Consider the following 144179-nt stretch of genomic DNA (forward strand, 5'->3'; position numbering starts at 1 on the left):
TTTCTTGAAGTTGCTGATGTGATTATGCTGGTGACTAGGCATTGGCTTCCCTATGAGTGTCATAGTGATTCCTGCTAGTTGCTCACCCAAATACACATTTTTTTGATACTTTGGCCAGTCTGCCTCAAGTGACACCCCTCTAGCTGTGTATCTTATGAGAAGCTTCGTTACCTTTGCAAGCGGTTTCTTGAAGTTGGTGATGGGATTATGTTGGTGACGAGGCATTGGCTACCTTAAGAGAGTCATAGTGCTTCCTGCCAGTTGCTCACCCAAATACACATTTTGAGATACTGTGGCCAGTCTGCCTGAAGCGATACGCCACTAGTTGTGTATCTTAAGAGAAACATCGTTACTCTTGCCAGCGCTTTCTTGACTTTGAAGCTGTGATTATACTGGTGACGAGATATTGGCTACCCTAAGAGAGTCACAGTGTTTCGTGCCAGTTGCTCACCCAAATACACATTTTTTAGATACTGTTTCCAGTGTGCCTGAAGCGATACGCCACTAGTTGTGTATCTTAAGAGAAACATCGTTACTTTTGCCAGGGGTTTCTAGAAGTTGCTGATTTGATTCTGCTGGTGACGAGGCATTGGCTACCTCAAGAGAGTCATAGAGATTCCTGCCAGTTCTTCACCCAAATACACATTTTTTTAGATACTCTTTCCAGTCTGCCTGATAGCTACGCCACTAGTTGTGTATCTTAAGAGTCATTGTAACTTTTGCCAGGGGTTTCTTGAAGTTGCTGATGTGATTATGCTGGTGACTAGGCATTGGCTACCCTATGAGTGTCATAGTGATTCCTGCTAGTTGCTCACCCAAATACACATTTTTTTGATACTTTGGCCAGTCTGCCTCAAGTGACACCCCACTAGCTGTGTATCTTATGAGAAGCTTCGTTACCTTTGCAAGCGGTTTCTTGAAGTTGGTGATGGGATTATGTTGGTGACGATGCATTGGCTACCTTAAGAGAGTCATAGTGCTTCCTGCCAGTTGCTCACCCAAATACACATTTTTTAGACACTCTTTCCAGTCTGCCTGATAGCTACGCCACTAGTTGTGTATCTTAAGAGTCATTGTATCTTTTGCCAGTAGTTTCTTGAAGTTGCTGATGTGATTATGCTGGTGACGAGGCATTGGCTAACCTATGAGTGTCATAGTGATTCCTGCTAGTTGCTCACCCAAAATACACATTTTTTTGATACTTTGGCCAAACTGCCTCAAGTGACACCCCACCAGCTGTGTATCTTATGAAAAGCTTCGTTACCTTTGCAAGCGGTTTCTTGCAGTTGGTGATGGGATTATGTTGGTTACGACACATTGGCTACTTTAAGAGAGTCATAGTGCTTTCTGCCAGTTGCTCACCCAAATATACATTTTGAGATACTGTGGCCAGTCTGCCTGAAGCGATACGCCACTAGTTGTGTATCTTAAGAGAAATATCGTTACTCTTGCCAGCGGTTTCTTGACTTTGAAGATGTGATTATACTGGTGGCGAGATATTGGTTACCCTAAGAGAGTCACAGTGTTTCGTGCCAGTTGCTCACCCAAATACACATTTTTTAGATACTGTTTCCAGTGTGCCTGAGGCGATACGCCACTAGTTGTGTATCTTAAGAGAAACATCGTTACTCTTGCCAGCGGTTTCTTGATTTTGAAGATGTGATTATACTGGTGACGAGATATTGGCTACCCTAAGAGAGTCACAGTGTTTCGTGCCAGTTGCTTACCCAAATACACATTTTTTAGATACTGTTTCCAGTGTGCCTGAAGCGATACGCCACTAGTTGTGTATCTTAAGAGAAACATCGTTACTTTTGCCAGGGGTTTCTAGAAGTTGCTGATTTGATTCTGCTGGTGACGAGGCATTGGCTACCTCAAGAGAGTCATAGAGATTCCTGCCAGTTCTTCACACAAATACACATTTTTTAGATACTCTTTCCAGTCTTCCTGATAGCTACGCCACTAGTTGTGTATCTTAAGAGTCATTGTAACTTTTGCCAGGGGTTTCTTGAAGTTGCTGATGTGATTATGCTGGTGACTAGGCATTGGCTACCCTATGAGTGTCATAGTGATTCCTGCTAGTTGCTCACCCAAATACACATTTTTTTGATACTTTGGCCAGTCTGCCTCAAGTGACACCCCACTAGCTGTGTATCTTATGAGAAGCTTCGTTACCTTTGCAAGCGGTTTCTTGAAGTTGGTGATGGGATTATGTTGGTGACGAGGCATTGGCTACCTTAAGAGAGTCATAGTGCTTCCTGCCAGTTGCTCACCCAAATACACATTTTGAGATACTGTGGCCAGTCTGCCTGAAGCGATACGCCACTAGTTGTGTATCTTAAGAGAAACATCGTTACTCTTGCCAGCGCTTTCTTGACTTTGAAGCTGTGATTATACTGGTGACGAGATATTGGCTACCCTAAGAGAGTCACAGTGTTTCGTGCCAGTTGCTCACCCAAATACACATTTTTTAGATACTGTTTCCAGTGTGCCTGAAGCGATAGGCCACTAGTTGTGTATCTTAAGAGAAACATCGTTACTTTTGAAATGGGTTTCTAGAAGTTGCTGATTTGATTCTGCTGGTGACGAAGCATTGGCTACCTCAAGAGAGTCATAGAGATTCCTGCCAGTTCTTCACCCAAATACACATTTTTTAGATACTCTTTCCAGTCTGCCTGATAGCTACGCCACTAGTTGTGTATCTTAAGACTCATTGTAACTTTTGCCATTGGTTTCTTGAAGTTGCTGATGTGATTATGCTGGTGACGAGGCATTGGCTACCCTATGAGTGTCATAGTGATTCCTGCTAGTTGCTCACCCAAATACACATTTTTTTGATACTTTGGCCAGTCTGCCTCAAGTGACACCCCACTAGCTGTGTATCTTATGAGAAGCTTCGTTACATTTGCAAGCGGTTTCTTGAAGTTGGTGATCGGATGATGTTGGTGACGAGGCATTGGCTACCTTAAGAGAGTCATAGTGCTTCCTGCCAGTTGCTCACCCAAATACACATTTTGAGATACTGTGGCCAGTCTGCCTGAAGCGATACGCCACTAGTTGTGTATCTTAAGAGAAACATCGTTACTCTTGCCAGCGGTTTCTTGACTTTGAAGCTGTGGTTATACTGGTGACGAGATATTGGCTACCCTAAGAGAGTCACAGTGTTTCGTGCCAGTTGCTCACCCAAATACACATTTTTTAGATACTGTTTCCAGTGTGCCTGAAGCGATACCCCAATAGTTGTGTATCTTAAGAGAAACATCGTTACTTTTGCCAGGGGTTTCTAGAAGTTGCTGATTTGATTCTGCTGGTGACGAGGCATTGGCTACCTCAAGAGAGTCATAGAGATTCCTGCCAGTTCTTCACCCAAATACACATTTTTTTAGATGCTCTTTCCAGTCTGCCTGATAGCTACGCCACTAGTTGTGTATCTTAAGAGTCATTGTAACTTTTGCCAGGGGTTTCTTGAAGTTGCTGATGTGATTATGCTGGTGACGAGGCATTGGCTACCCTATGAGTGTCATAGTGATTCCTGCTAGTTGCTCACCCAATTACACATTTTTTTGATACTTTGGCCAGTCTGCCTCAAGTGACACCCCACTAGCTGTGTATCTTATGAGAAGCTTCGTTACCTTTGCAAGCGGTTTCTTGAAGTTGGTGATGGGATTATGTTGGTGACGAGGCATTGGCTACCTTAAGAGAGTCATAGTGCTTCCTGCCAGTTGCTCACCCAAATATACATTTTGAGATACTGTGGCCAGTCTGCCTGAAGCGATACGCCACTAGTTGTGTATCTTAAGAGAAATATCGTTACTCTTGCCAGCGGTTTCTTGTCTTTGAAGATGTGATTATACTGGTGGCGAGATATTGGTTACCCTAAGAGAGTCACAGTGTTTCGTGCCAGTTGCTCACCCAAATACACATTTTTTAGATACTGTTTCCAGTGTGCCTGAGGCGATACGCCACTAGTAGTGTATCTTAAGAGAAACATCGTTACTCTTGCCAGCGGTTTCTTGATTTTGAAGATGTGATTATACTGGTGACGAGATATTGGCTACCCTAAGAGAGTCACAGTGTTTCGTGCCAGTTGCTTACCCAAATACACATTTTTTAGATACTGTTTCCAGTGTGCCTGAAGCGATACGCCACTAGTTGTGTATCTTAAGAGAAACATCGTTACTTTTGCCAGGGGTTTCTAGAAGTTGCTGATTTGATTCTGCTGGTGACGAGGCATTGGCTACCTCAAGAGAGTCATAGAGATTCCTGCCAGTTCTTCACACAAATACACATTTTTTAGATACTCTTTCCAGTCTGCCTGATAGCTACGCCACTAGTTGTGTATCTTAAGAGTCATTGTAACTTTTGCCAGGGGTTTCTTGAAGTTGCTGATGTGATTATGCTGGTGACTAGGCATTGGCTACCCTATGAGTGTCATAGTGATTCCTGCTAGTTGCTCACCCAAATACACATTTTTTTGATACTTTGGCCAGTCTGCCTCAAGTGACACCCCACTAGCTGTGTATCTTATGAGAAGCTTCGTTACCTTTGCAAGCGGTTTCTTGAAGTTGGTGATGGGATTATGTTGGTGACGAGGCATTGGCTACCTTAAGAGAGTCATAGTGCTTCCTGCCAGTTGCTCACCCAAATACACATTTTGAGATACTGTGGCCAGTCTGCCTGAAGCGATACGCCACTAGTTGTGTATCTTAAGAGAAACATCGTTACTCTTGCCAGCGCTTTCTTGACTTTGAAGCTGTGATTATACTGGTGACGAGATATTGGCTACCCTAAGAGAGTCACAGTGTTTCGTGCCAGTTGCTCACCCAAATACACATTTTTTAGATACTGTTTCCAGTGTGCCTGAAGCGATAGGCCACTAGTTGTGTATCTTAAGAGAAACATCGTTACTTTTGAAATGGGTTTCTAGAAGTTGCTGATTTGATTCTGCTGGTGACGAAGCATTGGCTACCTCAAGAGAGTCATAGAGATTCCTGCCAGTTCTTCACCCAAATACACATTTTTTAGATACTCTTTCCAGTCTGCCTGATAGCTACGCCACTAGTTGTGTATCTTAAGACTCATTGTAACTTTTGCCATTGGTTTCTTGTAGTTGCTGATGTGATTATGCTGGTGACGAGGCATTGGCTACCCTATGAGTGTCATAGTGATTCCTGCTAGTTGCTCACCCAAATACACATTTTTTTGATACTTTGGCCAGTCTGCCTCAAGTGACACCCCACTAGCTGTGTATCTTATGAGAAGCTTCGTTACATTTGCAAGCGGTTTCTTGAAGTTGGTGATCGGATGATGTTGGTGACGAGGCATTGGCTACCTTAAGAGAGTCATAGTGCTTCCTGCCAGTTGCTCACCCAAATACACATTTTGAGATACTGTGGCCAGTCTGCCTGAAGCGATACGCCACTAGTTGTGTATCTTAAGAGAAACATCGTTACTCTTGCCAGCGGTTTCTTGACTTTGAAGCTGTGGTTATACTGGTGACGAGATATTGGCTACCCTAAGAGAGTCACAGTGTTTCGTGCCAGTTGCTCACCCAAATACACATTTTTTAGATACTGTTTCCAGTGTGCCTGAAGCGATACCCCAATAGTTGTGTATCTTAAGAGAAACATCGTTACTTTTGCCAGGGGTTTCTAGAAGTTGCTGATTTGATTCTGCTGGTGACGAGGCATTGGCTACCTCAAGAGAGTCATAGAGATTCCTGCCAGTTCTTCACCCAAATACACATTTTTTTAGATGCTCTTTCCAGTCTGCCTGATAGCTACGCCACTAGTTGTGTATCTTAAGAGTCATTGTAACTTTTGCCAGGGGTTTCTTGAAGTTGCTGATGTGATTATGCTGGTGACGAGGCATTGGCTACCCTATGAGTGTCATAGTGATTCCTGCTAGTTGCTCACCCAATTACACATTTTTTTGATACTTTGGCCAGTCTGCCTCAAGTGACACCCCACTAGCTGTGTATCTTATGAGAAGCTTCGTTACCTTTGCAAGCGGTTTCTTGAAGTTGGTGATGGGATTATGTTGGTGACGAGGCATTGGCTACCTTAAGAGAGTCATAGTGCTTCCTGCCAGTTGCTCACCCAAATACACATTTTGAGATACTGTGGCCAGTCTGCCTGAAGCGATACGCCACTAGTTGTGTATCTTAAGAGAAACATCGTTACTCTTGCCAGCGGTTTCTTGACTTTGAAGCTGTGATTATACTGGTGACGAGATATTGGCTACCCTAAGAGAGTCACAGTGTTTCGTGCCAGTTGCTCACCCAAATACACATTTTTTAGATACTGTTTCCAGTGTGCCTGAAGCGATACGCCACTAGTTGTGTATCTTAAGAGAAACATCGTTACTTTTGAAAGGGGTTTCTAGAAGTTGCTGATTTGATTCTGCTGGTGACGAAGCATTGGCTACCTCAAGAGAGTCATAGAGATTCCTGCCAGTTCTTCACACAAATACACATTTTTTAGATACACTTTCCAGTCTGCCTGATAGCTACGCCACTAGTTGTGTATCTTATGAGTCATTGTAACTTTTGCCAGGGGTTCCTTGAAGTTGCTGATGTGATTATGCTGGTGACGAGTCATTGGCTACCCTATGAGTGTCATAGTGATTCCTGCTAGTTGCTCACCCAAATACAAATTTTTTTGATACTTTGGCCAGTCTGCCTCAAGTGACACCCCACTAGCTGTGTATCTTATGAGAAGCTTCGTTACATTTGCAAGCGGTTTCTTGAAGTTGGTGATGGGATTATGTTGGTGACGAGGCATTCGCTACCTTAAGAGAGTCATAGTGCTTCCTGCCAGTTGCTCACCCAAATACACATTTTGAGATACTGTGGCCAGTCTGCCTGAAGCGATACGCCACTAGTTGTGTATCTTAAGAGAAACATTGTTACTTTTGCCAGGGGTTTCTAGAAGTTGCTGATTTGATTCTGCTGGTGACGAGGCATTGGCTACCTCAAGAGAGTCATAGAGATTCCTGCCAGTTCTTCACCCAAATACACATTTTTTAGATACTCTTTCCGGTCTGCCCGATAGCTACGCCACTAGTTGTGTATCTTAAGAGTCATTGTAACTTTTGCCAGGGGTTTCTTGAAGTTGCTGATGTGATTATGCTGGTGACGAGGCATTGGCTACCCTATGAGTGTCATAGTGATTCCTGCTAGTTGCTCACCCAAATACACATTTTTTTGATACTTTGGCCAGTCTGCCTCAAGTGACACCCCACTAGCTGTGTATCTTATGAGAAGCTTCGTTACTTTTTCAAGCGGTTTCTTGAAGTTGGTGATCGGATGATGTTGGTGACGAGGCATTGGCTACCTTAAGAGAGTCATAGTGCTTCCTGCCAGTTGCTCACCCAAATACACATTTTGAGATACTGTGGCCAGTCTGCCTGAAGCGATACGCCACTAGTTGTGTATCTTAAGAGAAACATCGTTACTCTTGCCAGCGGTTTCTTGACTTTGAAGCTGTGGTTATACTGGTGACGAGATATTGGCTACCCTAAGAGAGTCACAGTGTTTCGTGCCAGTTGCTCACCCAAATACACATTTTTTAGATACTGTTTCCAGTGTGCCTGAAGCGATACGCCACTAGTTGTGTATCTTAAGAGAAACATCGTTACTTTTGCCAGGGGTTTCTAGAAGTTGCTGATTTGATTCTGCTGGTGACGAGGCATTGGCTACCTCAAGAGAGTCATAGAGATTGCTGCCAGTTCTTCACCCAAATACAAATTTTTTTAGATACTCTTTCCAGTCTGCCTGATAGCTACGCCACTAGTTGTGTATCTTAAGAGTCATTGTAACTTTTGCCAGGGGTTTCTGGAAGTTGCTGATGTGATTATGCTGGTGACGAGGCATTGGCTACCCTATGAGTGTCATAGTGATTCCTGCTAGTTGCTCACCCAAATACACATTTTTTTGATTCTTTGGCCAGTCTGCCTCAAGTGACACCCCACTAGCTGTGTATCTTATGAGAAGCTTCGTTACCTTTGCAAGCGGTTTCTTGAAGTTGGTGCTGGGATTATGTTGGTGACGAGGCATTGGCTACCTTAAGAGAGTCATAGTGCTGCCTGCCAGTTGCTCACCCAAATACACATTTTGAGATACTGTGGCCAGTCTGCCTGAAGCGATACGCCACTAGTTGTGTATCTTAAGAGAAACATCGTTACTCTTGCCAGCGGTTTCTTGACTTTGAAGCTGTGATTATACTGGTGACGAGATATTGGCTACCCTAAGAGAGTCACAGTGTTTCGTGCCAGTTGCTCACCCAAATACACATTTTTTAGATACTGTTTCCAGTGTGCCTGAAGCGATACGCCACTAGTTGTGTATCTTAAGAGAAACATCGTTACTTTTGCCAGGGGTTTCTAGAAGTTGTTGATTTGATTCTGCTGGTGACGAAGCATTGGCTACCTCAAGAGAGTCATAGAGATTCCTGCCAGTTCTTCACACAAATACACATTTTTTAGATACACTTTCCAGTCTGCCTGAAGCGATACGCCACTAGTTGTGTATCTTAAGAGAAACATTGTTACTTTTGCCAGGGGTTTCTAGAAGTTGCTGATTTGATTCTGCTGGTGACGAGGCATTGGCTACCCTATGAGTGTCATAGTGATTCCTGCTAGTTGCTCACCCAAATACACATTTTTTTGATACTTTGGCCAGTCTGCCTCAAGTGACACCCCACTAGCTGTGTATCTTATGAGAAGCTTCGTTACCTTTGCAAGCGGTTTCTTGAAGTTGGTGATGGGATTATGTTGGTGACGATGCATTGGCTACCTTAAGAGAGTCATAGTGCTTCCTGCCAGTTGCTCACCCAAATACACATTTTTTAGACACTCTTTCCAGTCTGCCTGATAGCTACGCCACTAGTTGTGTATCTTAAGAGTCATTGTATCTTTTGCCAGTAGTTTCTTGAAGTTGCTGATGTGATTATGCTGGTGACGAGGCATTGGCTAACCTATGAGTGTCATAGTGATTCCTGCTAGTTGCTCACCCAAAATACACATTTTTTTGATACTTTGGCCAAACTGCCTCAAGTGACACCCCACCAGCTGTGTATCTTATGAAAAGCTTCGTTACCTTTGCAAGCGGTTTCTTGCAGTTGGTGATGGGATTATGTTGGTTACGACACATTGGCTACTTTAAGAGAGTCATAGTGCTTTCTGCCAGTTGCTCACCCAAATATACATTTTGAGATACTGTGGCCAGTCTGCCTGAAGCGATACGCCACTAGTTGTGTATCTTAAGAGAAATATCGTTACTCTTGCCAGCGGTTTCTTGACTTTGAAGATGTGATTATACTGGTGGCGAGATATTGGTTACCCTAAGAGAGTCACAGTGTTTCGTGCCAGTTGCTCACCCAAATACACATTTTTTAGATACTGTTTCCAGTGTGCCTGAGGCGATACGCCACTAGTTGTGTATCTTAAGAGAAACATCGTTACTCTTGCCAGCGGTTTCTTGATTTTGAAGATGTGATTATACTGGTGACGAGATATTGGCTACCCTAAGAGAGTCACAGTGTTTCGTGCCAGTTGCTTACCCAAATACACATTTTTTAGATACTGTTTCCAGTGTGCCTGAAGCGATACGCCACTAGTTGTGTATCTTAAGAGAAACATCGTTACTTTTGCCAGGGGTTTCTAGAAGTTGCTGATTTGATTCTGCTGGTGACGAGGCATTGGCTACCTCAAGAGAGTCATAGAGATTCCTGCCAGTTCTTCACACAAATACACATTTTTTAGATACTCTTTCCAGTCTGCCTGATAGCTACGCCACTAGTTGTGTATCTTAAGAGTCATTGTAACTTTTGCCAGGGGTTTCTTGAAGTTGCTGATGTGATTATGCTGGTGACTAGGCATTGGCTACCCTATGAGTGTCATAGTGATTCCTGCTAGTTGCTCACCCAAATACACATTTTTTTGATACTTTGGCCAGTCTGCCTCAAGTGACACCCCACTAGCTGTGTATCTTATGAGAAGCTTCGTTACCTTTGCAAGCGGTTTCTTGAAGTTGGTGATGGGATTATGTTGGTGACGAGGCATTGGCTACCTTAAGAGAGTCATAGTGCTTCCTGCCAGTTGCTCACCCAAATACACATTTTGAGATACTGTGGCCAGTCTGCCTGAAGCGATACGCCACTAGTTGTGTATCTTAAGAGAAACATCGTTACTCTTGCCAGCGCTTTCTTGACTTTGAAGCTGTGATTATACTGGTGACGAGATATTGGCTACCCTAAGAGAGTCACAGTGTTTCGTGCCAGTTGCTCACCCAAATACACATTTTTTAGATACTGTTTCCAGTGTGCCTGAAGCGATAGGCCACTAGTTGTGTATCTTAAGAGAAACATCGTTACTTTTGAAATGGGTTTCTAGAAGTTGCTGATTTGATTCTGCTGGTGACGAAGCATTGGCTACCTCAAGAGAGTCATAGAGATTCCTGCCAGTTCTTCACCCAAATACACATTTTTTAGATACTCTTTCCAGTCTGCCTGATAGCTACGCCACTAGTTGTGTATCTTAAGACTCATTGTAACTTTTGCCATTGGTTTCTTGAAGTTGCTGATGTGATTATGCTGGTGACGAGGCATTGGCTACCCTATGAGTGTCATAGTGATTCCTGCTAGTTGCTCACCCAAATACACATTTTTTTGATACTTTGGCCAGTCTGCCTCAAGTGACACCCCACTAGCTGTGTATCTTATGAGAAGCTTCGTTACATTTGCAAGCGGTTTCTTGAAGTTGGTGATCGGATTATGTTGGTGACGAGGCATTGGCTACCTTAAGAGAGTCATAGTGCTTCCTGCCAGTTGCTCACCCAAATACACATTTTGAGATACTGTGGCCAGTCTGCCTGAAGCGATACGCCACTAGTTGTGTATCTTAAGAGAAACATCGTTACTCTTGCCAGCGGTTTCTTGACTTTGAAGCTGTGGTTATACTGGTGACGAGATATTGGCTACCCTAAGAGAGTCACAGTGTTTCGTGCCAGTTGCTCACCCAAATACACATTTTTTAGATACTGTTTCCAGTGTGCCTGAAGCGATACCCCAATAGTTGTGTATCTTAAGAGAAACATCGTTACTTTTGCCAGGGGTTTCTAGAAGTTGCTGATTTGATTCTGCTGGTGACGAGGCATTGGCTACCTCAAGAGAGTCATAGAGATTCCTGCCAGTTCTTCACCCAAATACACATTTTTTTAGATGCTCTTTCCAGTCTGCCTGATAGCTACGCCACTAGTTGTGTATCTTAAGAGTCATTGTAACTTTTGCCAGGGGTTTCTTGAAGTTGCTGATGTGATTATGCTGGTGACGAGGCATTGGCTACCCTATGAGTGTCATAGTGATTCCTGCTAGTTGCTCACCCAATTACACATTTTTTTGATACTTTGGCCAGTCTGCCTCAAGTGACACCCCACTAGCTGTGTATCTTATGAGAAGCTTCGTTACCTTTGCAAGCGGTTTCTTGAAGTTGGTGATGGGATTATGTTGGTGACGAGGCATTGGCTACCTTAAGAGAGTCATAGTGCTTCCTGCCAGTTGCTCACCCAAATATACATTTTGAGATACTGTGGCCAGTCTGCCTGAAGCGATACGCCACTAGTTGTGTATCTTAAGAGAAATATCGTTACTCTTGCCAGCGGTTTCTTGTCTTTGAAGATGTGATTATACTGGTGGCGAGATATTGGTTACCCTAAGAGAGTCACAGTGTTTCGTGCCAGTTGCTCACCCAAATACACATTTTTTAGATACTGTTTCCAGTGTGCCTGAGGCGATACGCCACTAGTAGTGTATCTTAAGAGAAACATCGTTACTCTTGCCAGCGGTTTCTTGATTTTGAAGATGTGATTATACTGGTGACGAGATATTGGCTACCCTAAGAGAGTCACAGTGTTTCGTGCCAGTTGCTTACCCAAATACACATTTTTTAGATACTGTTTCCAGTGTGCCTGAAGCGATACGCCACTAGTTGTGTATCTTAAGAGAAACATCGTTACTTTTGCCAGGGGTTTCTAGAAGTTGCTGATTTGATTCTGCTGGTGACGAGGCATTGGCTACCTCAAGAGAGTCATAGAGATTCCTGCCAGTTCTTCACACAAATACACATTTTTTAGATACTCTTTCCAGTCTGCCTGATAGCTACGCCACTAGTTGTGTATCTTAAGAGTCATTGTAACTTTTGCCAGGGGTTTCTTGAAGTTGCTGATGTGATTATGCTGGTGACTAGGCATTGGCTACCCTATGAGTGTCATAGTGATTCCTGCTAGTTGCTCACCCAAATACACATTTTTTTGATACTTTGGCCAGTCTGCCTCAAGTGACACCCCACTAGCTGTGTATCTTATGAGAAGCTTCGTTACCTTTGCAAGCGGTTTCTTGAAGTTGGTGATGGGATTATGTTGGTGACGAGGCATTGGCTACCTTAAGAGAGTCATAGTGCTTCCTGCCAGTTGCTCACCCAAATACACATTTTGAGATACTGTGGCCAGTCTGCCTGAAGCGATACGCCACTAGTTGTGTATCTTAAGAGAAACATCGTTACTCTTGCCAGCGCTTTCTTGACTTTGAAGCTGTGATTATACTGGTGACGAGATATTGGCTACCCTAAGAGAGTCACAGTGTTTCGTGCCAGTTGCTCACCCAAATACACATTTTTTAGATACTGTTTCCAGTGTGCCTGAAGCGATAGGCCACTAGTTGTGTATCTTAAGAGAAACATCGTTACTTTTGAAATGGGTTTCTAGAAGTTGCTGATTTGATTCTGCTGGTGACGAAGCATTGGCTACCTCAAGAGAGTCATAGAGATTCCTGCCAGTTCTTCACCCAAATACACATTTTTTAGATACTCTTTCCAGTCTGCCTGATAGCTACGCCACTAGTTGTGTATCTTAAGACTCATTGTAACTTTTGCCATTGGTTTCTTGAAGTTGCTGATGTGATTATGCTGGTGACGAGGCATTGGCTACCCTATGAGTGTCATAGTGATTCCTGCTAGTTGCTCACCCAAATACACATTTTTTTGATACTTTGGCCAGTCTGCCTCAAGTGACACCCCACTAGCTGTGTATCTTATGAGAAGCTTCGTTACATTTGCAAGCGGTTTCTTGAAGTTGGTGATCGGATGATGTTGGTGACGAGGCATTGGCTACCTTAAGAGAGTCATAGTGCTTCCTGCCAGTTGCTCACCCAAATACACATTTTGAGATACTGTGGCCAGTCTGCCTGAAGCGATACGCCACTAGTTGTGTATCTTAAGAGAAACATCGTTACTCTTGCCAGCGGTTTCTTGACTTTGAAGCTGTGGTTATACTGGTGACGAGATATTGGCTACCCTAAGAGAGTCACAGTGTTTCGTGCCAGTTGCTCACCCAAATACACATTTTTTAGATACTGTTTCCAGTGTGCCTGAAGCGATACCCCAATAGTTGTGTATCTTAAGAGAAACATCGTTACTTTTGCCAGGGGTTTCTAGAAGTTGCTGATTTGATTCTGCTGGTGACGAGGCATTGGCTACCTCAAGAGAGTCATAGAGATTCCTGCCAGTTCTTCACACAAATACACATTTTTTTAGATGCTCTTTCCAGTCTGCCTGATAGCTACGCCACTAGTTGTGTATCTTAAGAGTCATTGTAACTTTTGCCAGGGGTTTCTTGAAGTTGCTGATGTGATTATGCTGGTGACGAGGCATTGGCTACCCTATGAGTGTCATAGTGATTCCTGCTAGTTGCTCACCCAATTACACATTTTTTTGATACTTTGGCCAGTCTGCCTCAAGTGACACCCCACTAGCTGTGTATCTTATGAGAAGCTTCGTTACCTTTGCAAGCGGTTTCTTGAAGTTGGTGATGGGATTATGTTGGTGACGAGGCATTGGCTACCTTAAGAGAGTCATAGTGCTTCCTGCCAGTTGCTCACCCAAATATACATTTTGAGATACTGTGGCCAGTCTGCCTGAAGCGATACGCCACTAGTTGTGTATCTTAAGAGAAATATCGTTACTCTTGCCAGCGGTTTCTTGTCTTTGAAGATGTGATTATACTGGTGGCGAGATATTGGTTACCCTAAGAGAGTCACAGTGTTTCGTGCCAGTTGCTCACCCAAATACACATTTTTTAGATACTGTTTCCAGTGTGCCTGAGGCGATACGCCACTAGTAGTGTATCTTAAGAGAAACATCGTTACTCTTGCCAGCGGTTTCTTGATTTTGAAGATGTGATTATACTGGTGACGAGATATTGGCTACCCTAAGAGAGTCACAGTGTTTCGTGCCAGTTGCTTACCCAAATACACATTTTTTAGATACTGTTTCCAGTGTGCCTGAAGCGATACGCCACTAGTTGTGTATCTTAAGAGAAACATCGTTACTTTTGCCAGGGGTTTCTAGAAGTTGCTGATTTGATTCTGCTGGTGACGAGGCATTGGCTACCTCAAGAGAGTCATAGAGATTCCTGCCAGTTCTTCACACAAATACACATTTTTTAGATACTCTTTCCAGTCTGCCTGATAGCTACGCCACTAGTTGTGTATCTTAAGAGTCATTGTAACTTTTGCCAGGGGTTTCTTGAAGTTGCTGATGTGATTATGCTGGTGACTAGGCATTGGCTACCCTATGAGTGTCATAGTGATTCCTGCTAGTTGCTCACCCAAATACACATTTTTTTGATACTTTGGCCAGTCTGCCTCAAGTGACACCCCACTAGCTGTGTATCTTATGAGAAGCTTCGTTACCTTTGCAAGCGGTTTCTTGAAGTTGGTGATGGGATTATGTTGGTGACGAGGCATTGGCTACCTTAAGAGAGTCATAGTGCTTCCTGCCAGTTGCTCACCCAAATACACATTTTGAGATACTGTGGCCAGTCTGCCTGAAGCGATACGCCACTAGTTGTGTATCTTAAGAGAAACATCGTTACTCTTGCCAGCGCTTTCTTGACTTTGAAGCTGTGATTATACTGGTGACGAGATATTGGCTACCCTAAGAGAGTCACAGTGTTTCGTGCCAGTTGCTCACCCAAATACACATTTTTTAGATACTGTTTCCAGTGTGCCTGAAGCGATAGGCCACTAGTTGTGTATCTTAAGAGAAACATCGTTACTTTTGAAATGGGTTTCTAGAAGTTGCTGATTTGATTCTGCTGGTGACGAAGCATTGGCTACCTCAAGAGAGTCATAGAGATTCCTGCCAGTTCTTCACCCAAATACACATTTTTTAGATACTCTTTCCAGTCTGCCTGATAGCTACGCCACTAGTTGTGTATCTTAAGACTCATTGTAACTTTTGCCATTGGTTTCTTGAAGTTGCTGATGTGATTATGCTGGTGACGAGGCATTGGCTACCCTATGAGTGTCATAGTGATTCCTGCTAGTTGCTCACCCAAATACACATTTTTTTGATACTTTGGCCAGTCTGCCTCAAGTGACACCCCACTAGCTGTGTATCTTATGAGAAGCTTCGTTACATTTGCAAGCGGTTTCTTGAAGTTGGTGATCGGATGATGTTGGTGACGAGGCATTGGCTACCTTAAGAGAGTCATAGTGCTTCCTGCCAGTTGCTCACCCAAATACACATTTTGAGATACTGTGGCCAGTCTGCCTGAAGCGATACGCCACTAGTTGTGTATCTTAAGAGAAACATCGTTACTCTTGCCAGCGGTTTCTTGACTTTGAAGCTGTGGTTATACTGGTGACGAGATATTGGCTACCCTAAGAGAGTCACAGTGTTTCGTGCCAGTTGCTCACCCAAATACACATTTTTTAGATACTGTTTCCAGTGTGCCTGAAGCGATACCCCAATAGTTGTGTATCTTAAGAGAAACATCGTTACTTTTGCCAGGGGTTTCTAGAAGTTGCTGATTTGATTCTGCTGGTGACGAGGCATTGGCTACCTCAAGAGAGTCATAGAGATTCCTGCCAGTTCTTCACACAAATACACATTTTTTTAGATGCTCTTTCCAGTCTGCCTGATAGCTACGCCACTAGTTGTGTATCTTAAGAGTCATTGTAACTTTTGCCAGGGGTTTCTTGAAGTTGCTGATGTGATTATGCTGGTGACGAGGCATTGGCTACCCTATGAGTGTCATAGTGATTCCTGCTAGTTGCTCACCCAATTACACATTTTTTTGATACTTTGGCCAGTCTGCCTCAAGTGACACCCCACTAGCTGTGTATCTTATGAGAAGCTTCGTTACCTTTGCAAGCGGTTTCTTGAAGTTGGTGATGGGATTATGTTGGTGACGAGGCATTGGCTACCTTAAGAGAGTCATAGTGCTTCCTGCCAGTTGCTCACCCAAATACACATTTTGAGATACTGTGGCCAGTCTGCCTGAAGCGATACGCCACTAGTTGTGTATCTTAAGAGAAACATCGTTACTCTTGCCAGCGGTTTCTTGACTTTGAAGCTGTGATTATACTGGTGACGAGATATTGGCTACCCTAAGAGAGTCACAGTGTTTCGTGCCAGTTGCTCACCCAAATACACATTTTTTAGATACTGTTTCCAGTGTGCCTGAAGCGATACGCCACTAGTTGTGTATCTTAAGAGAAACATCGTTACTTTTGAAAGGGGTTTCTAGAAGTTGCTGATTTGATTCTGCTGGTGACGAAGCATTGGCTACCTCAAGAGAGTCATAGAGATTCCTGCCAGTTCTTCACACAAATACACATTTTTTAGATACACTTTCCAGTCTGCCTGATAGCTACGCCACTAGTTGTGTATCTTATGAGTCATTGTAACTTTTGCCAGGGGTTCCTTGAAGTTGCTGATGTGATTATGCTGGTGACGAGTCATTGGCTACCCTATGAGTGTCATAGTGATTCCTGCTAGTTGCTCACCCAAATACAAATTTTTTTGATACTTTGGCCAGTCTGCCTCAAGTGACACCCCACTAGCTGTGTATCTTATGAGAAGCTTCGTTACATTTGCAAGCGGTTTCTTGAAGTTGGTGATGGGATTATGTTGGTGACGAGGCATTCGCTACCTTAAGAGAGTCATAGTGCTTCCTGCCAGTTGCTCACCCAAATACACATTTTGAGATACTGTGGCCAGTCTGCCTGAAGCGATACGCCACTAGTTGTGTATCTTAAGAGAAACATTGTTACTTTTGCCAGGGGTTTCTAGAAGTTGCTGATTTGATTCTGCTGGTGACGAGGCATTGGCTACCTCAAGAGAGTCATAGAGATTCCTGCCAGTTCTTCACCCAAATACACATTTTTTAGATACTCTTTCCGGTCTGCCCGATAGCTACGCCACTAGTTGTGTATCTTAAGAGTCATTGTAACTTTTGCCAGGGGTTTCTTGAAGTTGCTGATGTGATTATGCTGGTGACGAGGCATTGGCTACCCTATGAGTGTCATAGTGATTCCTGCTAGTTGCTCACCCAAATACACATTTTTTTGATACTTTGGCCAGTCTGCCTCAAGTGACACCCCACTAGCTGTGTATCTTATGAGAAGCTTCGTTACTTTTTCAAGCGGTTTCTTGAAGTTGGTGATCGGATGATGTTGGTGACGAGGCATTGGCTACCTTAAGAGAGTCATAGTGCTTCCTGCCAGTTGCTCACCCAAATACACATTTTGAGATACTGTGGCCAGTCTGCCTGAAGCGATACGCCACTAGTTGTGTATCTTAAGAGAAACATCGTTACTCTTGCCAGCGGTTTCTTGACTTTGAAGCTGTGGTTATACTGGTGACGAGATATTGGCTACCCTAAGAGAGTCACAGTGTTTCGTGCCAGTTGCTCACCCAAATACACATTTTTTAGATACTGTTTCCAGTGTGCCTGAAGCGATACGCCACTAGTTGTGTATCTTAAGAGAAACATCGTTACTTTTGCCAGGGGTTTCTAGAAGTTGCTGATTTGATTCTGCTGGTGACGAGGCATTGGCTACCTCAAGAGAGTCATAGAGATTGCTGCCAGTTCTTCACCCAAATACAAATTTTTTTAGATACTCTTTCCAGTCTGCCTGATAGCTACGCCACTAGTTGTGTATCTTAAGAGTCATTGTAACTTTTGCCAGGGGTTTCTTGAAGTTGCTGATGTGATTATGCTGGTGACGAGGCATTGGCTACCCTATGAGTGTCATAGTGATTCCTGCTAGTTGCTCACCCAAATACACATTTTTTTGATACTTTGGCCAGTCTGCCTCAAGTGACACCCCACTAGCTGTGTATCTTATGAGAAGCTTCGTTACCTTTGCAAGCGGTTTCTTGAAGTTGGTGATGGGATTATGTTGGTGACGAGGCATTGGCTACCTTAAGAGAGTCATAGTGCTTCCTGCCAGTTGCTCACCCAAATACACATTTTGAGATACTGTGGCCAGTCTGCCTGAAGCGATACGCCACTAGTTGTGTATCTTAAGAGAAACATCGTTACTCTTGCCAGCGGTTTCTTGACTTTGAAGCTGTGATTATACTGGTGACGTGATATTGGCTACCCTAAGAGAGTCACAGTGTTTCGTGCCAGTTGCTCACCCAAATACACATTTTTTAGATACTGTTTCCAGTGTGCCTGAAGCGATACGCCACTAGTTGTGTATCTTAAGAGAAACATTGTTACTTTTGCCAGGGGTTTCTAGAAGTTGCTGATTTGATTCTGCTGGTGACGAGGCATTGGCTAACTCAAGAGAGTCATAGAGATTCCTGCCAGTTCTTCACACAAATACACATTTTTTTAGATGCTCTTTCCAGTCTGCCTGATAGCTACGCCACTAGTTGTGTATCTTAAGAGTCATTGTAACTTTTGCCAGGGGTTTCTTGAAGTTGCTGATGTGATTATGCTGGTGACGAGGCATTGGCTACCCTATGAGTGTCATAGTGATTCCTGCTAGTTGCTCACCCAAATACACATTTTTTTGATACTTTGGCCAGTCTGCCTCAAGTGACACCCCACTAGCTGTGTATCTTATGAGAAGCTTCGTTACCTTTGCAAGCGGTTTCTTGAAGTTGGTGATGGGATTATGTTGGTGACGAGGCATTGGCTACCTTAAGAGAGTCATAGTGCTTCCTGCCAGTTGCTCACCCAAATACACATTTTGAGATACTGTGGCCAGTCTGCCTGAAGCGATACGCCACTAGTTGTGTATCTTAAGAGAAACATCGTTACTCTTGCCAGCGGTTTCTTGACTTTGAAGCTGTGATTATACTGGTGACGAGATATTGGCTACCCTAAGAGAGTCACAGTGTTTCGTGCCAGTTGCTCACCCAAATACACATTTTTTAGATACTGTTTCCAGTGTGCCTGAAGCGATACGCCACTAGTTGTGTATCTTAAGAGAAACATCGTTACTTTTGAAAGGGGTTTCTAGAAGTTGCTGATTTGATTCTGCTGGTGACGAAGCATTGGCTACCTCAAGAGAGTCATAGAGATTCCTGCCAGTTCTTCACACAAATACACATTTTTTAGATACACTTTCCAGTCTGCCTGATAGCTACGCCACTAGTTGTGTATCTTATGAGTCATTGTAACTTTTGCCAGGGGTTCCTTGAAGTTGCTGATGTGATTATGCTGGTGACGAGTCATTGGCTACCCTATGAGTGTCATAGTGATTCCTGCTAGTTGCTCACCCAAATACAAATTTTTTTGATACTTTGGCCAGTCTGCCTCAAGTGACACCCCACTAGCTGTGTATCTTATGAGAAGCTTCGTTACATTTGCAAGCGGTTTCTTGAAGTTGGTGATGGGATTATGTTGGTGACGAGGCATTCGCTACCTTAAGAGAGTCATAGTGCTTCCTGCCAGTTGCTCACCCAAATACACATTTTGAGATACTGTGGCCAGTCTGCCTGAAGCGATACGCCACTAGTTGTGTATCTTAAGAGAAACATTGTTACTTTTGCCAGGGGTTTCTAGAAGTTGCTGATTTGATTCTGCTGGTGACGAGGCATTGGCTACCTCAAGAGAGTCATAGAGATTCCTGCCAGTTCTTCACCCAAATACACATTTTTTAGATACTCTTTCCGGTCTGCCCGATAGCTACGCCACTAGTTGTGTATCTTAAGAGTCATTGTAACTTTTGCCAGGGGTTTCTTGAAGTTGCTGATGTGATTATGCTGGTGACGAGGCATTGGCTACCCTATGAGTGTCATAGTGATTCCTGCTAGTTGCTCACCCAAATACACATTTTTTTGATACTTTGGCCAGTCTGCCTCAAGTGACACCCCACTAGCTGTGTATCTTATGAGAAGCTTCGTTACTTTTTCAAGCGGTTTCTTGAAGTTGGTGATCGGATGATGTTGGTGACGAGGCATTGGCTACCTTAAGAGAGTCATAGTGCTTCCTGCCAGTTGCTCACCCAAATACACATTTTGAGATACTGTGGCCAGTCTGCCTGAAGCGATACGCCACTAGTTGTGTATCTTAAGAGAAACATCGTTACTCTTGCCAGCGGTTTCTTGACTTTGAAGCTGTGGTTATACTGGTGACGAGATATTGGCTACCCTAAGAGAGTCACAGTGTTTCGTGCCAGTTGCTCACCCAAATACACATTTTTTAGATACTGTTTCCAGTGTGCCTGAAGCGATACGCCACTAGTTGTGTATCTTAAGAGAAACATCGTTACTTTTGCCAGGGGTTTCTAGAAGTTGCTGATTTGATTCTGCTGGTGACGAGGCATTGGCTACCTCAAGAGAGTCATAGAGATTGCTGCCAGTTCTTCACCCAAATACAAATTTTTTTAGATACTCTTTCCAGTCTGCCTGATAGCTACGCCACTAGTTGTGTATCTTAAGAGTCATTGTAACTTTTGCCAGGGGTTTCTTGAAGTTGCTGATGTGATTATGCTGGTGACGAGGCATTGGCTACCCTATGAGTGTCATAGTGATTCCTGCTAGTTGCTCACCCAAATACACATTTTTTTGATACTTTGGCCAGTCTGCCTCAAGTGACACCCCACTAGCTGTGTATCTTATGAGAAGCTTCGTTACCTTTGCAAGCGGTTTCTTGAAGTTGGTGATGGGATTATGTTGGTGACGAGGCATTGGCTACCTTAAGAGAGTCATAGTGCTTCCTGCCAGTTGCTCACCCAAATACACATTTTGAGATACTGTGGCCAGTCTGCCTGAAGCGATACGCCACTAGTTGTGTATCTTAAGAGAAACATCGTTACTCTTGCCAGCGGTTTCTTGACTTTGAAGCTGTGATTATACTGGTGACGTGATATTGGCTACCCTAAGAGAGTCACAGTGTTTCGTGCCAGTTGCTCACCCAAATACACATTTTTTAGATACTGTTTCCAGTGTGCCTGAAGCGATACGCCACTAGTTGTGTATCTTAAGAGAAACATTGTTACTTTTGCCAGGGGTTTCTAGAAGTTGCTGATTTGATTCTGCTGGTGACGAGGCATTGGCTAACTCAAGAGAGTCATAGAGATTCCTGCCAGTTCTTCACCCAAATACACATTTTTTAGATACTCTTTCCAGTCTGCCTGATAGCTACGCCACTAGTTGTGTATCTTAAGAGTAATTGTAACTTTTGCCAGGGGTTTCTGGAAGTTGCTGATGTGATTATGCTGGTGACGAGGCATTGGCTACCCTATGAGTGTCATAGTGATTCCTGCTAGTTGCTCACCCAAATACACATTTTTTTGATTCTTTGGCCAGTCTGCCTCAAGTGACACCCCACTAGCTGTGTATCTTATGAGAAGCTTCGTTACCTTTGCAAGCGGTTTCTTGAAGTTGGTGCTGGGATTATGTTGGTGACGAGGCATTGGCTACCTTAAGAGAGTCATAGTGCTGCCTGCCAGTTGCTCACCCAAATACACATTTTGAGATACTGTGGCCAGTCTGCCTGAAGCGATACGCCACTAGTTGTGTATCTTAAGAGAAACATCGTTACTCTTGCCAGCGGTTTCTTGACTTTGAAGCTGTGATTATACTGGTGACGAGATATTGGCTACCCTAAGAGAGTCACAGTGTTTCGTGCCAGTTGCTCACCCAAATACACATTTTTTAGATACTGTTTCCAGTGTGCCTGAAGCGATACGCCACTAGTTGTGTATCTTAAGAGAAACATCGTTACTTTTGCCAGGGGTTTCTAGAAGTTGTTGATTTGATTCTGCTGGTGACGAAGCATTGGCTACCTCAAGAGAGTCATAGAGATTCCTGCCAGTTCTTCACACAAATACACATTTTTTAGATACACTTTCCAGTCTGCCTGAAGCGATACGCCACTAGTTGTGTATCTTAAGAGAAACATTGTTACTTTTGCCAGGGGTTTCTAGAAGTTGCTGATTTGATTCTGCTGGTGACGAGGCATTGGCTACCTCAAGAGAGTCATAGAGATTCCTGCCAGTTCTTCACCCAAATACACATTTTTTAGATACTCTTTCCAGTCTGCCCGATAGCTACGCCACTAGTTGTGTATCTTAAGAGTCATTGTAACTTTTGCCAGGGGTTTCTTGAAGTTGCTGATGTGATTATGCTGGTGACGAGGCATTGGCTACCCTATGAGTGTCATAGTGATTCCTGCTAGTTGCTCACCCAATTACACATTTTTTTGATACTTTGGCCAGTCTGCCTCAAGTGACACCCCACTAGCTGTGTATCTTATGAGAAGCTTCGTTACCTTTGCAAGCGGTTTCTTGAAGTTGGTGATCGGATGATGTTGGTGACGAGGCATTGGCTACCTTAAGAGAGTCATAGTGCTTCCTGCCAGTTGCTCACCCAAATACACATTTTGAGATACTGTGGCCAGTCAGCCTGAAGCGATACGCCACTAGTTGTGTATCTTAAGAGGAACATCGTTACTCTTGCCAGCGGTTTCTTGACTTTGAAGCTGTGGTTATACTGGTGACGAGATATTGGCTACCCTAAGAGAGTCACAGTGTTTCGTGCCAGTTGCTCACCCAAATACACATTTTTTAGATACTGTTTCCAGTGTGCCTGAAGCGATACGCCACTAGTTGTGTATCTTAAGAGAAACATCGTTACTTTTGCCAGGGGTTTCTAGAAGTTGCTGATTTGATTCTGCTGGTGACGAGGCATTGGCTACCTCAAGAGAGTCATAGAGATTCCTGCCAGTTCTTCACCCAAATACAAATTTTTTTAGATACTCTTTCCAGTCTGCCTGATAGCTACGCCACTAGTTGTGTATCTTAAGAGTCATTGTAACTTTTGCCAGGGGTTTCTTGAAGTTGCTGATGTGATTATGCTGGTGACGAGGCATTGGCTACCCTATGAGTGTCATAGTGATTCCTGCTAGTTGCTCACCCAAATACACATTTTTTGATACTTTGGCCAGTCTGCCTCAAGTGACACCCCACTAGCTGTGTATCTTATGAGAAGCTTCGTTACCTTTGCAAGCGGTTTCTTGAAGTTGGTGATGGGATTATGTTGGTGACGAGGCATTGGCTACCTTAAGAGAGTCATAGTGCTTCCTGCCAGTTGCTCACCCAAATACACATTTTGAGATACTGTGGCCGGTCTGCCTGAAGCGATACGCCACTAGTTGTGTATCTTAAGAGAAACATCGTTACTCTTGCCAGCGGTTTCTTGACTTTGAAGCTGTGATTATACTGGTGACGAGATATTGGCTACCCTAAGAGAGTCACAGTGTTTCGTGCCAGTTGCTCACCCAAATACACATTTTTTAGATACTGTTTCCAGTGTGCCTGAGGCGATACGCCACTAGTTGTGTATCTTAAGAGAAACATCGTTACTCTTGCCAGCGGTTTCTTGACTTTGAAGATGTGATTATTCTGTTGACAAGATATTGGCTACAATAAGAGAGTCACAGTGTTTCCTGCCAGTTGCTCATCCAAATACACATTTTTTAGATACTGTTTCCAGTGTGCCTGAAGCGATACGCCACTAGTTGTGTATCTTAAGAGAAACATCGTTACTTTTGAAAGGGGTTTCTAGAAGTTGCTGATTTGATTCTGCTGGTGACGAAGCATTGGCTACCTCAAGAGAGTCATAGAGATTCCTGCCAGTTCTTCACCCAAATACACATTTTTTAGATACTCTTTCCAGTCTGCCTGATAGCTACGCCACTAGTTGTGTATCTTAAGAGTCATTGTAACTTTTGCCAGGGGTTTCTTGAAGTTGCTGATGTGATTATGCTGGTGACGAGGCATTGGCTACCCTATGAGTGTCATAGTGATTCCTGCTAGTTGCTCACCCAAATACACATTTTTTTGATACTTTGGCCAGTCTGCCTCAAGTGACAGCCCACTAGCTGTGTATCTTATGAGAAGCTTCGTTACATTTGCAAGCGGTTTCTTGAAGTTTGAGTTGGGATTATGTTCGTGACGAGGCATTGGCTACCTTAAGAGAGTCATATTGCTTCCTGCCAGTTGCTCACCCAAATACACATTTTGAGATACTGCGGCCATTCTGCCTGAAGCGATACGCCACTAGTTGTGTATCTTAAGAGAAACATCGTTACTCTTGCCAGTGGTTTCTTGATTTTGAAGATGTGATTATACTGGTGACGAGATATTGGCTACCCTAAGAGAGTCACAGTGTTTCGTGCCATTTGCTCACCCAAATACACATTTTTTAGATACTGTTTCCAGTGTGCCTGAAGCGATACGCCACTAGTTGTGTATCTTAAGAGAAACATCGTTACTTTTGCCAGGGGTTTCTAGAAGTTGCTGATTTGATTCTGCTGGTGACGAGGCATTGGCTACCTCAAGAGAGTCATAGAGATTCCTGCCAGTTCTTCACCCAAATACACATTTTTTAGATACTCTTTCCAGTCTGCCTGATAGCTACGCCACTAGTTGTGTATCTTAAGAGTCATTGTAACTTTTGCCAGGGGTTTCTGGAAGTTGCTGATGTGATTATGCTGGTGACGAGGCATTGGCTACCCTATGAGTGTCATAGTGATTCCTGCTAGTTGCTCACCCAAATACACATTTTTTTGATACTTTGGCCAGTCTGCCTCAAGTGACACCCCACTAGCTGTGTATCTTATGAGAAGCTTCGTTACCTTTGCAAGCGGTTTCTTGAAGTTGGTGATGGGATTATGTTGGTGACGAGGCATTGGCTACCTTAAGAGAGTCATAGTGCTTTCTGCCAGTTGCTCACCCAAATACACATTTTTTAGATACTGTTTCCAGTCTGCCTGAAGCGATACGCCACTAGTTGTGTATCTTAAGAGAAACATCGTTACTCTTGCCAGCGGTTTCTTGACTTTGAAGATGTGATTATACTGGTGACGAGATATTGGTTACCCTAAGAGAGTCACAGTGTTTCGTGCCAGTTGCTCACCCAAATACACATTTCTTAGATACTGTTTCCAGTGTGCCTGAAGCGATACGCCACTAGTTGTGTATCTTAAGAGAAACATCGTTACTTTTGCCAGGGGTTTCTAGAAGTTGCTGATTTGATTCTGCTGGTGACGAAGCATTGGCTACCTCAAGAGAGTCATAGAGATTCCTGCCAGTTCTTCACACAAATACACACTTTTTAGATACACTTTCCAGTCTGCCTGATAGCTACGCCACTAGTTGTGTATCTTATGAGTCATTGTAACTTTTGCGAGGGGTTTCTTGAAGTTGCTGATGTGATTATGCTGGTGACGAGGCATTGGCTACCCTATGAGTGTCATAGTGATACCTGCTAGTTGCTCACCCAAATACAAATTTTTTTGATACTTTGGCCAGTCTGCCTCAAGTGACACCCCACTAGCTGTGTATCTTATGAGAAGCTTCGTTACATTTGCAAGCGGTTTCTTGAAGTTGGTGATGGGATTATGTTGGTGACGAGGCATTCGCTACCTTAAGAGAGTCATAGTGCTTCCTGCCAGTTGCTCACCCAAATACACATTTTGAGATACTGTGGCCAGTCTGCCTGAAGCGATACGCCACTAGTTGTGTATCTTAAGAGAAACATTGTTACTTTTGCCAGGGGTTTCTAGAAGTTGCTGATTTGATTCTGCTGGTGACGAGGCATTGGCTACCTCAAGAGAGTCATAGAGATTCCTGCCAGTTCTTCACCCAAATACACATTTTTTAGATACTCTTTCCAGTCTGCCCGATAGCTACGCCACTAGTTGTGTATCTTAAGAGTCATTGTAACTTTTGCCAGGGGTTTCTTGAAGTTGCTGATGTGATTATGCTGGTGACGAGGCATTGGCTACCCTATGAGTGTCATAGTGATTCCTGCTAGTTGCTCACCCAAATACACATATTTTTGATACTTTGGCCAGTCTGCCTCAAGTGACACCCCACTAGCTGTGTATCTTATGAGAAGCTTCGTTACCTTTGCAAGCGGTTTCTTGAAGTTGGTGATGGGATTATGTTGGTGACGAGGCATTGGCTACCTTAAGAGAGTCATAGTGCTTCCTGCCAGTTGCTCACCCAAATACACATTTTTTAGATACTGTTTCCAGTCTGCCTGAAGCGATACGCCACTAGTTGTGTATCTTAAGAGAAACATAGTTACTCTTGCCAGCGGTTTCTTGACTTTGAAGCTGTGATTATACTGGTGACGAGATATTGGCTACCCTAAGAGAGTCACAGTGTTTCGTGCCAGTTGCTCACCCAAATACACATTTTTTAGATACTGTTTCCAGTGTGCCTGAAGCGATACGCCACTAGTTGTGTATCTTAAGAGAAACATGGTTACTTTTGAAAGGGGTTTCTAGAAGTTGCTGATTTGATTCTGCTGGTGACGAAGCATTGGCTACCTCAAGAGAGTCATAGAGATTCCTGCCAGTTCTTCACACAAATACACATTTTTTAGATACACTTTCCAGTCTGCCTGATAGCTACGCCACTAGTTGTGTATCTTATGAGTCACTGTAACTTTTGCCAGGGGTTTCTTGAAGTTGCTGATGTGATTATGCTGGTGACGAGGCATTGGCTACCCTATGAGTGTCATAGTGATTCCTGCTAGTTGCTCACCCAAATACACATTTTTTTGATACTTTGGCCAGTCTGCCTCAAGTGACACCCCACTAGCTGTGTATCTTATGAGAAGCTTCGTTACCTTTGCAAGCGGTTTCTTGAAGTTGGTGATGGGATTATGTTGGTGACGAGGCATTGGCTACCTTAAGAGAGTCATAGTGCTTCCTGCCAGTTGCTCACCCAAATACACATTTTGAGATACTGTGGCCAGTCTGCCTGAAGCGATACGCCACTAGTTGTGTATCTTAAGAGAAACATCGTTACTCTTGCCAGCGGTTTCTTGCCTTTGAAGCTGTGATTATACTGGTGACGAGATATTGGCTACCCTAAGAGAGTCACAGTGTTTCGTGCCAGTTGCTCACCCAAATACACATTTTGAGATACTGTGGCCAGTCTGCCTGAAGCGATACGCCACTAGTTGTGTATCTTAAGAGAAACATCGTTACTCTTGCCAGCGGTTTCTTGACTTTGAAGCTGTGATTATACTGGTGACGAGATATTGGCTACCCTAAGAGAGTCACAGTGTTTCGTGCCAGTTGCTCACCCAAATACACATTTCTTAGATACTGTTTCCAGTGTGCCTGATGCGATACGCCACTAGTTGTGTATCTTAAGAGAAACATCGTTACTTTTGAAAGGGGTTTCTAGAAGTTGCTGATTTGATTCTACTGGTGACGAAGCATTGGCTACCTCAAGAGAGTCATAGAGATTCCTGCCAGTTCTTCACACAAATACACATTTTTTAGATACACTTTCCAGTCTGCCTGATAGCTACGCCACTAGTTGTGTATCTTAAGAGTCATTGTAACTTTTGCCAGGGGTTTCTTGAAGTTGCTGATGTGATTATGCTGGTGACGAGGCATTGGCTACCCTATGAGTGTCATAGTGATTCCTGCTAGTTGCTCACACAAATACACATTTTTTTGATACTTTGGCCAGTCTGCCTCAAGTGACACCCCACTAGCTGTGTATCTTATGAGAAGCTTCGTTACCTTTGCAAGCGGTTTCTTGAAGTTGGTGATGGGATTATGTTGGTGACGAGGCATTGGCTACCTTAAGAGAGTCATAGTGCTTCCTGCCAGTTGCTCACCCAAATACACATTTTGAGATACTGTGGCCAGTCTGCCTGAAGCGATACGCCACTAGTTGTGTATCTTAAAAGAAACATCGTTACTCTTGCCAGCGGTTTCTTGACTTTGAAGCTGTGATTATACTGGTGACGAGATATTGGCTACCCTAAGAGAGTCACAGTGTTTCGTGCCAGTTGCTCACCCAAATACACATTTTTTAGATACTGTTTCCAGTGTGCCTGAAGCGATACGCCACTAGTTGTGTATCTTAAGAGAAACATGGTTACTTTTGAAAGGGGTTTCTAGAAGTTGCTGATTTGATTCTGCTGGTGACGAAGCATTGGCTACCTCAAGAGAGTCATAGAGATTCCTGCCAGTTCTTCACACAAATACACATTTTTTAGATACACTTTCCAGTCTGCCTGATAGCTACGCCACTAGTTGTGTATCTTAAGAGTCATTGTAACTTTTGCCAGGGGTTTCTTGAAGTTGCTGATGTGATTATGCTGGTGACGAGGCATTGGCTACCCTATGAGTGTCATAGTGATTCCTGCTAGTTGCTCACCCAAATACACATTTATTTGATACTTTGGCCAGTCTGCCTCAAGTGACACCCCACTAGCTGTGTATCTTATGAGAAGATTCGTTACATTTGCAAGCGGTTTCTTGAAGTTGGTGATGGGATTATGTTGGTGACGAGGCATTGGCCACCTTAAGAGAGTCATAGTGCTTCCTGCCAGTTGCTCACCCAAATACACATTTTTTAGATACTGTTTCCAGTCTGCCTGAAGCGATACGCCACTAGTTGTGTATCTTAAGAGAAACATCGTTACTCTTGCCAGCGGTTTCTTGACTTTGAAGATGTGATTATACTGGTGACGAGATATTGGTTACCCTAAGAGAGTCACAGTGTTTCGTGCCAGTTGCTCACCCAAATACACATTTCTTAGATACTGTTTCCAGTGTGCCTGAAGCGATACGCCACTAGTTGTGTATCTTAAGAGAAACATCGTTACTTTTGAAAGGGGTTTCTAGAAGTTGCTGATTTGATTCTACTGGTGACGAAGCATTGGCTACCTCAAGAGAGTCATAGAGATTCCTGCCAGTTCTTCACACAAATACACATTTTTTAGATACACTTTCCAGTCTGCCTGATAGCTACGCCACTAGATGTGTATCTTAAGAGTCATTGTAACTTTTGCCAGGGGTTTCTTGAAGTTGCTGATGTGATTATGCTGGTGACGAGGCATTGGCTACCCTATGAGTGTCATAGTGATTCCTGATATTTACTCACCCAAATACACATTTTTTTGATACTTTGGCCAGTCTGCCTCAAGTGACACCCCACTAGCTGTGTATCTTATGAGAAGCTTCGTTGCCTTTGCAAGCGGTTTCTTGAAGTTGGTGATGGGATTATGTTGGTGACGAGGCATTGGCTACCTTAAGAGAGTCATAGTGCTTCCTGCCAGTTGCTCACCCAAATACACATTTTGAGATACTGTGGCCAGTCTGCCTGAAGCGATACGCCACTAGTTGTGTATCTTAAGAGAAACATCGTTACTCTTGCCAGCGGTTTCTTGACTTTGAAGCTGTGATTATACTGGTGACGAGATATTGGCTACCCTAAGAGAGTCACAGTGTTTCGTGCCAGTTGCTCACCCAAATACACATTTTTTAGATACTGTTTCCAGTGTGCCTGAAGCGATACGCCACTAGTTGTGTATCTTAAGAGAAACATGGTTACTTTTGAAAGGGGTTTCTAGAAGTTGCTGATTTGATTCTGCTGGTGACGAAGCATTGGCTACCTCAAGAGAGTCATAGAGATTCCTGCCAGTTCTTCACACAAATACACATTTTTTAGATACACTTTCCAGTCTGCCTGATAGCTACGCCACTAGTTGTGTATCTTAAGAGTCATTGTAACTTTTGCCAGGGGTTTCTTGAAGTTGCTGATGTGATTATGCTGGTGACGAGGCATTGGCTACCCTATGAGTGTCATAGTGATTCCTGCTAGTTGCTCACACAAATACACATTTTTTTGATACTTTGGCCAGTCTGCCTCAAGTGACACCCCACTAGCTGTGTATCTTATGAGAAGCTTCGTTACCTTTGCAAGCGGTTTCTTGAAGTTGGTGATGGGATTATGTTGGTGACGAGGCATTGGCTACCTTAAGAGAGTCATAGTGCTTCCTGCCAGTTGCTCACCCAAATACACATTTTGAGATACTGTGGCCAGTCTGCCTGAAGCGATACGCCACTAGTTGTGTATCTTAAAAGAAACATCGTTACTCTTGCCAGCGGTTTCTTGACTTTGAAGCTGTGATTATACTGGTGACGAGATATTGGCTACCCTAAGAGAGTCACAGTGTTTCGTGCCAGTTGCTCACCCAAATACACATTTTTTAGATACTGTTTCCAGTGTGCCTGAAGCGATACGCCACTAGTTGTGTATCTTAAGAGAAACATGGTTACTTTTGAAAGGGGTTTCTAGAAGTTGCTGATTTGATTCTGCTGGTGACGAAGCATTGGCTACCTCAAGAGAGTCATAGAGATTCCTGCCAGTTCTTCACACAAATACACATTTTTTAGATACACTTTCCAGTCTGCCTGATAGCTACGCCACTAGTTGTGTATCTTAAGAGTCATTGTAACTTTTGCCAGGGGTTTCTTGAAGTTGCTGATGTGATTATGCTGGTGACGAGCCATTGGCTACCCTATGAGTGTCATAGTGATTCCTGCTAGTTGCTCACCCAAATACTCATTTATTTGATACTTTGGCCAGTCTGCCTCAAGTGACACCCCACTAGCTGTGTATCTTATGAGAAGATTCGTTACATTTGCAAGCGGTTTCTTGAAGTTGGTGATGGGATTATGTTGGTGACGAGGCATTGGCCACCTTAAGAGAGTCATAGTGCTTCCTGCCAGTTGCTCACCCAAATACACATTTTTTAGATACTGTTTCCAGTCTGCCTGAAGCGATACGCCACTAGTTGTGTATCTTAAGAGAAACATCGTTACTCTTGCCAGCGGTTTCTTGACTTTGAAGATGTGATTATACTGGTGACGAGATATTGGTTACCCTAAGAGAGTCACAGTGTTTCGTGCCAGTTGCTCACCCAAATACACATTTCTTAGATACTGTTTCCAGTGTGCCTGAAGCGATACGCCACTAGTTGTGTATCTTAAGAGAAACATCGTTACTTTTGAAAGGGGTTTCTAGAAGTTGCTGATTTGATTCTGCTGGTGACGAAGCATTGGCTACCTCAAGAGAGTCATAGAGATTCCTGCCAGTTCTTCACACAAATACACATTTTTTAGATACACTTTCCAGTCTGCCTGATAGCTACGCCACTAGTTGTGTATCTTAAGAGTCATTGTAACTTTTGCCAGGGGTTTCTTGAAGTTGCTGATGTGATTATGCTGGTGACGAGGCATTGGCTACCCTATGAGTGTCATAGTGATTCCTGATATTTGCTCACCCAAATACACATTTTTTTGATACTTTGGCCAGTCTGCCTCAAGTGACGTCCCACTAGCTGTGTATCTTATGAGAAGCTTCGTTGCCTTTGCAAGCGGTTTCTTGAAGTTGGTGATGGGATTATGTTGGTGACGAGGCATTGGCTACCTTAAGAGAGTCATAGTGCTTCCTGCCAGTTGCTCACCCAAATACACATTTTGAGATACTGTGGCCAGTCTGCCTGAAGCGATACGCCACTAGTTGTGTATCTTAAGAGAAACATAGTTACTCTTGCCAGCGGTTTCTTGACTTTGAAGCTGTGATTATACTGGTGACGAGATATTGGCTACCCTAAGAGAGTCACAGTGTTTCGTGCCAGTTGCTCACCCAAATACACATTTTTTAGATACTGTTTCCAGTGTGCCTGAAGCGATACGCCACTAGTTGTGTATCTTAAGAGAAACATGGTTACTTTTGAAAGGGGTTTCTAGAAGTTGCTGATTTGATTCTGCTGGTGACGAAGCATTGGCTACCTCAAGAGAGTCATAGAGATTCCTGCCAGTTCTTCACACAAATACACATTTTTTAGATACACTTTCCAGTCTGCCTGATAGCTACGCCACTAGTTGTGTATCTTATGAGTCACTGTAACTTTTGCCAGGGGTTTCTTGAAGTTGCTGATGTGATTATGCTGGTGACGAGGCATTGGCTACCCTATGAGTGTCATAGTGATTCCTGCTAGTTGCTCACCCAAATACACATTTATTTGATACTTTGGACAGTCTGCCTCAAGTGACACCCCACTAGCTGTGTATCTTATGAGAAGATTCGTTACATTTGCAAGCGGTTTCTTGAAGTTGGTGATGGGATTATGTTGGTGACGAGGCATTGGCCACCTTAAGAGAGTCATAGTGCTTCCTGCCAGTTGCTCACCCAAATACACATTTTTTAGATACTGTTTCCAGTCTGCCTGAAGCGATACGCCACTAGTTGTGTATCTTAAGAGAAACATCGTTACTCTTGCCAGCGGTTTCTTGACTTTGAAGATGTGATTATACTGGTGACGAGATATTGGTTACCCTAAGAGAGTCACAGTGTTTCGTGCCAGTTGCTCACCCAAATACACATTTCTTAGATACTGTTTCCAGTGTGCCTGAAGCGATACGCCACTAGTTGTGTATCTTAAGAGAAACATCGTTACTTTTGAATGGGGTTTCTAGAAGTTGCTGATTTGATTCTACTGGTGACGAAGCATTGGCTACCTCAAGAGAGTCATAGAGATTCCTGCCAGTTCTTCACACAAATACACATTTTTTAGATACACTTTCCAGTCTGCCTGATAGCTACGCCACTAGATGTGTATCTTAAGAGTCATTGTAACTTTTGCCAGGGGTTTCTTGAAGTTGCTGATGTGATTATGCTGGTGACGAGGCATTGGCTACCCTATGAGTGTCATAGTGATTCCTGATATTTGCTCACCCAAATACACATTTTTTTGATACTTTGGCCAGTCTGCCTCAAGTGACAGCCCACTAGCTGTGTATCTTATGAGAAGCTTCGTTGCCTTTGCAAGCGGTTTCTTGAAGTTGGTGATGGGATTATGTTGGTGACGAGGCATTGGCTACCTTAAGAGAGTCATAGTGCTTCCTGCCAGTTGCTCACCCAAATACACATTTTGAGATACTGTGGCCAGTCTGCCTGAAGCGATACGCCACTTGTTGTGTATCTTAAGAGAAACATCGTTACTCTTGCCAGCGGTTTCTTGACTTTGAAGATGTGATTATACTGGTGACGAGATATTGGTTACCCTAAGAGAGTCACAGTGTTTCGTGCCAGTTGCTCACCCAAATACACATTTTTTAGATACTGTTTCCAGTGTGCCTGAAGCGATACGCCACTAGTTGTGTATCTTAAGAGAAACATCGTTACTCTTGCCAGTGGTTTCTTGATTTTGAAGATGTGATTATACTGGTGACGAGATATTGGCTACCCTAAGAGAGTCACAGTGTTTCGTGCCAGTTGCTCACCCAAATACACATTTTTTAGATACTGTTTCCAGTGTGCCTGAAGCGATACGCCACTAGTTGTGTATCTTAAGAGAAACATCGTTACTTTTGCCAGGGGTTTCTAGAAGTTGCTGATTTGATTCTGCTGGTGACGAGGCATTGGCTACCTCAAGAGAGTCATAGAGATTCCTGCCAGTTCTTCACCCAAATACACATTTTTTAGATACTCTTTCCAGTCTGCCTGATAGCTACGCCACTAGTTGTGTATCTTAAGAGTCATTGTAACTTTTGCCAGGGGTTTCTTGAAGTTGCTGATGTGGTTATGCTGGTGACGAGGCATTGGCTACCCTATGAGTGTCATAGTGATTGCTGCTAGTTGCTCACCCAAATACACATTTTTTTGATACTTTGGCCAGTCTGCCTCAAGTGACACCCCACTAGCTGTGTATCTTATGAGAAGCTTCGTTACCTTTGCAAGCGGTTTCTTGAAGTTGGTGATGGGATTATGTTGGTGACGAGGCATTGGCTACCTTAAGAGAGTCATAGTGCTTCCTGCCAGTTGCTCACCCAAACACACATTATTTAGATACTGTTTCCAGTCTGCCTGAAGCGATACGCCACTAGTTGTGTATCTTAAGAGAAACATCGTTACTCTTGCCAGCGGTTTCTTGACTTTGAAGCTGTGATTATACAGTGTTTCGTGCCAGTTGCTCACCCAAATACACATTTTTTAGATACTGTTTCCAAAGTGCCTGAAGCGATACGCCACTAGTTGTGTATCTTAAGAGAAACATCGTTACTTTTGCCAGGGGTTTCTAGAAGTTGCTGATTTAATTCTGCTGGTGACGAGGCATTGGCTACCTCAAGAGAGTCATAGAGATTCCTGCCAGTTCTTCACCCAAATACACATTTTTTATCTACTCTTGCCAGTCTGCCTGATAGCTACGCCACTAGTTGTGTATCTTAAGAGTCATTGTAACTTTTGCCAGGGGTATCTTGAAGTTGCTGATGTGATTATGCTGGTGACGAGGCATTGGCTACCCTATGAGTGTCATAGTGATTCCTGCTAGTTGCTCACCCAAATACACATTCTTTTGATACTTTGGCCAGTCTGCCTCAAGTGACACCCCACTAGCTGTGTATCTTATGAGAAGCTTCGTTACCTTTGCAAGCGGTTTCCTGAAGTTGGTGATGGGATTATGTTGGTGACGAGGCATTGGCTACCTTAAGAAAGTCATAGTGCTTTCTGCCAGTTGCTCACCCAAATACACATATTGAGATACTGTGGCCAGTCTGCCTGAAGCGATACGCCACTAGTTGTGTATCTGAAGAGAAACATCGTTACTCTTGCCAGCGGTTTCTTGACTTTGAAGCTGTGATTATACTGGTGACGAGATATTGGCTACCCTAAGAGAGTCACAGTGTTTCGTGCCAGTTGCTCACCCAAATACACATTTTTTAGATACTGTTTCCAGTGTGCCTGAAGCGATACGCCACTAGTTGTGTATCTTAAGAGAAACATCGTTACTTTTGAAAGGGGTTTCTAGAAGTTGCTGATTTGATTCTGCTGGTGACGAAGCATTGGCTACCTCAAGAGAGTCATAGAGATTCCTGCCAGTTCTTCACCCAAATACACATTTTTTAGATACCCTTTCCAGTCTGCCTGATAGCTACGCCACTAGTTGTGTATCTTAAGAGTCATTGTAACTTTTGCCAGGGGTTTCTTGAAGTTGCTGATGTGATTATGCTGGTGACGAGGCATTGGCTACCCTATGAGTGTCATAGTGATTGCTGCTAGTTGCTCACCCAAATACACATTTTTTTGATACTTTGGCCAGTCTGCCTCAAGTGACACCCCACTAGCTGTGTATCTTAAGAGAAACATCGTTACTCTTGCCAGCGGTTTCTTGACTTTGAAGCTGTGATTATACTGGTGACGAGATATTGGCTACCCTAAGAGAGTCACAGTGTTTCGTGCCAGTTGCTCACCCAAATTCACATTTTTTAGATACTGTTTCCAATGTGCCTGAAGCGATACGCCACTAGTTGTGTATCTTAACAGAAACATCGTTACTCTTGCCAGCGGTTTCTTGACTTTGAAGATGTGATTATACTGGTGACAAGATATGGGCTACCCTAAGAGAGTCACAGTGTTTCCTGCCAGTTGCTCATCCAAATACACATTTTTTAGATACTCTTTCCAGTCTGCCTGATAGCTACGCCACTAGTTGTGTATCTTAAGAGTCATTGTAACTTTTGCCAGGGGTTTCTTGAAGTTGCTGATGTGATTATGCTGGTGACGAGGCATTGGCTACCCTATGAGTGTCATAGTGATTCCTGCTAGTTGCTCACCCAAATACACATTTTTTTGATACTTTGGCCAGTCTGCCTCAAGTGACACCCCACAAGCTGTGTATCTTATGAGAACCTTCGTTACCTTTGCAAGCGGTTTCTTGAAGTTGGTGATGTGATTATGTTGGTGACGAGGCATTGGCTACCTTAAGAGAGTCATAGTGCTTTCTGCCAGTTGCTCACCCAAATACACATTTTGAGATACTGTGGCCAGTCTGCCTGAAGCGATACGACACTAGTTGCGTATCTTAAGAGAAACATCGTTACTTTTGTCAGGGGTTTCTAGAAGTTGCTGATTTGATTCTGCTTGTGACGAGGCATTGGCTACCTCAAGAGAGTCATAGAGATTCCTGCCAGTTCTTCACCCAAATACACATTTTTTAGATACTCTTTCCAGTCTGCCTGATAGCTACGCCACTATTTGTGTATCTTAAGAGTCATTGTAACTTTTGCCAGGGGTTTCTTGAAGTTGCTGATGTGATTATGCTGGTGACGAGGCATTGGCTACCCTATGAGTGTCATAGTGAATCCTGCTAGTTGCTCACCTAAATACACATTTTTTTGATACTTTGGCCAGTCTGCCTCAAGTGACACCCCACTAGCTGTGTATCTTATGAGAAGCTTCGTTACCTTTGCAAGCGGTTTCTTGAAGTTGGTGATGTGATTATGTTGGTGACGAGGCATTGGCTACCTTAAGAGAGTCATAGTGCTTTCTGCCAGTTGCTCACCCAAATACACATTTTGAGATACTGTGGCCAGTCTGCCTGAAGCGATACGACACTAGTTGCGTATCTTAAGAGAAACATCGTTACTTTTGTCAGGGGTTTCTAGAAGTTGCTGATTTGATTCTGCTGGTGACGAGGCATTGGCTACCTCAAGAGAGTCATAGAGATTCCTGCCAGTTCTTCACCCAAATACACATTTTTTAGATACTCTTTCCAGTCTGCCTGATAGCTACGCCACTATTTGTGTATCTTAAGAGTCATTGTAACTTTTGCCAGGGGTTTCTTGAAGTTGCTGATGTGATTATGCTGGTGACGAGGCATTGGCTACCCTATGAGTGTCATAGTGATTCCTGCTAGTTGCTCACCCAAATACACATTTTTTTGATACTTTGGCCAGACTGCCTCAAGTGACACCCCACTAGCTGTGTATCTTATGAGAAGCTTCGTTACCTTTGCAAGCGGTTTCTTGAAGTTGGTGATGGGATTATGTTGGTGACGAGGCATTGGCTACCTTAAGAGAGTCATAGTGCTTCCTGCCAGTTGCTCACCCAAATACACATTTTGAGATACTGTGGCGTCTGCCTGAAGCGATACGCCACTAGTTGTGAATCTTAAGAGAAACAACGTTACTCTTGCCAGCGGTTTATTGACTTTGAAGATGTGATTATACTGGTGACGAGATATTGGCTACCCTGAAAGAGTCACAGTGTTTCCTGCCAGTTGCTCATCCAAATACACATTTTTTAGATACTCTTTCCAGTCTGCCTGATAGCTACGCCACTAGTTGTGTATCTTAAGAGTCATTGTTACTTGTGCCAGGGGTTTCTTGAAGTTGCTGATGTGATTATGCTGGTGACGAGGCATTGGCTACCCTATGAGTGTCATAGTGATTCCTGCTAGTTGCTTACCCAAATACACATTTTTTTGATACTTTGGCCAGTCTGCCTCAAATGACACCCCACTAGCTGTGTATCTTATGAGAAGATTCGTTACCTTTGCAAGCGGTTTCTTGAAGTTGGTGATGGGATTATGTTGGTAACGATGCATAGGCTACCTTAAGAGATTCATAGTGCTTCCTGCCAGTTGCTCACCCAAATACACATTTTGAGATACTGTGGCGTCTGCCTGAAGCGATACGCCACTAGTTGTGAATCTTAAGAGAAACATCGTTACTCTTGCCAGCGGTTTCTTGACTTTGAAGCTGTGATTATACTGGTGACGAGATATTGGCTACCCTAAGAGAGTCACAGTGTTTCGTGCCAGTTGCTCACCCAAATACACATTTTTTAGATACTGTTTCCAGTGTGCCTGAAGCGATAAGCCACTAGTTGTGTATCTTAAGAGAAACATCGTTACTTTTGCCAGGGGTTTCTAGAAGTTGCTGATTTGATTCTGCTGGTGACGAGGCATTGGCTACCTCAAGAGAGTCATAGAGATTCCTGCCAGTTCTTCACCCAAATACACATTTTTTATCTACTCTTGCCAGTCTGCCTGATAGCTACGCCACTAGTTGTGTATCTTAAGAGTCATTGTAACTTTTGCCAGGGGTATCTTGAAGTTGCTGATGTGATTATGCTGGTGACGAGGCATTGGCTACCCTATGAGTGTCATAGTGATTGCTGCTAGTTGCTCACCCAAATACACATTTTTTTGATACTTTGGCCAGTCTGCATCAAGTGACACCCCACTAGCTGTGTATCTTAAGAGAAACATCGTTACTCTTGCCAGCGGTTTCTTGACTTTGAAGCTGTGATTATACTGGTGACGAGATATTGGCTACCCTAAGAGAGTCACAGTATTTCGTGCCAGTTGCTCACCCAGATACACATTTTTTAGATACTGTTTCCAATGTGCCTGAAGCGATACGCCACTAGTTGTGTATCTTAACAGAAACATCGTTACTCTTGCCAGCGGTTTCTTGACTTTGAAGATGTGATTATACTGGTGACAAGATATTGGCTACCCTAAGAGAGTCACAGTGTTTCCTGCCAGTTGCTTATCCAAATACACATTTTTTAGATACTCTTTCCAGTCTGCCTGATAGCTACGCCACTATTTGTGTATCTTAAGAGTCATTGTAACTTTTGCCAGGGGTTTCTTGAAGTTGCTCATGTGATTATGCTGGTGACGAGGCATTGGCTACCCTATGAGTGTCATAGTGATTCCTGCTAGTTGCTCACCCAAATACACATTTTTTTGATACTTTGGCCAGTCTGCCTCAAGTGACACCCCACTAGCTGTGTATCTTATGAGAAGCTTCGTTACCTTTGCAAGCGGTTTCTTGAAGTTGGTGATGGGATTATGTTGGTGACGAGGCATTGGCTACCTTAAGAGAGTCATAGTGCTTCCTGCCAGTTGCTCACTCAAATACACATTTTTTAGATACTGTTTCCAGTCTGCCTGAAGCGATACGCCACTAGTTGTGTATCTTAAGAGAAACATCGTTACTCTTGCCAGCGGTTTCTTGACTTTGAAGCTGTGATTATACTGGTGACGAGATATTGGTTACCCTAAGAGAGTCACAGTGTTTCGTGCCAGTTGCTCACCCAAATACACATTTTTTAGATACTGTTTCAAGTGTGCCTGAAGCGATACGCCACTAGTTGTGTATCTTAAGAGAAACATCGTTACTTTTGCCAGGGGTTTCTAGAAGTTGCTGATTTGATTCTGCTGGTGACGAGGCATTGGCTACCTCAAGAGAATCATAGAGATTCCTGCCAGTTCTTCACACAAATACACATTTTTTAGAGACTCTTTCCAGTCTGCCTGATAGCTACGCCACTAGTAGTGTATCTTAAGAGTCATTGTAACTTTTGCCAGTGGTTTCTTGAAGTTGCTGATGTGATTATGCTGGTGACGAGGCATTGGCTACCCTATGAGTGTCATAGTGATTCCTGCTAGTTGCTCACCCAAATACACATTTTTTTGATACTTTGGCCAGACTGCCTCAAGTGACACCCCACTAGCGGTGTATCTTATGAGAAGCTTCGTTACCTTTGCAAGCGGTTTCTTGAAGTTGGTGATGGGATTATGTTGGTGACGAGGCATTGGCTACCTTAAGAGAGTCATAGTGCTTCCTGCCAGTTGCTCACCCAAATACACATTTTGAGATACTGTGGCGTCTGCCTGAAGCGATACGCCACTAGTTGTGTATCTTAAGAGAAACAACGTTACTCTTGCCAGCGGTTTCTTGACTTTGAAGATGTGATTATACTGGTGACGAGATATTGGCTACCCTAAGAGAGTCACAGTGTTTCCTGCCAGTTGCTCATCCAAATACACATTTTTTAGATACTCTTTCCAGTCTGCCTGATAGCTATGCCACTAGTTGTGTATCTTAAGAGTCATTGTTACTTGTGCCAGGGGTTTCTTGAAGTTGCTGATGTGATTATGCTGGTGACGAGGCATTGGCTACCCTATGAGTGTCATAGTGATTCCTGCTAGTTGCTCACCCAAATACACATTTTTTTGATACTTTGGCCAGTCTGCCTCAAATGACACCCCACTAGCTGTGTATCTTATGAGAAGATTCGTTACCTTTGCAAGCGGTTTCTTGAAGTTGGTGATGGGATTATGTTGGTAACGAGGCATTGGCTACCTTAAGAGATTCATAGTGCTTCCTGCCAGTTGCTCACCCAAATACACATTTTGAGATACTGTGGCCAGTCTGCCTGAAGCGATACGCCACTAGTTGTGTATCTTAAGAGAAACATCGTTACTCTTGCCCCCGGTTTCTTGACTTTGAAGCTGTGATTATACTGGTGACGAGATATTGGATACCCTAAGAGAGTCACAGTGTTTCGTGCCAGTTGCTCACCCAAATACACATTTTTTAGATACTGTTTCCAGTGTGCCTGAAGCGATAAGCCACTAGTTGTGTATCTTAAGAGAAACATCGTTACTTTTGCCAGGGGTTTCTAGAAGTTGCTGATTTGATTCTGCTGGTGACGAGGCATTGGCTACCTCAAGAGAGTCATAGAGATTCCTGCCAGTTCTTCACCCAAATACACATTTTTTATCTACTCTTGCCAGTCTGCCTGATAGCTACGCCACTAGTTGTGTATCTTAAGAGTCATTGTAACTTTTGCCAGGGGTATCTTGAAGTTGCTGATGTGATTATGCTGGTGACGAGGCATTGGCTACCCTATGAGTGTCATAGTGATTCCTGCTAGTTGCTCACCCAAATACACATTCTTTTGATACTTTGGCCAGTCTGCCTCAAGTGACACCCCACTAGATGTGTATCTTAAGAGAAGCTTCGTTACCTTTGCAAGCGGTTTCCTGAAGTTGGTGATGGGATTATGTTGGTGACGAGGCATTGGCTACCTTAAGAAAGTCATAGTGCTTTCTGCCAGTTGCTCACCCAAATACACATATTGAGATACTGTGGCCAGTCTGCCTGAAGCGATACGCCACTAGTTGTGTATCTTAAGTGAAACATCGTTACTCTTGCCAGCGGTTTCTTGACTTTGAAGCTGTGATTATACTGGTGACGAGATATTGGCTACCCTAAGAGAGTCACAGTGTTTCGTGCCAGTTGCTCACCCAAATACACATTTTTTAGATACTGTTTCCAGTGTGCCTGAAGCGATACGCCACTAGTTGTGAATCTTAAGAGAAACATCGTTACTTTTGAAAGGGGTTTCTAGAAGTTGCTGATTTGATTCTGCTGGTGACGAAGCATTGGCTACCTCAAGAGAGTCATAGGGATTCCTGCCAGTTCTTCACACAAATACACATTTTTTAGATACCCTTTCCAGTCTGCCTGATTGCTACGCCACTAGTTGTGTATCTTAAGAGTCATTGTAACTTTTGCCAGGGGTTTCTTGAAGTTGCTGATGTGATTATCCTGGTGACGAGGCATTGGCTACCCTATGAGTGTCATAGTGATTGCTGCTAGTTGCTCACCCAAATACACATTTTTTTGATACTTTGGCCAGTCTGCCTCAAGTGACACCCCACTAGCTGTGTATCTTAAGAGAAACATCGTTACTCTTGCCAGCGGTTTCTTGACTTTTAAGCTGTGATTATACTGGTGACGAGATATTCGCTACCCTAAGAGAGTCACAGTGTTTCGTGCCAGTTGCTCACCCAAATACACATTTTTTAGATACTGTTTCCAATGTGCCTGAAGCGATACGCCACTAGTTGTGTATCTTAACAGAAACATCGTTACTCTTGCCAGCGGTTTCTTGACTTTGAAGATGTGATTATACTGGTGACAAGATATTGGCTACCCTAAGAGAGTCACAGTGTTTCCTGCCAGTTGCTCATCCAAATACACATTTTTTAGATACTCTTTCCAGTCTGCCTGATAGCTACGCCACTAGTTGTGTATCTTAAGAGTCATTGTAACTTTTGCCAGGGGTTTCTTGAAGTTGCTGATGTGATTATGCTGGTGACGAGGCATTGGCTACCCTATGAGTGTCATAGTGATTCCTGCTAGTTGCTCACCCAAATAAACATTTTTTTTGATACTTTGGCCAGTCTGCCTCAAGTGACACCCCACAAGCTGTGTATCTTATGAGAACCTTCGTTACCTTTGCAAGCGGTTTCTTGAAGTTGGTGATGTAATTATGTTGGTGACGAGGCATTGGCTACCTTAAGAGAGTCATAGTGCTTTCTGCCAGTTGCTCACCCAAATACACATTTTGAGATACTGTGGCCAGTCTGCCTGAAGCGATACGCCACTAGTTGTGTATCTTAAGAGAAACATCGTTACTTTTGACAGGGGTTTCTAGAAGTTGCTGATTTCATTCTGCTGGTGACGAAGCATTGGCTACCTCAAGAGAGTCATAGATATTCCTGCCAGTTCTTCACCCAAACACACATTTTTTAGTTACTCTTTCCAGTCTGCCTGATAGCTACGCCACTAGTTGTGTATCTTAAGAGTCATTGTAACTTTTGCCAGGGGTTTCTTGAAGTTGCTGATGTGATTATGCTGGTGACGAGGCATTGGCTACCCTATGAGTGTCATAGTGATTCCTGCTAGTTGCTCACCCAAATACACATTTTTTTGATACTTTGGCCAGTCTGCTTCAAGTGACACCCCACTAGCTGTGTATCTTATGAGAAGCTTCGTTACCTTTGCAAGCGGTTTCTTGAAGTAGGTGATGGGATTATGTTGGTGACGAGGCATTGGCTACCTTAAGAGAGTCATAGTGCTTCCTGCCAGTTGCTCACCCAAATACACATTTTGAGATACTGTGGCCAGTCTGCCTGAAGCGATACGCCACTAGATGTGTATCTTAAGAGAAACATCGTTACTCTTGCCAGCGGTTTCTTGACTTTGAAGCTGTGATTATACTGGTGACGAGATATTGGCTACCCTAAGAGAGTCACAGTGTTTCGTGCCAGTTGCTCACCCAAATACACATTTTTAGATACTGTTTCCAGTGTGCCTGAGCCGATACGCCACTAGTTGTGTATCTTAAGAGCAACATCGTTACTTTTGAAAGGGGTTTCTAGAAGTTGAAGATGTGATTCTGCTGGTGACGAAGCATTGGCTACCTCAAGAGAGTCATAGAGATTCCTGCCAGTTCTTCACCCAAATACACATTTTTAGATACTCTTTCCAGTCTGCCTGATAGCTACGCCACTAGTTGTGTATCTTAAGAGTCATTGTAACTTTTGCTAGGGGATTCTTGAAGTTGCTGATGTGATTATGCTGGTGACGAGGCATTGGCTACCCTATGAGTGTCATAGTGATTGCTGCTAGTTGCTCACCCAAATACACATTTTTTTGATACTTTGGCCAGTCTGCCTCAAGTGACACCCCACTAGCTGTGTATCTTAAGAGAAACATCGTTACTCTTGCCAGCGGTTTCTTGACTTTGAAGCTGTGATTATACTGGTGACGAGATATTGGCTACCCTAAGAGAGTCACAGTGTTTCGTGCCAGTTGCTCACCCAAATACACATTTTTTAGATACTTTTTCCAATGTGCCTGAAGCGATACGCCACTAGTTGTGTATCTTAACAGAAACATCGTTACTCTTGCCAGCGGTTTCTTGACTTTGAAGATGTGATTATACTTGTGACAAGATATGGGCTACCCTAAGAGAGTCACAGTGTTTCCTGCCAGTTGCTCATCCAAATACACATTTTTTAGATACTCTTTCCAGTCTGCCTGATAGCTACGCCACTAGTTGTGTATCTTAAGAGTCATTGTAACTTTTGCCAGGGGTTTCTTGAAGTTGCTGATGTGATTATGCTGGTGACGAGGCATTGGCTACCCTATGAGTGTCATAGTGATTCCTGCTAGTTGCTCACCCAAATACACATTCTTTTGATACTTTGGCCAGTCTGCCTCAAGTGACACCCCACTAGATGTGTATCTTAAGAGAAGCTTCGTTACCTTTGCAAGCGGTTTCCTGAAGTTGGTGATGGGATTATGTTGGTAACGAGGCATTGGCTACCTTAAGAGATTCATAGTGCTTCCTGCCAGTTGCTCACCCAAATACACATTTTGAGATACTGTGGCCAGTCTGCCTGAAGCGATACGCCACTAGTTGTGTATCTTAAGAGAAACATCGTTACTCTTGCCCCCGGTTTCTTGACTTTGAAGCTGTGATTATACTGGTGACGAGATATTGGATACCCTAAGAGAGTCACAGTGTTTCGTGCCAGTTGCTCACCCAAATACACATTTTTTAGATACTGTTTCCAGTGTGCCTGAAGCGATAAGCCACTAGTTGTGTATCTTAAGAGAAACATCGTTACTTTTGCCAGGGGTTTCTAGAAGTTGCTGATTTGATTCTGCTGGTGACGAGGCATTGGCTACCTCAAGAGAGTCATAGAGATTCCTGCCAGTTCTTCACCCAAATACACATTTTTTATCTACTCTTGCCAGTCTGCCTGATAGCTACGCCACTAGTTGTGTATCTTAAGAGTCATTGTAACTTTTGCCAGGGGTATCTTGAAGTTGCTGATGTGATTATGCTGGTGACGAGGCATTGGCTACCCTATGAGTGTCATAGTGATTCCTGCTAGTTGCTCACCCAAATACACATTCTTTTGATACTTTGGCCAGTCTGCCTCAAGTGACACCCCACTAGATGTGTATCTTAAGAGAAGCTTCGTTACCTTTGCAAGCGGTTTCCTGAAGTTGGTGATGGGATTATGTTGGTGACGAGGCATTGGCTACCTTAAGAAAGTCATAGTGCTTTCTGCCAGTTGCTCACCCAAATACACATATTGAGATACTGTGGCCAGTCTGCCTGAAGCGATACGCCACTAGTTGTGTATCTTAAGTGAAACATCGTTACTCTTGCCAGCGGTTTCTTGACTTTGAAGCTGTGATTATACTGGTGACGAGATATTGGCTACCCTAAGAGAGTCACAGTGTTTCGTGCCAGTTGCTCACCCAAATACACATTTTTTAGATACTGTTTCCAGTGTGCCTGAAGCGATACGCCACTAGTTGTGAATCTTAAGAGAAACATCGTTACTTTTGAAAGGGGTTTCTAGAAGTTGCTGATTTGATTCTGCTGGTGACGAAGCATTGGCTACCTCAAGAGAGTCATAGGGATTCCTGCCAGTTCTTCACACAAATACACATTTTTTAGATACCCTTTCCAGTCTGCCTGATTGCTACGCCACTAGTTGTGTATCTTAAGAGTCATTGTAACTTTTGCCAGGGGTTTCTTGAAGTTGCTGATGTGATTATCCTGGTGACGAGGCATTGGCTACCCTATGAGTGTCATAGTGATTGCTGCTAGTTGCTCACCCAAATACACATTTTTTTGATACTTTGGCCAGTCTGCCTCAAGTGACACCCCACTAGCTGTGTATCTTAAGAGAAACATCGTTACTCTTGCCAGCGGTTTCTTGACTTTTAAGCTGTGATTATACTGGTGACGAGATATTCGCTACCCTAAGAGAGTCACAGTGTTTCGTGCCAGTTGCTCACCCAAATACACATTTTTTAGATACTGTTTCCAATGTGCCTGAAGCGATACGCCACTAGTTGTGTATCTTAACAGAAACATCGTTACTCTTGCCAGCGGTTTCTTGACTTTGAAGATGTGATTATACTGGTGACAAGATATTGGCTACCCTAAGAGAGTCACAGTGTTTCCTGCCAGTTGCTCATCCAAATACACATTTTTTAGATACTCTTTCCAGTCTGCCTGATAGCTACGCCACTAGTTGTGTATCTTAAGAGTCATTGTAACTTTTGCCAGGGGTTTCTTGAAGTTGCTGATGTGATTATGCTGGTGACGAGGCATTGGCTACCCTATGAGTGTCATAGTGATTCCTGCTAGTTGCTCACCCAAATAAACATTTTTTTTGATACTTTGGCCAGTCTGCCTCAAGTGACACCCCACAAGCTGTGTATCTTATGAGAACCTTCGTTACCTTTGCAAGCGGTTTCTTGAAGTTGGTGATGTAATTATGTTGGTGACGAGGCATTGGCTACCTTAAGAGAGTCATAGTGCTTTCTGCCAGTTGCTCACCCAAATACACATTTTGAGATACTGTGGCCAGTCTGCCTGAAGCGATACGCCACTAGTTGTGTATCTTAAGAGAAACATCGTTACTTTTGACAGGGGTTTCTAGAAGTTGCTGATTTCATTCTGCTGGTGACGAAGCATTGGCTACCTCAAGAGAGTCATAGATATTCCTGCCAGTTCTTCACCCAAACACACATTTTTTAGTTACTCTTTCCAGTCTGCCTGATAGCTACGCCACTAGTTGTGTATCTTAAGAGTCATTGTAACTTTTGCCAGGGGTTTCTTGAAGTTGCTGATGTGATTATGCTGGTGACGAGGCATTGGCTACCCTATGAGTGTCATAGTGATTCCTGCTAGTTGCTCACCCAAATACACATTTTTTTGATACTTTGGCCAGTCTGCTTCAAGTGACACCCCACTAGCTGTGTATCTTATGAGAAGCTTCGTTACCTTTGCAAGCGGTTTCTTGAAGTAGGTGATGGGATTATGTTGGTGACGAGGCATTGGCTACCTTAAGAGAGTCATAGTGCTTCCTGCCAGTTGCTCACCCAAATACACATTTTGAGATACTGTGGCCAGTCTGCCTGAAGCGATACGCCACTAGATGTGTATCTTAAGAGAAACATCGTTACTCTTGCCAGCGGTTTCTTGACTTTGAAGCTGTGATTATACTGGTGACGAGATATTGGCTACCCTAAGAGAGTCACAGTGTTTCGTGCCAGTTGCTCACCCAAATACACATTTTTAGATACTGTTTCCAGTGTGCCTGAGCCGATACGCCACTAGTTGTGTATCTTAAGAGCAACATCGTTACTTTTGAAAGGGGTTTCTAGAAGTTGAAGATGTGATTCTGCTGGTGACGAAGCATTGGCTACCTCAAGAGAGTCATAGAGATTCCTGCCAGTTCTTCACCCAAATACACATTTTTAGATACTCTTTCCAGTCTGCCTGATAGCTACGCCACTAGTTGTGTATCTTAAGAGTCATTGTAACTTTTGCTAGGGGATTCTTGAAGTTGCTGATGTGATTATGCTGGTGACGAGGCATTGGCTACCCTATGAGTGTCATAGTGATTGCTGCTAGTTGCTCACCCAAATACACATTTTTTTGATACTTTGGCCAGTCTGCCTCAAGTGACACCCCACTAGCTGTGTATCTTAAGAGAAACATCGTTACTCTTGCCAGCGGTTTCTTGACTTTGAAGCTGTGATTATACTGGTGACGAGATATTGGCTACCCTAAGAGAGTCACAGTGTTTCGTGCCAGTTGCTCACCCAAATACACATTTTTTAGATACTTTTTCCAATGTGCCTGAAGCGATACGCCACTAGTTGTGTATCTTAACAGAAACATCGTTACTCTTGCCAGCGGTTTCTTGACTTTGAAGATGTGATTATACTTGTGACAAGATATGGGCTACCCTAAGAGAGTCACAGTGTTTCCTGCCAGTTGCTCATCCAAATACACATTTTTTAGATACTCTTTCCAGTCTGCCTGATAGCTACGCCACTAGTTGTGTATCTTAAGAGTCATTGTAACTTTTGCCAGGGGTTTCTTGAAGTTGCTGATGTGATTATGCTGGTGACGAGGCATTGGCTACCCTATGAGTGTCATAGTGATTCCTGCTAGTTGCTCACCCAAATACACATTCTTTTGATACTTTGGCCAGTCTGCCTCAAGTGACACCCCACTAGATGTGTATCTTAAGAGAAGCTTCGTTACCTTTGCAAGCGGTTTCCTGAAGTTGGTGATGGGATTATGTTGGTGACGAGGCATTGGCTACCTTAAGAAAGTCATAGTGCTTTCTGCCAGTTGCTCACCCAAATACACATATTGAGATACTGTGGCCAGTCTGCCTGAAGCGATACGCCACTAGTTGTGTATCTTAAGAGAAACATCGTTACTCTTGCCAGCGGTTTCTTGACTTTGAAGCTGTGATTATACTGGTGACGAGATATTGGCTACCCTAAGAGAGTCACAGTGTTTCGTGCCAGTTGCTCACCCAAATACACATTTTTTAGATACTGTTTCCAGTGTGCCTGAAGCGATACGCCACTAGTTGTGTATCTTAAGAGAAACATCGTTACTTTTGAAAGGGGTTTCTAGAAGTTGCTGATTTGATTCTGCTGGTGACGAAGCATTGGCTACCTCAAGAGAGTCATAGAGATTCCTGCCAGTTCTTCACACAAATACACATTTTTTAGATACCCTTTCCAGTCTGCCTGATTGCTACGCCACTAGTTGTGTATCTTAAGAGTCATTGTAACTTTTGCCAGGGGTTTCTTGAAGTTGCTGATGTGATTATCCTGGTGACGAGGCATTGGCTACCCTATGAGTGTCATAGTGATTGCTGCTAGTTGCTCACCCAAATACACATTTTTTTGATACTTTGGCCAGTCTGCCTCAAGTGACACCCCACTAGCTGTGTATCTTAAGAGAAACATCGTTACTCTTGCCAGCGGTTTCTTGACTTTTAAGCTGTGATTATACTGGTGACGAGATATTCGCTACCCTAAGAGAGTCACAGTGTTTCGTGCCAGTTGCTCACCCAAATACACATTTTTTAGATACTGTTTCCAATGTGCCTGAAGCGATACGCCACTAGTTGTGTATCTTAACAGAAACATCGTTACTCTTGCCAGCGGTTTCTTGACTTTGAAGATGTGATTATACTGGTGACAAGATATTGGCTACCCTAAGAGAGTCACAGTGTTTCCTGCCAGTTGCTCATCCATATACACATTTTTTAGATACTCTTTCCAGTCTGCCTGATAGCTACGCCACTAGTTGTGTATCTTAAGAGTCATTGTAACTTTTGCCAGGGGTTTCTTGAAGTTGCTGATGTGATTATGCTGGTGACGAGGCATTGGCTACCCTATGAGTGTCATAGTGATTCCTGCTAGTTGCTCACCCAAATAAACATTTTTTTTGATACTTTGGCCAGTCTGCCTCAAGTGACACCCCACAAGCTGTGTATCTTATGAGAACCTTCGTTACCTTTGCAAGCGGTTTCTTGAAGTTGGTGATGTAATTATGTTGGTGACGAGGCATTGGCTACCTTAAGAGAGTCATAGTGCTTTCTGCCAGTTGCTCACCCAAATACACATTTTGAGATACTGTGGCCAGTCTGCCTGAAGCGATACGCCACTAGTTGTGTATCTTAAGAGAAACATCGTTACTTTTGACAGGGGTTTCTAGAAGTTGCTGATTTCATTCTGCTGGTGACGAAGCATTGGCTACCTCAAGAGAGTCATAGAGATTCCTGCCAGTTCTTCACCCAAACACACATTTTTTAGTTACTCTTTCCAGTCTGCCTGATAGCTACGCCACTAGTTGTGTATCTTAAGAGTCATTGTAACTTTTGCCAGGGGTTTCTTGAAGTTGCTGATGTGATTATGCTGGTGACGAGGCATTGGCTACCCTATGAGTGTCATAGTGATTCCTGCTAGTTGCTCACCCAAATACACATTTTTTTGATACTTTGGCCAGTCTGCTTCAAGTGACACCCCACTAGGTGTGTATCTTATGAGAAGCTTCGTTACCTTTGCAAGCGGTTTCTTGAAGTAGGTGATGGGATTATGTTGGTGACGAGGCATTGGCTACCTTAAGAGAGTCATAGTGCTTCCTGCCAGTTGCTCACCCAAATACACATTTTGAGATACTGTGGCCAGTCTGCCTGAAGCGATACGCCACTAGATGTGTATCTTAAGAGAAACATCGTTACTCTTGCCAGCGGTTTCTTGACTTTGAAGCTGTGATTATACTGGTGACGAGATATTGGCTACCCTAAGAGAGTCACAGTGTTTCTTGCCAGTTGCTCACCCAAATACACATTTTTTAGATACTGTTTCCAGTGTGCCTGAAGCGATACGCCACTAGTTGTGTATCTTAAGAGAAACATCGTTACTTTTGAAAGGGGTTTCTAGAAGTTGCTGATTTGATTCTGCTGGTGACGAAGCATTGGCTACCTCAAGAGAGTCATAGAGATTCCTGCCAGTTCTTCACCCAAATACACATTTTTTAGATACTCTTTCCAGTCTGCCTGATAGCTACGCCACTAGTTGTGTATCTTAAGAGTCATTGTAACTTTTGCCAGGGGATTCTTGAAGTTGCTGATGTGATTATGCTGGTGACGAGGCATTGGCTACCCTATGAGTGTCATAGTGATTGCTGCTAGTTGCTCACCCAAATACACATTTTTTTGATACTTTGGCCAGTCTGCCTCAAGTGACACCCCACTAGCTGTGTATCTTAAGAGAAACATCGTTACTCTTGCCAGCGGTTTCTTGACTTTGAAGCTGTGATTATACTGGTGACGAGATATTGGCTACCCTAAGAGAGTCACAGTGTTTCGTGCCAGTTGCTCACCCAAATACACATTTTTTAGATACTGTTTCCAATGTGCCTGAAGCGATACGCCACTAGTTGTGTATCTTAACAGAAACATCGTTACTCTTGCCAGCGGTTTCTTGACTTTGAAGATGTGATTATACTTGTGACAAGATATGGGCTACCCTAAGAGAGTCACAGTGTTTCCTGCCAGTTGCTCATCCAAATACACATTTTTTAGATACTCTTTCCAGTCTGCCTGATAGCTACGCCACTAGTTGTGTATCTTAAGAGTCATTGTAACTTTTGCCAGGGGTTTCTTGAAGTTGCTGATGTGATTATGCTGGTGACGAGGCATTGGCTACCCTATGAGTGTCATAGTGATTCCTGCTAGTTGCTCACCCAAATACACATTTTTTTGATACTTTGGCCAGTCTGCCTCAAGTGACACCCCACAAGCTGTGTATCTTATGAGAACCTTCGTTACCTTTGCAAGCGGTTTCTTGAAGTTGGTGATGTAATTATGTTGGTGACGAGGCATTGGCTACCTTAAGAGAGTCATAGTGCTTTCTGCCAGTTGCTCACCCAAATACACATTTTGAGATACTGTGGCCAGTCTGCCTGAAGCGATACGCCACTAGTTGTGTATCTTAAGAGAAACATCGTTACTTTTGACAGGGGTTTCTAGAAGTTGCTGATTTCATTCTGCTGGTGACGAAGCATTGGCTACCTCAAGAGAGTCATAGAGATTCCTGCCAGTTCTTCACCCAAACACACATTTTTTAGTTACTCTTTCCAGTCTGCCTGATAGCTACGCTACTAGTTGTGTATCTTAAGAGTCATTGTAACTTTTGCCAGGGGTTTCTTGAAGTTGCTGATGTGATTATGCTGGTGACGAGGCATTGGCTACCCTATGAGTGTTATAGTGATTCCTGCTAGTTGCTCACCCAAATACACATTTTTTTGATACTTTGGCCAGTCTGCTTCAAGTGACACCCCACTAGCTGTGTATCTTATGAGAAGCTTCGTTACCTTTGCAAGCGGTTTCTTGAAGTAGGTGATGGGATTATGTTTGTGACGAGGCATTGGCTACTTTAAGAGAGTCATAGTGCTTCCTGCCAGTTGCTCACCCAAATACACATTTTGAGATACTGTGGCCAGTCTGCCTGAAGCGATACGCCACTAGTTGTGTATCTTAAGAGAAACATCGTTACTCTTGCCAGCGGTTTCTTGACTTTGAAGCTGTGATTATACTGGTGACGAGATATTGGCTACCCTAAGAGAGTCACAGTGTTTCGTGCCAGTTGCTCACCCAAATACACATTTTTAGATACTGTTTCCAGTGTGCCTGAGCCGATACGCCACTAGTTGTGTATCTTAAGAGAAACATCGTTACTTTTGAAAGGGGTTTCTAGAAGTTGCTGATTTGATTCTGCTGGTGACGAAGCATTGGCTACCTCAAGAGAGTCATAGAGATTCCTGCCAGTTCTTCACCCAAATACACATTTTTAGATACTCTTTCCAGTCTGCCTGATAGCTACGCCACTAGTTGTGTATCTTAAGAGTCATTGTAACTTTTGCTAGGGGTTTCTTGAAGTTGCTGATGTGATTATGCTGGTGACGAGGCATTGGCTACCCTATGAGTGTCATAGTGATTGCTGCTAGTTGCTCACCCAAATACACATTTTTTTGATACTTTGGCCAGTCTGCCTCAAGTGACACCCCACTAGCTGTGTATCTTAAGAGAAACATCGTTACTCTTGCCAGCGGTTTCTTGACTTTGAAGCTGTGATTATACTGGTGACGAGATATTGGCTACCCTAAGAGAGTCACAGTGTTTCGTGCCAGTTGCTCACCCAAATACACATTTTTTAGATACTGTTTCCAGTGTGCCTGAAGCGATACGCCACTAGTTGTGTATCTTAACAGAAACATCGTTACTCTTGCCATCGGTTTCTTGACTTTGAAGATGTGATTATACTGGTGACAAGATATGGGCTACCCTAAGAGAGTCACAGTGTTTCCTGCCAGTTGCTCATCCAAATACACATTTTTTAGATACTCTTTCCAGTCTGCCTGATAGCTACGCCACTAGTTGTGTATCTTAAGAGTCATTGTAACTTTTGCCAGGGGTTTCTTGAAGTTGCTGATGTGATTATGCTGGTGACGAGGCATTGGCTACCCTATGAGTGTCATAGTGATTCCTGCTAGTTGCTCACCCAAATACACATTTTTTTGATACTTTGGCCAGTCTGCCTCAAGTGACACCCCACAAGCTGTGTATCTTATGAGAAGCTTCGTTACCTTTGCAAGCGGTTTCTTGAAGTTGGTGATGTGATTATGTTGGTGACGAGGCATTGGCTACCTTAAGAGAGTCATAGTGCTTTCTGCCAGTTGCTCACCCAAATACACATTTTGAGATACTGTGGCCAGTCTGCCTGAAGCGATACGCCACTAGTTGTGTATCTTAAGAGAAACATCGTTACTTTTGACAGGGGTTTCTAGAAGTTGCAGATTTCATTCTGCTGGTGACGAAGCATTGGCTACCTCAAGAGAGTCATAGAGATTCCTGCCAGTTCTTCACCCAAACACACATTTCTTAGTTACTCTTTCCAGTCTGCCTGATAGCTACGCCACTAGTTGTGTATCTTAAGAGTCATTGTAACTTTTGCCAGGGGTTTCTTGAAGTTGCTGATGTGATTATGCTGGTGACGAGGCATTGGCTACCCTATGAGTGTCATAGTGATTCCTGCTAGTTGCTCACCCAAATACACATTTTTTTGATACTTTGGCCAGTCTGCTTCAAGTGACACCCCACTAGGTGTGTATCTTATGAGAAGCTTCGTTACCTTTGCAAGCGGTTTCTTGAAGTTGGTGATGGGATTATGTTGGTGACGATGCATTGGCTACCTTAAGAGAGTCATAGTGCTTCCTGCCAGTTGCTCACCCAAATACACATTTTGAGATACTGTGGCGTCTGCCTGAAGCGATACGCCACTAGTTGTGTATCTTAAGAGAAACAACGTTACTCTTGCCAGCGGTTTCTTGACTTTGAAGATGTGATTATACTGGTGACGAGATATTGGTTACCCTAAGAGAGTCACAGTGTTTCGTGCCAGTTGCTCACCCAAATACACATTTTTTAGATACTGTTTCCAGTGTGCCTGAAGCGATACGCCACTAGTTGTGTATCTTAAGAGAAACATCGTTACTTTTGCCAGGGGTTTCTAGAAGTTGCTGATTTGATTCTGCTGGTGACGAGGCATTGGCTACCTCAAGAGAGTCATAGAGATTCCTGCCAGTTCTTCACCCAAATACACATTTTTTATCTACTCTTTCCAGTCTGCCTGATAGCTACGCCACTAGTTGTGTATCTTAAGAGTCATTGTAACTTTTGCCAGGGGTATCTTGAAGTTGCTGATGTGATTATGCTGGTGACGAGGCATTGGCTACCCTATGAGTGTCATAGTGATTCCTGCTAGTTGCTCACCCAAACACACATTCTTTTGATACTTTGGCCAGTCTGCCTCAAGTGACACCCCACTAGCTGTGTATCTTATGAGAAGCTTCGTTACCTTTGCAAGCGGTTTCCTGAGGTTGGTGATGGGATTATGTTGGTGACGAGGCATTGGCTACCTTAAGAAAGTCATAGTGCTTTCTGCCAATTGCTCACCCAAATACACATATTGAGATACTGTGGCCAGTCTGCCTGAAGCGATACGCCACTAGTTATGTATCTTAAGAGAAACATCGTTACTCTTGCCAGCGGTTTCTTGACTTTGAAGCTGTGATTATACTGGTGACGAGATATTGGCTACCCTAAGAGAGTCACAGTGTTTCGTGCCAGTTGCTCACCCAAATACACATTTTTTAGATACTGTTTCCAGTGTGCCTGAAGCGATACGCCACTAGTTGTGTATCTTAAGAGAAACATCGTTACTTTTGAAAGGGGTTTCTAGAAGTTGCTGATTTGATTCTGCTGGTGACGAAGCATTGGCTACCTCAAGAGAGTCATAGAGATCCCTGCCAGTTCTTCACCCAAATACACATTTTTTAGATACTCTTTCCAGTCTGCCTGATAGCTACGCCACTAGTTGTGTATCTTAAGAGTCATTGTAACTTTTGCCAGGGGTTTCTTGAAGTTGCTGATGTGATTATGCTGGTGACGAGGCATTGGCTACCCTATGAGTGTCATAGTGATTGCTGCTAGTTGCTCACCCAAATACACATTTTTTTGATACTTTGGCCAGTCTGCCTCAAGTGACACCCCACTAGCTGTGTATCTTAAGAGAAACATCGTTACTCTTGCCAGCGGTTTCTTGACTTTGAAGCTGTGATTATACTGGTGACGAGATATTGGCTACCTTACGAGAGTCACAGTGTTTCGTGCCAGCTGCTCACCCAAATACACATTTTTTAGTTACTGTTTCCAATGTGCCTGAAGCGATACGCCACTAGTTGTGTATCTTAACAGAAACATCGTTACTCTTGCCAGCGGTTTCTTGACTTTGAAGATGTGATTATACTGGTGACAAGATATTGGCTACCCTAAGAGAGTCACAGTGTTTCCTGCCAGTTGCTCATCCAAATACACATTTTTTAGATACTCTTTCCAGTCTGCCTGATAGCTACGCTACTAGTTGTGTATTTTAAGAGTCATTGTAACTTTTGCCAGGGGTTTCTTGAAGTTGCTGATGTGATTATGCTGGTGACGAGGCATTGGCTACCCTATGAGTGTCATAGTGATTCCTGCTAGTTGCTCACCCAAATACACATTTTTTTGATACTTTGGCCAGTCTGCCTCAAGTGACAACCCACAAGCTGTGTATCTTATGAGAACCTTCGTTACCTTTGCAAGCGGTTTCTTGAAGTTGGTGATGTGATTATGTTGGTGACGAGGCATTGGCTACCTTAAGAGAGTCATAGTGCTTTCTGCCAGTTGCTCACCCAAATACACATTTTGAGATACTGTGGCCAGTCACCTGAAGCGATACGCCACTAGTTGTGTATCTTAAGAGAAACATCGTTACTTTTGACAGGGGTTTCTAGAAGTTGCTGATTTCATTCTGCTGGTGACGAAGCATTGGCTACCTCAAGAGAGTCATAGAGATTCCTGCCAGTTCTTCACCCAAACACACATTTTTTAGTTACTCTTTCCAGTCTGCCTGATAGCTACGCCACTAGTTGTGTATCTTAAGAGTCATTGTAACTTTTGCCAGGGGTTTCTTGAAGTTGCTGATGTGATTATGCTGGTGACGAGGCATTGGCTACCCTATGAGTGTCATAGTGATTCCTGCTAGTTGCTCACCCAAATACACATTTTTTTGATACTTTGGCCAGTCTGCTTCAAGTGACACCCCACTAGCTGTGTATCTTATGAGAAGCTTCGTTACCTTTGCAAGCGGTTTCTTGAAGTTGGTGATGGGATTATGTTGGTGACGAGGCATTGGCTACCTTAAGAGAGTCATAGTGCTTCCTGCCAGTTCCTCACCCAAATACACATTTTGAGATACTGTGGCCAGTCTGCCTGAAGCGATACGCCACTAGTTGTGTATCTTAAGAGAAACATCGTTACTCTTGCCAGCGGTTTCTTGACTTTGAAGCTGTGATTATACTGGTGACGAGATATTGGCTACCCTAAGAGAGTCACAGTGTTTCAGGCCAGTTGCTCACCCAAATACACATTTTTTAGATACTGTTTCCAGTGTGCCTGAAGCGATACGCCACTAGTTGTGTATCTTAAGAGAAACATCGTTACTCTTGCCAGCGGTTTCTTGACTTTGAAGCTGTGATTATACTGGTGACGAGATATTGGCTACCCTAAGAGAGTCACAGTGTTTCGTGCCAGTTGCTCACCCAAATACACATTTTGTAGATACTGTTTCCAGTGTGCCTGAAGCGATACGCCACTAGTTGTGTATCTTAAGAGAAACATCGTTACTTTTGCCAGGGGTTTCTAGAAGTTGCTGATTTGATTCTGCTGGTGACGAGGCATTGGCTACCTCAAGAGAGTCACAGAGATTCCTGCCAGTTCTTCACCCAAATACACATTTTTTAGATACTCTTTCCAGTCTGCCTGATAGCTACGCCACTAGTTGTGTATCTTAAGAGTCATTGTAACTTTTGCCAGGGGTTTCTTGAAGTTGCTGATGTGATTATGCTGGTGACGAGGCATTGGCTACCCTATGAGTGTCATAGTGATTGCTGCTAGTTGCTCACCCAAATACACATTTTTTTGATAGTTTGGCCAGTCTGCCTCAAGTGACACCCCACTAGCTGTGTATCTTAAGAGAAACATCGTTACTCTTGCCAGCGGTTTCTTGACTTTGAAGCTGTGATTATACTGGTGACGAGATATTGGCTACCCTAAGAGAGTCACAGTGTTTCGTGCCAGTTGCTCACCCAAATACACATTTTTTAGATACTGTTTCCAATGTGCCTGAAGCGATACGCCACTAGTTGTGTATCTTAACAGAAACATCGTTACTCTTGCCAGCGGTTACTTGACTTTGAAGATGTGATTATACTGGTGACAAGATATTGGCTACCCTAAGAGAGTCACAGTGATTCCTGCCAGTTGCTCATCCAAATACACATTTTTTAGATACTCTTTCCAGTCTGCCTGATAGCTGCGCCACTAGTTGTGTATCTTAAGAGTCATTGTAACTTTTGCCAGGGGTTTCTTGAAGTTGCTGATGTGATTATGCTGGTGACGAGGCATTGGCTACCCTATGAGTGTCATAGTGATTCCTGCTAGTTGCTCACCCAAATACACATTTTTTTGATACTTTGGCCAGTCTGCCTCAAGTGACACCCCACAAGCTGTGTATCTTATGAGAACCTTCGTTACCTTTGCAAGCGGTTTCTTGAAGTTGGTGATGTGATTATGTTGGTGACGAGGCATTGGCTACCTTAAGAGAGTCATAGTGCTTTCTGCCAGTTGCTCACCCAAATACACATTTTGAGATACTGTGGCCAGTCTGCCTGAAGCGATACGTTACTAGTTGTGTATCTTAAGAGAAACATCGTTACTTTTGACAGGGGTTTCTCGAAGTTGCTGATTTCATTCTGCTGGTGACGAAGCATTGGCTACCTCAAGAGAGTCATAGAGATTCCTGCCAGTTCTTCACCCAAACACACATTTTTTAGTTACTCTTTCCAGTCTGCCTGATAGCTACGCCACTACTTGTGTATCTTAAGAGTCATTGTAACTTTTGCCAGGGGTTTCTTGAAGTTGCTGATGTGATTATGCTGGTGACGAGGCATTGGCTACCCTATGAGTGTCATAGTGATTCCTGCTAGTTGCTCACCCAAATACAAATTTTTTTGATACTTTGGCCAGTCTGCTTCAAGTGACACCCCACTAGCTGTGTATCTTATGAGAAGCTTCGTTACCTTTGCAAGCGGTTTCTTGAAGTTGGTGATGGGATTATGTTGGTGACGAGGCATTGGCTACCTTAAGAGAGTCATAGTGCTTCCTGCCAGTTGCTCACCCAAATACACATTTTGAGATACTGTGGCCAGTCTGCCTGAAGCGATACGCCACTAGTTGTGTATCTTAAGAGAAACGTCGTTACTCTTGCCAGCGGTTTCTTGACTTTGAAGCTGTGATTATACTGGTGACGAGATATTGGCTACCCTAAGAGAGTCACAGTGTTTCGTGCCAGTTGCTCACCGAAATACATATTTTTTAGATACTGTTTCCAGTGTGCGTGAAGCGATACGCCACTAGTTGTGTATCTTAAGAGAAACATCGTTACTTTTGAAAGGGGTTTCTAGAAGTTGCTGATGTGATTATGCTGGTGACGAGGCATTGGCTACCCTATGAGTGTCATAGTGATTGCTGCTAGTTGCTCACCCAAATACACATTTTTTTGATACTTTGGCCAGTCTGCCTCAAGTGACACCCCACTAGCTGTGTATCTTAAGAGAAACATCGTTACTCTTGCCAGCGGTTTCTTGACTTTGAAGCTGTGATTATACTGGTGACGAGATATTGGCTACCCTAAGAGAGTCACAGTGTTTCGTGCCAGTTGCTCACCCAAATACACATTTTTTAGATACTGTTTCCAATGTGCCTGAAGCGATACGCCACTAGTTGTGTATCTTAACAGAAACATCGTTACTCTTGCCAGCGGTTTCTTGACTTTGAAGATGTGATTATACTGGTGACAAGATATTGGCTACAATAAGAGAGTCACAGTGTTTCCTGCCAGTTGCTCATCCAAATACACATTTTTTAGATACTCTTTCCAGTCTGCCTGATAGCTACGCCACTAGTTGTGTATCTTAAGAGTCATTGTAACTTTTGCCAGGGGTTTCTTGAAGTTGCTGATGTGATTATGCTGGTGACGAGGCATTGGCTACCCTATGAGTGTCATAGTGATTCCTGCTAGTTGCTCACCCAAATACACATTTTTTTGATACTTTTGCCAGTCTGCCTCAAGTGACACCCCACAAGCTGTGTATCTTATGAGAACCTTCGTTACCTTTGCAAGCGGTTTCTTGAAGTTGGTGATGTGATTATGTTGGTGACGAGGCATTGGCTACCTTAAGAGAGTCATAGTGCATTCTGCCAGTTGCTCACCCAAATACACATTTTGAGATACTGTGGCCAGTCTGCCTGAAGCGATACGCCACTAGTTGTGTATCTTAAGAGAAACATCGTTACTTTTGACAGGGGTTTCTAGAAGTTGCTGATTTCATTCTGCTGGTGACGAAGCATTGGCTACCTCAAGAGAGTCATAGAGATTCCTGCCAGTTCTTCCCCAAACACACAGTTTTAAGTTACTCTTTCCAGTCTGCCTGATAGCTACGCCACTACTTGTGTATCTTAAGAGTCATTGTAACTTTTGCCAGGGGTTTCTTGAAGATGCTGATGTGATTATGCTGGTGACGAGGCATTGGCTACCCTATGAGTGTCATAGTGATTCCTGCTAGTTGCTCACCCAAATACACATTTTTTTGATACTTTGGCCAGTCTGCTTCAAGTGACACCCCACTAGCTGTGTATCTTATGAGAAGCTTCGTTACATTTGCAAGCGGTTTCTTGAAGTTGGTGATGGGATTATGTTGGTGACGAGGCATTGGCTACCTTAAGAGAGTCATAGTGCTTTCTGCCAGTTGCTCACCCAAATACACATTTTGAGATACTGTGGCCAGTCTGCCTGAAGCGATAATCCACTAGTTGTGTATCTTAAGAGAAACATCGTTACTCTTGCCAGCGGTTTCTTGACTTTGAAGATGTGATTATACTGGTGACGAGATATTGGTTACCCTAAGAGAGTCACAGTGTTTCGTGCCAGTTGCTCACCCAAATACACATTTTTTAGATACTGTTTCGTGTGCCTGAAGCGATACGCCACTAGTTGTGTATCTTAAGAGAAACATCGTTACTTTTGCCAGGGCTTTCTAGAAGTTGCTGATTTGATTCTGCTGGTGACGAGGCATATGCTACCTCAAGAGAGTCATAGAGATTCCTGCCAGTTCTTCACCCAAATACACATTTTTTAGATACTCTTTCCAGTCTGCCTGATAGCTACGCCACTAGTTGTGTATCTTAAGAGTCATTGTAACTTTTGCCAGGGGTTTCTTGAAGTTGCTGATGTGATTATGCTGGTGACGAGGCATTGGCTACCCTATGAGTGTCATAGTGATTCCTGCTAGTTGCTCACCCAAATACACATTTTTTTGATACTTTGGCCAGTCTGCCTCAAGTGACACCCCACTAGCTGTGTATCTTATGAGAAGCTTCGTTACATTTGCAAGCGGTTTCTTGAAGTTGGTGATGGGATTATGTTGGTGACGAGGCATTGGCTACCTTAAGAGAGTCACAGTGTTTCCTGCCAGTTGCTCATCCAAATACACATTTTTTAGATACTCTTTCCAGCCTGCCTGATAGCTACGCCACTAGTTGTGTATCTTAAGAGTCATTGTAACTTTTGCCAGGGGTTTCTTGAAGTTGCTGATTTGATTCTGCTGGTGACGAAGCATTGGCTACCTCAAGAGAGTCATAGAGATTCCTGCCAGTTCTTCACCCAAACACACATTTTTAGTTACTCTTTCCAGTCTGCCTGATAGCTACGCCACTAGTTGTGTATCTTAAGAGTCATTGTAACTTTTGCCAGGGGTTTCTTGAAGTTGCTGATGTGATTATGATGGTGACGAGGCATTGGCTACCCTATGAGTGTCATAGTGATTCTTGCTAGTTGCTCACCCAAATACACATTTTTTTGATACTTTGGCCAGTCTGCTTCAAGTGACACCCCACTAGCTGTGTATCTTATGAGAAGCTTCGTTACATTTGCAAGCGGTTTCTTGAAGTTGGTGATGGGATTATGTTGGTGACGAGGCATTGGCTACCTTAAGAGAGTCATAGTACTTTCTGCCAGTTGCTCACCCAAATACACATTTTGAGATACTGTGGCCAGTCCGCCTGAAGCGATACGCCACTAGTTGTGTATCTTAAGAGAAACATCGTTACTCTTGCCAGCGGTTTCTTGACTTTGAAGATGTGATTATACTGGTGACGAGATAATGGTTACCCTAAGAGAGTCACAGTGTTTCGTGCCAGATGCTCACCCAAATACACATTTTTAGATACTGTTTCCAGTGTGCCTGAAGCGATACGCCACTAGTTGTGTATCTTAAGAGAAACATCGTTACTCTTGGCAGCGGTTTCTTGACTTTGAAGATGTGATTATACTGGTGACGAGATATTGTCTACCCTAAGAGAGTCACAGTGTTTCCTGCCAGTTGCTCATCCAAATACACATTTTTTAGATACTCTTTCCAGTCTGCCTGATAGCTACGCCACTAGTTGTGTATCTTAAGAGTCATTGTAACTTTTGCCAGGGGTTTCTTGAAGTTGCTGATGTGATTATGCTGGTGACGAGGCATTGGCTACCCTATGAGTGTCATAGTGATTCCTGCTAGTTGCTCACCCAAATACACATTTTTTTTATACTTTGGCCAGTCTGCCTCAAGTGCCACCCCACAAGCTGTGTATCTTATGAGAAGCTTCGTTACTTTTGTCAGGGGTTTCTAGAAGTTGCTGATGTGATTATGCTGGTGATGAGGCATTGGCTACCCTATGAGTGTCATAGTGATTCTTGCTAGTTGCTCACCCAAATACACATTTTTTTGATACTTTGGCCAGTCTGCTTCAAGTGACACCCCACTAGCTGTGTATCTTATGAGAAGCTTCGTTACATTTGCAAGCGGTTTCTTGAAGTTGGTGATGGGATTATGTTGGTGACGAGGCATTGGCTACCTTAAGAGAGTCATATTGCTTTCTGCCATTTGCTCACCCAAATACACATTTTGAGATACTGTGGCCAGTCTGCCTGAAGCGATAGGCCACTAGTTGTGTATCTGAAGAGAAACATCGTTACTCTTGCCAGCGGTTTCTTGACTTTGAAGATGTGATTATATTGGTGACGAGATATTGGTTACCCTAAGAGAGTCACAGTGTTTCGTGCCAGTTGCTCACCCAAATACACATTTTTTAGATACTGTTTCCAGTGTGCCTGAAGCGATACGCCACTAGTTGTGTATCTTAAGAGAAACATCGTTACTTTTGCCAGGGGTTTCTAGAAGTTGCTGATTTGATTCTGCTGGTGACGAGGCATATGCTACCTCAAGAGAGTCATAGAGATTCCTGCCAGTTCTTCACCCAAATACACATTTTTTAGATACTCTTTCCAGTCTGCCTGATAGCTACGCCACTAATCGTGTATCTTAAGAGCCATTGTAACTTTTGCCAGGGGTTTCTTGAAGTTGCTGATGTGATTATGCTGGTGACGAGGCATTGGCTACCCTATGAGTGTCATAGTGATTGCTGCTAGTTGCTCACCCAAATACACATTTTTTTGATACTTTGGCCAGTCTGCCTCAAGTGACACCCCACTAGCTGTGTATCTTATGAGAAGCTTCGTTACATTTGCAAGCGGTTTCTTGAAGTTGGTGATGGGATTATGTTGGTGACGAGGCATTGGCTACCTTAAGAGAGTCACAGTGTTTCCTGCCAGTTGCTCATCCAAATACACATTTTTTAGATACTCTTTCCAGTCTGCCTGATAGCTACGCCACTAGTTGTGTATCTTAAGAGTCATTGTAACTTTTGCCAGGGGTTTCTTGAAGTTGCTGATGTGATTATGCTGGTGACGAGGCATTGGCTACCCTATGAGTGTCATAGTGATTCCTGCTAGTTGCTCACCCAAATACACATTTTTTTTATACTTTAGCCAGTCTGCCTCAAGTGACACCCCACAAGCTGTGTATCTTATGAGAAGCTTCGTTACTTTTGTCAGGGGTTTCTAGAAGTTGCTGATGTGATTATGCTGGTGACGAGGCATTGGCTACCTTAAGAGAGTCATAGTGCTTCCTGCCAGTTGCTCCCCAAATACACATTTTGAGATACTGTGGCCAGTCTGCCTGAAGCGATACGCCACTAGTTGTGTATCTTAAGACAAACATCGTTACTTTTGCCAGCGGTTTCTTGACTTTTAAGATGTGATTATACTGGTGACGAGATATTGGTTACCCTAAGAGAGTCACAGTGTTTCGTGCCAGTTGCTCACCCAAATACACATTTTTTAGATACTGTTTCCAGTGTGCCTGAAGCGATACGCCACTAGTTGTGTATCTTAAGAGAAACATCGTTACTTTTGCCAGGGGTTTCTAGAAGTTACTGATTTGATTCTGCTGGTGACGAGGCATTGGCTACCTCAAGAGAGTCATAGAGATTCCTGCCAGTTCTTCACCCAAATACACATTTTTAGATACTCTTTCCAGTCTGCCTGATAGCTACGCCACTAGTTGTGTATCTTAAGAGTCATTGTAACTTTTGCCAGGGGTTTCTTGAAGTTGCTGATGTGATTATGCTGGTGACGAGGCATTGGCTACCCTATGATTGTCATAGTGATTCCTGCTAGTTGCTCACCCAAATACACATTTTTTAGATACTGTTTCCAGTGTGCCTGAAGCGATACGCCACTAGTTGTGTATCTTAAGAGAAACATCGTTACTCTGGCCAGGGGTTTCTTGACTTTGAAGATGTGATTATACTGGTGACGGGATATTGGCTACCCTAAGAGAGTCACAGTGTTTCCTGCCAGTTGCTCATCCAAATACACATTTTTTAGATACTCTTTCCAGTCTGCCTGATAGCTACGCCACTAGTTGTGTATCTTAAGAGTCATTGTAACTTTTGCCAGGGGTTTCTTGAAATTGCTGATGTGATTATGCTGGTGACGAGGCATTGGCTACCCTATGAGTGTCATAGTGATTCCTGCTAGTTGCTCACCCAAATACACATTTTTTTGATACTTTGGCCAGTCTGCCTCAAGTGACAACCCCCTAGCTGTGTATCTTATGAGAAGCTTCGTTACCTTTGCAAGCGGTTTCTTGAAGTTGGTGATGGGATTATGTTGGTGACGAGGCATTGGCTACCTTAAGAGAGTCATAGTGCTTCCTGCCAGTTGCTCACCCAAATACACATTTTGAGATACTGTGGCCAGTCTGCCTGAAGCGATACGCCACTAGTTGTGTATCTTAAGAGAAACATCGTTACTCTTGCCAGCGGTTTCCTGACTTTGAAGCTGTGATTATACTGGTGACGAGATATTGGCTACCCTAAGAGAGTCACAGTGTTTCGTGCCAGTTGCTCACCCAAATACACATTTTTTAGATACTGTTTCCAGTGTGCCTGAAGCGATACGCCACTAGTTGTGTATCTTAAGAGAAACAACGTTACTTTTGAAAGGTGTTTCTAGAAGTTGCTGATTTCATTCTGCTGGTGACGAAGCATTGGCTACCTCAAGAGAGTCATAGAGATTCCTGCCAGTTCTTCACCCAAATACACATTTTTTAGATACTCTTTGCAGTCTGCCTGATAGCTACGCCACTAGTTGTGTATCTTAAGAGTCATTGTAACTTTTGCCAGGGGTTTCTTGAAGTTGCTGATGTGATTATGCTGGTGACGAGGCATTGGCTACCCTATGAGTGTCATAGTGATTCCTGCTAGTTGCTCACCCAAATACACATTTTTTTGATACTTTGGCCAGTCTGCCTCAAGTGACACCCCACTAGCTGTGTATCTTATGAGAAGCTTCGTTACATTTGCAAGCGGTTTCTTGAAGTTGGTGATGGGATTATGTTGGTGACGAGGCATTGGCTACCTTAAGAGAGTCATAGTGCTTCCTGCCAGTTGCTCACCCAAATACACATTTTGAGATACTGTGGCCAGTCTGCCTGAAGCGATACGCCACTAGTTGTGTATCTTAAGAGAAACATCGTTACTTTTGCCAGCGGTTTCTTGACTTTGAAGATGTGATTATACTGGTGACGAGATATTGGTTACCCTAAGAGGGTCACAGTGTTTCGTGCCAGTTGCTCACCCAAATACACATTTTTTAGATACTGTTTCCAGTGTGCCTGAAGCGATACGCCACTAGTTGTGTATCTTAAGAGAAACATCGTTACTTTTGCCAAGGGGTTTCTAGAAGTTACTGATTTGATTCTGCTGGTGACGAGGCATTGGCTACCTCAAGAGAGTCATAGAGATTCCTGCCAGTTCTTCACCCAAATACACATTTTTAGATACTCTTTCCAGTCTGCCTGATAGCTACGCCACTAGTTGTGTATCTTAAGAGTCATTGTAACTTTTACCAGGGGTTTCTTGAAGTTGCTGATGTGATTATGCTGGTGACGAGGCATTGGCTACCCTATGAGTGTCATAGTGATTCCTGCTAGTTGCTCACCCAAATACACATTTTTTTGATACTTTGGCCAGTCTGCCTCAAGTGACACCCCACTAGCTGTGTATCTTATGAGAAGCTTCATTACATTTGCAAGCGGTTTCTTGAAGTTGGTGATGGGATTATGTTGGTGACGAGGCATTGTCTATCTTAAGAGAGTCATAGTGCTTCCTGCCAGTTGCTCACCCAAATACACATTTTGAGATACTGTGGCCAGTCTGCCTGAGGCGATACGCCACTAGTTGTGTATCTTAAGAGAAACATCGTTATTCTTGCCAGCGGTTTCTTGACTTTGAAGATGTGATTATACTGGTGACGAGATATTGGTTACCCTAAGAGAGTCACAGTGTTTCGTGCCAGTTGCTCACCCAAATACACATTTTTTAGATACTGTTTCCAGTGTGCCTGAAGCGATACGCCACTAGTTGTGTATCTTAAGAGAAACATCGTTACTCTTGCCAGGGGTTTCTTGACTTTGAAGATGTGATTATACTGGTGACGGGATATTGGCTACCCTAAGAGAGTCACAGTGTTTCCTGCCAGTTGCTCATCCAAATACACATTTTTTAGATACTCTTTCCAGTCTGCCTGATAGCTACGCCACTAGTTGTGTATCTTAAGAGTCATTGTAACTTTTGCCAGGGGTTTCTTGAAATTGCTGATGTGATTATGCTGGTGACGAGGCATTGGCTACCCTATGAGTGTCATAGTGATTCCTGCTAGTTGCTCACCCAAATACACATTTTTTTGATACTTTGGCCAGTCTGCCTCAAGTGACAACCCCCTAGCTGTGTATCTTATGAGAAGCTTCGTTACCTTTGCAAGCGGTTTCTTGCAGTTGGTGATGGGATTATGTTGGTGACGAGGCATTGGCTACCTTAAGAGAGTCATAGTGCTTCCTGCCAGTTGCTCACCCAAATACACATTTTGAGATACTGTGGCCAGTCTGCCTGAAGCGATACGCCACTAGTTGTGTATCTTAAGAGAAACATCGTTACTCTTGCCAGCGGTTTCCTGACTTTGAAGCTGTGATTATACTGGTGACGAGATATTGGCTACCCTAAGAGAGTCACAGTGTTTCGTGCCAGTTGCTCACCCAAATACACATTTTTTAGATACTGTTTCCAGTGTGCCTGAAGCGATACGTCACTAGTTGTGTATCTTAAGAGAAACATCGTTACTTTTGAAAGGGGTTTCTAGAAATTGCTGATTTCATTCTGCTGGTGACGAAGCATTGGCTACCTCAAGAGAGTCATAGAGATTCCTGCCAGTTCTTCACCCAAATACACATTTTTTAGATACTCTTTCCAGTCTGCCTGATAGCTACGCCACTAGTTGTGTATCTTAAGAGTCATTGTAACTTTTGCCAGGGGTTTCTTGAAGTTGCTGATGTGATTATGCTGGTGACGAGGCATTGGCTACCCTATGAGTGTCATAGTGATTCCTGCTAGTTGCTCACCCAAATACACATTTTTTTGATACTTTGGCCAGTCTGCCTCAAGTGACACCCCACTAGCTGTGTATCTTATGAGAAGCTTCGTTACATTTGCAAGCGGTGTCTTGAAGTTGGTGATGGGATTATGTTGGTGACGAGGCATTGGCTACCTTAAGAGAGTCATAGTGCTTCCTGCCAGTTGCTCCGCAAATACACATTTTGAGATACTGTGGCCAGTCTGCCTGAAGCGATACGCCACTAGTTGTGTATCTTAAGAGAAACATCGGTACTTTTGCCAGCGGTTTCTTGACTTTGAAGATGTGATTATACTGGTGACGAGATATTGGTTACCCTAAGAGAGTCACAGTGTTTCGTGCCAGTTGTTCACCCAAATACACATTTTTTAGATACTGTTTCCAGTGTGCCTGAAGCGATACGCCACTAGTTGTGTATCTTAAGAGAAACATCGTTACTTTTGCCAGGGGTTTCTAGAAGTTGCTGATTTGATTCTGCTGGTGACGAGGCTTTGGCTACCTCAAGAGAGTCATAGAGATTCCTGCCAGTTCTTCACCCAAATACACATTTTTAGATACTCTTTCCAGTCTGCCTGATAGCTACGCCACTAGTTGTGTATCTTAAGAGTCATTCTAACTTTTGCCAGGGGTTTCTTGAAGTTGCTGATGTGATTATGCTGGTGACGAGGCATTGGCTACCCTATGAGTGTCATAGTGATTCCTGCTAGTTGCTCACCCAAATACACATTTTTTTGATACTTTGGCCAGTCTGCCTCAAGTGACACCCCACTAGCTGTGTATCTTATGAGAAGCTTCATTACATTTGCAAGCGGTTTCTTGAAGTTGGTGATGGGATTATGTTGGTGACGAGGCATTGTCTACCTTAAGAGAGTCATAGTGCTTCCTGCCAGTTGCTCACCCAAATACACATTTTGAGATACTGTGGCCAGTCTGCCTGAGGCGATACGCCACTAATTGTGTATCTTAAGAGAAACATCGTTATTCTTGCCAGCGGTTTCTTGACTTTGAAGATGTGATTATACTGGTGACGAGATATTGGTTACCCTAAGAGAGTCACAGTGTTTCGTGCCAGTTGCTCACCCAAATACACATTTTTTAGATACTGTTTCCAGTGTGCCTGAAGCGATACGCCACTAGTTGTGTATCTTAAGAGAAACATCGTTACTCTTGCCAGGGGTTTCTTGACTTTGAAGATGTGATTATACTGGTGACGGGATATTGGCTACCCTAAGAGAGTCACAGTGTTTCCTGCCAGTTGCTCATCCAAATACACATTTTTTAGATACTCTTTCCAGTCTGCCTGATAGCTACGACACTAGTTGCGTATCTGAAGAGTCATTGTAACTTTTGCCAGGGGTTTCTTGAAATTGCTGATGTGATTATGCTGGTGACGAGGCATTGGCTACCCTATGAGTGTCATAGTGATTCCTGCTAGTTGCTCACCCAAATACACATTTTTTGATACTTTGGCCAGTCTGCCTCAAGTGACAACCCCCTAGCTGTGTATCTTATGAGAAGCTTCGTTACCTTTGCAAGCGGTTTCTTGAAGTTGGTGATGGGATTATGTTGGTGACGAGGCATTGGCTATCTTAAGAGAGTCATAGTGCTTCCTGCCAGTTGCTCACCCAAATACACATTTTGAGATACTGTGGCCAGTCTGCCTGAAGCGATACGCCACTAGTTGTGTATCTTAAGAGAAACATCGTTACTCTTGCCAGCGGTTTCTTGACTTTGAAGCTGTGATTATACTGGTGACGAGATATTGGCTACCCTAAGAGAGTCACAGTGTTTCGTGCCAGTTGCTCACCCAAATACACATTTTTTAGATACTGTTTCCAGTGTGCCTGAAGCGATACGCCACTAGCTGTGTATCTTAAGAGAAACATCGTTACTTTTGCCAGGGGTATCTAGAAGTTACTGATTTGATTCTGCTGGTGACGAGGCATTGGCTACCTCAAGAGAGTCATAGAGATTCCTGCCAGTTCTTCACCCAAATACACATTTTTAGATACTCTTTCCAGTCTGCCTGATAGCTACGCCACTAGTTGTGTATCTTAAGAGTCATTGTAACTTTTACCAGGGGTTTCTTGAAGTTGCTGATGTGATTATGCTGGTGACGAGGCATTGGCTACCCTATGAGTGTCATAGTGATTCCTGCTAGTTGCTCACCCAAATACACATTTTTTTGATACTTTGGCCAGTCTGCCTCAAGTGACACCCCACTAGCTGTGTATCTTATGAGAAGCTTCATTACATTTGCAAGCGGTTTCTTGAAGTTGGTGATGGGATTATGTTGGTGACGAGGCATTGTCTATCTTAAGAGAGTCATAGTGCTTCCTGCCAGTTGCTCACCCAAATACACATTTTGAGATACTGTGGCCAGTCTGCCTGAGGCGATACGCCACTAGTTGTGTATCTTAAGAGAAACATCGTTATTCTTGCCAGCGGTTTCTTGACTTTGAAGATGTGATTATACTGGTGACGAGATATTGGTTACCCTAAGAGAGTCACAGTGTTTCGTGCCAGTTGCTCACCCAAATACACATTTTTTAGATACTGTTTCCAGTGTGCCTGAAGCGATACGTCACTAGTTGTGTATCTTAAGAGAAACATCGTTACTCTTGCCAGGGGTTTCTTGACTTTGAAGATGTGATTATACTGGTGACGGGATATTGGCTACCCTAAGAGAGTCACAGTGTTTCCTGCCAGTTGCTCATCCAAATACACATTTTTTAGATACTCTTTCCAGTCTGCCTGATAGCTACGCCACTAGTTGTGTATCTTAAGAGTCATTGTAACTTTTGCCAGGGGTTTCTTGAAATTGCTGATGTGATTATGCTGGTGACGAGGCATTGGCTACCCTATGAGTGTCATAGTGATTCCTGCTAGTTGCTCACCCAAATACACATTTTTTTGATACTTTGGCCAGTCTGCCTCAAGTGACAACCCCCTAGCTGTGTATCTTATGAGAAGCTTCGTTACCTTTGCAAGCGGTTTCTTGAAGTTGGTGATGGGATTATGTTGGTGACGAGGCATTGGCTACCTTAAGAGAGTCATAGTGCTTCCTGCCAGTTGCTCACCCAAATACACATTTTGAGATACTGTGGCCAGTCTGCCTGAAGCGATACGCCACTAGTTGTGTATCTTAAGAGAAACATCGTTACTCTTGCCAGCGGTTTCCTGACTTTGAAGCTGTGATTATACTGGTGACGAGATATTCGCTACCCTAAGAGAGTCACAGTGTTTCTTGCCAGTTGCTCACCCAAATACACATTTTTTAGATACTGTTTCCAGTGTGCCTGAAGCGATACGCCACTAGTTGTGTATCTTAAGAGAAACATCGTTACTTTTGAAAGGGGTTTCTAGAAGTTGCTGATTTGATTCTGCTGGTGACGAAGCATTGGCTACCTCAAGAGAGTCATAGAGATTCCTGCCAGTTCTTCACCCAAATACACATTTTTTAGATACTCTTTCCAGTCTGCCTGATAGCTACGCCACTAGTTGTGTATCTTAAGAGTCATTGTAACTTTTGCCAGGGGTTTCTTGAAGTTGCTGATGTGATTATGCTGGTGACGAGGCATTGGCTACCCTATGAGTGTCATAGTGATTCCTGCTAGTTGCTCACCCAAATACACATTTTTTTGATACTTTGGCCAGTCTGCCTCAAGTGACACCCCACTAGTTGTGTATCTTATGAGAAGCTTCGTTACATTTGCAAGCGGTGTCTTGAAGTTGGTGATGGGATTATGTTGGTGACGAGGCATTGGCTACCTTAAGAGAGTCATAGTGCTTCCTGCCAGTTGCTCCGCAAATACACATTTTGAGATACTGTGGCCAGTCTGCCTGAAGCGATACGCCACTAGTTGTGTATCTTAAGAGAAACATCGTTACTCTTGCCAGCGGTTTCTTGACTTTGAAGCTGTGATTATACTGGTGACGAGATATTGGCTACCCTAAGAGAGTCACAGTGTTTCGTGCCAGTTGCTCACCCAAATACACATTTTTTAGATACTGTTTCCAGTGTGCCTGAAGCGATACGCCACTAGTTGTGTATCTTAAGAGAAACATCGTTACTTTTGAAAGGGGTTTCTAGAAGTTGCTGATTTCATTCTGCTGGTGACGAAGCATTGGCTACCTCAAGAGAGTCATAGAGATTCCTGCCAGTTCTTCACCCAAATACACATTTTTTAGATACTCTTTCCAGTCTGCCTGATAGCTACGCCACTAGTTGTGTATCTTAAGAGTCATTGTAACTTTTGCCAGGGGTTTCTTGAAGTTGCTGATGTGATTATGCTGGTGACGAGGCATTGGCTACCCTATGAGTGTCATAGTGATTCCTGCTAGTTGCTCACCCAAATACACATTTTTTTGATACTTTGGCCAGTCTGCCTCAAGTGACACCCCACTAGCTGTGTATCTTATGAGAAGCTTCATTACATTTGCAAGCGGTTTCTTGAAGTTGGTGATGGGATTATGTTGGTGACGGGGCATTGGCTACCTTAAGAGAGTCATAGTGCTTCCTGCCAGTTGCTCACCCAAATACACATTTTGAGATACTGTGGCCAGTCTGCCTGAAGCGATACGCCACTAGTTGTGTATCTTAAGAGAAACATCGCTACTCTTGCCAGCGGTTTCTTGACTTTGAAGATGTGATTATACTGGTGACGGGATATTGGCTACCCTAAGAGAGTCACAGTGTTTCTTGCCAGTTGCTCATCCAAATACACATTTTTTAGATACTCTTTCCAGTCTGCCTGATAGCTACGCCACTAGCTGTGTATCTTAAGAGTCATTGTAACTTTTGCCAGGGGTTTCTTGAAGTTGCTGATGTGATTATGCTGGTGACGAGGCATTGGCTACCCTATGAGTGTCATAGTGATTCCTGCTAGTTGCTCACCCAAATACACATTTTTTTGATACTTTGGCCAGTCTGCCTCAAGTGACAACCCCCTATCTGTGTATCTTATGAGAAGCTTCGTTACCTTTGCAAGCGGTTTCTTGAAGTTGGTGATGGGATTATGTTGGTGACGAGGCATTGTCTATCTTAAGAGAGTCATAGTGCTTCCTGCCAGTTGCTCACCCAAATACACATTTTGAGATACTGTGGCCAGTCTGCCTGAGGCGATACGCCACTAGTTGTGTATCTTAAGAGAAACATCGTTATTCTTGCCAGCGGTTTCTTGACTTTGAAGATGTGATTATACTGGTGACGAGATATTGGTTACCCTAAGAGGGTCACAGTGTTTCGTGCCAGTTGCTCACCCAAATACACATTTTTTAGATACTGTTTCCAGTGTGCCTGAAGCGATACGCCACTAGTTGTGTATCTTAAGAGAAACATCGTTACTTTTGCCAGGGGTTTCTAGAAGTTACTGATTTGATGCTGCTGGTGACGAGGCATTGGCTACCTCAAGAGAGTCATAGAGATTCCTGCCAGTTCTTCACCCAAATACACATTTTTAGATACTCTTTCCAGTCTGCCTGATAGCTACGCCACTAGTTGTGTATCTTAAGAGTCATTGTAACTTTTACCAGGGGTTTCTTGAAGTTGCTGATGTGATTATGCTGGTGACGAGGCATTGGCTACCCTATGAGTGTCATAGTGATTCCTGCTAGTTGCTCACCCAAATACACATTTTTTTGATACTTTGGCCAGTCTGCCTCAAGTGACACCCCACTAGCTGTGTATCTTATGAGAAGCTTCATTACATTTGCAAGCGGTTTCTTGAAGTTGGTGATGGGATTATGTTGGTGACGAGGCATTGTCTATCTTAAGAGAGTCATAGTGCTTCCTGCCAGTTGCTCACCCAAATACACATTTTGAGATACTGTGGCCAGTCTGCCTGAGGCGATACGCCTCTAGTTGTGTATCTTAAGAGAAACATCGTTATTCTTGCCAGCGGTTTCTTGACTTTGAAGATGTGATTATACTGGTGACGAGATATTGGTTACCCTAAGAGAGTCACAGTGTTTCGTGCCAGTTGCTCACCCAAATACACATTTTTTAGATACTGTTTCCAGTGTGCCTGAAGCGATACGCCACTAGTTGTGTATCTTAAGAGAAACATCGTTACTTTTGAAAGGGGTTTCTAGAAGTTGCTGATTTCATTCTGCTGGTGACGAAGCATTGGCTACCTCAAGAGAGTCATAGAGATTCCTGCCAGTTCTTCACCCAAATACACATTTTTTAGATACTCTTTCCAGTCTGCCTGATAGCTACGCCACTAGTTGTGTATCTTAAGAGTCATTGTAACTTTTGCCAGGGGTTTCTTGAAGTTGCTGATGTGATTATGCTGGTGACGAGGCATTGGCTACCCTATGAGTGTCATAGTGATTCCTGCTAGTTGCTCACCCAAATACACATTTTTTTGATACTTTGGCCAGTCTGCCTCAAGTGACACCCCACTAGCTGTGTATCTTATGAGAAGCTTCGTTACATTTGCAAGCGGTGTCTTGAAGTTGGTGATGGGATTATGTTGGTGACGAGGCATTGGCTACCTTAAGAGAGTCATAGTGCTTCCTGCCAGTTGCTCCGCAAATACACATTTTGAGATACTGTGGCCAGTCTGCCTGAAGCGATACGCCACTAGTTGTGTATCTTAAGAGAAACATCGGTACTTTTGCCAGCGGTTTCTTGACTTTGAAGATGTGATTATACTGGTGACGAGATATTGGTTACCCTAAGAGAGTCACAGTGTTTCGTGCCAGTTGCTCACCCAAATACACATTTTTTAGATACTGTTTCCAGTGTGCCTGAAGCGATACGCCACTAGTTGTGTATCTTAAGAGAAACATCGTTACTTTTGCCAGGGGTTTCTAGAAGTTGCTGATTTGATTCTGCTGCTGACGAGGCTTTGGCTACCTCAAGAGAGTCATAGAGATTCCTGCCAGTTCTTCACCCAAATACACATTTTTAGATACTCTTTCCAGTCTGCCTGATAGCTACGAAACTAGTTGTGTATCTTAAGAGTCATTCTAACTTTTGCCAGGGGTTTCTTGAAGTTGCTGATGTGATTATGCTGGTGACGAGGCATTGGCTACCCTATGAGTGTCATAGTGATTCCTGCTAGTTGCTCACCCAAATACTCATTTTTTTGATACTTTGGTCAGTCTGCCTCAAGTGACACCCCACTAGCTGTGTATCTTATGAGAAGCTTCATTACATTTGCAAGCGGTTTCTTGAAGTTGGTGATGGGATTATGTTGGTGACGAGGCATTGTCTACCTTAAGAGAGTCATAGTGCTTCCTGCCAGTTGCTCACCCAAATACACATTTTGAGATACTGTGGCCAGTCTGCCTGAGGCGATACGCCACTAATTGTGTATCTTAAGAGAAACATCGTTATTCTTGCCAGCGGTTTCTTGACTTTGAAGATGTGATTATACTGGTGACGAGATATTGGTTACTCTAAGAGAGTCACAGTGTTTCGTGCCAGTTGCTCACCCAAATACACATTTTTTAGATACTGTTTCCAGTGTGCCTGAAGCGATACGCCACTAGTTGTGTATCTTAAGAGAAACATCGTTACTCTTGCCAGGGGTTTCTTGACTTTGAAGATGTGATTATACTGGTGACGGGATATTGGCTACCCTAAGAGAGTCACAGTGTTTCCTGCCAGTTGCTCATCCAAATACACATTATTTAGATACTCTTTCCAGTCTGCCTGATAGCTACGCCACTAGTTGCGTATCTGAAGAGTCATTGTAACTTTTGCCAGGGGTTTCTTGAAATTGCTGATGTGATTATGCTGGTGACGAGGCATTGGCTACCCTATGAGTGTCATAGTGATTCCTGCTAGTTGCTCACCCAAATACACATTTTTTTGATACTTTGGCCAGTCTGCCTCAAGTGACAACCCCCTAGCTGTGTATCTTATGAGAAGCTTCGTTACCTTTGCAAGCGGTTTCTTGAAGTTGGTGATGGGATTATGTTGGTGACGAGGCATTGGCTATCTTAAGAGAGTCATAGTGCTTCCTGCCAGTTGCTCACCCAAATACACATTTTGAGATACTGTGGCCAGTCTGCCTGAAGCGATACGCCACTAGTTGTGTATCTTAAGAGAAACATCGTTACTCTTGCCAGCGGTTTCTTGACTTTGAAGCTGTGATTATACTGGTGACGAGATATTGGCTACCCTAAGAGAGTCACAGTGTTTCGTGCCAGTTGTTCACCCAAATACACATTTTTTAGATACTGTTTCCAGTGTGCCTGAAGCGATACGCCACTTGTTGTGTATCTTAAGAGAAACATCGTTACTTTTGAAAGGGGTTTCTAGAAGTTGCTGATTTCATTCTGCTGGTGACGAAGCATTGGCTACCTCAAGGGAGTCATAGAGATTCCTGCCAGTTCTTCACCCAAATACACATTTTTTAGATACTCTTTCCAGTCTGCCTGATAGCTACGCCACTAGTTGTGTATCTTAAGAGTCATTGTAACTTTTGCCAGGGGTTTCTTGAAGTTGCTGATGTGATTATGCTGGTGACAAGGCATTGGCTACCCTATGAGTGTCATAGTGATTCCTGCTAGTTGCTCACCCAAATACACATTTTTTTGATACTTTGGCCAGTCTGCCTCAAGTGACACCCCACTAGCTGTGTATCTTATGAGAAGCTTCATTACATTTGCAAGCGGTTTCTTGAAGTTGGTGATGGGATTATGTTGGTGACGGGGCATTGGCTACCTTAAGAGAGTCATAGTGCTTCCTGCCAGTTGCTCACCCAAATACACATTTTGAGATACTGTGGCCAGTCTGCCTGAAGCGATACGCCACTAGTTGTGTATCTTAAGAGAAACATCGCTACTCCTGCCAGCGGTTTCTTGACTTTGAAGATGTGATTATACTGGTGACGGGATATTGGCTACCCTAAGAGAGTCACAGTGTTTCCTGCCAGTTGCTCATCCAAATACACATTTTTTAGATACTCTTTCCAGTCTGCCTGATAGCTACGCCACTAGCTGTGTATCTTAAGAGTCATTGTAACTTTTGCCAGGGGTTTCTTGAAGTTGCTGATGTGATTATGCTGGTGACCAGGCATTGGCTACCCTATGAGTGTCATAGTGATTCCTGCTAGTTGCTCACCCAAATACACATTTTTTTGATACTTTGGCCAGTCTGCCTCAAGTGACAACCCCCTAGCTGTGTATCTTATGAGAAGCTTCGTTACCTTTGCAAGCGGTTTCTTGAAGTTGGTGATGTGATTATGTTGGTGACGAGGCATTCGCTACCTTAAGAGAGTCATAGTGCTTTCTGCCAGTTGCTCACCCAAATACACATTTTGAGATACTGTGGCCAGTCTGCCTGAAGCGATACGCCACTAGTTGTGTATCTTAAGAGAAACATCGTTACTTTTGACAGGGGTTTCTAGAAGTTGCTGATTTGATTCTGCTGGTGACGAAGCATTGGCTACCTCAAGAGAGTCATAGAGATTCCTGCCAGTTCTTCACCCAAATACACATTTTTTAGATACTCTTTCCAGTCTGCCTGATAGCTACGCCACTAGTTGTGAATCTTAAGAGTCATTGTAACTTTTGCCAGGGGTTTCTTGAAGTTGCTGATGTGATTATGCTGGTGACGAGGCATTGGCTACCCTATGAGTGTCATAGTGATTCCTGCTAGTTGCTCACCCAAATACACATTTTTTTGATACTTTGGCCAGTCTGCCTCAAGTGACACCCCACTAGCTGTGTATCTTATGAGAAGCTTCATTACATTTGCAAGCGGTTTCTTGAAGTTGGTGATGGGATTATGTTGGTGACTGGGCATTGGCTACCTTAAGAGAGTCATAGTGCTTCCTGCCAGTTGCTCACCCAAATACACATTTTGAGATACTGTGGCCAGTCTGCCTGAAGCGATACGCCACTAGTTGTGTATCTTAAGAGAAACATCGCTACTCTTGCCAGCGGTTTCTTGACTTTGAAGATGTGATTATACTGGTGACGGGATATTGGCTACCCTAAGAGAGTCACAGTGTTTCCTGCCAGTTGCTCATCCAAATACACATTTTTTAGATACTCTTTCCAGTCTGCCTGATAGCTACGCCACTAGCTGTGTATCTTAAGAGTCATTGTAACTTTTGCCAGGGGTTTCTTGAAGTTGCTGATGTGATTATGCTGGTGACGAGGCATTGGCTACCCTATGAGTGTCATAGTGATTCCTGCTAGTTGCTCACCCAAATACACATTTTTTTGATACTTTGGCCAGTCTGCCTCAAGTGACAACCCCCTAGCTGTGTATCTTATGAGAAGCTTCGTTACCTTTGCAAGCGGTTTCTTGAAGTTGGTGATGTGATTATGTTGGTGACGAGGCATTGGCTACCTTAAGAGAGTCATAGTGCTTTCTGCCAGTTGCTCACCCAAATACACATTTTGAGATACTGTGGCCAGTCTGCCTGAAGCGATACGCCACTAGTTGTGTATCTTAAGAGAAACATCGTTACTTTTGACAGGGGTTTCTAGAAGTTGCTGATTTGATTCTGCTGGTGACGAAGCATTGGCTACCTCAAGAGAGTCATAGAGATTCCTGCCAGTTCTTCACCCAAATACACATTTTTTAGATACTCTTTCCAGTCTGCCTGATAGCTACGCCACTAGTTGTGTATCTTAAGAGTCATTGTAACTTTTGCCAGGGGTTTCTTGAAGTTGCTGATGTGATTATGCTGGTGACGAGGCATTGGCTACCCTATGAGTGTCATAGTGATTCCTGCTAGTTGCTCACCCAAATACACATTTTTTTGATACTTTGGCCAGTCTGCCTCAGGTGACACCCCACTAGCTGTGTATCTTATGAGAAGCTTCATTACATTTGCAAGCGGTTTCTTGAAGTTGGTGATGGGATTATGTTGGTGACGGGGCATTGGCTACCTTAAGAGAGTCATAGTGCTTCCTGCCAGTTGCTCACCCAAATACACATTTTGAGATACTGTGGCCAGTCTGCCTGAAGCGATACGCCACTAGTTGTGTATCTTAAGAGAAACATCGCTACTCTTGCCAGCGGTTTCTTGACTTTGAAGATGTGATTATACTGGTGACGGGATATTGGCTACCCTAAGAGAGTCACAGTGTTTCCTGCCAGTTGCTCATCCAAATACACATTTTTTAGATACTCTTTCCAGTCTGCCTGATAGCTACGCCACTAGCTGTGTATCTTAAGAGTCATTGTAACTTTTGCCAGGGGTTTCTTGAAGTTGCTGATGTGATTATGCTGGTGACGAGGCATTGGCTACCCTATGAGTGTCATAGTGATTCCTGCTAGTTGCTCACCCAAATACACATTTTTTTGATACTTTGGCCAGTCTGCCTCAAGTGACAACCCCCTAGCTGTGTATCTTATGAGAAGCTTCGTTACCTTTGCAAGCGGTTTCTTGAAGTTGGTGATGTGATTATGTTGGTGACGAGGCATTGGCTACCTTAAGAGAGTCATAGTGCTTTCTGCCAGTTGCTCACCCAAATACACATTTTGAGATACTGTGGCCAGTCTGCCTGAAGCGATACGCCACTAGTTGTGTATCTTAAGAGAAACATCGTTACTTTTGACAGGGGTTTCTAGAAGTTGCTGATTTGATTCTGCTGGTGACGAAGCATTGGCTACCTCAAGAGAGTCATAGAGATTCCTGCCAGTTCTTCACCCAAATACACATTTTTTAGATACTCTTTCCAGTCTGCCTGATAGCTACGCCACTAGTTGTGTATCTTAAGAGTCATTGTAACTTTTGCCAGGGGTTTCTTGAAGTTGCTGATGTGATTATGCTGGTGACGAGGCATTGGCTACCCTATGAGTGTCATAGTGATTCCTGCTAGTTGCTCACCCAAATACACATTTTTTTGATACTTTGGCCAGTCTGCCTCAAGTGACACCCCACTAGCTGTGTATCTTATGAGATGCTTCGTTACATTTGCAAGCGGTTTCTTGAAGTTGGTGATGGGATTATGTTGGTGACGAGGCATTGGCTACCTTAAGAGAGTCATAGTGCTTCCTGCCAGTTGCTCACCCAAATACACATTTTGAGATACTGTGGCCAGTCTGCCTGAAGCGATACGCCACTAGTTGTGTATCTTAAGAGAAACATCGATACTTTTGCCAGCGGTTTCTTGACTTTGAAGATGTGATTATACTGGTGACGAGATATTGGTTATTCTAAGAGGGTCACAGTGTTTCGTACCAGTTGCTCACCCAAATACACATTTTTAGATACTGTTTCCAGTGTGCCTGAAGCGATACGCCACTAGTTGTGTATCTTAAGAGAAACATCGTTACACTTGCCAGCGGTTTCTTGACTTTGAAGATGTGATTATACTGGTGACGGGATATTGGCTACCCTAAGAGAGTCACAGTGTTTCCTGCCAGTTGCTCATCCAAATACACATTTTTTAGATACTCTTTCCAGTCTGCCTGATAGCTACGCCACTACTTGTGTATCTTAAGAGTCATTGTAACTTTTGCCAGGGGTTTCTTGAAATTGCTGATGTGATTATGCTGGTGACGAGGCATTGGCTACCCTATGAGTGTCATAGTGATTCCTGCTAGTTGCTCACCCAAATACACATTTTTTTGATACTTTGGCCAGCCTGCCTCAAGTGACAACTCCCTAGCTGTGTATCTTATGAGAAGCTTCGTTACCTTTGCAAGCGGTTTCTTGAAGTTGGTGATGGGATTAAGTTGGTGACGAGGCATTGGCTACCTTAAGAGAGACATAGTGCTTCCTGCCAGTTGCTCACCCAAATACACATTTTGAGATACTGTGGGCAGTCTGCCTGAAGCGATACGCCACTAGTTGTGTATCTTAAGAGAAACATCGTTACTCTTGCCAGCGGTTTCCTGACTTTGAAGCTGTGATTATACTGGTGACGAGATATTGGCTACCCTAAGAGAGTCACACTGTTTCGTGCCAGTTGCTCACCCAAATACACATTTTTTAGATACTGTTCCCAGTGTGCCTGAAGCGTTACGCCACTAGTTGTGTATCTTAAGAGAAACATCGTTACTTTTGAAAGGGGTTTCTAGAAGTTGCTGATTTGATTCTGCTGGTGACGAGGCATTGGCTACCTCAAGAGAGACATAGAGATTCCTGCCAGTTCTTCACCCAAATACACATTTTTAGATACTCTTTACAGTCTGCCTGATAGCTACGCCACTAGTTGTGTATCTTAAGAGTCATTGTAACTTTTGCCAGGGGTTTCTTGAAATTGCTGATGTGATTATGCTGGTGACGAGGCATTGGCTACCCTATGAGTGTCATAGTGATTCCTGCTAGTTGCTCACCCAAATACACATTTTTTTGATACTTTGGCCAGTCTGCCTCAAGTGACACCCCACTAGCTGTGTATCTTATGAGAAGCTTCATTACATTTGCAAGCGGTTTCTTGAAGTTGGTGATGGGATTATGTTGGTGACGAGGCATTGGCTACCTTAAGAGAGTCATAGTGCTTCCTGCCAGTTGCTCACCCAAATACACATTTTGAGATACTGTGGCCAGTCTGCCTGAAGCGATACGCCACTAGTTGTGTATCTTAAGAGAAACATCGTTACTCTTGCCAGCGGTTTCTTGACTTTGAAGATGTGATTATACTGGTGACGAGATATTGGTTACCCTAAGAGAGTCACAGTGTTTCGTGCCAGTTGCTCACCCTAATACACATTTTTTAGATACTGTTTCCAGTGTGCCTGAAGCGATACGCCACTAGTTGTGTATCTTAAGAGAAACATCGTTACTCTTTCCAGCGGTTTCTTGACTTTGAAGATGTGATTATACTGGTGACGTGATATTGGCTACCCTAAGAGAGTCACAGTGTTTCCTGCCAGTTGCTCATCCAAATACACATTTTTTAGATACTTTTTCCAGTCCGTCTGATAGCTACGCCACTAGTTGTGTATCTTAAGAGTCATTGTAACTTTTGCCAGGGGTTTCTTGAAGTTGCTGATGTGATTATGCTGGTGACGAGGCATTGGCTACCCTATGAGTGTCATAGTGATTCCTGCTAGTTGCTCACCCAAATACACATTTTTTTGATACTTTGGCCAGTCTGCCTCAAGTGACAACCCCCTAGCTGTGTATCTTATGAGAAGCTTCGTTACCTTTGCAAGCGGTTTCTTGAAGTTGGTGATGTGATTATGTTGGTGACGAGGCATTGGCTGCCTTAAGAGAGTCATAGTGCTTTCTGCCAGTTGCTCACCCAAATACACATTTTGAGATACTGTGGCCAGTCAGCCTGAAGCGATACGCCACTAGTTGTGTATCTTAAGAGAAACATCGTTACTTTTGACAGGGGTTTCTAGAAGTTGCTGATTTGATTCTGCTGGTGACGAAGCATTGGCTACCTCAAGAGAGTCATAGAGATTCCTGCCAGTTCTTCACCCAAATACACATTTTTTAGATACTCTTTCCAGTCTGCCTGATAGCTACGCCACTACTTGTGTATCTTAAGAGTCATTGTAGCTTTTGCCAGGGGTTTCTTGAAGTTGCTGATGTGATTATGCTGGTGACGAGGCATTGGCAACCCTATGAGTGTCATAGTGATTCCTGCTAGTTGCTCACCCAAATACACATTTTTTTGATACTTTGGCCAGTCTGCCTCAAGTGACACCCCACTAGCTGTGTATCTTATGAGAAGCTTCGTTACATTTGCAAGCGGTTTCTTGAAGTTGGTGATGGGATTATGTTGGTGACGAGGCATTGGCTACCTTAAGAGAGTCATAGTGCTTCCTGCCAGTTGCTCACCCAAATACACATTTTGAGATACTGTGGCCAGTCTGCCTGAAGCGATACGCCACTAGTTGTGTATCTTAAGAGAAACATCGTTACTTTTGCCAGCGGTTTCTTGACTTTGAAGATGTGATTATACTGGTGACGAGATATTGGTTACCCTAAGAGAGTCACAGTGTTTCGTGCCAGTTGCTCACCCAAATACACATTTTTTAGATACTGTTTCCAGTGTGCCTGAAGCGATACGCCACTAGTTGTGTATCTTAAGAGAAACATCGTTACTTTTGAAAGGGGTTTCTAGAAGTTGCTGATTTGATTCTGCTGGTGACGAGGCATTGGCTACCTCAAGAGAGTCATAGAGATTCCTGCCAGTTCTTCACCCAAATACACATTTTTAGATACTCTTTCCAGTCTGCCTGATAGCTACGCCACTAGTTGTGTATCTTAAGAGTCATTGTAACTTTTGCCAGGGGTTTCTTGAAGTTGCTGATGTGATTATGCTGGTGACGAGGCATTGGCAACCCTATGAGTGTCATAGTGATTCCTGCTAGTTGCTCACCCAAATACACATTTTTTTGATACTTTGGCCAGTCTGCCTCAAGTGACACCCCACTAGCTGTGTATCTTATGAGAAGCTTCATTACATTTGCAAGCGGTTTCTTGAAGTTGGTGATGGGATTATGTTGGTGACGAATCATTGGCTACCTTAAGAGAGTCATAGTGCTTCCTGCCAGTTGCTCACCCAAATACACATTTTGAGATACTGTGGCCAGTCTGCCTGAAGCGATACGCCACTAGTTGTGTATCTTAAGAGAAACATCGTTACTCTTGCCAGCGGTTTCTTGACTTTGAAGATGTGATTATACTGGTGACGAGATATTGGTTACCCTAAGAGAGTCACAGTGTTTCGTGCCAGTTGCTCACCCAAATACACATTTCTTAGATACTGTTTCCAGTGTGCCTGAAGCGATACGCCACTAGTTGTGTATCTTAAGAGAAACATCGTTACTTTTGCCAGGGGTTTCTTGAAGTTGCTGATTTGATTCTGCTGGTGACGAGGCATTGGCTACCTCAAGAGAGACATAGAGATTCCTGCCAGTTCTTCACCCAAATACACATTTTTAGATACTCTTTACAGTCTGCCTGATAGCTACGCCACTAGTTGTGTATCTTAAGAGTCATTGTAACTTTTGCCAGGGGTTTCTTGAAGTTGCTGATGTGATTATGCTGGTGACGAGGCATTGGCTACCCTATGAGTGTCATAGTGATTCCTGCTAGTTGCTCACCCAAATACACATTTTTTTGATACTTTGGCCAGTCTGCCTCAAGTGACACCCCACTAGCTGTGTATCTTATGAGAAGCTTCATTACATTTGCAAGCGGTTTCTTGAAGTTGGTGATGGGATTATGTTGGTGACGAGGCATTGGCTACCTTAAGAGAGTCATAGTGCTTCCTGCCAGTTGCTCACCCAAATACACATTTTGAGATACTGTGGCCAGTCTGCCTGAAGCGATACGCCACTAGTTGTGTATCTTAAGAGAAACATCGTTACTCTTGCCAGCGGTTTCTTGACTTTGAAGATGTGATTATACTGGTGACGAGATATTGGTTACCCTAAGAGAGTCACAGTGTTTCGTGCCAGTTGCTCACCCTAATACACATTTTTTAGATACTGTTTCCAGTGTGCCTGAAGCGATACGCCACTAGTTGTGTATCTTAAGAGAAACATCGTTACTCTTTCCAGCGGTTTCTTGACTTTGAAGATGTGATTATACTGGTGACGTGATATTGGCTACCCTAAGAGAGTCACAGTGTTTCCTGCCAGTTGCTCATCCAAATACACATTTTTTAGATACTTTTTCCAGTCCGTCTGATAGCTACGCCACTAGTTGTGTATCTTAAGAGTCATTGTAACTTTTGCCAGGGGTTTCTTGAAGTTGCTGTTGTGATTATGCTGGTGACGAGGCATTGGCTACCCTATGAGTGTCATAGTGATTCCTGCTAGTTGCTCACCCAAATACACATTTTTTTGATACTTTGGCCAGTCTGCCTCAAGTGACAACCCCCTAGCTGTGTATCTTATGAGAAGCTTCGTTACCTTTGCAAGCGGTTTCTTGAAGTTGGTGATGTGATTATGTTGGTGACGAGGCATTGGCTGCCTTAAGAGAGTCATAGTGCTTTCTGCCAGTTGCTCACCCAAATACACATTTTGAGATACTGTGGCCAGTCAGCCTGAAGCGATACGCCACTAGTTGTGTATCTTAAGAGAAACATCGTTACTTTTGACAGGGGTTTCTAGAAGTTGCTGATTTGATTCTGCTGGTGACGAAGCATTGGCTACCTCAAGAGAGTCATAGAGATTCCTGCCAGTTCTTCACCCAAATACACATTTTTTAGATACTCTTTCCAGTCTGCCTGATAGCTACGCCACTACTTGTGTATCTTAAGAGTCATTGTAGCTTTTGCCAGGGGTTTCTTGAAGTTGCTGATGTGATTATGCTGGTGACGAGGCATTGGCAACCCTATGAGTGTCATAGTGATTCCTGCTAGTTGCTCACCCAAATACACATTTTTTTGATACTTTGGCCAGTCTGCCTCAAGTGACACCCCACTAGCTGTGTATCTTATGAGAATCTTCGTTACCTTTGCAAGCGGTTTCTTGAAGTTGGTGATGTGATTATGTTGGTGACGAGGCATTGGCTACCTTAAGAGAGTCATAGTGCTTTCTGCCAGTTGCTCACCCAAATACACATTTTGAGATACTGTGGCCAGTCTGCCTGAAGCGATACGCCACTAGTTGTGTATCTTAAGAGAAACATCGTTACTTTTGACAGGGGTTTCTAGAAGTTGCTGATTTGATTCTGCTGGTGACGAAGCATTGGCTACCTCAAGAGAGTCATAGAGATTCCTGCCAGTTCTTCACCCAAATACACATTTTTTAGATACTCTTTCCAGTCTGCCTGAAGCGATACGCCACTAGTTGTGTATCTTAAGAGAAACATCGTTACTCTTGCCAGCGGTTTCTTGACTTTGAAGATGTGATTATACTGGTGACGAGATATTGGTTACCCTAAGAGGGTCACAGTGTTTCGTGCCAGTTGCTCACCCAAATACACATTTTTTAGATACTGTTTCCAGTGTGCCTGAAGCGATACGCCACTAGTTGTGTATCTTAAGAGAAACATCGTTACACTTGCCAGCGGTTTCTTGACTTTGAAGATGTGATTATACTGGTGACGGGATATTGGCTACCCTAAGAGAGTCACAGTGTTTCCTGCCAGTTGCTCATCCAAATACACATTTTTTAGATACTCTTTCCAGTCTGCCTGATAGCTACGCCACTACTTGTGTATCTTAAGAGTCATTGTAACTTTTGCCAGGGGTTTCTTGAATTTGCTGATGTGATTATGCTGGTGACGAGGCATTGGCTACCCTATGAGTGTCATAGTGATTCCTGCTAGTTGCTCACCCAAATACACATTTTTTTGATACTTTGGCCAGTCTGCCTCAAGTGACAACCCCCTAGCTGTGTATCTTATGAGAAGCTTCGTTACCTTTGCAAGCGGTTTCTTGAAGTTGGTGATGGGATTATGTTGGTGACGAGGCATTGGCTACCTTAAGAGAGTCATAGTGCTTCCTGCCACTTGCTCACCCAAATACACATTTTGAGATACTGTGGCCAGTCTGCCTGAAGCGATACGCCACTAGTTGTGTATCTTAAGAGAAACATCGTTACTCTTGCCAGCGGTTTCCTGACTTTGAAGCTGTGATTATACTGGTGACGAGATATTGGCTACCCTAAGAGAGTCACAGTGTTTCGTGCCAGTTGCTCACCCAAATACACATTTTTTAGATACTGTTTCCAGTGTGCCTGAAGCGATACGCCACTAGTTGTGTATCTTAAGAGAAACATCGTTACTTTTGAAAGGGGTTTCTAGAAGTTGCTGATTTGATTCTGCTGGTGACGAGGCATTGGCTACCTCAAGAGAGTCATAGAGATTCCTGCCAGTTCTTCACCCAAATACACATTTTTAGATACTCTTTACAGTCTGCCTGATAGCTACGCCACTAGTTGTGTATCTTAAGAGTCATTGTAACTTTTGCCAGGGGTTTCTTGAAGTTGCTGATGTGATTATGCTGGTGACGAGGCATTGGCTACCCTATGAGTGTCATAGTGATTCCTGCTAGTTGCTCACCCAAATACACATTTTTTTGATACTTTGGCCAGTCTGCCTCAAGTGACACCCCACTAGCTGTGTATCTTATGAGAAGCTTCATTACATTTGCAAGCGGTTTCTTGAAGTTGGTGATGGGATTATGTTGGTGACGAGGCATTGGCTACCTTAAGAGAGTCATAGTGCTTCCTGCCAGTTGCTCACATAAATACACATTTTGAGATACTGTGGCAGTCTGCCTGAAGCGATACGCCACTAGTTGTGTATCTTAAGAGAAACATCGTTACTCTTGCCAGCGGTTTCTTGACTTTGAAGATGTGATTATACTGGTGACGAGATATTGGTTACCCTAAGAGGGTCACAGTGTTTCGTGCCAGTTGCTCACCCAAATACACATTTTTTAGATACTGTTTCCAGTGTGCCTGAAGCGATACGCCACTAGTTGTGTATCTTAAGAGAAACATCGTTACACTTGCCAGCGGTTTCTTGACTTTGAAGATGTGATTATACTGGTGACGGGATATTGGCTACCCTAAGAGAGTCACAGTGTTTCCTGCCAGTTGCTCATCCAAATACACATTTTTTAGATACTCTTTCCAGTCTGCCTTATAGCTACGCCACTACTTGTGTATCTTAAGAGTCATTGTAACTTTTGCCAGGGGTTTCTTGAAATTGCTGATGTGATTATGCTGGTGACGAGGCATTGGCTACCCTATGAGTGTCATAGTGATTCCTGCTAGTTGCTCACCCAAATACACATTTTTTTGATACTTTGGCCAGTCTGCCTCAAGTGACAACCCCCTAGCTGTGTATCTTATGAGAAGCTTCGTTACCTTTGCAAGCGGTTTCTTGAAGTTGGTGATGGGGTTATGTTGGTGACGAGGCATTGGCTACCTTAAGAGAGTCATAGTGCTTCCTGCCAGTTGCTCACCCAAATACACATTTTGAGATACTGTGGCCAGTCTGCCTGAAGCGATACGCCACTAGTTGTGTATCTTAAGAGAAACATCGTTACTCTTGCCAGCGGTTTCCTGACTTTGAAGCTGTGATTATACTGGTGACGAGATATTGGCTACCCTAAGAGAGTCACAGTGTTTCGTGCCAGTTGCTCACCCAAATACACATTTTTTAGATACTGTTTCCAGTGTGCCTGAAGCGATACGCCACTAGTTGTGTATCTTAAGAGAAACATCGTTACTTTTGAAAGGGGTTTCTAGAAGTTGCTGATTTGATTCTGCTGGTGACGAGGCATTGGCTACCTCAAGAGAGTCATAGAGATTCCTGCCAGTTCTTCACCCAAATACACATTTTTAGATACTCTTTACAGTCTGCCTGATAGCTACGCCACTAGTTGTGTATCTTAAGAGTCATTGTAACTTTTGCCAGGGGTTTCTTGAAGTTGCTGATGTGATTATGCTGGTGACGAGGCATTGGCTACCCTATGAGTGTCATAGTGATTCCTGCTAGTTGCTCACCCAAATACACATTTTTTTGATACTTTAACCAGTCTGCCTCAAGTGACACCCCACTAGCTGTGTATCTTATGAGAAGCTTCATTACATTTGCAAGCGGTTTCTTGAAGTTGGTGATGGGATTATGTTGGTGACGAGGCATTGGCTACCTTAAGAGAGTCATAGTGCTTCCTGCCAGTTGCTCACCCAAATACACATTTTGAGATACTGTGGCCAGTCTGCCTGAAGCGATACGCCACTAGTTGTGTATCTTAAGAGAAACTTCGTTACTCTTGCCAGCGGTTTCTTGACTTTGAAGATGTGATTATACTGGTGACGAGATATTGCTTACCCTAAGAGAGTCACAGTGTTTCGTGCCAGTTGCTCACCCAAATACACATTTTTTAGATACTGTTTCCAGTGTGCCTGAAGCGATACGCCACTAGTTGTGTATCTTAAGAGAAACATCGTTACTCTTGCAGCGGTTTCTTGACTTTGAAGATGTGATTATACTGGTGACGGGATATTGGCTACCCTAAGAGAGTCACAGTGTTTCCTGCCAGTTGCTCATCACAATACATATTTTTTAGATACTCTTTCCAGTCTGCCTGATAGCTACGCTACTAGTTGTGTATCTTAAGAGTCATTGTAACTTTTGCCAGGGGTTTCATGAAGTTGCTGATGTGATTATGCTGGTGACGAGGCATTGGCTACCCTATGAGTGTCACAGTGATTCCTGCTAGTTGCTCACCCAAATACACATTTTTTTGATACTTTGGCCAGTCTGCCTCAAGTGACAACCCCCTAGCTGTGTATCTTATGAGAAGCTTCGTTACCTTTGCAAGCGGTTTCTTGAAGTTGGTGATGTGATTATGTTGGTGACGAGGCATTGGCTACCTTAAGAGAGTCATAGTGCTTTCTGCCAGTTGCTCACCCAAATACACATTTTGAGATACTGTGGCCAGTCTGCCTGAGGCGATACGCCACTAGTTGTGTATCTTAAGAGAAACATCGTTACTCTTGCCAGCGGTTTCTTGACTTTGAAGATGTGATTATACTGGTGACGAGATATTGGTTACCCTAAGAGAGTCACAGTGTTTCGTGCCAGTTGCTCACCCAAATACACATTTTTTAGATACTGTTTCCAGTGTGCCTGAAGCGATACGCCACTAGTTGTGTATCTTAAGAGAAACATCGTTACTTTTGCCAGGGGTTTCTAGAAGTTGCTGATTTGATTCTGCTGGTGACGAGGCATATGCTACCTCAAGAGAGTCATAGAGATTCCTGCCAGTTCTTCACCCAAATACACATTTTTTAAATACTCTTTCCAGTCTGCCTGATAGCTACGCCACTAGTTGTGTATCTTAAGAGTCATTGTAACTTTTGCCAGGGGCTTCTTGAAGTTGCTGATGTGATTATGCTGGTGACGAGGCATTGGCTACCCTATGAGTGTCATAGTGATTCCTGCTAGTTGCTCACCCAAATACACATTTTTTTGATACTTTGGCCAGTCTGCCTCAAGTGACACCCCACTAGCTGTGTATCTTATGAGAAGCTTCGTTACCTTTGCAAGCGGTTTCTTGAAGTTGGTGATGGGATTATGTTGGTGACGAGGCATTGGCTACCTTAAGAGAGTCATAGTGCTTCCTGCCAGTTGCTCACCCAAATACACATTTTGAGATACTGTGGCCAGTCTGCCTGAAGCGATACGCCACTAGTTGTGTATCTTAAGAGAAACATCGTTACTCTTGCCAGCGGTTTCCTGACTTTGAAGCTGTGATTATACTGGTGACGAGATATTGGCTACCCTAAGAGAGTCACAGTGTTTCGTGCCAGTTGCTCACCCAAATACCCTTTTTTTAGACACTGTTTCCAGTGTGCCTGAAGCGATACGCCACTAGTTGTGTATCTTAAGAGAAACATCGTTACTTTTGCCAGGGGTTTCTAGAAGTTGCTGATTTGATTCTGCTGGTGACGAGGCATATGCTACCTCAAGAGAGTCATAGAGATTCCTGCCAGTTCTTCACCCAAATACACATTTTTTAGATACTCTTTCCAGTCTGCCTGATAGCTACGCCACTAGTTGTGTATCTTAAGAGTCATTGTAACTTTTGCCAGGGGTTTCTTGAAGTTGCTGATGTGATTATGCTGGTGACGAGGCATTGGCTACCCTATGAGTGTCATAGTGATTCCTGCTAGTTGCTCACCCAAATACACATTTTTTTGATACTTTGGCCAGTCTGCCTCAAGTGACACCCCACTAGCTGTGTATCTTATGAGAAGCTTCGTTACATTTGCAAGCGGTGTCTTGAAGTTGGTGATGGGATTATGTTGGTGACGAGGCATTGGCTACCTTAAGAGAGTCATAGTGCTTCCTGCCAGTTGCTCCGCAAATACACATTTTGAGATACTGTGGCCAGTCTGCCTGAAGCGATACGCCACTAGTTGTGTATCTTAAGAGAAACATCGTTACTCTTGCCAGCGGGGTCCTGACTTTGAAGCTGTGATTATACTGGTGACGAGATATTGGCTACCCTAAGAGAGTCACAGTGTTTCGTTCCAGTTGCTCACCCAAATACACATTTTTTAGATACTGTTTCCAGTGTGCCTGAAGCGATACGCCACTAGTTGTGTATCTTAAGAGAAACATCGTTACTTTTGAAAGGGGTTTCTAGAAGTTGCTGATTTCATTCTGCTGGTGACGAAGCATTGGCTACCGCAAGAGAGTCATAGAGATTCCTGCCAGTTCTTCATCCAAATACACATTTTTTAGATACTCTTTCCAGTCTGCCTGATAGCTACGCCACTAGTTGTGTATCTTAAGAGTCATTGTAACTTTTGCCTTGGGTTTCTTGAAGTTGCTGATGTGATTATGCTGGTGACGAGGCATTAGCTACCCTATGAGTGTCATAGTGATTCCTGCTAGTTGCTCACCCAAATACACATTTTTTTGATACTTTGGCCAGTCTGCCTCAAGTGACACCCCACTAGCTGTGTATCTTATGAGAAGCTTCGTTACATTTGCAAGCGGTTTCTTGAAGTTGGTGATGGGATTATGTTGGTGACGTGGCATTGGCTACCTTAAGAGAGTCATAGTGCTTCCTGCCAGTTGCTCACCCAAATACACATTTTGAGATACTGTGGCCAGTCTGCCTGAAGCGATACGCCACTAGTTGTGTATCTTAAGAGAAACATCGTTACTTTTGCCAGCGGTTTCTTGACTTTGAAGACGTGATTATACTGGTGACGAGATATTGGTTACCCTAAGAGAGTCACAGTGTTTCGTGCCAGTTGCTCACCCAAATACACATTTTTTAGATACTGTTTCCAGTGTGCCTGAAGCGATACGCCACTGATTGTGTATCTTAAGAGAAACATCGTTACTTTTGCCAGGGGTTTCTAGAAGTTGCTGATTTGATTCTGCTGGTGACGAGGCATTGGCTACCTCAAGAGAGTCATAGAGATTCCTGCCAGTTCTTCACCCAAATACACATTTTTAGATACTCTTTACAGTCTGCCTGATAGCTACGCCACTAGTTGTGTATCTTAAGAGTCATTGTAACTTTTGCCATCGGTTTCTTGAAGTTGCTGATGTGATTATGCTGGTGACGAGGCATTGGCTACCCTATGAGTGTCATAGTGATTCCTGCTAGTTGCTCACCCAAATACACATTTTTTTGATACTTTGGCCAGTCTGCCTCAAGTGACACCCCACTAGCTGTGTATCTTATGAGAAGCTTCGTTACCTTTGCAAGCGGTTTCTTGAAGTTGGTGATGTGATTATGTTGGTGACGAGGCATTGGCTACCTTAAGAGAGACATAGTGCTTCCTGCCAGTTGCTCACCCAAATACACATTTTGAGATACTGTGGCCAGTCTGCCTGAAGCGATACGCCACTAGTTGTGTATCTTAAGAGAATAATCGTTACTCTTGCCAGCGGTTTCCTGACTTTGAAGCTGTGATTATACTGGTGACGAGATATTGGCTACCCTAAGAGAGTCACAGTGTTTCGTGCCAGTTGCTCACACAAATACAGATTTTTTAGATACTGTTTCCAGTGTGCCTGAAGCGATACGCCACTAGTTGTGTATCTTAAGAGAAACATCGTTACTTTTGAAAGGGGTTTCTAGAAGTTGCTGATTTGATTCTGCTGGTGACGAAGCATTGGCTACCTCAAGAGAGTCATAGAGATTCCTGCCAGTTCTTCACCCAAATACACATTTTTTAGATACTCTTTCCAGTCTGCCTGATAGCTACGCCACTAGTTGTGTATCTTAAGAGTCATTGTAACTTTTGCCAGGGGTTTCTTGAAGTTGCTGATGTGATTATGCTGGTGACGAAGCATTGGCTACCTTAAGAGAGTCATAGTGCTTCCTGCCAGTTGCTCACCCAAATACACATTTTGAGATACTGTGGCCAGTCTGCCTGAAGCGATACGCCACTAGTTGTGTATCTTATGAGAAACATCGTTACTCTTGCCAGCGGTTTCCTGACTTTGAAGCTGTGATTATACTGGTGACGAGATATTGGCTACCCTAAGAGAGTGACAGTGTTTCGTGCCAGTTGCTCACCCAAATACACATTTTTTAGATACTGTTTCCAGTGTGCCTGAAGCGATACGCCACTAGTTGTGTATCTTAAGAGAAACATCGTTACCTTTGAAAGGGGTTTCTAGAAGTTGCTGATTTGATTCTGCTGGTGACGAAGCATTGGCTACCTCAAGAGAGTCATAGAGATTCCTGCCAGTTCTTCACCCAAATACACATTTTTTAGATACTCTTTCCAGTCTGCCTGATAGCTACGCCACTAGTTGTGTATGTTAAGAGTCATTGTAACTTTTGCCCGGGGTTTCTTGAAGTTGCTGATGTGATTATGCTGGTGACGAGGCATTGGCTACCCTATGAGTGTCATAGTGATTCCTGCTAGTTGCTAACCCAAATACACATTTTTTTGATACTTTGGCCAGTCTGACTCAAGTGACACCCCACTAGCTGTGTATCTTATGAGAAGCTTCGTTACATTTGCATGCGGTTTCTTGAAGTTGGTGATGGGATTATGTTGGTGACGAGGCATTGGCTACCTTAAGAGAGTCATAGTGCTTCCTGCCAGTTGCTCACCCAAATACACATTTTGAGATACTGTGGCCAGTCTGCCTGAAGCGATACGCCACTAGTTGTGTATCTTAAGAGAAACATCGTTACTCTTGCCAGCGGTTTCCTGACTTTGAAGCTGTGATTATACTGGTGACGAGATATTGGCTACCCTAAGAGAGTCACAGTGTTTCGTGCCAGTTGCTCACCCAAATACACATTTTTTAGATACTGTTTCCAGTGTGCCTGAAGCGATACGCCACTAGTTGTGTATCTTAAGAGAAACATCGTTACCTTTGAAAGGGGTTTCTAGAAGTTGCTGATTTGATTCTGCTGGTGACGAAGCATTGGCTACCTCAAGAGAGTCATAGAGACTCCTGCCAGTTCTTCACCCAAATACACATTTTTTAGATACTCTTTCCAGTCTGCCTGATAGCTAAGCCACTAGTTGTGTATCTTAAGAGTCATTGTAACTTTTGCCAGGGGTTTCTTGAAGTTGCTGATGTGATTATGCTGGTGACGAGGGATTGGCTACCCTATGAGTGTCATAGTGATTCCTGCTAGTTGCTCACCCAAATACACATTTTTTTGATACTTTGGCCAGTCTGACTCAAGTGACACCCCACTAGCTGTGTATCTTATGAGAAGCTTCATTACATTTGCAAGCGGTTTCTTGAAGTTGGTGATGGGATTATGTTGGTGACGAGGCATTGGCTACCTTAAGAGAGTCATAGTGCTTCCTGCCAGTTGCTCACCCAAATACACATTTTGAGATACTGTGGCCAGTCTGCCTGAAGCGATACGCCACTAGTTGTGTATCTTAAGAGAAACATCGTTACTCTTGCCAGCGGTTTCCTGACTTTGAAGCTGTGATTATACTGGTGACGAGATATTGGCTACCCTAAGAGAGTCACAGTGTTTCGTGCCAGTTGCTCACCCAAATACCCTTTTTTTAGACACTGTTTCCAGTGTGCCTGAAGCGATACGCCACTAGTTGTGTATCTTAAGAGAAACATCGTTACTTTTGAAAGGGGTTTCTAGAAGTTGCTGATTTGATTCTGCTGGTGACGAAGCATTGGCTACCTCAAGAGAGTCATAGAGATTCCTGCCAGTTCTTCACCCAAATACACATTTTTTAGATACTCTTTCCAGTCTGCCTGATAGCTACGCCACTAGTTGTGTATCTTAAGAGTAATTGTAACTTTTGCCAGGGGTTTCTTGAAGTTGCTGATGTGATTATGCTGGTGACGAAGCATTGGCTACCTTAAGAGAGTCATAGTGCTTCCTGCCAGTTGCTCACCCAAATACACATTTTGAGATACTGTGGCCAGTCTGCCTGAAGCGATACGCCACTAGTTGTGTATCTTATGAGAAACATCGTTACTCTTGCCAGCGGTTTCCTGACTTTGAAGCTGTGATTATACTGGTGACGAGATATTGGCTACCCTAAGAGAGTGACAGTGTTTCGTGCCAGTTGCTCACCCAAATACACATTTTTTAGATACTGTTTCCAGTGTGCCTGAAGCGATACGCCACTAGTTGTGTATCTTAAGAGAAACATCGTTACCTTTGAAAGGGGTTTCTAGAAGTTGCTGATTTGATTCTGCTGGTGACGAAGCATTGGCTACCTCAAGAGAGTCATAGAGATTCCTGCCAGTTCTTCACCCAAATACACATTTTTTAGATACTCTTTCCAGTCTGCCTGATAGCTACGCCACTAGTTGTGTATGTTAAGAGTCATTGTAACTTTTGCCCGGGGTTTCTTGAAGTTGCTGATGTGATTATGCTGGTGACGAGGCATTGGCTACCCTATGAGTGTCATAGTGATTCCTGCTAGTTGCTAACCCAAATACACATTTTTTTGATACTTTGGCCAGTCTGACTCAAGTGACACCCCACTAGCTGTGTATCTTATGAGAAGCTTCGTTACATTTGCATGCGGTTTCTTGAAGTTGGTGATGGGATTATGTTGGTGACGAGGCATTGGCTACCTTAAGAGAGTCATAGTGCTTCCTGCCAGTTGCTCACCCAAATACACATTTTGAGATACTGTGGCCAGTCTGCCTGAAGCGATACGCCACTAGTTGTGTATCTTAAGAGAAACATCGTTACTCTTGCCAGCGGTTTCCTGACTTTGAAGCTGTGATTATACTGGTGACGAGATATTGGCTACCCTAAGAGAGTCACAGTGTTTCGTGCCAGTTGCTCACCCAAATACACATTTTTTAGATACTGTTTCCAGTGTGCCTGAAGCGATACGCCACTAGTTGTGTATCTTAAGAGAAACATCGTTACCTTTGAAAGGGGTTTCTAGAAGTTGCTGATTTGATTCTGCTGGTGACGAAGCATTGGCTACCTCAAGAGAGTCATAGAGACTCCTGCCAGTTCTTCACCCAAATACACATTTTTTAGATACTCTTTCCAGTCTGCCTGATAGCTAAGCCACTAGTTGTGTATCTTAAGAGTCATTGTAACTTTTGCCAGGGGTTTCTTGAAGTTGCTGATGTGATTATGCTGGTGACGAGGGATTGGCTACCCTATGAGTGTCATAGTGATTCCTGCTAGTTGCTCACCCAAATACACATTTTTTTGATACTTTGGCCAGTCTGACTCAAGTGACACCCCACTAGCTGTGTATCTTATGAGAAGCTTCATTACATTTGCAAGCGGTTTCTTGAAGTTGGTGATGGGATTATGTTGGTGACGAGGCATTGGCTACCTTAAGAGAGTCATAGTGCTTCCTGCCAGTTGCTCACCCAAATACACATTTTGAGATACTGTGGCCAGTCTGCCTGAAGCGATACGCCACTAGTTGTGTATCTTAAGAGAAACATCGTTACTCTTGCCAGCGGTTTCTTGACTTTGAAGATGTGATTATACTGGTGACGGGATATTGGCTACCCTAAGAGAGTCACAGTGTTTCCTGCCAGTTGCTCATCCAAATACACATTTTTTAGATACTCTTTCCAGTCTGCCTGATAGCTACGCCACTAGTTGTGTATCTTAAGAGTCATTGTAACTTTTGCCAGGGGTTTCTTGAAGTTGCTGATGTGATTATGCTGGTGACGAGGCATTGGCTACCCTATGAGTGTCATAGAGATTCCTGCTAGTTGATCACCCAAATACACATTTTTTTGATACTTTGGCCAGTCTGACTCAAGTGACACCCCACTAGCTGTGTATCTTATGAGAAGCTTCGTTACATTTGCATGCGGTTTCTTGAAGTTGGTGATGGGATTATGTTGGTGTCGAGGCATTTGCTACCTTAAGAGAGTCATAGTGCTTCCTGCCAGTTGCTCACCCAAATACACATTTTGAGATACTGTGGCCAGTCTGCCTGAAGCGATACGCCACTAGTTGTGTATCTTAAGAGAAACATCGTTACTCTTGCCAGCGGTTTCTTGACTTTGAAGATGTGATTATACTGGTGACGAGATATTGGTTACCCTAAGAGAGTCACAGTGTTTCGTGCCAGTTGCTCACCTAAATACACATTTTTAGATACTGTTTCCAGTGTGCCTGAAGCGATACGCCACTAGTTGTGTATCTTAAGAGAAACATCGTTACTTTTGAAAGGGGTTTCTAGAAGTTGCTGATTTGATTCTGCTGGTGACGAAGCATTGGCTACCTCAAGAGAGTCATAGAGATTCCTGCCAGTTCTTCACCCAAATACACATTTTTTAGATACTCTTTCCAGTCTGCCTGATAGCTACGCCACTAGTTGTGTATCTTAAGAGTCATTGTAACTTTTGCCAGGGGTTTCTTGAAGTTGCTGATGTGATTATGCTGGTGACGAGGCATTGGGTACCCTATGAGTGTCATAGTGATTCCTGCTAGTTGTTCACCCAAATACTCATTTTTTTGATACTTTGGCCAGTCTGCCTCAAGTGACACCCCACTAGCTGTGTATCTTATGAGAAGCTTCATTACATTTGCAAGCGGTTTCTTGAAGTTGGTGATGGGATTATGTTGGTGACGAGGCATTGGCTACCTTAAGAGAGTCATAGTGCTTCCTGCCAGTTGCTCACCCAAATACACATTTTGAGATATTGTGGCCAGTCTGCCTGAAGCGATACGCCACTAGTTGTGTATCGTAAGAGAAACATCGTTACTCTTGCCAGCGGTTTCTTGACTTTGAAGATGTGATTATACTGGTGACGGGATATTGGCTACCCTAAGAGAGTCACAGTGTTTCCTGCCAGTTGCTCATCCAAATACACATTTTTTAGATACTCTTTCCAGTCTGCCTGATAGCTACGCCACCAGTTGTGTATCTTAAGAGTCATTGTAACTTTTGCCAGGGGTTTCTTCAAGTTGCTGATGTGATTATGCTGGTGACGAGGCATTGGCTACCCTATGAGTGTCATAGTGATTCCTGCTAGTTGCTCACCCAAATACACATTTTTTTGATACTTTGGCCAGTCTGACTCAAGTGACACCCCACTAGCTGTGTATCTTATGAGAAGCTTCGTTACATTTGCATGCGGTTTCTTGAAGTTGGTGATGGGATTATGTTGGTGTCGAGGCATTTGCTACCTTAAGAGAGTCATAGTGCTTCCTGCCAGTTGCTCACCCAAATACACATTTTGAGATACTGTGGCCAGTCTGCCTGAAGCGATACGCCACTAGTTGTGTATCTTAAGAGAAACATCGTTACTCTTGCCAGCGGTTTCTTGACTTTGAAGATGTGATTATACTGGTGACGAGATATTGGTTACCCTAAGAGAGTCACAGTGTTTCGTGCCAGTTGCTCACCTAAATACACATTTTTTAGATACTGTTTCCAGAGTGCCTGAAGCGATACGCCACTAGTTGTGTATCTTAAGAGAAACATCGTTACTTTTGAAAGGGGTTTCTAGAAGTTGCTGATTTGATTCTGCTGGTGACGAAGCATTGGCTACCTCAAGAGAGTCATAGAGATTCCTGCCAGTTCTTCACCCAAATACACATTTTTTAGATACTCTTTCCAGTCTGCCTGATAGCTACGCCACTAGTTGTGTATCTTAAGAGTCATTGTAACTTTTGCCAGGGGTTTCTTGAAGTTGCTGATGTGATTATGCTGGTGACGAGGCATTTGCTACCCTATGAGTGTCTTAGTGATTCCTGCTAGTTGCTCACCCAAATACACATTTTTTTGATACTTTGGCCAGTCTGCCTCAAGTGACACCCCACTAGCTGTGTATCTTATGAGAAGCTTCATTACATTTACAAGCGGTTTCTTGAAGTTGGTGATGGGATTATGTTGGTGACGAGGCATTGGCTACCTTAAGAGAGTCATAGTGCTTCCTGCCAGTTGCTCACCCAAATACACATTTTGAGATACTGTGGCCAGTCTGCCTGAAGCGATACGCCACTAGTTGTGTATCTTAAGAGAAACATCGTTACTCTTGCCAGCGGTTTCTTGACTTTGAAGATGTGATTATACTGGTGACGAGATATTGGTTACCCTAAGAGAGTCACAGTGTTTCGTGCCAGTTGCTCACCCAAATACACATTTTTTAGATACTGTTTCCAGTGTGCCTGAACCGATACGCCACTAGTTGTGTATCTTAAGAGAAACATCGTTACTTTTGAAAGGGGTTTCTAGAAGTTGCTGATTTGATTCTGCTGGTGACGAAGCATTGGCTACCTCAAGAGAGTCATAGAGATTCCTGCCAGTTCTTCACCCAAATACACATTTTTTAGATACTCTTTCCAGTCTGCCTGATAGCTACGCCACTAGTTGTGTATCTTAAGAGTCATTGTAACTTTTGCCAGGGGTTTCTTGAAGTTGCTGATGTGATTATGCTGGTGACGAGGCATTGGCTACCCTATGAGTGTCATAGTGATTCCTGCTAGTTGCTCACCCAAATACACATTTTTTTGATACTTTGGCCAGTCTGACTCAAGTGACACCCCACTAGCAGTGTATCTTATGAGAAGCTTCGTTACATTTGCAAGCGGTTTCTTGAAGTTGGTGATGGGATTATGTTGGTGACGAGGCATTGACTACCTTAAGAGAGTCATAGTGCTTCCTGCCAGTTGCTCACCCAAATTCACATTTTGAGATACTGTGGCCAGTCTGCCTGAAGCGATACGCCACTAGTTGTGTATCTTAAGAGAAACATCGTTACTTTTGCCAGCGGTTTCTTGACTTTGAAGATGTGATTATACTGGTGACGAGATATTGGTTACCCTAAGAGAGTCACAGTGTTTCGTGCCAGTTGCTCACCCAAATACACATTTTTTAGATACTGTTTCCAGTGTGCCTGAAGCGATACGCCACTAGTTGTGTATCTTAAGAGAAACATCGTTACTTTTGCCAGGGGTTTCTAGAAGTTGCTGATTTGATTCTGCTGGTGACGAGGCATTGGCTACCTCAAGAGAGTCATAGAGATTCCTGCCAGTTCTTCACCCAAATACACATTTTTAGATACTCTTTCCAGTCTGCCTGATAGCTACGCCACTAGTTGTGTATCTTAAGAGTCATTGTAACTTTTGCCAGGGGTTTCTTGAAGTTGCTGATGTGATTATGCTGGTGACGAGGCATTGGGTACCCTATGAGTGTCATAGTGATTCCTGCTAGTTGTTCACCCAAATACTCATTTTTTTGATACTTTGGCCAGTCTGCCTCAAGTGACACCCCACTAGCTGTGTATCTTATGAGAAGCTTCATTACATTTGCAAGCGGTTTCTTGAAGTTGGTGATGGGATTATGTTGGTGACGAGGCATTGGCTACCTTAAGAGAGTCATAGTGCTTCCTGCCAGTTGCTCACCCAAATACACATTTTGAGATACTGTGGCCAGTCTGCCTGAAGCGATACGCCACTAGTTGTGTATCTTAAGAGAAACATCGTTACTCTTGCCAGCGGTTTCTTGACTTTGAAGATGTGATTATACTGGTGACGGGATATTGGCTACCCTAAGAGATTCACAGTGTTTCCTGCCAGTTGCTCATCCAAATACACATTTTTTAGATACTCTTTCCAGTCTGCCTGATAGCTACGCCACTAGTTGTGTATCTTAAGAGTCATTGTAACTTTTGCCAGGGGTTTCTTGAAGTTGCTGATGTGATTATGCTGGTGACGAGGCATTGGCTACCCTATGAGTGTCATAGTGATTCCTGCTAGTTGCTCACCCAAATACACATTTTTTTGATACTTTGGCCAGTCTGACTCAAGTGACACCCCACTAGCTGTGTATCTTATGAGAAGCTTCGTTACATTTGCATGCGGTTTCTTGAAGTTGGTGATGGGATTATGTTGGTGTCGAGGCATTTGCTACCTTAAGAGAGTCATAGTGCTTCCTGCCAGTTGCTCACCCAAATACACATTTTGAGATACTGTGGCCAGTCTGCCTGAAGCGATACGCCACTAGTTGTGTATCTTAAGAGAAACATCGTTACTCTTGCCAGCGGTTTCTTGACTTTGAAGATGTGATTATACTGGTGACGAGATATTGGTTACCCTAAGAGAGTCACAGTGTTTCGTGCCAGTTGCTCACCTAAATACACATTTTTTAGATACTGTTTCCAGAGTGCCTGAAGCGATACGCCACTAGTTGTGTATCTTAAGAGAAACATCGTTACTTTTGAAAGGGGTTTCTAGAAGTTGCTGATTTGATTCTGCTGGTGACGAAGCATTGGCTACCTCAAGAGAGTCATAGAGATTCCTGCCAGTTCTTCACCCAAATACACATTTTTTAGATACTCTTTCCAGTCTGCCTGATAGCTACGCCACTAGTTGTGTATCTTAAGAGTCATTGTAACTTTTGCCAGGGGTTTCTTGAAGTTGCTGATGTGATTATGCTGGTGACGAGGCATTTGCTACCCTATGAGTGTCATAGTGATTCCTGCTAGTTGCTCACCCAAATACACATTTTTTTGATACTTTGGCCAGTCTGCCTCAAGTGACACCCCACTAGCTGTGTATCTTATGAGAAGCTTCATTACATTTACAAGCGGTTTCTTGAAGTTGGTGATGGGATTATGTTGGTGACGAGGCATTGGCTACCTTAAGAGAGTCATAGTGCTTCCTGCCAGTTGCTCACCCAAATACACATTTTGAGATACTGTGGCCAGTCTGCCTGAAGCGATACGCCACTAGTTGTGTATCTTAAGAGAAACATCGTTACTCTTGCCAGCGGTTTCTTGACTTTGAAGATGTGATTATACTGGTGACGAGATATTGGTTACCCTAAGAGAGTCACAGTGTTTCGTGCCAGTTGCTCACCCAAATACACATTTTTTAGATACTGTTTCCAGTGTGCCTGAAGCGATACGCCACTAGTTGTGTATCTTAAGAGAAACATCGTTACTTTTGAAAGGGGTTTCTAGAAGTTGCTGATTTGATTCTGCTGGTGACGAAGCATTGGCTACCTCAAGAGAGTCATAGAGATTCCTGCCAGTTCTTCACCCAAATACACATTTTTTAGATACTCTTTCCAGTCTGCCTGATAGCTACGCCACTAGTTGTGTATCTTAAGAGTCATTGTAACTTTTGCCAGGGGTTTCTTGAAGTTGCTGATGTGATTATGCTGGTGACGAGGCATTGGCTACCCTATGAGTGTCATAGTGATTCCTGCTAGTTGCTCACCCAAATACACATTTTTTTGATACTTTGGCCAGTCTGCCTCAAGTGACACCCCACTAGCTGTGTATCTTATGAGAAGCTTCATTACATTTGCAAGCGGTTTCTTGAAGTTGGTGATGGGATTATGTTGGTGACGAGGCATTGGCTATCTTAAGAGAGTCATAGTGCTTTCTGCCAGTTGCTCACCCAAATACACATTTTGAGATACTGTGGCCAGTCTGCCTGAAGCGATAGGCCACTAGTTGTGTATCTTAAGAGAAACATCGTTACTCTTGCCAGCGGTTTCTTGACTTTGAAGATGTGATTATACTGGTGACGGGATATTGGCTACCCTAAGAGAGTCACAGTGTTTCCTGCCAGTTGCTCATCCAAATACACATTTTTTAGATACTCTTTCCAGTCTGCCTGAAAGCTACGCCACTAGTGGTGTATCTTAAGAGTCATTGTAACTTTTGCCAGGGGTTTCTTGAAGTTGCTGATGTGATTATGCTGGTGACGAGGCAGTGGCTACCCTATGAGTGTCATAGTGATTCCTGCTAGTTGCTCACCCAAATACACATTTTTTTGATACTTTGGCCAGTCTGCCTCAAGTGACAACCCACTAGCTGTGTATCTTATGAGAAGCTTCGTTACCTTTGCAAGCGGTTTCTTGAAGTTGGTGATGTGATTATGTTGGTGACGAGGCATTTGCGACCTTAAGAGAGTCATAGTGCTTTCTGCCTGTTGCTCACCCAAATACACGTTTTGAGATACTGTGGCCAGTCTGCCTGAAGCGATAGGCCACTAGTTGTGTATCTTAAGAGAAACATCGTTACTCTTGCCAGCGGTTTCTTGACTTTGAAGATGTGATTATACTGGTGACGAGATATGGGTTACCCTAAGAGAGTCAAAGTGTTTCGTGCCAGTTGCTCACCCAAATACACATTTTTTAGATACTATTTCCAGTGTGCCTGAAGCGATACGCCACTAGTTGTGTATCTTAAGAGAAACATCGTTACTTTTGAAAGGGGTTTCTAGAAGTTGCTGATTTGATTCTGCTGGTGACGAAGCATTGGCTACCTCAAGAGAGTCATAGAGATTCCTGCCAGTTCTTCACCCAAATACACATTTTTTAGATACTCTTTCCAGTCTGCCTGATAGCTACGCCACTAGTTGTGTATCTTAAGAGTCATTGTAACTTTTGCCAGGGGTTTCTTGAAGTTGCTGATGTGATTATGCTGGTGACGAGGCATTTGCTACCCTATGAGTGTCATAGTGATTCCTGCTAGTTGCTCACCCAAATACACATTTTTTTGATACTTTGGCCAGTCTGCCTCAAGTGACACCCCACTAGCTGTGTATCTTATGAGAAGCTTCATTACATTTACAAGCGGTTTCTTGAAGTTGGTGATGGGATTATGTTGGTGACGAGGCATTGGCTACCTTAAGAGAGTCATAGTGCTTCCTGCCAGTTGCTCACCCAAATACACATTTTGAGATACTGTGGCCAGTCTGCCTGAAGCGATACGCCACTAGTTGTGTATCTTAAGAGAAACATCGTTACTCTTGCCAGCGGTTTCTTGACTTTGAAGATGTGATTATACTGGTGACGAGATATTGGTTACCCTAAGAGAGTCACAGTGTTTCGTGCCAGTTGCTCACCCAAATACACATTTTTTAGATACTGTTTCCAGTGTGCCTGAAGCGATACGCCACTAGTTGTGTATCTTAAGAGAAACATCGTTACTTTTGAAAGGGGTTTCTAGAAGTTGCTGATTTGATTCTGCTGGTGACGAAGCATTGGCTACCTCAAGAGAGTCATAGAGATTCCTGCCAGTTCTTCACCCAAATACACATTTTTTAGATACTCTTTCCAGTCTGCCTGATAGCTACGCCACTAGTTGTGTATCTTAAGAGTCATTGTAACTTTTGCCAGGGGTTTCTTGAAGTTGCTGATGTGATTATGCTGGTGACGAGGCATTGGCTACCCTATGAGTGTCATAGTGATTCCTGCTAGTTGCTCACCCAAATACACATTTTTTTGATACTTTGGCCAGTCTGCCTCAAGTGACACCCCACTAGCTGTGTATCTTATGAGAAGCTTCATTACATTTGCAAGCGGTTTCTTGAAGTTGGTGATGGGATTATGTTGGTGACGAGGCATTGGCTATCTTAAGAGAGTCATAGTGCTTTCTGCCAGTTGCTCACCCAAATACACATTTTGAGATACTGTGGCCAGTCTGCCTGAAGCGATAGGCCACTAGTTGTGTATCTTAAGAGAAACATCGTTACTCTTGCCAGCGGTTTCTTGACTTTGAAGATGTGATTATACTGGTGACGGGATATTGGCTACCCTAAGAGAGTCACAGTGTTTCCTGCCAGTTGCTCATCCAAATACACATTTTTTAGATACTCTTTCCAGTCTGCCTGAAAGCTACGCCACTAGTGGTGTATCTTAAGAGTCATTGTAACTTTTGCCAGGGGTTTCTTGAAGTTGCTGATGTGATTATGCTGGTGACGAGGCAGTGGCTACCCTATGAGTGTCATAGTGATTCCTGCTAGTTGCTCACCCAAATACACATTTTTTTGATACTTTGGCCAGTCTGCCTCAAGTGACAACCCACTAGCTGTGTATCTTATGAGAAGCTTCGTTACCTTTGCAAGCGGTTTCTTGAAGTTGGTGATGTGATTATGTTGGTGACGAGGCATTTGCGACCTTAAGAGAGTCATAGTGCTTTCTGCCTGTTGCTCACCCAAATACACGTTTTGAGATACTGTGGCCAGTCTGCCTGAAGCGATAGGCCACTAGTTGTGTATCTTAAGAGAAACATCGTTACTCTTGCCAGCGGTTTCTTGACTTTGAAGATGTGATTATACTGGTGACGAGATATGGGTTACCCTAAGAGAGTCAAAGTGTTTCGTGCCAGTTGCTCACCCAAATACACATTTTTTAGATACTATTTCCAGTGTGCCTGAAGCGATACGCCACTAGTTGTGTATCTTAAGAGAAACATCGTTACTTTTGAAAGGGGTTTCTAGAAGTTGCTGATTTGATTCTGCTGGTGACGAAGCATTGGCTACCTCAAGAGAGTCATAGAGATTCCTGCCAGTTCTTCACCCAAATACACATTTTTTAGATACCCTTTCCAGACTGCCTGATAGCTACGCCACTAGTTGTGTATCTTAAGAGTCATTGTAACTTTTGCCAGGGGCTTCTTGAAGTTGCTGATGTGATTATGCTGGTGACGAGGCATTGGCTACCCTATGAGTGTCATAGTGATTCCTGCTAGTTGCTCACCCAAATACACATTTTTTTGATACTTTGGCCAGTCTGCCTCAAGTGACACCCCACTAGCTGTGTATCTTATGAGAAGCTTCGTTACCTTTGCAAGCGGTTTCTTGAAGTTGGTGATGGCATTATGTTGGTGACGAGGCATTGGCTACCTGAAGAGAGTAATAGTGCTTCCTGCCAGTTGCTCACCCAAATACACATTTTGAGATACTGTGGCCAGTCTGCCTGAAGCGATACGCCACTAGTTGTGTATTTTAAGAGAAACATCGTTACTCTTGCCAGCGGTTTCTTGACTTTGAAGCTGTGATTATACTGGTGACGAGATATTGGCTAACCTAAGAGAGTCACAGTGTTTCGTGCCAGTTGCTCACCCAAATACACATTTTTTAGATACTGTTTCCAGTGTGCGTGAAGCGATACGCCACTAGTTGTGTATCTTAAGAGAAACATCGTTTCTTTTGAAAGGGGTTTCTAGAAGTTGCTGATTTGATTCTGCTGGTGACGAAGCATTGGCTACCTCAAGAGAGTCATAGAGATTCCTGCCAGTTCTTCACCCAAATACACATTTTTTAGATACTCTTTCCAGTCTGCCTGATAGCTACGCCACTAGTTGTGTATCTTAAGAGTTATTGTAACTTTTGCCAGGGGTTTCTTGAAGTTGCTGATGTGATTATGCTGGTGACGAGGCATTGGCTACCCTATGAGTGTCATAGTGATTCCTGCTAGTTGCTCACCCAAATACACATTTATTTGATACTTTGGCCAGTCTGTCTCAAGTGACACCCCACTAGCTGTGTATCTTATGAGAAGCTTCGTTACCTTTGCAAGCGGTTTCTTGAAGTTGGTGATGGGATTATGTTGGTGACGAGGCATTGGATACCTTAAGAGAGTCATAGTGCTTCCTGCCAGTTGCTCACCCAAATACACATTTTGAGATACTGTGGCCAGTCTGCTTGAAGCGATACGCCACTAGTTGTGTATCTTAAGAGAAACATCGTTACTCTTGCCAGCGGTTTCTTGACTTTGAAGCTGTGATTATACTGGTGACGAGATATTGGCTACCGTAAGAGAGTCACAGTGTTTCGTGCCAGTTGCTCACCCAAATACACATTTTTTAGATACTGTTTCCTGTGTGCCTGAAGCGATACGCCACTAGTTGTGTATCTTAATAGAAACATCGTTACTTTTGCCAGGGGTTTCTAGAAGTTGCTGATTTGATTCTGCTGGTGACGAGGCATTGGCTACCTCAAGAGAGTCATAGAGATTCCTGCCAGTTTTTCACCCAAATACACATTTTTTAGATACTCATTCCAGTCTGCCTGATAGCTACGCCACTAGTTGTGTATCTTAAGAGTCATTGTAACTTTTGCCAGGGGTTTCTTGAAGTTGCTGATGTGATTATGCTGGTGACGAGGCATTGGGTACCCTATGAGTGTCATAGTGATTCCTGCTAGTTGTTCACCCAAATACACATTTTTTTGATACTTTGGCCAGTCTGCCTCAAGTGACACCCCACTAGCTGTGTATCTTATGAGAAGCTTCGTTACCTTTGCAAGCGGTTTCTTGAAGTTGGTGATGGCATTATGTTGGTGACGAGGCATTGGCTACCTGAAGAGAGTAATAGTGCTTCCTGCCAGTTGCTCACCCAAATACACATTTTGAGATACTGTGGCCAGTCTGCCTGAAGCGATACGCCACTAGTTGTGTATCTTAAGAGAAACATCGTTACTCTTGCCAGCGGTTTCTTGACTTTGAAGCTGTGATTATACTGGTGACGAGAAATTGGCTACCCTAAGAGAGTCACAGTGTTTCGTGCCAGTTGCTCACCCAAATACACATTTTTTAGATACTGTTTCCAGTGTGCGTGAAGCGATACGCCACTAGTTGTGTATCTTAAGAGAAACATCGTTACTTTTGAAAGGGGTTTCTAGAAGTTGCTGATTTGATTCTGCTGGTGACGAAGCATTGGCTACCTCAAGAGAGTCATAGAGATTCCTGCCAGTTCTTCACCCAAATACACATTTTTTAGATACTCTTTCCAGTCTGCCTGATAGCTACGCCACTAGTTGTGTATCTTAAGAGTTATTGTAACTTTTGCCAGGGGTTTCTTGAAGTTGCTGATGTGATTATGCTGGTGACGAGGCATTGGCTACCCTATGAGTGTCATAGCGATTCCTGCTAGTTGCTCACCCAAATACACATTTATTTGATACTTTGGCCAGTCTGCCTCAAGTGACACCCCACTAGCTGTGTATCTTATGAGAAGCTTCGTTACCTTTGCAAGCGGTTTCATGAAGTTGGTGATGGGATTATGTTGGTGACGAGGCATTGGATACCTTAAGAGAGTCATAGTGCTTCCTGCCAGTTGCTCACCCAAATACACATTTTGAGATACTGTGGCCAGTCTGCCTGAAGCGATACGCCACTAGTTGTGTATCTTAAGAGAAACATCGTTACTCTTGCCAGCGGTTTCTTGACTTTGAAGCTGTGATTATACTGGTGACGAGATATTGGCTACCTTAAGAGAGTCACAGTGTTTCGTGCCAGTTGCTCACCCAAATACACATTTTTTAGATACTGTTTCCAGTGTGCCTGAAGCGATACGCCACTAGTTGTGTATCTTAAGAGAAACATCGTTACTTTTGCCAGGGGTTTCTAGAAGTTGCTGATTTGATTCTGCTGGTGACGAGGCATTGGCTACCTCAAGAGAGTCATAGAGATTCCTGCCAGTTCTTCACCCAAATACACATTTTTTAGATACTCATTCCAGTCTGCCTGATAGCTACGCCACTAGTTGTGTATCTTAAGAGTCATTGTAACTTTTGCCAGGGGTTTCTTGAAGTTGCTGATGTGATTATGCTGGTGACGAGGCATTGGGTACCCTATGAGTGTCATAGTGATTCCTGCTAGTTGTTCACCCAAATACACATTTTTTTGATACTTTGGCCAGTCTGCCTCAAGTGACACCCCACTAGCTGTGTATCTTATGAGAAGCTTCGTTACCTTTGCAAGCGGTTTCTTGAAGTTGGTGATGGGAATATGTTGGTGACGAGGCATTGGCTACCTTAAGAGAGTCATAGTGCTTCCTGCCAGTTGCTCACCCAAATACACATTTTGAGATACTGTGGCCAGTCTGCCTGAAGCGATACGCCACTAGTTGTGTATCTTAAGAGAAACATCGTTACTTTTGCCAGGGGTTTCTAGAAGTTGCTGATTTGATTCTGGTGGTGACGAAGCATTGGCTACCTCAAGAGAGTCATAGAGATTCCTGCCAGTTCTTCACCCAAATACACATTTTTTAGATACTCTTTCCAGTCTGCCTGATAGCTACGCCACTAGTTGTGTATCTTAAGAGTTATTGTAACTTTTGCCAGGGGTTTCTTGAAGTTGCTGATGTGATTATGCTGGTGACGAGGCATTGGCTACCCTATGAGTGTCATAGCGATTCCTGCTAGTTGCTCACCCAAATACACATTTATTTGATACTTTGGCCAGTCTGCCTCAAGTGACACCCCACTAGCTGTGTATCTTATGAGAAGCTTCGTTACCTTTGCAAGCGGTTTCTTGAAGTTGGTGATGGGATTATGTTGGTGACGAGGCATTGGATACCTTAAGAGAGTCATAGTGCTTCCTGCCAGTTGCTCACCCAAATACACATTTTGAGATACTGTGGCCAGTCTGCCTGAAGCGATACGCCACTAGTTGTGTATCTTAAGAGAAACATCGTTACTGTTGCCAGCGGTTTCTTGACTTTGAAGCTGTGATTATACTGGTGACGAGATATTGGCTACCTTAAGAGAGTCACAGTGTTTCGTGCCAGTTGCTCACCCAAATACACATTTTTTAGATACTGTTTCCAGTGTGCCTGAAGCGATACGCCACTAGTTGTGTATCTTAAGAGAAACATCGTTACTTTTGCCAGGGGTTTCTAGAAGTTGCTGATTTGATTCTGCTGGTGACGAGGCATTGGCTACCTCAAGAGAGTCATAGAGATTCCTGCCAGTTCTTCACCCAAATACACATTTTTTAGATTCTCATTCCAGTCTGCCTGATAGCTACGCCACTAGTTGTGTATCTTAAGAGTCATTGTAACTTTTGCCAGGGGTTTCTTGAAGTTGCTGATGTGATTATGCTGGTGACGAGGCATTGGCTACCCTATGAGTGTCATAGTGATTCCTGCTAGTTGCTCACCCAAATACACATTTTTTTGATACTTTGGCCAGTCTGCCTCAAGTGACACCCCCCTAGCTGTGTATCTTATGAGAAGCTTCGTTACCTTTGCAAGCGGTTTCTTGAAGTTGGTGATGGGATTATGTTGGTGACGAGGCATTAGCTACCTTAAGAGAGTCATAGTGCTTCCTGCCAGTTGCTCACCCAAAAACACATTTTGAGATACTGTGGCCAGTCTGCCTGAAGCGATACGCCACTAGTTGTGTATTTTAAGAGAAACATCGTTACTCTTGCCAGCGGTTTCTTGACTTTGAAGCTGTGATTATACTGGTGACGAGATATTGGCTACCCTAAGAGAGTCACAGTGTTTCGTGTCAGTTGCTCACCCAAATACACATTTTTTAGATACTGTTTCCAGTGTGCGTGAAGCGATACGCCACTAGTTGTGTATCTTAAGAGAAACATCGTTACTTTTGAAAGGGGTTTCTAGAAGTTGCTGATTTGATTCTGCTGGTGACGAAGCATTGGCTACCTCAAGAGAGTCATAGAGATTCCTGCCAGTTCTTCACCCAAATACACATTTTTTAGATACTCTTTCCAGTCTGCCTGATAGCTACGCCACTAGTTGTGTATCTTAAGAGTTATTGTAACTTTTGCCAGGGGTTTCTTGAAGTTGCTGATGTGATTATGCTGGTGACGAGGCATTGGCTACCCTATGAGTGTCATAGTGATTCCTGCTAGTTGCTCACCCAAATACACATTTATTTGATACTTTGGCCAGTCTGCCTCAAGTGACACCCCACTAGCTGTGTATCTTATGAGAAGCTTCGTTACCTTTGCAAGCGGTTTCTTGAAGTTGGTGATGGGATTATGTTGGTGACGAGGCATTGGATACCTTAAGAGAGTCATAGTGCTTCCTGCCAGTTGCTCACCCAAATACACATTTTGAGATACTGTGGCCAGTCTGCCTGAAGCGATACGCCACTAGTTGTGTATCTTAAGAGAAACATCGTTACTCATGCCAGCGGTTTCTTGACTTTGAAGCTGTGATTATACTGGTGACGAGATATTGGCTACCGTAAGAGAGTCACAGTGTTTCGTGCCAGTTGCTCACCCAAATACACATTTTTTAGATACTGTTTCCAGTGTGCCTGAAGCGATACGCCACTAGTTGTGTATCTTAAGAGAAACATCGTTACTTTTGCCAGGGGTTTCTAGAAGTTGCTGAATTGATTCTGCTGGTGACGAGGCATTGGCTACCTCAAGAGAGTCATAGAGATTCCTGCCAGTTTTTCACCCAAATACACATTTTTTAGATACTCATTCCAGTCTGCCTGATAGTTACGCCACTAGTTGTGTATCTTAAGAGTCATTGTAACTTTTGCCAGGGGTTTCTTGAAGTTGCTGATGTGATTATGCTGGTGACGAGGCATTGGGTATCCTATGAGTGTCATAGTGATTCCTGCTAGTTGTTCACCCAAATACACATTTTTTTGATACTTTGGCCAGTCTGCCTCAAGTGACACCCCACTAGCTGTGTATCTTATGAGAAGCTTCGTTACCTTTGCAAGCGGTTTCTTGAAGTTGGTGATGGGATTATGTTGGTGACGAGGCATTGGCTACCTTAAGAGAGTCATAGTGCTTCCTGCCAGTTGCTCACCCAAATACACATTTTGAGATACTGTGGCCAGTCTGCCTGAAGCGATACGCCACTAGTTGTGTATCTTAAGAGAAACATCGTTACTTTTGCCAGGGGTTTCTAGAAGTTGCTGATTTGATTCTGCTGGTGACGAGGCATTGGCTACCTCAAGAGAGTCATAGAGATTCCTGCCAGTTTTTCACCCAAATACACATTTTTTAGATACCCTTTCCAGTCTGCCTGATAGCTACGCCACTAGTTGTGTATCTTAAGAGTCATTGTAACTTTTGCCAGGGGCTTCTTGAAGTTGCTGATGTGATTATGCTGGTGACGATGCATTGGCTACCCTATGAGTGTCATAGTGATTCCTGCTAGTTGCTCACCCAAATACACATTTTTTTGATACTTTGGCCAGTCTGCCTCAAGTGACACCCCACTAGCTGTGTATCTTATGAGAAGCTTCGTTACCTTTGCAAGCGGTTTCTTGAAGTTGGTGATGGCATTATGTTGGTGACGAGGCATTGGCTACCTGAAGAGAGTAATAGTGCTTCCTGCCAGTTGCTCACCCAAATACACATTTTGAGATACTGTGTTCAGTCTGCCTGAAGCGATACGCCACTAGTTGTGTATCTTATGAGAAACATCGTTACTCTTGCCAGCGGTTTCTTGACTTTGAAGCTGTGATTATACTGGTGACGAGATATTGGCTACCCTAAGAGAGTCACAGTGTTTCGTGCCAGTTGCTCACCCAAATACACATTTTTTAGATACTGTTTCCAGTGTGCCTGAAGCGATACGCCACTAGTTGTGTATCTTAAGAGAAACATCGTTACTTTTGAAAGGGGTTTCTAGAAGTTGCTGATTTGATTCTGCTGGTGACGAAGCATTGGCAACCTCAAGAGAGTCATAGAGATTCCTGCCAGTTCTTCACCCAAATACACATTTTTTAGATACTCTTTCCAGTCTGCCTGATAGCTACGCCACTAGTTGTGTATCTTAAGAGTTATTGTAACTTTTGCCAGGGGTTTCTTGAAGTTGCTGATGTGATTATGCTGGTGACGAGGCATTGGCTACCCTATGAGTGTCATAGAGATTCCTGCTAGTTGCTCACCCAAATACACATTTATTTGATACTTTGGCCAGTCTGCCTCAAGTGACACCCCACTAGCTGTGTATCTTATGAGAAGCTTCGTTACCTTTGCAAGCGGTTTCTTGAAGTTGGTGATGGGATTATGTTGGTGACGAGGCATTGGATACCTTAAGAGAGTCATAGTGCTTCCTGCCAGTTGCTCACCCAAATACACATTTTGAGATACTGTGGCCAGTCTGCCTGAAGCGATACGCCACTAGTTGTGTATCTTAAGAGAAACATCGTTACTTTTGCCAGGGGTTTCTAGAAGTTGCTGATTTGATTCTGCTGGTGTCGAGGCATTGGCTACCTCAAGAGAGTCATAGAGATTCCTGCCAGTTTTTCACCCAAATACACATTTTTTAGATACCCTTTCCAGTCTGCCTGATAGCTACGCCACTAGTTGTGTATCTTAAGAGTCATTGTAACTTTTGCCAGGGCTTCTTGAAGTTGCTGATGTGATTATGCTGGTGATGATGCATTGGCTACCCTATGAGTGTCATAGTGATTCCTGCTAGTTGCTCACCCAAATACACATTTTTTTGATACTTTGGCCAGTCTGCCTCAAGTGACACCCCACTAGCTGTGTATCTTATGAGAAGCTTCGTTACCTTTGCAAGCGGTTTCTTGAAGTTGGTGATGGCATTATGTTGGTGACGAGGCATTGGCTACCTGAAGAGAGTAATAGTGCTTCCTGCCAGTTGCTCACCCAAATACACATTTTGAGATACTGTGGCCAGTCTGCCTGAAGCGATACGCCACTAGTTGTGTATCTTAAGAGAAACATCGTTACTCTTGCCAGCGGTTTCTTGACTTTGAAGCTGTAATTATACTGGTGACGAGATATTGGCTACCTTAAGAGAGTCACAGTGTTTCGTGCCAGTTGCTCACCCAAATACACATTTTTTAGATACTGTTTCCAGTGTGCCTGAAGCGATACGCCACTAGTTGTGTATCTTAAGAGAAACATCGTTACTTTTGAAAGGGGTTTCTAGAAGTTGCTGATTTGATTCTGCTGGTGACGAAGCATTGGCTACCTCAAGAGAGTCATAGAGATTCCTGCCAGTTCTTCACCCAAATACACATTTTTTAGATACTCTTTCCAGTCTGCCTGATAGCTACGCCACTAGTTGTGTATCTTAAGAGTTATTGTAACTTTTGCCAGGGGTTTCTTGAAGTTGCTGATGTGATTATGCTGGTGACGAGGCATTGGCTACCCTATGAGTGTCATAGCGATTCCTGCTAGTTGCTCACCCAAATACACATTTATTTGATACTTTGGCCAGTCTGCCTCAAGTGACACCCCACTAGCTGTGTATCTTATGAGAAGCTTCGTTACCTTTGCAAGCGGTTTCTTGAAGTTGGTGATGGGATTATGTTGGTGACGAGGCATTGGATACCTTAAGAGAGTCATAGTGCTTCCTGCCAGTTGCTCACCCAAATACACATTTTGAGATACTGTGGCCAGTCTGCCTGAAGCGATACGCCACTAGTTGTGTATCTTAAGAGAAACATCGTTACTCTTGCCAGCGGTTTCTTGACTTTGAAGCTGTGATTATACTGGTGACGCGATATTGGCTACCTTAAGAGAGTCACAGTGTTTCGTGCCAGTTGCTCACCCAAATACACATTTTTTAGATACTGTTTCCAGTGTGCCTGAAGCGATACGCCACTAGTTGTGTATCTTAAGAGAAACATCGTTACTTTTGCCAGGGGTTTCTAGAAGTTGCTGATTTGATTCTGCTGGTGACGAGGCATTGGCTACCTCAAGAGAGTCATAGAGATTCCTGCCAGTTCTTCACCCAAATACACATTTTTTAGATACTCATTCCAGTCTGCCTGATAGCTACGCCACTAGTTGTGTATCTTAAGAGTCATTGTAACTTTTGCCAGGGGTTTCTTGAAGTTGCTGATGTGATTATGCTGGTGACGAGGCATTGGCTACCCTATGAGTGTCATAGTGATTCCTGCTAGTTGCTCACCCAAATACACATTTTTTTGATACTTTGGCCAGTCTGCCTCAAGTGACACCCCCCTAGCTGTGTATCTTATGAGAAGCTTCGTTACCTTTGCAAGCGGTTTCTTGAAGTTGGTGATGGGATTATGTTGGTGACGAGGCATTAGCTACCTTAAGAGAGTCATAGTGCTTCCTGCCAGTTGCTCACCCAAAAACACATTTTGAGATACTGTGGCCAGTCTGCCTGAAGCGATACGCCACTAGTTGTGTATTTTAAGAGAAACATCGTTACTCTTGCCAGCGGTTTCTTGACTTTGAAGCTGTGATTATACTGGTGACGAGATATTGGCTACCCTAAGAGAGTCACAGTGTTTCGTGCCAGTTGCTCACCCAAATACACATTTTTTAGATACTGTTTCCAGTGTGCGTGAAGCGATACGCCACTAGTTGTGTATCTTAAGAGAAACATCGTTACTTTTGAAAGGGGTTTCTAGAAGTTGCTGATTTGATTCTGCTGGTGACGAAGCATTGGCTACCTCAAGAGAGTCATAGAGATTCCTGCCAGTTCTTCACCCAAATACACATTTTTTAGATACTCTTTCCAGTCTGCCTGATAGCTACGCCACTAGTTGTGTATCTTAAGAGTTATTGTAACTTTTGCCAGGGGTTTCTTGAAGTTGCTGATGTGATTATGCTGGTGACGAGGCATTGGCTACCCTATGAGTGTCATAGTGATTCCTGCTAGTTGCTCACCCAAATACACATTTATTTGATACTTTGGCCAGTCTGCCTCAAGTGACACCCCACTAGCTGTGTATCTTATGAGAAGCTTCGTTACCTTTGCCAGCGGTTTCTTGAAGTTGGTGATGGGATTATGTTGGTGACGAGGCATTGGATACCTTAAGAGAGTCATAGTGCTTCCTGCCAGTTGCTCACCCAAATACACATTTTGAGATACTGTGGCCAGTCTGCCTGAAGCGATACGCCACTAGTTGTGTATCTTAAGAGAAACATCGTTACTGTTGCCAGCGGTTTCTTGACTTTGAAGCTGTGATTATACTGGTGACGAGATATTGGCTACCTTAAGAGAGTCACAGTGTTTCGTGCCAGTTGCTCACCCAAATACACATTTTTTAGATACTGTTTCCAGTGTGCCTGAAGCGATACGCCACTAGTTGTGTATCTTAAGAGAAACATCGTTACTTTTGCCAGGGGTTTCTAGAAGTTGCTGATTTGATTCTGCTGGTGACGAGGCATTGGCTACCTCAAGAGAGTCATAGAGATTCCTGCCAGTTCTTCACCCAAATACACATTTTTTAGATTCTCATTCCAGTCTGCCTGATAGCTACGCCACTAGTTGTGTATCTTAAGAGTCATTGTAACTTTTGCCAGGGGTTTCTTGAAGTTGCTGATGTGATTATGCTGGTGACGAGGCATTGGCTACCCTATGAGTGTCATAGTGATTCCTGCTAGTTGCTCACCCAAATACACATTTTTTTGATACTTTGGCCAGTCTGCCTCAAGTGACACCCCCCTAGCTGTGTATCTTATGAGAAGCTTCGTTACCTTTGCAAGCGGTTTCTTGAAGTTGGTGATGGGATTATGTTGGTGACGAGGCATTAGCTACCTTAAGAGAGTCATAGTGCTTCCTGCCAGTTGCTCACCCAAAAACACATTTTGAGATACTGTGGCCAGTCTGCCTGAAGCGATACGCCACTAGTTGTGTATTTTAAGAGAAACATCGTTACTCTTGCCAGCGGTTTCTTGACTTTGAAGCTGTGATTATACTGGTGACGAGATATTGGCTACCCTAAGAGAGTCACAGTGTTTCGTGTCAGTTGCTCACCCAAATACACATTTTTTAGATACTGTTTCCAGTGTGCGTGAAGCGATACGCCACTAGTTGTGTATCTTAAGAGAAACATCGTTACTTTTGAAAGGGGTTTCTAGAAGTTGCTGATTTGATTCTGCTGGTGACGAAGCATTGGCTACCTCAAGAGAGTCATAGAGATTCCTGCCAGTTCTTCACCCAAATACACATTTTTTAGATACTCTTTCCAGTCTGCCTGATAGCTACGCCACTAGTTGTGTATCTTAAGAGTTATTGTAACTTTTGCCAGGGGTTTCTTGAAGTTGCTGATGTGATTATGCTGGTGACGAGGCATTGGCTACCCTATGAGTGTCATAGTGATTCCTGCTAGTTGCTCACCCAAATACACATTTATTTGATACTTTGGCCAGTCTGCCTCAAGTGACACCCCACTAGCTGTGTATCTTATGAGAAGCTTCGTTACCTTTGCAAGCGGTTTCTTGAAGTTGGTGATGGGATTATGTTGGTGACGAGGCATTGGATACCTTAAGAGAGTCATAGTGCTTCCTGCCAGTTGCTCACCCAAATACACATTTTGAGATACTGTGGCCAGTCTGCCTGAAGCGATACGCCACTAGTTGTGTATCTTAAGAGAAACATCGTTACTCATGCCAGCGGTTTCTTGACTTTGAAGCTGTGATTATACTGGTGACGAGATATTGGCTACCGTAAGAGAGTCACAGTGTTTCGTGCCAGTTGCTCACCCAAATACACATTTTTTAGATACTGTTTCCAGTGTGCCTGAAGCGATACGCCACTAGTTGTGTATCTTAAGAGAAACATCGTTACTTTTGCCAGGGGTTTCTAGAAGTTGCTGAATTGATTCTGCTGGTGACGAGGCATTGGCTACCTCAAGAGAGTCATAGAGATTCCTGCCAGTTTTTCACCCAAATACACATTTTTTAGATACTCATTCCAGTCTGCCTGATAGTTACGCCACTAGTTGTGTATCTTAAGAGTCATTGTAACTTTTGCCAGGGGTTTCTTGAAGTTGCTGATGTGATTATGCTGGTGACGAGGCATTGGGTATCCTATGAGTGTCATAGTGATTCCTGCTAGTTGTTCACCCAAATACACATTTTTTTGATACTTTGGCCAGTCTGCCTCAAGTGACACCCCACTAGCTGTGTATCTTATGAGAAGCTTCGTTACCTTTGCAAGCGGTTTCTTGAAGTTGGTGATGGGATTATGTTGGTGACGAGGCATTGGCTACCTTAAGAGAGTCATAGTGCTTCCTGCCAGTTGCTCACCCAAATACACATTTTGAGATACTGTGGCCAGTCTGCCTGAAGCGATACGCCACTAGTTGTGTATCTTAAGAGAAACATCGTTACTTTTGCCAGGGGTTTCTAGAAGTTGCTGATTTGATTCTGCTGGTGACGAGGCATTGGCTACCTCAAGAGAGTCATAGAGATTCCTGCCAGTTTTTCACCCAAATACACATTTTTTAGATACCCTTTCCAGTCTGCCTGATAGCTACGCCACTAGTTGTGTATCTTAAGAGTCATTGTAACTTTTGCCAGGGGCTTCTTGAAGTTGCTGATGTGATTATGCTGGTGACGATGCATTGGCTACCCTATGAGTGTCATAGTGATTCCTGCTAGTTGCTCACCCAAATACACATTTTTTTGATACTTTGGCCAGTCTGCCTCAAGTGACACCCCACTAGCTGTGTATCTTATGAGAAGCTTCGTTACCTTTGCAAGCGGTTTCTTGAAGTTGGTGATGGCATTATGTTGGTGACGAGGCATTGGCTACCTGAAGAGAGTAATAGTGCTTCCTGCCAGTTGCTCACCCAAATACACATTTTGAGATACTGTGTTCAGTCTGCCTGAAGCGATACGCCACTAGTTGTGTATCTTATGAGAAACATCGTTACTCTTGCCAGCGGTTTCTTGACTTTGAAGCTGTGATTATACTGGTGACGAGATATTGGCTACCCTAAGAGAGTCACAGTGTTTCGTGCCAGTTGCTCACCCAAATACACATTTTTTAGATACTGTTTCCAGTGTGCCTGAAGCGATACGCCACTAGTTGTGTATCTTAAGAGAAACATCGTTACTTTTGAAAGGGGTTTCTAGAAGTTGCTGATTTGATTCTGCTGGTGACGAAGCATTGGCAACCTCAAGAGAGTCATAGAGATTCCTGCCAGTTCTTCACCCAAATACACATTTTTTAGATACTCTTTCCAGTCTGCCTGATAGCTACGCCACTAGTTGTGTATCTTAAGAGTTATTGTAACTTTTGCCAGGGGTTTCTTGAAGTTGCTGATGTGATTATGCTGGTGACGAGGCATTGGCTACCCTATGAGTGTCATAGAGATTCCTGCTAGTTGCTCACCCAAATACACATTTATTTGATACTTTGGCCAGTCTGCCTCAAGTGACACCCCACTAGCTGTGTATCTTATGAGAAGCTTCGTTACCTTTGCAAGCGGTTTCTTGAAGTTGGTGATGGGATTATGTTGGTGACGAGGCATTGGATACCTTAAGAGAGTCATAGTGCTTCCTGCCAGTTGCTCACCCAAATACACATTTTGAGATACTGTGGCCAGTCTGCCTGAAGCGATACGCCACTAGTTGTGTATCTTAAGAGAAACATCGTTACTTTTGCCAGGGGTTTCTAGAAGTTGCTGATTTGATTCTGCTGGTGTCGAGGCATTGGCTACCTCAAGAGAGTCATAGAGATTCCTGCCAGTTTTTCACCCAAATACACATTTTTTAGATACCCTTTCCAGTCTGCCTGATAGCTACGCCACTAGTTGTGTATCTTAAGAGTCATTGTAACTTTTGCCAGGGCTTCTTGAAGTTGCTGATGTGATTATGCTGGTGATGATGCATTGGCTACCCTATGAGTGTCATAGTGATTCCTGCTAGTTGCTCACCCAAATACACATTTTTTTGATACTTTGGCCAGTCTGCCTCAAGTGACACCCCACTAGCTGTGTATCTTATGAGAAGCTTCGTTACCTTTGCAAGCGGTTTCTTGAAGTTGGTGATGGCATTATGTTGGTGACGAGGCATTGGCTACCTGAAGAGAGTAATAGTGCTTCCTGCCAGTTGCTCACCCAAATACACATTTTGAGATACTGTGGCCAGTCTGCCTGAAGCGATACGCCACTAGTTGTGTATCTTAAGAGAAACATCGTTACTCTTGCCAGCGGTTTCTTGACTTTGAAGCTGTAATTATACTGGTGACGAGATATTGGCTACCTTAAGAGAGTCACAGTGTTTCGTGCCAGTTGCTCACCCAAATACACATTTTTTAGATACTGTTTCCAGTGTGCCTGAAGCGATACGCCACTAGTTGTGTATCTTAAGAGAAACATCGTTACTTTTGAAAGGGGTTTCTAGAAGTTGCTGATTTGATTCTGCTGGTGACGAAGCATTGGCTACCTCAAGAGAGTCATAGAGATTCCTGCCAGTTCTTCACCCAAATACACATTTTTTAGATACTCTTTCCAGTCTGCCTGATAGCTACGCCACTAGTTGTGTATCTTAAGAGTTATTGTAACTTTTGCCAGGGGTTTCTTGAAGTTGCTGATGTGATTATGCTGGTGACGAGGCATTGGCTACCCTATGAGTGTCATAGCGATTCCTGCTAGTTGCTCACCCAAATACACATTTATTTGATACTTTGGCCAGTCTGCCTCAAGTGACACCCCACTAGCTGTGTATCTTATGAGAAGCTTCGTTACCTTTGCAAGCGGTTTCTTGAAGTTGGTGATGGGATTATGTTGGTGACGAGGCATTGGATACCTTAAGAGAGTCATAGTGCTTCCTGCCAGTTGCTCACCCAAATACACATTTTGAGATACTGTGGCCAGTCTGCCTGAAGCGATACGCCACTAGTTGTGTATCTTAAGAGAAACATCGTTACTCTTGCCAGCGGTTTCTTGACTTTGAAGCTGTGATTATACTGGTGACGCGATATTGGCTACCTTAAGAGAGTCACAGTGTTTCGTGCCAGTTGCTCACCCAAATACACATTTTTTAGATACTGTTTCCAGTGTGCCTGAAGCGATACGCCACTAGTTGTGTATCTTAAGAGAAACATCGTTACTTTTGCCAGGGGTTTCTAGAAGTTGCTGATTTGATTCTGCTGGTGACGAGGCATTGGCTACCTCAAGAGAGTCATAGAGATTCCTGCCAGTTCTTCACCCAAATACACATTTTTTAGATACTCATTCCAGTCTGCCTGATAGCTACGCCACTAGTTGTGTATCTTAAGAGTCATTGTAACTTTTGCCAGGGGTTTCTTGAAGTTGCTGATGTGATTATGCTGGTGACGAGGCATTGGCTACCCTATGAGTGTCATAGTGATTCCTGCTAGTTGCTCACCCAAATACACATTTTTTTGATACTTTGGCCAGTCTGCCTCAAGTGACACCCCCCTAGCTGTGTATCTTATGAGAAGCTTCGTTACCTTTGCAAGCGGTTTCTTGAAGTTGGTGATGGGATTATGTTGGTGACGAGGCATTAGCTACCTTAAGAGAGTCATAGTGCTTCCTGCCAGTTGCTCACCCAAAAACACATTTTGAGATACTGTGGCCAGTCTGCCTGAAGCGATACGCCACTAGTTGTGTATTTTAAGAGAAACATCGTTACTCTTGCCAGCGGTTTCTTGACTTTGAAGCTGTGATTATACTGGTGACGAGATATTGGCTACCCTAAGAGAGTCACAGTGTTTCGTGCCAGTTGCTCACCCAAATACACATTTTTTAGATACTGTTTCCAGTGTGCGTGAAGCGATACGCCACTAGTTGTGTATCTTAAGAGAAACATCGTTACTTTTGAAAGGGGTTTCTAGAAGTTGCTGATTTGATTCTGCTGGTGACGAAGCATTGGCTACCTCAAGAGAGTCATAGAGATTCCTGCCAGTTCTTCACCCAAATACACATTTTTTAGATACTCTTTCCAGTCTGCCTGATAGCTACGCCACTAGTTGTGTATCTTAAGAGTTATTGTAACTTTTGCCAGGGGTTTCTTGAAGTTGCTGATGTGATTATGCTGGTGACGAGGCATTGGCTACCCTATGAGTGTCATAGTGATTCCTGCTAGTTGCTCACCCAAATACACATTTATTTGATACTTTGGCCAGTCTGCCTCAAGTGACACCCCACTAGCTGTGTATCTTATGAGAAGCTTCGTTACCTTTGCCAGCGGTTTCTTGAAGTTGGTGATGGGATTATGTTGGTGACGAGGCATTGGATACCTTAAGAGAGTCATAGTGCTTCCTGCCAGTTGCTCACCCAAATACACATTTTGAGATACTGTGGCCAGTCTGCCTGAAGCGATACGCCACTAGTTGTGTATCTTAAGAGAAACATCGTTACTCTTGCCAGCGGTTTCTTGACTTTGAAGCTGTGATTATACTGGTGACGAGATATTGGCTACCGTAAGAGAGTCACAGTGTTTCGTGCCAGTTGCTCACCCAAATACACATTTTTTAGATACTGTTTCCAGTGTGCCTGAAGCGATACGCCACTAGTTGTGTATCTTAAGAGAAACATCGTTACTTTTGCCAGGGGTTTCTAGAAGTTGCTGATTTGATTCTGCTGGTGACGAGGCATTGGCTACCTCAAGAGAGTCATAGAGATTCCTGCCAGTTTTTCACCCAAATACACATTTTTTAGATACTCATTCCAGTCTGCCTGATAGTTACGCCACTAGTTGTGTATCTTAAGAGTCATTGTAACTTTTGCCAGGGGTTTCTTGAAGTTGCTGATGTGATTATGCTGGTGACGAGGCATTGGGTACCCTATGAGTGTCATAGTGATTCCTGCTAGTTGTTCACCCAAATACACATTTTTTTGATACTTTGGCCAGTCTGCCTCAAGTGACACCCCACTAGCTGTGTATCTTATGAGAAGCTTCGTTACCTTTGCAAGCGGTTTCTTGACGTTGGTGATGGGATTAAGTTGGTGACGAGGCATTGGCTACCTTAAGAGAGTCATAGTGCTTCCTGCCAGTTGCTCACCCAAATACACATTTTGAGATACTGTGGCCAGTCTGCCTGAAGCGATACGCCACTAGTTGTGTATCTTAAGAGAAACATCGTTACTCTTGCCAGCGGTTTCTTGACTTTGAAGCTGTGATTATACTGGTGACGAGATATTGGCTACCTTAAGAGAGTCACAGTGTTTCGTGCCAGTTGCTCACCCAAATACACATTTTTTAGATACTGTTTCCAGTGTGCCTGAAGCGATACGCCACTAGTTGTGTATCTTAAGAGAAACATCGTTACTTTTGCCAGGGGTTTCTAGAAGTTGCTGATTTGATTCTGCTGGTGACGAGGCATTGGCTACCTCAAGAGAGTCATAGAGATTCCTGCCAGTTCTTCACCCAAATACACATTTTTTAGATACTCATTCCAGTCTGCCTGATAGCTACGCCACTAGTTGTGTATCTTAAGAGTCATTGTAACTTTTGCCAGGGGTTTCTTGAAGTTGCTGATGTGATTATGCTGGTGACGAGGCATTGGCTACCCTATGAGTGTCATAGTGATTCCTGCTAGTTGCTCACCCAAATACACATTTATTTGATACTTTGGCCAGTCTGCCTCAAGTGACACCCCCCTAGCTGTGTATCTTATGAGAAGCTTCGTTACCTTTGCAAGCGGTTTCTTGAAGTTGGTGATGGGATTATGTTGGTGACGAGGCATTAGCTACCTTAAGAGAGTCATAGTGCTTCCTGCCAGTTGCTCACCCAAAAACACATTTTGAGATACTGTGGCCAGTCTGCCTGAAGCGATACGCCACTAGTTGTGTATCTTAAGAGAAACATCGTTACTCTTGCCAGCGGTTTCTTGACTTTCAAGCTGTGATTATACTGGTGACGAGATATTGGCTACCGTAAGAGAGTCACAGTGTTTCGTGCCAGTTGCTCACCCAAATACACATTTTTTAGATACTGTTTCCAGTGTGCCTGAAGCGATACGCCACTAGTTGTGTATCTTAAGAGAAACATCGTTACTTTTGCCAGGGGTTTCTAGAAGTTGCTGATTTGATTCTGCTGGTGACGAGGCATTGGCTACCTCAAGAGAGTCATAGAGATTCCTGCCTGTTCTTCACCCAAATACACATTTTTTAGATACTCATTCCAGTCTGCCTGATAGCTACGCCACTAGTTGTGTATCTTAAGAGTCATTGTAACTTTTGCCAGGGGTTTCTTGAAGTTGCTGATGTGATTATGCTGGTGACGAGGCATTGGCTACCCTATGAGTGTCATAGTGATTCCTGCTAGTTGCTCACCCAAATACACATTTTGAGATACTATGGCCAGTCTGCCTGAAGTGATACGCCACTAGTTGTGTATCTTAAGAGAAACATCGTTACTCTTGCCAGCGGTTTCTTGACTTTGAAGATGTGATTATACTGGTGACGGGATATTGGCTACCCTAAGAGAGTCACAGTGTTTCGTGCCAGTTGCTCATCCAAATACACATTTTTTAGATACTCTTTCCAGTCTGCCTGATAGCTACGCCACTAGTTGTGTATCGTAAGAGTCATTGTAACTTTTGCCAGGGGTTTCTTGAAGTTGCTGATGTGATTATGCTGGTGACGAGGCATTGGCTACCCTATGAGTGTCATAGTGATTCCTGCTAGTTGCTCACCCAAATACACATTTTTTTGATACTTTGGCCAGTCTGCCTCAAGTTACAACCCCCTAGCTGTGTATCTTATGAGAAGCTTCGTTACCTTTGCAAGCGGTTTCTTGAAGTTGGTGATGTGATTATGTTGGTGACGAGGCATTGGCTACCTTAAGAGAGTCATAGTGCTTTCTGCCAGTTGCTCACCCAAATACACATTTTGAGATACTGTGGACAGTCTGCCTGAAGCGATACGCCACTAGTTGTGTATCTTAAGAGAAACATCGTTACTCTTGCCAGCGGTTTCTTGACTTTGAAGATGTGATTATACTTGTGACGAGATATGGGTTACCCTAAGAGAGTCAAAGTGTTTCGTGCCAGTTGCTCACCCAAATACACATTTTTTAGATACTGTTTCCAGTGTGCCTGAAGCGATACGCCACTAGTTGTGTATCTTAAGAGAAACATCGTTACTTTTGAAAGGGGTTTCTAGAAGTTGCTGATTTGATTCTGCTGGTGACGAAGCATTGGCTACCTTAAGAGAGTCATAGAGATTCCTGCCAGTTCTTCACCCAAATACACATTTTTTAGATACTCTTTCCAGTCTGCCTGATAGCTACGCCACTAGTTGTGTATCTTAAGAGTCATTGTAACTTTTGCCAGGGGTTTCTTGAAGTTGCTGATGTGATTATGCTGGTGACGAGGCATTGGCTACCCTATGAGTGTCATAGTGATTCCTGCTAGTTGCTCACCCAAATACACATTTTTTTGATACTTTGGCCAGTCTGCCTCAAGTGACACCCCACTAGCTGTGTATCTTATGAGAAGCTTCATTACATTTGCAAGCGGTTTCTTGAAGTTGGTGATGGGATTATGTTGGTGACGAGGCATTGGCTACCTTAAGAGAGTCATAGTGCTTCCTGCCAGTTGCTCACACAAATACACATTTTGAGATACTGTGGCCAGTCTGCCTGAAGCGATACGCCACTAGTTGTGTATCTTAAGAGAAACATCGTTACTCTTGCCAGCGGTTTCTTGACTTTGAAGATGTGATTATACTGGTGACGAGATATTGGTTACCCTAAGAGAGTCACAGTGTTTCGTGCCAGTTGCTCACCCAAATACACATTTTTTAGATACTGTTTCCAGTGTGCCTGAAGCGATACGCCACTAGTTGTGTATCTTAAGAGAAACATTGTTACTCTTGCCAGCGGTTTCTTGACTTTGAAGATGTGATTATACTGGTGACGGGATATTGGCTACCCTAAGATAGTCACAGTGTTTCCTGCCAGTTGCTCATCCAAATATACATTTTTTAGATACTCTTTCCAGTCTGCCTGATAGCTACGCCACTAGTTGTGTATCTTAAGAGTCATTGTAACTTTTGCCAGGGGTTTCTTGAAGTTGCTGATGTGATTATGCTGGTGACGAGGCAGTGGCTACCCTATGAGTGTCATAGTGATTCCTGCTAGTTGCTCACCCAAATACACATTTTTTTGATACTTTGGCCAGTCTGCCTCAAGTGACAACCCACTAGCTGTGTATCTTATGAGAAGCTTCGTTACCTTTGCAAGCGGTTTCTTGAAGTTGGTGATGTGATTATGTTGGTGACGAGGCATTGGCTACCTTAAGAGAGTCATAGTGCTTTCTGCCAGTTGCTCACCCAAATACACATTTTGAGATACTGTGGCCAGTCTGCCTGAAGCGATACGCCACTAGTTGTGTATCTTAAGAGAAACATCGTTACTCTGGCCAGCGGTTTCTTGACTTTGAAGATGTGATTATACTGGTGACGAGATATGGGTTACCCTAAGAGAGTCAAAGTGTTTCGTGCCAGTTGCTCACCCAAATACACATTTTTTAGATACTGTTTCCAGTGTGCCTGAAGCGATACGCCACTAGTTGTGTATCTTAAGAGAAACATCGTTACTTTTGAAAGGGGTTTCTAGAAGTTGCTGATTTGATTCTGCTGGTGACGAAGCATTGGCTACCTCAAGAGAGTCATAGAGATTCCTGCCAGTTCTTCACCCAAATACACATTTTTTAGATACTCTTTCCAGTCTGCCTGATAGCTACGCCACTAGTTGTGTATCTTAAGAGTCATTGTTACTTTTGCCAGGGGTTTCTTGAAGTTGCTGATGTGATTATGCTGGTGACGAGGCATTGGCTACCCTATGAGTGTCATAGTGATTCCTGCTAGTTGCTCACCCAAATACACATTTTTTTGATACTTTGGCCAGTCTGCCTCAAGTGACACCCCACTAGCTGTGTATCTTATGAGAAGCTTCATTACATTAGCAAGCGGTTTCTTGAAGTTGGTGATGGGATTATGTTGGTGACGAGGCATTGGCTACCTTAAGAGAGTCATAGTGCTTCCTGCCAGTTGCTCACCCAAATACACATTTTGAGATACTGTGGCCAGTCTGCCTGAAGCGATACGCCACTAGTTGTGTATCTTAAGAGAGACATCGTTACTTTTGCCAGGGGTTTCTAGAAGTTGCTGATTTGATTCTGCTGGTGACGAGGCATTGGCTACCTCAAGAGAGTCATAGAGATTCCTGCCAGTTTTTCACCCAAATACACATTTTTAGATACCCTTTCCAGTCTGCCTGATAGCTACGCCACTAGTTGTGTATCTTAAGAGTCATTGTAACTTTTGCCAGGGGCTTCTTGAAGTTGCTGATGTGATTATGCTGGTGACGAGGCATTGGCTACCCTATGAGTGTCATAGTGATTCCTGCTAGTTGCTCACCCAAATACACATTTTTTTGATACTTTGGCCAGTCTGCCTCAAGTGACACCCCACTAGCTGTGTATCTTATGAGAAGCTTCGTTACCTTTGCAAGCGGTTTCTTGAAGTTGGTGATGGCATTATGTTGGTGACGAGGCATTGGCTACCTGAAGAGAGTAATAGTGCTTCCTGCCAGTTGCTCACCCAAATACACATTTTGAGATACTGTGGCCAGTCTGCCTGAAGCGATACGCCACCAGTTGTGTATTTTAAGAGAAACATCGTTACTCTTGCCAGCGGTTTCTTGACTTTGAAGCTGTGATTATACTGGTGACGAGATATTGGCTACCGTAAGAGAGTCACAGTGTTTCGTGCCAGTTGCTCACCCAAATACACATTTTTTAGATACTGTTTCCAGTGTGCGTGAAGCGATACGCCACTAGTTGTGTATCTTAAGAGAAACATCGTTACTTTTGAAAGGGGTTTCTAGAAGTTGCTGATTTGATTCTGCTGGTGACGAAGCATTGGCTACCTCAAGAGAGTCATAGAGATTCCTGCCAGTTCTTCACCCAAATACACATTTTTTAGATACTCTTTCCAGTCTGCCTGATGGCTACGCCACTAGTTGTGAATCTTAAGAGTTATTGTAACTTTTGCCAGGGGTTTCTTGAAGATGCTGATGTGATTATGCTGGTGACGAGGCATTGGCTACCCTATGAGTGTCATAGTGATTCCTGCTAGTTGCTCACCCAAATACACATTTTTTTGATACTTTGGCCAGTCTGCCTCAAGTGACACCCCACTAGCTGTGTATCGTATGAGAAGCTTCGTTACCTTTGCAAGCGGTTTCTTGAAGTTGGTGATGGGATTATGTTGGTGACGAGGCATTGGATACCTTAAGAGAGTCATAGTGCTTCCTGCCAGTTGCTCACCCAAATACACATTTTGAGATACTGTGGCCAGTCTGCCTGAAGCGATACGCCACTAGTTGTGTATCTTAAGAGAAACATCGTTACTCTTGCCAGCGGTTTCTTGACTTTGAAGCTGTGATTATACTGGTGACGAGATATTGGCTACCGTAAGAGAGTCACAGTGTTTCGTGCCAGTTGCTCACCCAAATACACATTTTTTAGATACTGTTTCCAGTGTGCCTGAAGCGATACGCCACTAGTTGTGTATCTTAAGAGAAACATCGTTACTTTTGCCAGGGGTTTCTAGAAGTTGCTGATTTGATTCTGCTGGTGACGAGGCATTGGCTACCTCAAGAGAGTCATAGAGATTCCTGCCAGTTTTTCACCCAAATACACATTTTTTAGATACTCATTCCAGTCTGCCTGATAGCTACGCCACTAGTTGTGTATCTTAAGAGTCATTGTAACTTTTGCCAGGGGCTTCTTGAAGTTGCTGATGTGATTATGCTGGTGACGATGCATTGGCTACCCTATGAGGGTCATAGTGATTCCTGATAGTTGCTCACCCAAATACACATTTTTTTGATACTTTGGCCAGTCTGCCTCAAGTGACACCCCACTAGCTGTGTATCTTATGAGAAGCTTCGTTACCTTTGCAAGCGGTTTCTTGAAGTTGGTGATGGCATTATGTTGGTGACGAGGCATTGGCTACCTGAAGAGAGTAATAGTGCTTCCTGCCAGTTGCTCACCCAAATACACATTTTGAGATACTGTGGCCAGTCTGCCTGAAGCGATACGCCACTAGTTGTGTATCTTAAGAGAAACATCGTTACTCTTGCCAGCGGTTTCTTGACTTTGAAGCTGTGATTATACTGGTGACGAGATATTGGCTACCCTAAGAGAGTCACAGTGTTTCGTGCCAGTTGCTCACCCAAATACACATTTTTTAGATACTGTTTCCAGTGTGCGTGAAGCGATACGCCACTAGTTGTGTATCTTAAGAGAAACATCGTTACTTTTGAAAGGGGTTTCTAGAAGTTGCTGATTTGATTCTGCTGGTGACGAAGCATTGGCTACCTCAAGAGAGTCATAGAGATTCCTGCCAGTTCTTCACCCAAATACACATTTTTTAGATACTCTTTCCAGTCTGCCTGATAGCTACGCCACTAGTTGTGTATCTTAAGAGTTATTGTAACTTTTGCCAGGGGTTTCTTGAAGTTGCTGATGTGATTATGCTGGTGACGAGGCATTGGCTACCCTATGAGTGTCATAGCGATTCCTGCTAGTTGCTCACCCAAATACACATTTATTTGATACTTTGGCCAGTCTGCCTCAAGTGACACCCCACTAGCTGTGTATCTTATGAGAAGCTTCGTTACCTTTGCAAGCGGTTTCTTGAAGTTGGTGATGGGATTATGTTGGTGACGAGGCATTGGATACCTTAAGAGAGTCATAGTGCTTCCTGCCAGTTGCTCACCCAAATACACATTTTGAGATACTGTGGCCAGTCTGCCTGAAGCGATACGCCACTAGTTGTGTATCTTAAGAGAAACATCGTTACTCTTGCCAGCGGTTTCTTGACTTTGAAGCTGTGATTATACTGGTGACGAGATATTGGCTACCTTAAGAGAGTCACAGTGTTTCGTGCCAGTTGCTCACCCAAATACACATTTTTTAGATACTGTTTCCAGTGTGCCTGAAGCGATACGCCACTAGTTGTGTATCTTAAGAGAAACATCGTTACTTTTGCCAGGGGTTTCTAGAAGTTGCTGATTTGATTCTGCTGGTGACGAGGCATTGGCTACCTCAAGAGAGTCATAGAGATTCCTGCCAGTTCTTCACCCAAATACACATTTTTTAGATACTCATTCCAGTCTGCCTGATAGCTACGCCACTAGTTGTGTATCTTAAGAGTCATTGTAACTTTTGCCAGGGGTTTCTTGAAGATGCTGATGTGATTATGCTGGTGACGAGGCATTGGCTACCCTATGAGTGTCATAGTGATTCCTGCTAGTTGCTCACCCAAATACACATTTTTTTGATACTTTGGCCAGTCTGCCTCAAGTGACACCCCACTAGCTGTGTATCGTATGAGAAGCTTCGTTACCTTTGCAAGCGGTTTCTTGAAGTTGGTGATGGGATTATGTTGGTGACGAGGCATTGGATACCTTAAGAGAGTCATAGTGCTTCCTGCCAGTTGCTCACCCAAATACACATTTTGAGATACTGTGGCCAGTCTGCCTGAAGCGATACGCCACTAGTTGTGTATCTTAAGAGAAACATCGTTACTCTTGCCAGCGGTTTCTTGACTTTGAAGCTGTGATTATACTGGTGACGAGATATTGGCTACCGTAAGAGAGTCACAGTGTTTCGTGCCAGTTGCTCACCCAAATACACATTTTTTAGATACTGTTTCCAGTGTGCCTGAAGCGATACGCCACTAGTTGTGTATCTTAAGAGAAACATCGTTACTTTTGCCAGGGGTTTCTAGAAGTTGCTGATTTGATTCTGCTGGTGACGAGGCATTGGCTACCTCAAGAGAGTCATAGAGATTCCTGCCAGTTTTTCACCCAAATACACATTTTTTAGATACTCATTCCAGTCTGCCTGATAGCTACGCCACTAGTTGTGTATCTTAAGAGTCATTGTAACTTTTGCCAGGGGCTTCTTGAAGTTGCTGATGTGATTATGCTGGTGACGATGCATTGGCTACCCTATGAGGGTCATAGTGATTCCTGAAAGTTGCTCACCCAAATACACATTTTTTTGATACTTTGGCCAGTCTGCCTCAAGTGACACCCCACTAGCTGTGTATCTTATGAGAAGCTTCGTTACCTTTGCAAGCGGTTTCTTGAAGTTGGTGATGGCATTATGTTGGTGACGAGGCATTGGCTACCTGAAGAGAGTAATAGTGCTTCCTGCCAGTTGCTCACCCAAATACACATTTTGAGATACTGTGGCCAGTCTGCCTGAAGCGATACGCCACTAGTTGTGTATCTTAAGAGAAACATCGTTACTCTTGCCAGCGGTTTCTTGACTTTGAAGCTGTGATTATACTGGTGACGAGATATTGGCTACCCTAAGAGAGTCACAGTGTTTCGTGCCAGTTGCTCACCCAAATACACATTTTTTAGATACTGTTTCCAGTGTGCGTGAAGCGATACGCCACTAGTTGTGTATCTTAAGAGAAACATCGTTACTTTTGAAAGGGGTTTCTAGAAGTTGCTGATTTGATTCTGCTGGTGACGAAGCATTGGCTACCTCAAGAGAGTCATAGAGATTCCTGCCAGTTCTTCACCCAAATACACATTTTTTAGATACTCTTTCCAGTCTGCCTGATAGCTACGCCACTAGTTGTGTATCTTAAGAGTTATTGTAACTTTTGCCAGGGGTTTCTTGAAGTTGCTGATGTGATTATGCTGGTGACGAGGCATTGGCTACCCTATGAGTGTCATAGCGATTCCTGCTAGTTGCTCACCCAAATACACATTTATTTGATACTTTGGCCAGTCTGCCTCAAGTGACACCCCACTAGCTGTGTATCTTATGAGAAGCTTCGTTACCTTTGCAAGCGGTTTCTTGAAGTTGGTGATGGGATTATGTTGGTGACGAGGCATTGGATACCTTAAGAGAGTCATAGTGCTTCCTGCCAGTTGCTCACCCAAATACACATTTTGAGATACTGTGGCCAGTCTGCCTGAAGCGATACGCCACTAGTTGTGTATCTTAAGAGAAACATCGTTACTCTTGCCAGCGGTTTCTTGACTTTGAAGCTGTGATTATACTGGTGACGAGATATTGGCTACCTTAAGAGAGTCACAGTGTTTCGTGCCAGTTGCTCACCCAAATACACATTTTTTAGATACTGTTTCCAGTGTGCCTGAAGCGATACGCCACTAGTTGTGTATCTTAAGAGAAACATCGTTACTTTTGCCAGGGGTTTCTAGAAGTTGCTGATTTGATTCTGCTGGTGACGAGGCATTGGCTACCTCAAGAGAGTCATAGAGATTCCTGCCAGTTCTTCACCCAAATACACATTTTTTAGATACTCATTCCAGTCTGCCTGATAGCTACGCCACTAGTTGTGTATCTTAAGAGTCATTGTAACTTTTGCCAGGGGTTTCTTGAAGTTGCTGATGTGATTATGCTGGTGACGAGGCATTGGGTACCCTATGAGTGTCATAGTGATTCCTGCTAGTTGTTCACCCAAATACACATTTTTTTGATACTTTGGCCAGTCTGCCTCAAGTGACACCTTACTAGCTGTGTATCTTATGAGAAGCTTCGTTACCTTTGCAAGCGGTTTCTTGAAGTTGGTGATGGGATTATGTTGGTGACGAGGCATTGGCTACCTTAAGAGAGTCATAGTGCTTCCTGCCAGTTGCTCACCCAAATACACATTTTGAGATACTGTGGACAGTCTGCCTGAAGCGATACGCCACTAGTTGTGTATCTTAAGAGAAACATCGTTACTTTTGCCAGGGGTTTCTAGAAGTTGCTGATTTGATTCTGCTGGTGACGAGGCATTGGCTACCTCAAGAGAGTCATAGAGATTCCTGCCAGTTTTTCACCCAAATACACATTTTTTAGATACCCTTTCCAGTCTGCCTGATAGCTACGCCACTAGTTGTGTATCTTAAGAGTCATTGTAACTTTTGCCAGGGGCTTCTTGAAGTTGCTGATGTGATTATGCTGGTGACGATGCATTGGCTACCCTATGAGTGTCATAGTGATTCCTGCTAGTTGCTCACCCAAATACACATTTTTTTGATACTTTGGCCAGTCTACCTCAAGTGACACCCCACTAGCTGTGTATCTTATGAGAAGCTTCGTTACCTTTGCAAGCGGTTTCTTGAAGTTGGTGATGGCATTATGTTGGTGACGAGGCATTGGCTACCTGAAGAGAGTAATAGTGCTTCCTGCCAGTTGCTCACCCAAATACACATTTTGAGATACTGTGGCCAGTCTGCCTGAAGCGATACGCCACTAGTTGTGTATCTGAAGAGAAACATCGTTACTCTTGCCAGCGGTTTCTTGACTTTGAAGCTGTGATTATACTGGTGACGAGATATTGGCTACCCTAAGAGAGTCACAGTGTTTCGTGCCAGTTGCTCACCCAAATACACATTTTTTAGATACTGTTTCCAGTGTGCGTGAAGCGATACGCCACTAGTTGTGTATCTTAAGAGAAACATCGTTACTTTTGAAAGGGGTTTCTAGAAGTTGCTGATTTGATTCTGCTGGTGACGAGGCATTGGCTACCTCAAGAGAGTCATAGAGATTCCTGCCAGTTTTTCACCCAAATACACATTTTTTAGATACCCTTTCCAGTCTGCCTGATAGCTACGCCACTAGTTGTGTATCTTAAGAGTCATTGTAACTTTTGCCAGGGGCTTCTTGAAGTTGCTGATGTGATTATGCTGGTGACGATGCATTGGCTACCCTATGAGTGTCATAGTGATTCCTGCTAGTTGCTCACCAAAATACACATTTTTTTGATACTTTGGCCAGTCTGCCTCAAGTGACACCCCACTAGCTGTGTATCTTATGAGAAGCTTCGTTACCTTTGCAAGCGGTTTCTTGAAGTTGGTGATGGCATTATGTTGGTGACGAGGCATTGGCTACCTGAAGAGAGTAATAGTGCTTCCTGCCAGTTGCTCACCCAAATACACATTTTGAGATACTGTGGCCAGTCTGCCTGAAGCGATACGCCACTAGTTGTGTATCTTAAGAGAAACATCGTTACTCTTGCCAGCGGTTTCTTGACTTTGAAGCTGTGATTATACTGGTGACGAGATATTGGCTACCCTAAGAGAGTCACAGTGTTTCGTGCCAGTTGCTCACCCAAATACACATTTTTTAGATACTGTTTCCAGTGTGCGTGAAGCGATACGCCACTAGTTGTGTATCTTAAGAGAAACATCGTTACTTTTGAAAGGGGTTTCTAGAAGTTGCTGATTTGATTCTGCTGGTGACGAAGCATTGGCTACCTCAAGAGAGTCATAGAGATTCCTGCCAGTTCTTCACCCAAATACACATTTTGTAGATACTCTTTCCAGTCTGCCTGATAGCTACGCCACTAGTTGTGTATCTTAAGAGTTATTGTAACTTTTGCCAGGGGTTTCTTGAAGTTGCTGATGTGATTATGCTGGTGACGAGGCATTGGCTACCCTATGAGTGTCATAGCGATTCCTGCTAGTTGCTCACCCAAATACACATTTATTTGAAACTTTGGCCAGTCTGCCTCAAGTGACACCCCACTAGCTGTGTATCTTATGAGAAGCTTCGTTACCTTTGCAAGCGGTTTCTTGAAGTTGGTGATGGGATTATGTTGGTGACGAGGCATTGGATACCTTAAGAGAGTCATAGTGCTTCCTGCCAGTTGCTCACCCAAATACACATTTTGAGATACTGTGGCCAGTCTGCCTGAAGCGATACGCCACTAGTTGTGTATCTTAAGAGAAACATCGTTACTCTTGCCAGCGGTTTCTTGACTTTGAAGCTGTGATTATACTGGTGACGAGATATTGGCTACCTTAAGAGAGTCACAGTGTTTCGTGCCAGTTGCTCACCCAAATACACATTTTTTAGATACTGTTTCCAGTGTGCCTGAAGCGATACGCCACTAGTTGTGTATCTTAAGAGAAACATCGTTACTTTTGCCAGGGGTTTCTAGAAGTTGCTGATTTGATTCTGCTGGTGACGAGGCATTGGCTACCTCAAGAGAGTCATAGAGATTCCTGCCAGTTCTTCACCCAAATACACATTTTTTAGATACTCATTCCAGTCTGCCTGATAGCTACGCCACTAGTTGTGTATCTTAAGAGTCATTGTAACTTTTGCCAGGGGTTTCTTGAAGTTGCTGATGTGATTATGCTGGTGACGAGGCATTGGCTACCCTATGAGGGTCATAGTGATTCCTGCTAGTTGCTCACCCAAATACACATTTTTTTGATACTTTGGCCAGTCTGCCTCAAGTGACACCCCCCTAGCTGTGTATCTTATGAGAAGCTTCGTTACCTTTGCAAGCGGTTTCTTGAAGTTGGTGATGGGATTATGTTGGTGACGAGGCATTAGCTACCTTAAGAGAGTCATAGTGCTTCCTGCCAGTTGCTCACCCAAAAACACATTTTGAGATACTGTGGCCAGTCTGCCTGAAGCGATACGCCACTAGTTGTGTATTTTAAGAGAAACATCGTTACTCTTGCCAGCGGTTTCTTGACTTTGAAGCTGTGATTATACTGGTGACGAGATATTGGCTACCGTAAGAGAGTCACAGTGTTTCGTGCCAGTTGCTCACCCAAATACACATTTTTTAGATACTGTTTCCAGTGTGCCTGAAGCGATACGCCACTAGTTGTGTATCTTAAGAGAAACATCGTTACTTTTGCCAGGGGTTTCTAGAAGTTGCTGATTTGATTCTGCTGGTGACGAGGCATTGGCTACCTCAAGAGAGTCATAGAGATTCCTGCCAGTTTTTCACCCAAATACACATTTTTTAGATACTCATTCCAGTCTGCCTGATAGTTACGCCACTAGTTGTGTATCTTAAGAGTCATTGTAACTTTTGCCAGGGGTTTCTTGAAGTTGCTGATGTGATTATGCTGGTGACGAGGCATTGGGTACCCTATGAGTGTCATAGTGATTCCTGCTAGTTGTTCACCCAAATACACATTTTTTTGATACTTTGGCCAGTCTGCCTCAAGTGACACCCCACTAGCTGTGTATCTTATGAGAAGCTTCGTTACCTTTGCAAGCGGTTTCTTGAAGTTGGTGATGGGATTATGTTGGTGACGAGGCATTGGCTACCTTAAGAGAGTCATAGTGCTTCCTGCCAGTTGCTCACCCAAATACACATTTTGAGATACTGTGGCCAGTCTGCCTGAAGCGATACGCCACTAGTTGTGTATTTTAAGAGAAACATCGTTACTCTTGCCAGCGGTTTCTTGACTTTGAAGCTGTGATTATACTGGTGACGAGATATTGGCTACCGTAAGAGAGTCACAGTGTTTCGTGCCAGTTGCTCACCCAAATACACATTTTTTAGATACTGTTTCCAGTGTGCCTGAAGCGATACGCCACTAGTTGTGTATCTTAAGAGAAACATCGTTACTTTTGCCAGGGGTTTCTAGAAGTTGCTGATTTGATTCTGCTGGTGACGAGGCATTGGCTACCTCAAGAGAGTCATAGAGATTCCTGCCAGTTTTTCACCCAAATACACATTTTTTAGATACTCATTCCAGTCTGCCTGATAGTTACGCCACTAGTTGTGTATCTTAAGAGTCATTGTAACTTTTGCCAGGGGTTTCTTGAAGTTGCTGATGTGATTATGCTGGTGACGAGGCATTGGGTACCCTATGAGTGTCATAGTGATTCCTGCTAGTTGTTCACCCAAATACACATTTTTTTGATACTTTGGCCAGTCTGCCTCAAGTGACACCCCACTAGCTGTGTATCTTATGAGAAGCTTCGTTACCTTTGCAAGCGGTTTCTTGAAGTTGGTGATGGGATTATGTTGGTGACGAGGCATTGGCTACCTTAAGAGAGTCATAGTGCTTCCTGCCAGTTGCTCACCCAAATACACATTTTGAGATACTGTGGCCAGTCTGCCTGAAGCGATACGCCACTAGTTGTGTATCTTAAGAGAAACATCGTTACTTTTGCCAGGGGTTTCTAGAAGTTGCTGATTTGATTCTGCTGGTGACGAGGCATTGGCTACCTCAAGAGAGTCATAGAGATTCCTGCCAGTTCTTCACCCAAATACACATTTTTTAGATACCCTTTCCAGTCTGCCTGATAGCTACGCCACTAGTTGTGTATCTTAAGAGTCATTGTAACTTTTGCCAGGGGCTTCTTGAAGTTGCTGATGTGATTATGCTGGTGACGATGCATTGGCTACCCTATGAGTGTCATAGTGATTCCTGCTAGTTGCTCACCCAAATACACATTTTTTTGATACTTTGGCCAGTCTGCCTCAAGTGACACCCCACTAGCTGTGTATCTTATGAGAAGCTTCGTTACCTTTGCAAGCGGTTTCTTGAAGTTGGTGATGGCATTATGTTGGTGACGAGGCATTGGCTACCTGAAGAGAGTAATAGTGCTTCCTGCCAGTTGCTCACCCAAATACACATTTTGAGATACTGTGGTCAGTCTGCCTGAAGCGATACGCCACTAGTTGTGTATCTTAAGAGAAACATCGTTACTCTTGCCAGCGGTTTCTTGACTTTGAAGCTGTGATTATACTGGTGACGAGATATTGGCTACCCTAAGGGAGTCACAGTGTTTCGTGCCAGTTGCTCACCCAAATACACATTTTTTAGATACTGTTTCCAGTGTGCGTGAAGCGATACGCCACTAGTTGTGTATCTTAAGAGAAACATCGTTACTTTTGAAAGGGGTTTCTAGAAGTTGCTGATTTGATTCTGCTGGTGACGAAGCATTGGCTACCTCAAGAGAGTCATAGAGATTCCTGCCAGTTCTTCACCCAAATACACATTTTTTAGATACTCTTTCCAGTCTGCCTGATAGCTACGCCACTAGTTGTGTATCTTAAGAGTTATTGTAACTTTTGCCAGGGGTTTCTTGAAGTTGCTGATGTGATTATGCTGGTGACGAGGCATTGGCTACCCTATGAGTGTCATAGTGATTCCTGCTAGTTGTTCACCCAAATACACATTTATTTGATACTTTGGCCAGTCTGCCTCAAGTGACACCCCACTAGCTGTGTATCTTATGAGAAGCTTCGTTACCTTTGCAAGCGGTTTCTTGAAGTTGGTGATGGGATTATGTTGGTGAAGAGGCATTGGATACCTTAAGAGAGTCATAGTGCTTCCTGCCAGTTGCTCACCCAAATACACATTTTGAGATACTGTGGCCAGTCTGCCTGAAGCGATACGCCACTAGTTGTGTATCTTAAGAGAAACATCGTTACTCTTGCCAGCGGTTTCTTGACTTTGAAGCTGTGATTATACTGGTGACGAGATATTGGCTACCTTAAGAGAGTCACAGTGTTTCGTGCCAGTTGCTCACCCAAATACACATTTTTTAGATACTGTTTCCAGTGTGCCTGAAGCGATACGCCACTAGTTGTGTATCTTAAGAGAAACATCGTTACTTTTGCCAGGGGTTTCTAGAAGTTGCTGATTTGATTCTGCTGGTGACGAGGCATTGGCTACCTCAAGAGAGTCATAGAGATTCCTGCCAGTTCTTCACCCAAATACACATTTTTTAGATACTCATTCCAGTCTGCCTGATAGCTACGCCACTAGTTGTGTATCTTAAGAGTCATTTTTTTTTTTGCCAGGGGTTTCTTGAAGTTGCTGATGTGATTATGCTGGTGACGAGGCATTGGCTACCCTATGAGTGTCATAGTGATTCCTGCTAGTTGCTCACCCAAATACACATTTATTTGATACTTTGGCCAGTCTGCCTCAAGTGACACCCCCCTAGCTGTGTATCTTATGAGAAGCTTCGTTACCTTTGCAAGCGGTTTCTTGAAGTTGGTGATGGGATTATGTTGGTGACGAGGCATTAGCTACCTTAAGAGAGTCATAGTGCTTCCTGCCAGTTGCTCACCCAAAAACACATTTTGAGATACTGTGGCCAGTCTGCCTGAAGCGATACGCCACTAGTTGTGTATCTTAAGAGAAACATCGTTACTCTTGCCAGCGGTTTCTTGACTTTGAAGCTGTGATTATACTGGTGACGAGTTATTGGCTACCGTAAGAGAGTCACAGTGTTTCGTGCCAGTTGCTCACCCAAATACACATTTTTTAGATACTGTTTCCAGTGTGCCTGAAGCGATACGCCACTAGTTGTGTATCTTAAGAGAAACATCGTTACTTTTGCCAGGGGTTTCTAGAAGTTGCTGATTTGATTCTGCTGGTGACGAGGCATTGGCTACCTCAAGAGAGTCATAGAGATTCCTGCCTGTTCTTCACCCAAATACACATTTTTTAGATACTCATTCCAGTCTGCCTGATAGCTACGCCACTAGTTGTGTATCTTAAGAGTCATTGTAACTTTTGCCAGGGGTTTCTTGAAGTTGCTGATGTGATTATGCTGGTGACGAGGCATTGGCTACCCTATGAGTGTCATAGTGATTCCTGCTAGTTGCTCACCTAAATACACATTTATTTGATACTTTGGCCAGTCTGCCTCAAGTGACACCCCACTAGCTGTGTATCTTATGAGAAGCTTCGTTACCTTTGCAAGCGGTTTCTTGAAGTTGGTGATGGGATTATGTTGGTGACGAGGCATTAGCTTCCTTAAGAGAGTCATAGTGCTTCCTGCCAGTTGCTCACCCAAATACACATTTTGAGATACTGTGGCCAGTCTGCCTGAAACGATACGCCACTAGTTGTGTATCTTAAGAGAAACATCGTTACTCTTGCCAGCGGTTTCTTGACTTTGAAGCTGTGATTATACTGGTGACGAGATATTGGCTACCCTAAGAGAGTCACAGTGTTTCGTGCCAGTTGCTCACCCAAATACACATTTTTTAGATACTGTTTCCAGTGTGCGTGAAGCGATACGCCACTAGTTGTGTATCTTAAGAGAAACATCGTTACTTTTGAAAGGGGTTTCTAGAAGTTGCTGATTTGATTCTGCTGGTGACGAAGCATTGGCTACCTCAAGAGAGTCATAGAGATTCCTGCCAGTTCTTCACCCAAATACACATTTTTTAGATACTCTTTCCAGTCTGCCTGATAGCTACGCCACTAGTTGTGTATCTTAAGAGTCATTGTAACTTTTGCCAGGGGTCTCTTGAAGTTGCTGATGTGATTATGCTGGTGACGAGGTATTGGCTACCCTATGAGTGACATAGTGATTACTGCTAGTTGCTCACCCAAATACACATTTTTTTGATACTTTGGCCAGTCTGCCTCAAGTGACACCCCACTAGCTGTGTATCTTATGAGAAGCTTCGTTACCTTTGCAAGCGGTTTCTTGAAGTTGGTGATGGCATTATGTTGGTGACGAGGCATTGGCTACCTGATGAGAGTAATAGTGCTTTCTGCCAGTTGCTCACCCAAATACACATTTTGAGATACTGTGGCCAGTCTGCCTGAAGCGATACGCCACTAGTTGTGTATCTTAAGAGAAACATCGTTACTCTTGCCAGCGGTTTCTTGACTTTGAAGCTGTGATTATACTGGTGACGAGATATTGGCTACCCTAAGAGAGTCACAGTGTTTCGTGCCAGTTGCTCACCCAAATACACATTTTTTAGATACTGTTTCCAGTGTGCCTGAAGCGATACGCCACTAGTTGTGGATCTTAAGAGAAACATCGTTACTTTTGAAAGGGGTTTCTAGAAGTTGCTGATTTGATTCTGCTGGTGACGAAGCATTGGCTACCTCAAGAGAGTCATAGAGATTCCTGCCAGTTCTTCACCCAAATACACATTTTTGAGATACCCTTCCAGTCTGCCTGATAGCTACGCCACTAGTTGTGTATCTTAAGAGTCATTGTAACTTTTGCCAGGGGTTTCTTGAAGTTGCTGATGTGATTATGCTGGTGACGAGGCATTGGCTACCCTATGAGTGTCATAGTGATTCCTGCTAGTTGCTCACCCAAATACACATTTTTTTGATACTTTGGCCAGTCTGCCTCAAGTGACACCCCACTAGCTGTGTATCTTATGAGAAGCTTCGTTACCTTTGCAAGCGGTTTCTTGAAGTTGGTGATGGGATTATGTTGGTGACGAGGCATTGGATACCTTAAGAGAGTCATAGTGCTGCCTGCCAGTTGCTCACCCAAATACACATTTTGAGATACTGTGGCCAGTGTGCCTGAAGCGATACGCCACTAGTTGTGTATCTTAAGAGAAACATCGTTACTCTTGCCAGCGGTTTCTTGACTTTGAAGCTGTGATTATACTGGTGACGAGATATTGGCTACCTTAAGAGAGTCACAGTGTTTCGTGCCAGTTGCTCACCCAAATACACATTTTTTAGATACTGTTTCCAGTGTGCCTGAAGCGATACGCCACTAGTTGTGTATCTTAAGAGAAACATCGTTACTTTTGCCAGGGGTTTCTAGAAGTTGCTGATTTGATTCTGCTGGTGACGAGGCATTGGCTACCTCAAGAGAGTCATAGAGATTCCTGCCAGTTCTTCACCCAAATACACATTTTTTAGATACTTCTTCCAGTCTGCCTGATAGCTACGCCACTAGTTGTGTATCTTAAGAGTCATTGTAACTTTTGCCAGGGGTTTCTTGAAGTTGCTGATGTGATTATGCTGGTGACGAGGCATTGGCTACCCTATGAGGGTCATAGTGATTCCTGCTAGTTGCTCACCCAAATACACATTTTTTTGATACTTTGGCCAGTCTGCCTCAAGTGACACCCCCCTAGCTGTGTATCTTATGAGAAGCTTCGTTACCTTTGCAAGCGGTTTCTTGAAGTTGGTGATGGGATTATGTTGGTGACGAGGCATTAGCTACCTTAAGAGAGTCATAGTGCTTCCTGCCAGTTGCTCACCCAAAAACACATTTTGAGATACTGTGGCCAGTCTGCCTGAAGCGATACGCCACTAGTTGTGTATTTTAAGAGAAACATCGTTACTCTTGCCAGCGGTTTCTTGACTTTGAAGCTGTGATTATACTGGTGACGAGATATTGGCTACCGTAAGAGAGTCACAGTGTTTCGTGCCAGTTGCTCACCCAAATACACATTTTTTAGATACTGTTTCCAGTGTGCCTGAAGCGATACGCCACTAGTTGTGTATCTTAAGAGAAACATCGTTACTTTTGCCAGGGGTTTCTAGAAGTTGCTGATTTGATTCTGCTGGTGACGAGGCATTGGCTACCTCAAGAGAGTCATAGAGATTCCTGCCAGTTTTTCACCCAAATACACATTTTTTAGATACTCATTCCAGTCTGCCTGATAGTTACGCCACTAGTTGTGTATCTTAAGAGTCATTGTAACTTTTGCCAGGGGTTTCTTGAAGTTGCTGATGTGATTATGCTGGTGACGAGGCATTGGGTACCCTATGAGTGTCATAGTGATTCCTGCTAGTTGTTCACCCAAATACACATTTTTTTGATACTTTGGCCAGTCTGCCTCAAGTGACACCCCACTAGCTGTGTATCTTATGAGAAGCTTCGTTACCTTTGCAAGCGGTTTCTTGAAGTTGGTGATGGGATTATGTTGGTGACGAGGCATTGGCTACCTTAAGAGAGTCATAGTGCTTCCTGCCAGTTGCTCACCCAAATACACATTTTGAGATACTGTGGCCAGTCTGCCTGAAGCGATACGCCACTAGTTGTGTATTTTAAGAGAAACATCGTTACTCTTGCCAGCGGTTTCTTGACTTTGAAGCTGTGATTATACTGGTGACGAGATATTGGCTACCGTAAGAGAGTCACAGTGTTTCGTGCCAGTTGCTCACCCAAATACACATTTTTTAGATACTGTTTCCAGTGTGCCTGAAGCGATACGCCACTAGTTGTGTATCTTAAGAGAAACATCGTTACTTTTGCCAGGGGTTTCTAGAAGTTGCTGATTTGATTCTGCTGGTGACGAGGCATTGGCTACCTCAAGAGAGTCATAGAGATTCCTGCCAGTTTTTCACCCAAATACACATTTTTTAGATACTCATTCCAGTCTGCCTGATAGTTACGCCACTAGTTGTGTATCTTAAGAGTCATTGTAACTTTTGCCAGGGGTTTCTTGAAGTTGCTGATGTGATTATGCTGGTGACGAGGCATTGGGTACCCTATGAGTGTCATAGTGATTCCTGCTAGTTGTTCACCCAAATACACATTTTTTTGATACTTTGGCCAGTCTGCCTCAAGTGACACCCCACTAGCTGTGTATCTTATGAGAAGCTTCGTTACCTTTGCAAGCGGTTTCTTGAAGTTGGTGATGGGATTATGTTGGTGACGAGGCATTGGCTACCTTAAGAGAGTCATAGTGCTTCCTGCCAGTTGCTCACCCAAATACACATTTTGAGATACTGTGGCCAGTCTGCCTGAAGCGATACGCCACTAGTTGTGTATCTTAAGAGAAACATCGTTACTTTTGCCAGGGGTTTCTAGAAGTTGCTGATTTGATTCTGCTGGTGACGAGGCATTGGCTACCTCAAGAGAGTCATAGAGATTCCTGCCAGTTCTTCACCCAAATACACATTTTTTAGATACCCTTTCCAGTCTGCCTGATAGCTACGCCACTAGTTGTGTATCTTAAGAGTCATTGTAACTTTTGCCAGGGGCTTCTTGAAGTTGCTGATGTGATTATGCTGGTGACGATGCATTGGCTACCCTATGAGTGTCATAGTGATTCCTGCTAGTTGCTCACCCAAATACACATTTTTTTGATACTTTGGCCAGTCTGCCTCAAGTGACACCCCACTAGCTGTGTATCTTATGAGAAGCTTCGTTACCTTTGCAAGCGGTTTCTTGAAGTTGGTGATGGCATTATGTTGGTGACGAGGCATTGGCTACCTGAAGAGAGTAATAGTGCTTCCTGCCAGTTGCTCACCCAAATACACATTTTGAGATACTGTGGTCAGTCTGCCTGAAGCGATACGCCACTAGTTGTGTATCTTAAGAGAAACATCGTTACTCTTGCCAGCGGTTTCTTGACTTTGAAGCTGTGATTATACTGGTGACGAGATATTGGCTACCCTAAGGGAGTCACAGTGTTTCGTGCCAGTTGCTCACCCAAATACACATTTTTTAGATACTGTTTCCAGTGTGCGTGAAGCGATACGCCACTAGTTGTGTATCTTAAGAGAAACATCGTTACTTTTGAAAGGGGTTTCTAGAAGTTGCTGATTTGATTCTGCTGGTGACGAAGCATTGGCTACCTCAAGAGAGTCATAGAGATTCCTGCCAGTTCTTCACCCAAATACACATTTTTTAGATACTCTTTCCAGTCTGCCTGATAGCTACGCCACTAGTTGTGTATCTTAAGAGTTATTGTAACTTTTGCCAGGGGTTTCTTGAAGTTGCTGATGTGATTATGCTGGTGACGAGGCATTGGCTACCCTATGAGTGTCATAGTGATTCCTGCTAGTTGTTCACCCAAATACACATTTATTTGATACTTTGGCCAGTCTGCCTCAAGTGACACCCCACTAGCTGTGTATCTTATGAGAAGCTTCGTTACCTTTGCAAGCGGTTTCTTGAAGTTGGTGATGGGATTATGTTGGTGAAGAGGCATTGGATACCTTAAGAGAGTCATAGTGCTTCCTGCCAGTTGCTCACCCAAATACACATTTTGAGATACTGTGGCCAGTCTGCCTGAAGCGATACGCCACTAGTTGTGTATCTTAAGAGAAACATCGTTACTCTTGCCAGCGGTTTCTTGACTTTGAAGCTGTGATTATACTGGTGACGAGATATTGGCTACCTTAAGAGAGTCACAGTGTTTCGTGCCAGTTGCTCACCCAAATACACATTTTTTAGATACTGTTTCCAGTGTGCCTGAAGCGATACGCCACTAGTTGTGTATCTTAAGAGAAACATCGTTACTTTTGCCAGGGGTTTCTAGAAGTTGCTGATTTGATTCTGCTGGTGACGAGGCATTGGCTACCTCAAGAGAGTCATAGAGATTCCTGCCAGTTCTTCACCCAAATACACATTTTTTAGATACTCATTCCAGTCTGCCTGATAGCTACGCCACTAGTTGTGTATCTTAAGAGTCATTTTTTTTTTTGCCAGGGGTTTCTTGAAGTTGCTGATGTGATTATGCTGGTGACGAGGCATTGGCTACCCTATGAGTGTCATAGTGATTCCTGCTAGTTGCTCACCCAAATACACATTTATTTGATACTTTGGCCAGTCTGCCTCAAGTGACACCCCCCTAGCTGTGTATCTTATGAGAAGCTTCGTTACCTTTGCAAGCGGTTTCTTGAAGTTGGTGATGGGATTATGTTGGTGACGAGGCATTAGCTACCTTAAGAGAGTCATAGTGCTTCCTGCCAGTTGCTCACCCAAAAACACATTTTGAGATACTGTGGCCAGTCTGCCTGAAGCGATACGCCACTAGTTGTGTATCTTAAGAGAAACATCGTTACTCTTGCCAGCGGTTTCTTGACTTTGAAGCTGTGATTATACTGGTGACGAGTTATTGGCTACCGTAAGAGAGTCACAGTGTTTCGTGCCAGTTGCTCACCCAAATACACATTTTTTAGATACTGTTTCCAGTGTGCCTGAAGCGATACGCCACTAGTTGTGTATCTTAAGAGAAACATCGTTACTTTTGCCAGGGGTTTCTAGAAGTTGCTGATTTGATTCTGCTGGTGACGAGGCATTGGCTACCTCAAGAGAGTCATAGAGATTCCTGCCTGTTCTTCACCCAAATACACATTTTTTAGATACTCATTCCAGTCTGCCTGATAGCTACGCCACTAGTTGTGTATCTTAAGAGTCATTGTAACTTTTGCCAGGGGTTTCTTGAAGTTGCTGATGTGATTATGCTGGTGACGAGGCATTGGCTACCCTATGAGTGTCATAGTGATTCCTGCTAGTTGCTCACCTAAATACACATTTATTTGATACTTTGGCCAGTCTGCCTCAAGTGACACCCCACTAGCTGTGTATCTTATGAGAAGCTTCGTTACCTTTGCAAGCGGTTTCTTGAAGTTGGTGATGGGATTATGTTGGTGACGAGGCATTAGCTTCCTTAAGAGAGTCATAGTGCTTCCTGCCAGTTGCTCACCCAAATACACATTTTGAGATACTGTGGCCAGTCTGCCTGAAACGATACGCCACTAGTTGTGTATCTTAAGAGAAACATCGTTACTCTTGCCAGCGGTTTCTTGACTTTGAAGCTGTGATTATACTGGTGACGAGATATTGGCTACCCTAAGAGAGTCACAGTGTTTCGTGCCAGTTGCTCACCCAAATACACATTTTTTAGATACTGTTTCCAGTGTGCGTGAAGCGATACGCCACTAGTTGTGTATCTTAAGAGAAACATCGTTACTTTTGAAAGGGGTTTCTAGAAGTTGCTGATTTGATTCTGCTGGTGACGAAGCATTGGCTACCTCAAGAGAGTCATAGAGATTCCTGCCAGTTCTTCACCCAAATACACATTTTTTAGATACTCTTTCCAGTCTGCCTGATAGCTACGCCACTAGTTGTGTATCTTAAGAGTCATTGTAACTTTTGCCAGGGGTCTCTTGAAGTTGCTGATGTGATTATGCTGGTGACGAGGTATTGGCTACCCTATGAGTGACATAGTGATTACTGCTAGTTGCTCACCCAAATACACATTTTTTTGATACTTTGGCCAGTCTGCCTCAAGTGACACCCCACTAGCTGTGTATCTTATGAGAAGCTTCGTTACCTTTGCAAGCGGTTTCTTGAAGTTGGTGATGGCATTATGTTGGTGACGAGGCATTGGCTACCTGATGAGAGTAATAGTGCTTTCTGCCAGTTGCTCACCCAAATACACATTTTGAGATACTGTGGCCAGTCTGCCTGAA

This window comes from Schistocerca nitens, chromosome 3 (assembly GCF_023898315.1).
Source record: "Schistocerca nitens isolate TAMUIC-IGC-003100 chromosome 3, iqSchNite1.1, whole genome shotgun sequence".
Lineage (NCBI taxonomy): Eukaryota > Metazoa > Arthropoda > Insecta > Orthoptera > Acrididae > Schistocerca > Schistocerca nitens.